At 41.3% G+C, this 124,912-nt stretch overlaps 2 protein-coding genes, 1 long non-coding RNA gene and 3 pseudogenes across 4 annotated transcripts; 4 read left to right on the forward strand and 2 right to left on the reverse strand.

Annotated features, from left to right (window-relative positions):
* Positions 1-10,228: 10,228 nt before the first annotated feature.
* On the forward strand, positions 10,229-13,327 carry LOC135269057 (uncharacterized). 2 transcript variants are annotated; one of them, XR_010337408.1, is made up of 4 exons: positions 10,229-10,322; positions 10,649-10,694; positions 10,811-10,995; positions 13,152-13,327. It is a non-coding gene; the product is annotated as an uncharacterized LOC135269057 (long non-coding RNA). The 2 variants fall into 2 exon arrangements; XR_010337407.1 differs by having other exon boundaries at positions 10,811-10,982.
* Positions 13,328-13,602: 275 nt separating this feature from the next.
* Positions 13,603-14,309, reverse strand: LOC135269056 (tetraspanin-4-like; annotated as a pseudogene).
* Positions 14,310-14,786: 477 nt separating this feature from the next.
* LOC135269055 (non-histone chromosomal protein HMG-14-like) lies at positions 14,787-19,227 on the forward strand. The gene is made up of 2 exons (XM_064362730.1): positions 14,787-16,117; positions 16,755-19,227. Exon 2 carries the CDS (start codon positions 18,589-18,591, stop codon positions 19,111-19,113), a length of 525 nt encoding a protein of 174 aa, XP_064218800.1. The 5' UTR covers positions 14,787-16,117; positions 16,755-18,588; the 3' UTR covers positions 19,114-19,227.
* A 9,213-nt stretch (positions 19,228-28,440) lies between these two features.
* LOC135269111 (riboflavin kinase-like) lies at positions 28,441-30,451 on the forward strand (annotated as a pseudogene).
* A 3,666-nt stretch (positions 30,452-34,117) lies between these two features.
* Positions 34,118-81,311, forward strand: LOC105709352 (zinc finger protein 724-like). The gene is made up of 4 exons (XM_064362731.1): positions 34,118-34,313; positions 51,283-51,409; positions 52,521-52,613; positions 73,960-81,311. The coding sequence occupies exons 1-4, from the start codon at positions 34,311-34,313 to the stop codon at positions 75,177-75,179; spliced, it is 1,443 nt and encodes a 480-aa protein (XP_064218801.1). The 5' UTR covers positions 34,118-34,310; the 3' UTR covers positions 75,180-81,311.
* Positions 81,312-92,009: 10,698 nt separating this feature from the next.
* LOC105734010 (lysosomal cobalamin transporter ABCD4-like) lies at positions 92,010-93,565 on the reverse strand (annotated as a pseudogene).
* Positions 93,566-124,912: the final 31,347 nt, after the last annotated feature.

Consider the following 124,912-nt stretch of genomic DNA (forward strand, 5'->3'; position numbering starts at 1 on the left):
CTTTGCATTAGTTTTTGAGTAAATATGTATTTTAGGCCGGGCGCGGTGGCCAACGCCTATAATCCCAGCACTTCGGGAGGCCGAGGCGGCTGGATCACGAGGTCAAGAGATCGAGGCCATCCTGGTCAACATGGTGAAACCCCGTCTCTACTAAACATATAAACGATTAGCCGAGCATGGTGGTGCGTACCTGTAGTCACAGCTACTCGGGAGGCTGAGGCAGGAGAATTGCTTGAACCCAGAAGGAGGAGGCGGAGGTTGGGGTGAGCCCAGATCGCTCCATTGCAATCAGCCCGGATAACAAGAGCGAAACTCAGTCGCAAAAAAAAGAAAAAAAAAAAAAATATATATATATATATATATATGTATATACACACACACACACACACAGACATACATGTACTTTAATTTCTTTTTATTTTTTATTTTTTTAACAAGACAGAGCCTCGCTCTGTTGTCAGATGCCAGGTTTTGTGGCAAGTAGCCTCCTTCCCCGAGGCCGCCTCGGAAACCGCCGCCAGCATTTTCCAGTGCCGCTGCGGCCTGCCGGTAACAGAGCGCCGACATTGCCCCGGCCAGGCCGGCACGCCAATGCGCATGCGCAAGCGGCGCGTCACAAGCGCGAGCGGCCACCCGGGGCTCACGTCACAGTGACCGCTCCCGTAGCCCGGGGAACCAGCGTCTCAGCGGCTTGGCAGTGCAGGGGTTCTCCGTGGCAGTACCTCGGCGTTGGGCGACGGCCCCCTCTCCCCGAAATCACGGTCCCGCAGTTTCAGGAGTCAGGCCGGGCGGATCCAGGCTGAGAAAAACTGCAGCAGAGCTTCAGGGATGCCCAGGTCGATCCCCAAGGATCCCCACGATGCTTCAGGCCTTCTCCGACGCTGTGGAGGGTGCGTCTCCTTGAAAGCTGGCCCTGCTGTGATTTCCAGGTACCGCCAGCTTGTGTGTCGCGGGGCTGCTCTCTCCGCGGTGGACTTCCCGGCAGAGAGCAGAACCCTGTAGCCTAAGGAGCTGCCTGTGAGTGTTGGATGTCTCCGTGTGTCTTTCTTTCTGTGTGTGTGTGTGTGTGTGTGCGCGCGTGCGTGTGTGTGTCTGCATGCGTCTGTGTGTGTATCTTTGTGTGTGTGTTCCTTTGTGTGTGGGAGCCCTGTGTGCTGGACAAGAGTGTGGCCAGGCACTCCAGCGCGGTTTATCTGTAGTCCCTCTACTTTCTGGTCCCCGTGTCGATCTCTTGACCTCGTGATCCGCCCACCTTGTCCTCCCAATGTCCTGTGATTACAGGCATGAGCACCATGCCTGGTCTATCATTGTTTTTGAAAAAATGATTGTATTGGCCAGACGCGGTGGCTCATACCTGTAACTTAGCACTTTGGGAGGCCCAGGTTGGTGGATCAACTGAGGTCAGGAGTTTGAGAGCAGTTTGGCCAACATGGTAAAACCCTGTCTGTACTAAAAATACATAACTTAGCCAGGCATGGTGGCACACGCCTGCAGTCTCAGCTACTTAGGAGGCTGAGGCTGAAGAATGGCTTGAACCCGGGAGGCGGAGGCCGAAGTGAGCCGAAATTGCTCCACTGCACTCCAGCTTCGGTGACAGAGCAAAACTCTATCTCAGAAAAAATCATTTTATTGTGGCTAAATAGACATATCATGGTAACCATTTTTAAGTGCATAGATTTTGCTTGCTGGTTGCTTGGTTTTTTGTTTTTTGAGACACAGTCTCGCTCTGTCACCCAGACTGGAGTGCAGTGGCACAATCTCAGCTCACTAGAACTCCTTCCTCCCGGGTTCAGGTGATTCTCCTGCTTCAGCCTGTTGAGTAGCTGGGATGACAGGTGCTTGACACCACAGCTCCCTAATTTTTATATTTTTAGTAGAGACGGGGTTTCACCATATTGGTCAGGCTGGTCTCGATCTCCTGACCACAAATGATCCATCTGTCCGTCTCAGCCTCCCAAAGTGCTGGGATTACAGGCCTGAGCCGCAGGGCCTGGCTTTGCATTAGTTTTTGAGTAAATGTGTATTTTAGGCCGGTTCGGTGGCCAACGCCTATAATCCCAGCACTCAGGGAGGCCGAGGCGGGTGGATCACGAGGTCAAGAGATCGAGGCCATCCTGGTCAACATGGTGAAACCCCGTCTCTACTAAACATATAAACGATTAGCCGAGCATGGTGGTGCGTACCTGTAGTCACAGCTACTCGGGAGGCTGAGGCAGGAGAATTGCTTGAACCCAGAAGGAGGAGGCGGAGGTTGGGGTGAGCCCAGATCGCTCCATTGCAATCAGCCCGGATAACAAGAGCGAAACTCAGTTTAAAAAAAAAGGAAAAAAAAAAAAAATATATATATATATATATATATTTATTTATTTATCTACACACACACAGACATACATGTATTATAATTTCTGTTTATTTTTTATTTTTTTAACAAGACAGAGCCTCGCTCTGTTGTCAGATGCCAGGTTTTGTGGCAAGTAGCCTCCTTCCCCTAGGCCGCCTCGGAAACCGCCGCCAGCATTTTCCGGTGCCGCTGCGGCCTGCCGGTAACAGAGCGCCGACATTGCCCCGGCCAGGCCGGCACGCCAATGCGCATGCGCAAGCGGCGCGTCACAAGCGCGAGCGGCCACCCGGGGCTCGCGTCACAGTGACCGCTCCCGTGGCCCGGGGAACCAGCGTCTCAGCGTCTTGGCAGTGCAGGGGTTCTCCGTGGCAGTACCTCGGCGTTGGGCGACGGCCCCCCCTCCCCGAAATCTTGGCCACGGTCCCGCAGTTTCAGGAGTCAGGCCGGGCGGATCCAGGCTGAGAAAAACTGCAGCAGAGCTTCAGGGATGCCCAGGGCGATCCCCAAGGATCCCCACGGTGCTTCAGGCCTTCTCCGACGCTGTGGAGGGTGCGTCTCCTTGAAAGCTGGCCCTGCTGGGATTTCCAGGTACCGCCAGCTTGTGTGCCGCGGGGCTGCTCTCTCCGCGGTGGACTTCCCGGCAGAGAGCAGAACCCTGTAGCCTCAGGAGCTGCCTGTGAGTGTTGGATGTCTCCGTGTGTCTTTCTTTCTGTGTGTGTGTGTGAGCGTGCGAGTGTGTGTGTCTGCATGCGTCTGTGTGTGTGTCCGTGTGTGTGTATCTTTGTGTGTGTGTTCCTTTGTGTGTGGGAGCCCTGTGTGCTGGACAGGAGTGTGGCCAGCGCACTCCAGCGCGGTTTATCTGTAGTCCCTCTACTTTCTGGTCCCCGTGTCGATCTCTTGACCTCGTGATCCGCCCACCTTGTCCTCCCAAAGTGCTGTGATTACAGGCATGAGCACCATGCCTGGTCTATCATTGTTTTTGAAAAAATGATTGTATTGGCCAGACGCAGTGGCTCATGCCTGTAACTTAGCACTTTGAGAGGCCCAGGTTGGCGGATCAACTGAGGTCAGGAGTTTGAGAGCAGTTTGGCCAACATGGTAAAACCCTGTCTGTACTAAAAATACATAACTTAGCCAGGCATGGTGGCACACGCCTGTAGTCTCAGCTACTTAGGAGGCTGAGGCTGAAGAATGGCTTGAACCCGGGAGGCGGAGGCCGAAGTGAGCCGAAATTGCTCCACTGCACTCCAGCTTGGGTGACAGAGCAAAACTCTATCTCAGAAAAAATCATTTTATTGTGGCTAAAGAGACATATCATGGTAACCATTTTTAAGTGCGTAGATATTGCTTGTTGGTTGCTTGGTTTTTTGTTTTTTGAGACACAGTCTCGCTCTGTCACCCAGGCTGGAGTGCAGTGGCACAATCTCAGCTCACTAGAACTCCTTCCTCCTGGGTTCAGGTGATTCTCCTGCTTCAGCCTGTTGAGTAGCTGGGATGACAGGTGCTTGACACCACAGCTCCCTAATTTTTATATTTTTAGTAGAGACGGGGTTTCACCATATTGGTCAGGCTGGTCTCGATCTCCTGACCTCAAATGATCCATCTGCCCGTCTCAGCCTCCCAAAGTGCTGGGATTACAGGCCTGAGCCGCTGGGCCTGGCTTTGCATTAGTTTTTGAGTAAATATGTATTTTAGGCCGGGCGCGGTGGCCAACGCCTATAATCCCAGCACTTCGGGAGGCCGAGGCGGCTGGATCACGAGGTCAAGAGATCGAGGCCATCCTGGTCAACATGGTGAAACCCCGTCTCTACTAAACATATAAACGATTAGCCGAGCATGGTGGTGCGTACCTGTAGTCACAGCTACTCGGGAGGCTGAGGCAGGAGAATTGCTTGAACCCAGAAGGCGGAGGTTGGGGTGAGCCCAGATCCCTCCATTGCAATCAGCCCGGATAACAAGAGCGAAACTCAGTCTCAAAAAAAAGAAAAAAAAAAATACATATATATATATATATATATGATCATATACACACACACACAGACATACATGCATTTTAATTTCTTTTTATTTTTTTATTTTTTTAACAGGACAGAGCCTCGCTCTGTTATCAGATGCCAGGTTTTGTGGCAAGTAGCCTCCTTCCCCGAGTCCGCCTCGGACCCGCCGCCAGCATTTTCCGGTGCCGCTGCGGCCTGCCGGCAACAGAGCGCCGACATTGCCCCGGCCAGGCCGGCACGCCAATGCGCATGCGCAAGCGGCGCGTCACAAGCGCGAGCGGCCACCCGGGGCTCGCGTCACAGTGACCGCTCCCGTGGCCCGGGGAACCAGCGTCTCAGCGTCTTGGCAGTGCAGGGGTTCTCCGTGGCAGTACCTCGGCGTTCGGCGATGGCCCCCCCTCCCCGAAATCTTGGCCACGGTCCCTCAGTTTCAGGAGTCAGGCCGGGCGGATCCAGGCTGAGAAAAACTGCAGCAGAGCTTCAGGGATGCCCACGGCGATCCCCAAGGATCCCCACGGTGCTTCAGGCCTTCTCCGACGCTGTGGAGGGTGCGTCTCCTTGAAAGCTGGCCCTGCTGGGATTTCCCGGTACCGCCAGCTTGTGTGTCGCGGGGCTGCTCTCTCCACGGTGGACTTCCCGGCAGAGAGCAGAACCCTGTAGCCTCAGGAGCTGCCTGTGAGTGTTGGATGTCTCCGTGTGTCTTTCTTTCTGTGTGTGTGTGTGTGTGCGCGCGCGCGTGTGTGTGTCTGCATGCGTCTGTGTGTGTGTCCGTGTGTGTGTATCTTTGTGTGTGTGTTCCTTTGTGTGTGGGAGCCCTGTGTGCTGGACAGGAGTGTGGCCAGCGCACTCCAGCGCGGTTTATCTGTAGTCCCTCTACTTTCTGGTCCCCGTGTCGATCTCTTGACCTCGTGATCCGCCCACCTTGTCCTCCCAAAGTGCTGTGATTACAGGCATGAGCACCATGCCTGGTCTATCATTCTTTTTGAAAAAATGATTGTATTGGCCAGACGCAGTGGCTCATGCCTGTAACTTAGCACTATGAGAGGTCCAGGTTGGCGGATCAACTGAGGTCAGGAGTTTGAGAGCCGTTTGGCCAACATGGTAAAACCCTGTCTGTACTAAAAATACATAACTTAGCCAGGCATGGTGGCACACGCCTGTAGTCTCAGCTACTTAGGAGGCTGAGGCTGAAGAATGGCTTGAACCCGGGAGGCGGAGGCCGAAGTGAGCCGAAATTGCTCCACTGCACTCCAGCTTGGGTGACAGAGCAAAACTCTATCTCAGAAAAAATCATTTTATTGTGGCTAAAGAGACATATCATGGTAACCATTTTTAAGTGCATAGATTTTGCTTGTTGGTTGGTTGGTTTTTTGTTTTTTGAGACAGAGTCTCGCTCTGTCACCCAGGCTGGAGTGTAGCGGTCCAATCTCAGCTCACTGTAACATTTCCCCCTGCCCTGGGTTCAAACAATTCTCCTGCCTCAACCTCTTGAGTAGCTGGGTCTACAGGTGTTCACCACCATGCCTAGCTAATTTTTGTATTTCTAGTAGAGATGGGATTTCACCATGTTAGCCAGGATTGTTCTCGATCTCTTGACCTGGTAATCCTCCTTCCCCAGCCTCCCAAATTGCTGGGATTACAGGTGTGAGCCACCGTGCCCAGCCTTTTTATAATCTTTTCAGAAATCACATCTCCTTATGTTGCCCAGGCTGGTCTTGATTGAACTCCTGAGCTCAAGTGATCCTCTTGCTTCAGTCTCCTGCATAGCTAGGACAGCAGGTGTGAGCCATTATGCCTGGCTAATTTTAATATTTTTGTAGAGATGGGGTCTCACTATGTTGCCCAGGCTAGCCTAGAACTCCTGGGCTCAAGCAGTTCTCCCACTTTGACCTCCCAAAGTGCTGGAACTAGAGGCATGCACCAGCACACCTGGCTTGCCTATGTTCTAATTTGATTGCTTTCTTTTTATGCTGTTAAATTTTGAGAGGTCTCTATTATATATTTTAGACAGTAGTCCTTTGTCAAATATGTGCTTTGCAAACATTTTCTTCTAGTCTATAGCTTGTTTTTTTATCTTTCTATCTGATTCTTTCACAGTAGAAACATTTTTTATTTTGATGAGGTCCAGTTTGTCTTCCAGTCTTTGTTTTTAGGAATCAGGCTTTGGGGTCAAGTCTAAGAACTCTGTCTTGTCCTAGATCCTGAGGATTATGTTTCATATTTGAATTAATGATCCATTTTGAGTTTTATTTTTTATGAGGCATAAGAGATTTAGGTAGAAGCCCACCTTTTTCCTATGAATGCTGATTGCTCCAGCACCACTTGTGGAAAGACTGTCCTTCCTCCTGAAGTTCTTTTGCACCTTTGTCAGAAAATCCACTGGGCATATCTGTGTGGGCCTTTTTCTTGGATTCTGCATTCTGTTGTGTGCTTTGCTGTCTATGCTCAGCCCCTGCCAATACTACACTTTTTTTTTTTTGGGACAGAGTCTTGCTCTGTTGCCAGGCACCAGGAGAGAGTGCAGTGGTGGGATCTCAGCTCATTGCAACCTCCACCTCCTGGGTTCAAGCAATTCTCCTGCCTCAGCCTCCTGAGTAGCTGGGACCACAGGTGGGTGCCATCATGCCCAGCTAATCTTTGTATTTTTTAGTAGAGATAGGGTTTTACCATGGTCTCAATCTCTTGACCTTGTGATCCACCAACCTCAGCCTCCCAAAGTGCTGGGATACAGGTGTGAGCCACCATGCCTGGCCAATACTCCACGTTCTTAATTATCCTATCTATAGAGAAAGTGTTGAAATCTGGTTGACTGATTCCTTCTACTTCTTCCTTTTCAGAATTGTTTTAGCTACTTTCTTTCTAAATATTTTCTGCCTGTTCAGAGAGGTAAGACATGGCCCAGAGTTTCCCTTATGCCTTTTTTTTTTTTTTTTTTTTTTTTTTTCCTGCAGTGCAGTGGTGCAATCTTGGTTCACTGCAAACTTCACCTCCCATGTTCAAGCAATTCTCCTGGCTTGGCTTCCTGTGTAGGTGGGATTACAGTCGTGGGTCAGCACGCCTGGATAATTTTTGTATTTTTACTGGAGGCAGGGTTTCACCATGTTGGCCATGTTGGTCTTGAATTCCTGACCTCAGGTGATCTGCCAGCCTCAGCCTCCCAAAGTGCTGAGATTACAGGTGTGAGCCACTGACAGGCCTCTGATGCCTTTTGAGTGCTACTGAGTCAAATCCCAGTTCTGCCACATGACCAAGCTGGGTTTCTTCACCCTCAGAATGTGGGCTGGCCTGTCGGGAGTGTTGGTTACATGTCATATAATGGTTGTGCAAAGCCTGTGGGGGGAATCTCTGAGGGGAAGGCAAAAATGCAAGTGTTATCCAGCAGGCTCTGCTTCAGACTATGCTTTTGTGTCAGTGTGGCTAACATGGTGAAAACCCTGCTCTATTAAAAATACAAAATTTAGCTTGGTGTGGTGGTGTGCCTCTGCAATACCAGCTACTCAGGAGGCTGAGGCAAAAAAATCTCTTGAACTCAGGAGGTAGAATTTGCAGAGAGCCAAGATCATGTCACTGCATTCCAACCTAGGTGACAGTGAGACTGTCTCAAAAAAAAAAACCTCGACTAAAAATGTATTTCAGATCTGGACCTTTTGATCATTGGCACCTTTGTCATCCAAAACAAGGGCCTCTGGAGTCTGTCAATCTGTGGCAGGTGATGTGCTGTTTGCTGTCTGGACCTGACCACTGTCACCTTTACTGATAGGTGACAAACAGCCTACCTGACCTGGCCTTGTTTCTCTGGGTCTTACTCATCTGGGAAAACATATTTTGGAAGTAAGCTAGAGTTCGAATCCAGAAGTTGACACGGATGTAATGGCTGGACACTGTCATGAGGTTGTAAGAAGCTAAGGGTGATGGCCACTCTGGGTGCTTCCTCTACCACTACCCCAGGGACAGTGTCACACACCTCCAGGCACGAAGGGGACAGCCAGGTGGGAGCTGCTGTTGCTATTATACACTTACCTCCTAATTATTTTCTTAGGTGTTTTTGTCTTTTTTAAAATGACTCCTTAATCTCTGAATTTTCTTTCTTTTTCAAATTATTTTAGTATTTTTCTGACTTTTTGATATTTCCCTTTTTTTCTTTTTCTTTTTGTTCTGAGTTTCTCTTCTCCCCTTTCAGAGATATTCATGCTATTTTTCTTCTGTTTTCACTGTGTCTTGGTATTGATCTCTGTACTTTCAGTTTTTTTTTTTTTTTTTTTTTTTTTGAGATGGAGTTTCACTCTTGTTACCCAGGCTGGAGTGCAATGGCGCAATCTCGGCTCACCGCAACCTCCGCCTCCTGGGTTCAGGCAATTCTCCTACCTCAGCCTCCTAAGTAGCTGGTATTACAGGCACACACCACCATGCCCAGCTAATTTTTTTGTATTTTTAGTAGAGACGGGGTTTCACCTTGTTGACCAGGATGGTCTTGATCTCTTGACCTCGTGATCCACCTGCCTCGGCCTCCCAAAGGGCTGGGATTATAGACGTGAGCCACCACGCCCGGCCACTTTCAGTTCTTTATATGTTCACAGGTGTTGGCATCCCCCAGAGAAGCTGACTGTAATCTGGGTCTTATTCTCAGTTGGAATGACCCTTGGCAACACAACAGTATGCAAGTACTGGGTGCATATTGGTGCAAATCTAGGGACTATAACTGGAAGGAGCCTATGCCCACCTAATTTTATTGTGTGAGAAATCAAAATTGTACAACAGCAGTCAAGGAATTTGTTGGAAATAACACTGTAATCCTGCCCTTAGACAATACTCCTTTTCCTTATGAATTGTATTTTCTTCAGCTGTTTACACACCCATTCTGTATAATTAGGAGTAATTGTGCATTCTTCAGGTTTATCACTTCTTAAATCAGCAGCAGATTAGTGTGCTACTTTTATCTCCCACTCTGGAATGCAGTGGCCTGATCTCAACTCACTGCAACTTCTTCCTCCTGGGTCCAAGAGATTCTCCTGCCTTAGCCTCCCAAGTAGCTGGGATTACAGGCACTTGCCACCACACCCAACTCATTTTTGTATTTTTAATAGAGATGTTGTTTCATCAAGTTGGCCAGGCTGGTCTCAAATTACTGACCTCAGCCTGGCCAACTTGGTGATCTATCTGCATCAGCTTCCCAAAGTGCTGGGATTACAGGTGCAAGCCACCACACCTGGTCATGTGCTGCTTTTAAAATTTTATTTTATTTTATTTTTACCTCAGTAAAACACCAACACATTTGAACCATTAGAGTCAGCATTTTAGTGGCTGCTTATTTCCCTGCTGGGTTGACACACTTTCCTGGATACCTCTCCTCTCCCCTGGGAGACATCTGACTGAGGTCAGGACATGGTGAGAGGTGTGTAGACTTGGCCGCTGGCCAGACTGGATCCAGGTGTGGCCTCTTGTGGCCCTAATTAGCTGTGTGATCCTAAATGAGTCATTGACCTTCTCTAAACAGTGATGTCTTGGGGGTCCAAGGAGCCAGAAATTTGAATGTCTTCAGTGTCAAAGTCAGGACTTGGCACTTTCTTCTTGCCATGGTGAGAACAATCACTGGTCAGCTCTCTCTGGTTGGAGACTGTGTGCATCTCTGACCACTCTGGTAGCTGGAGGAGGAGGGATGGGATGGATGAAAATCAGACCATGGGCAAAGAAACTGGTCACAAGCTTGTGTGCCTGGTAATTTATGATGCATGGAAACTCCTCTTTGGATTCTGGAACCAGAGAACAATCTCAGAGGATAGAGTGTCTTTTCTCTCTGAGTTCTCCAAGTTGAAATCTCTTTGTTCTGTTATTGGAAATTGACACTGGGCTTCTGCTGTTGCTGTTTCCTGAGTGACTGTATTGTTTGCCCTAGAATTATGAAAATTAAGTTTACATTTTCTTTTTTTTTAATTGCATTTTAGGTTTTGGGGTACATGTGAAGAACATGCAAGATTGTTGCATAGGTACACACATGGCAGTTTGATTTGCTGCCTTTCTCCCCATCACCTATATCTAGCACTTCTCCCCATGCTCTCTTTCCCCAACTCCCCACCCCCAGCTGTCCCTCCCCTATTTCCCCCCCTACAGACCCCAGTGTGTGATACTCCCTTCCCTGTGTCCATGTAAGTTTACATTTTCTAAATCAACTAAGCTTAAAAATATCTGTATCTGAATATAGTCTGAGTTTTCTGTTCAGAGAAGCTTAAAAATTCATACTTTTAGGGGGTAGACTTTTTTCACCTAATTGGATGTGTTTAGTTTTGACCAATATCTGTGGTTTTATTTACAGATTCCCACTGGAAATTCACTGTGTGAATGAATCTTATTACAAGCAGGTAAGTTTAGAAGAAGGCTTTCTAGATGAAACTAGAGAGTGACTGAGCTGGAAAGCACAATACAGAGCAGAAGCTCAGCTGAGTGGACTTTGTCCTTTTCTGTTCTCTATCACCAGCCACTCAGCATGGTGGGTGCTGCTTCACCAGCTGCTGCATTTGCTGAACAGTTATCCTGCCTCTGGCTCTCCCATCTCAGGTTGATCTGACATATGCAAAGAGAGTGGGGGCAAGTGAAGCTGCAGTTTTGAAAGAAGCCTGGCCTCTTGGACATTATCCTCAGGAAGGCAGGTGAAGATAACTGGTAATTTCTTTTCTGGGGTTGCCCTCAACAGCTCTGCCTGGCAGGTCAGAGCCAGCCTGTGCAGATTCTTTTCCATGGGGCCAGGCCTTTTATTGATTGACCTGGTCACTGCAGACCTCTCAGGCTGTAATTGGTTGAACCAGATGCTCAGGTGGAAGCCCCCACCACTACTTGTATAGCAGACAGAAGACCTGAGTAGTTTTGGGGTCTTGATAGGTTGTAGAGTTTTTCTGGGGAAATAAGGGTGTCATAAACACCACTGGCTTAGGAGCTGAGTGCACCTGGATATGCTCTGGGCCCTGCCACCAACTAGCTGTGTGCCCCTGGACACATCATTCACTTGCTTTAAATTGGTCTCTTCATCTGCAGCACAACCTACAAACAGTCACTCCTGCACTACAAGACTCTTGGTTTGCAAGGCTGGTGGTGTGGTGGTGGTAGCTCTTGTTTTTGTTAACACACGGGCAAAGATCAGCAGTCATGCTTGTGAGCATTTTTGTGTTTCCACAGATATGGGACTTGGCTGACCCAGAAGGTAAAGGGTTCTTGGTCAAACATGTATATATATGTGTGCACAGAGCAAGTGGAGGGGCTGGGCAGAGCCCCCAGGCTGGGTGACCTCTGTGCCTCCTTCCACATTCCTCCGCTGTCAAGTATTACTAGGCAGGAACACAGCTACCAAACAACACAGGAAGTTTTTATTTTAAAATAAACATCTTTTAAACACTCAACAGTTCTATTTCATGGCTAGAGCATCTTTTAGTATTTTGTAAACTTACATGTGATTAAAGTGTTGTCCAGAATTTTTGTTTTGAAATAACCTTAGTCTCTCTTGGAAGTTGCACAGATAGCTTGAAGAGTTTCTGTGTATTTTTCTCCAGCTCTCCGTATTGATGGCATCTTAGTTAACAACAGCACAGTGATCAGAGCCAGAAACTAGACATCGGTGTAACACTGAAGACCTTAATCAGAGTTGAGCAGTTCTATATGCACTCATTTTTGTGGGGGTGTGTCTATAGTTTTTATCATTCATATGGATTTGTGTAACCAACACCACAATCGAGACACCGAACTATTTCTGTGCCCAGATCAAGCCTTTCTCCTGCCCCTTTCATAGTCATGCCCTCACTAACTCCTGGTGAACACTGACTCATCTGGTCTCCATTATGATAATTTTGTTGTTTCAATAATTTTCTATAAGTGAAATTTTAGGTTGAACATCCTAAAGCCAAAACTCCAAAATTCAAAATGCTTCAAAATCTGAAACTTTTTGAGTGAGGGCACAACATTGAAAGGAGATACTCATTGGAGCATTTTGGATTTTGGATTTGTAAATTAGTGATGTTCAACTGGTGAGTATAATGCAGGTGTTCGAAAGTGTAAAACCAAAAATTCTTCTGATCCCAAGCATTTCTGATGAGGGATGTGTAGCCTGTACTTGTAAGTGATTTTAGGTGGTTGTATATGACTTTTTTTAGAAGGGACCTTGTTTGTGCTGTGCCATGGCTTGTATTCCAGCCTTTGAGGAAGGCATCTTTACTTGTACCTCCCTTCTTTGAGATTCACGGTGCACATTTCTATGTTTTTTTTCTTTATTTTTTCTAATTTTTTGAGCCTTGCTCTGATACCCATGCTGGAATGCAGTGGCACAATTAAGGCTTAATGCAGCCTCCACCTTCTGGGATCATGTGATCCTCCTGCCTCTGCCTCCTGTGTAGCTGGGACCATAGGCATTTACCGCCATACTTGGATAATATTTTATTATTTTTTGTAGAGATGAGATCTCACTATGTTGCCCAGGTTGATCTCAAATTCCAAGGCTCACGTGATTCTCCCATCTCAGCCTCCCTAAGGGCTGGGATTACACGCATGACCACCACACTCCATCACTACTAGAATTCCTGTGGAAAAGAAATTTGACTTTTCTTAACACAGTTTCCTATAACCTTTTTTTTTTTTTCCTTGAGATAGAATCTCATTCTGTCACCCAGGATGGAGTGCAGTGGTGTGATCTTGGCTCACTGCAACCTCTGCCTCCTGAGTTCAAGGAGTTCTCTGTCTCAGCCTTCCAAGTAGCTGGGATTACAGGCACCTGCCAACATGCTTCTCTCTCTCTCTTTTTTTTTTTTTTTTTTTGCTGCTCCCACTTTATTAAGAGATGCACCAGGAGCCCGATTGCCGCTGTGGAATGTAGGTGAGAGGCCCGAGGCCCAGCCTGGAGCACCGGGACCAGTGGGGCCACCTCCAGGATGCCGAGACCTGGCCCCTCCAGCCCCAACCCATGTCCCGGGAGGCCAGGGGCCACAGGCCGGCTCCCATGTGAACACCGCTCTGGAGAATAATAGATACAAAAACTGCTGGAAGCCCCTCCCACCCATGCCCTGGGTTCTGCAGCCAGTCTGTGGCCATCCCCTCCTGGGGGGGTCTGGAGGCCCTGAAGCCACCCAAGCCAGGGCCTTCCAGAAACAGGTTCCAGGCATCTGTCCCTCCCCTCCCTCCCAGCATGGGGCAGAGCACTGAGGCTGATGGTGGGAAAGGCAGCTGTGGGTGCGGCCATCTCCCCGTGGGTGTCCTGTGGCAGAAAAGCGAGTGTCGGGCAGCCTACGCTCAGTAGCTGTCTGCCTTGATCACCTGGCAGTACATGGTCATGGCGAAGGTCAGGCCCAGGATCTGCACCAGCGCTGTGCATGGCCCAAAGACACCCACGGCCAGCAGATTCTCCTGCAGCCATACCTTCACCGTCTCCTAGCAGGGCGCCTTCCACCAGGCGCCGGGCGCGTACAGCCCGCAGCTCTCACTGAACTCCAGGCAGCATGAGTTGGGCACACGTGTGGCATCATACACCTCAAACCAGTCGATGTAGTTGGAGATGCCACAACAGCGGAAATCAATCTGAATGATGCTCCAGGCGTTGGTGAGACCCACGTTGCCCTGCGTGCCATACAGGTGTAGGCCTTTCTTCACTTCTCGCTGGGCGTACCTGTCAATCTTGTCCGTGTAGGCGAAGAAGAGGATGGCGATGGTGGCCTCCAGCAGGAACACCAGCAGCAGCAGGAAAAGGTGAGCAGGAGGCACGTGTTCTCCTTGATAGCACCCAGGCAGCCCACGAAGCCAATGGCCATGACAAAGGTGCCGGTGACGATGAACAGGTTGGCGGCCGACAGGGACAGGAAGGAGGAGGACAGTGTGGCGAAGCTCCCCTGTGTGGCCCCCAGCCAGATGCCGACACCCAGCACGCCACAGCCTCCCAGCCAGAAGAGCAGGCTGAAGGCGAACATGAGGTACTTCACGGCCTGGAGGCAGGCGCGCACCATGCCACAGCACTTCAGCTCTAGGAGGAAGATGAAGGAGAGATCCAGGTAGAAGACCACGTACTTGTTGCCCTTGGGCGATGTGTAGCGCGCCTGGGAGGATTTGGGGTCGGGGTTTGCGTGCAGGCTGAAGAAGGCGCCGCCGTTCCTGGCCTCCCCGCACAGGCCGCTGTAGCGCCGGAACGGGCATCTGCGCGCGAAGCGCGGCTTCTTGCCCACCGGCGAGGGGCTGCGCCGGTACGTGGACTCGTTCGTGCTGGAGTGGCGCATCACGCCCAGGTGCCGGGGCCGCAGCTTAGCGCCCTGCGCCCGCCACCCCAGAAAGCCCCATCCCACCCGCTCCAGCCCTGCTCCCGTTCCCGCTCCTGCCGCCGCAGTGACGGCGGGGTGCGCGGCGGGCGGTACCCAGACACCTGCCAGGCTCGCACGCTGCGGCCCCGCGCCTTTTTTTTTTTTGTATTTTTATTAGAGACAGGATCTTGGCCAGGCTTGTCTTGAACTCCTGATCTCATGATCCAGCCACCTCAGCCTCCAAAAGTGCCAGGATTACAGGTGTGAGTCAAACTATCAGGCCAACCATTTTTTTTTTTCTTTTTTTTTTTTTTTTTTAAGTATCTATGTATTATTTTTTATCTTTTCTCACACCTTGCAGGAACAAAGTTCCCCCTTCCTCAACACCGCCGTATAATTGTCTATACTCTACAAGGGCTTCTGAGAACAGCAGGCTGAGAAAGGCTGATCTTAGCACTTAACATTTTGAAGACATTTTTAAAACTGTAACTGTATTTATTTATAGCTTTAAAACTATCCATGTTCTTAGGCCAGTTAATTAATTTTAAAAAATGGTGATGCATCAAGTCCCCTGAGCCTGTGGTATGGTGGGTTCTGGGTTCAGAGTAGAGGTACCTGATAGTCAAGTTCTTTGTCCTTTGTGGGGACTGGGGTCCATGTCAGACTGCTAGGGGTGAGCAGGGAATGCTGTTTAGCAAGGCTGAGGGGGTCATGGTGAACTACAGATATAAATTTTCAGCCAACTGTGTGTATTTCAGATCACTGTTTTAAAAAAATCCAACATATAGCTAGGTGCAGTGGCTCACAACTATAATCCTGGCTACTTGGGAAGCTAAGGCAAGAGGACAAAAATTTGAGACTGGACTCAGCAACATAGCAAGATTCCATCTCTTAAAAAAAAAATAAAAAAAATTAGCTGGGCCTGGTGGTGCATGCTGGTGGTCCTAGCTATTCAGCAGGCTGAGACAGGAGGATCACTTGAGCCCTGGAGTTTGAGGCTGCATTGAGCCATTATTGCACCACTGCACTCTGGGCCTGGGTGACAGAGCGAGATCCCATCTTTAAAAGAAACAAACACAAATTCAGCATATGTTTGGTTCCTTATTTGTCACCTTAAGCATGTAATTTTGTTGCTTTATGCAATCTAACATTTCCTAAATGTGGTGAACTCATAATTTTTGGAAAATAGCTGCATCTGAAATTTTACAGAGTTCCAGATGCAGTGGGCTAAGTGCATTTTATTGTGTTCAGCTGAATGGTGTCCCTAAGGTGAGTCCAGTTCATCCCGACATTCTCGGGGGCTTTTGTGCAGTCTTCATTGTTGAAGTGGACCTCTTCTTTCCCTAAAGCCGCTGTTGGAGACAGCTCCCCCTGCCGTCACTGGCAATATGCTGCTTACACCTTTCTTTTCTTTGTACTTGTAAGATTTCTGTGTTGCACTGAGACTGGTGGCCTGTGCACAGAGAAGCCACAAAGTTACCATGAGCAATCTGAATTTGAGCATGCCACCGTCTAAATTTGTGAGTGCCCAAGTCCATCAAATTCACATTCTTCTAATAGCATGTGTGTGTGCATGTGCACGTATATCTCTATGTTTCCTCTAGTGCTCCCTTTTTATTCCAGTGAAATTCACATAATGAAAAATTAATAATTTTAAAGTGAACTATTCAGTGGCATTTACCGCATCCACAATTTTGTACAATTATGACCAATTATCTGTTTCTAAAACATTTTCATTACCTTAAAATGAGACCCCATCTTCATTAAGTCACCCCTCCTTGATTCCCCTGTCCCAATCTCTGGCAACCACCAATTTTATTTCTGTCAATAGATTTTCTTGTATTGGACATTTCATATCCATGGAATCATTTAACATGGCCTCTCTCATTCAGCAAAATGTTTTCAGGATTCATCCATGTGGCAGCCTGGATCAGTGCTTCCTTCCTTTCTGTGGCTGAATCATATTTCATTCTGGAGTTGGACCACTTCTTTATCCTTTCATCTACCTATGAACCCTGTTTTTAATTCTTTTACTTAAAAACACCTGTTTTTAATTCAATACCTAGGAGTGGAATTGCTTGGGTCATGTAATTCTGGGTTTAACTTTTTGAAGTGTTCTGTTTTTTGCAAGCACTTTGAAATGTGTATTATTTTCAGCAAACCTACCCTTCTATGATTTAATTCCAAACTAGCCACAAAGGAATGTTTCTCTTCTCAGCATGACACCAGAAATTCTCTGATGGTCACTATTCCCTTGGCAGAGACCACTGGGCTGTGAGGGTAAGTGAACAGGACAGTTTCTTGGCTGTCTTCTGGATAGAAGTGTTCTAGCAATTGTTCTAGAATCGTTCTGGAATTGATCTAGTTTCACATCCAACTTCTGGAGTGCCTGTGAGACAGAGCTTGCCACTACCCAGAAAGAGGGGGAGCTGAAGGTGTGGAGCTAAGTGAAATGGCTTGGTGGGTCCCACTCCCACAAAGACCAGCAAACTAAAGAGAGAAGAATCGAGTAAATGCAACAAAAAATAAAGGGGATATCACCACCGATTTCACAGAAATACAAACTACCATCAAAGATTTCTACAAACAGCTCTATGCACATAAACCAGTAAATCTAGAAGAAATGGATAAATTCCTGGACACTTAAACCTCTCAAGACTAAACCAGGAAGAAGCTAAATCCCGGAATAGAGCAATAATAAGACCTGAAGTTGAGCTGGTACCATTTCTTTGGAAACTATTCCAAAAAATACAAAAAGAGGGAATCCTCCCTAATTCATTTTATGTGACCAACATTATCCTGATACTCAAACCTGGAAGAGACACAACTGAAAAAGAAAACTTCAGGACGATATACATGATGAACATTGATGCCAAAATCTTCAATAAAATACTGGCAAAACAAATGCAACAGAACATGAAAAAGCTTATCCATCACGATCAAGTAGGCTTCATCTCAGGGATGCAAGGCTGGTTCAACATACACAAATATATAAACATAATCTATCACATAAACAGGACCAAAGGAAAAAAAACACATGACCATCTTAATGGATGTAGAGAAGGCCTTTGACAAAATTCAACAGCCCTTTATGCTAAAAATGCTCATTAAACTAGGTGTCGATGGAACGTATCTCAAAATAATAAAATATATTTATGACAAACCCACAGCCAATATCATACTGAATGGGCAAAAACTGGAAGCATTCCCTTTGAAAACTGGTACTAGGCAAGTGTGCCCTCTCTCACCATTCCTATTCAACATAGTATTGGAAGTGCTAGCATTAGCAATCAGGAAAGAAAGAAAAAAGGTATTCAATTAGGAAGGGAGGAAGTCAAATTGTCTCTGTTTGCAGAAGACATGCTTGCATATTTAGAAGACCCCATTGTCTCAGCTCCAAATCACCTTAAGATGATAAGCAACTTTAGCAAAATCTCAGGATACAAAATCAATGTGCAAAAATCATAAGCTTTCCTATACACCAATAACAGACAGAGAGCAAAATCATGAGTGAACTCCCATTCACAATTGCTACAAGAGAATAAAATACCTAGGAATACAACTAACAAAGGATGTAAAGGACCTCTTCAAGGATAACTATGAACCACTGCTCAAAGAAATAATAGAGGACACAAACAGATGGTAAAATATTCCATGCTCATGGTTATGAAGAATCAATATTGTGAATATGGCCATACTGCCCAAAGTAATTTATAGATTCAATACTATCCCCAGAAAGCTACCATTGACTTTCTTCACAGAACTGGAGAAAACCACCTTAAACTTCATATGAAAAAACAAACAAAAAGCTCACATAGCCAAGAGAATCCTAAGCAAAAAGAACAGAGCTGGAGGCATCACACTTACTGACTTCAAACTATACTACAAGGCTACAGTAATCAAAACAGCATGGCACTGGTACCAAAACAGAGATATAGACCAATGGAACAGAACAGAGGCCTTGGAATTAATGCCACACATCTAAAACCATATGATCTTTGACACATCTGCCAAAAACAAGCAATGGGGAAAGGATTTCTTGTTTAAGAAATGGTGTTGGGAAAACTGGCTAGCTATGTACAGAAAGCTGAAACTGGACCCCTTCCTTACACTTTACACAAAAATTAACTTTAGATGGATTAAAGATTTAAACATAACAAAGGCTTTTGGCATGCCATGGCCTGCAGGCACCCAGCACACACCTCCCCACCACCAGGATGCCCAAAGAAAGGTCAGCTCCGCCAAAGGGGCCACCAAGGAAGAGCCCAAGAGGAGATCCACGTGGTTTTCAGCGAAACCTCCTGCAAAAGTGGAAGCAAAGCCGAAAAAGGCAGCAGCAAAGGATAAATCTTCAGACAAAAAAGTGCAAACAAAAGGGAAAAGGGGAGCAAAGGGAAAACAGGCTGAAGTGGCTAACCAAGAAACTAAAGATATACCTGCAGAAAATGGGGAAATGAAAACTGAGGAGAGTCCAGCCTCTGATGAAGCAGGAGAGAAAGAAGCCAAGTCTGAGTAATACCATATACCATGTCTTATCAGTGGTCCCTGTCTCCCTTCTTGTACAATCCAGAGGAATATTTTTATCAACTATTTTGTAAGTGCAAGTTTTTTAGTAGCTCTAGAAACATTTTTAAGAAGGAGGGAATCCCATCTCATCCCATTTTTTAAGTGTAAGTGCTGTTTTTTAAGTGGTGAAATCATTTTCTGGTTATTTTTTGGTACAACCAGAAAATAGTGTGGGATATTGAATCATGGGAGGCTTTGACTGTCTCGGGTGCCGGCTTAACATTCCATAGATGGGGGATTAGTTTTTATATCCTATAATACAAAGCATGTTAAATGGCAATATGGGGTCAGTCCTACATTTAATGTCTTGAACATTTTAAATTACTTCTATTCCCATGTTGTTTTTTTAGTAGTATTGTTTCCTAGAGAAAACCACTCTGATTGTGGCTCTCCCTGTCAGAATTGTGGGCACTCTGTAACGTCTTTGGTGTGGTAGTCCTGTTTTCCTAATAACTTTTCTACTGTGCTGTGATGGTTAAAAATTTGAACATGTAGTGTGAATGCTATTCAGTCATGAATTGTTGGGATGTATTTAACAGCTTATCAACATGTGAAGATACAGGTACTTGATGGCCTCTTAAGGAAAATTTGCATCTAAATTTTAAGCTGGAAAGTCACTGGAATAATTTTAAAAAAGAATTACAATATATGGCTTTTTAGATTTTTGTTACATATGTTAAGAATTGTGTACAAATTGAAATGTCTATACTGATCCTCAACCAATAAAATCTCAATTATGAAACAGCAAAAAAAAAAAAGATTTAAACATAAGACATAACACCATAAAAATCCAGAAGAAAACCTAAGCAATACTGTACAGGGCACAGGCATAGGCAAGGACTTCATGACTAAAACACCAAAAACAATGGCAACAAAAGCCAAAATAGACAAATGGAATCTAATTAAACTCCAGAGCTTCCTGACAGCAAAAGAAATAATCGTTAGAGTGAACCAGCAAAAAAACAGAATGGGAGAAAATTTTCACAAGCTACCCATCTGACAAAGGACTAATATTCAGCATCTACAAAAAACTAAAGAAAATTTACAAGAAAAAAACAAGCAACTTCATCAAAAAGTGGGTGAAAGATATGAACAGGCACTTTTCAAAAAAAAGACATTTTTGTGGCCAACAAACATGAAAAAATGCTCATCACTGATCATTAGACAAATGCAAATCAAAACCACATTAAAACACCGTCTCACACAAGTTAGAATGGAGATCATTTAAAAATCGGGAGACAACAGTTGCTGGAGGGGATGTGGAGAAATAGGAATGCTTTTACACTTGGTGGGAGTGTAAATTAGTGCAACCATTGTAGAAGGCAGTGTGGCAATTCCTCAGGCATCTAGAAATAGAAATGCCATTTGACCCAGCAATCCCATTACTGGGTATATACTCAAAGGATTATAAATTGTTCTATTATAAAGACACATGCACACCTATGCTCATTGTGGCACTGTTTACAGTAGCAAAGGCTTTGAACCAACCCAAATGCCCATCAATGATAGTCTAGATAAAGAAAATATGCACATATACAACATGGAATACTATGCAGCCATAAAAAAATGAGTTCATGTCCTTTGAGGAAAATGGATGAATCTGGAAACCATCAATCTCACAAAGATGACACAAGAGCAGAAAACTGAACACCACATGTTCTCACCCATAAGTGGGTGTTGAACGATGAGAACACATGGACACAGGGAGGGGAACATCACACACCAGGACCTGTCAGAGGGTGGGGAGGCAAAAGGAGGAATAGCAGGGTGTGGGGAGACTGGGGAAGGCTAAAATTAGGAGAAATACTTAATGTAGATGACAGGTGATGGTTACAGCAAACCACCATGGCACGTGTATACCCATGTAACAAACCTGCATGTTCTGCACATGTACCTCAGAACTTAAAACATATATATATAAAAGAGCATCTTCATACCTTTACTGGGTGATTGATAGCATGCTGATATGTACACATATTATCAGTCCATGTCCAACTATTCTGTTAGCAATACCAGAGTGTGAGTTTAATATTTGAAGAACATTAAGCTATTAATTTAATATGATCCCATCACTGCTTCTGGTTCCAAATTCTTAGTAGAACCAAAGGGTGCCAAGGATGCCAATGTATGCCGGGAGGAGCTCTTTGATGTTTGGGTCTTGCTCCTAAAATAAATGTGTTTTCTTGGTAGAGTAAGCCTTTGGAGAAATCACTTAACCAACTACACCATCACATAGACACTAAAGTCTACAAAATCATATAAATGAGGCAGCTTTAGAGCAATATTTACTTCAGCCATTAATTGCTGTTTATTATGCAGAAATGCTAACTGTCAAAAATTTGGCATTGTCTGCTAATGCCTATTTATGGAGCAGTATAGTGATAAGTGACCAGGAATATATAGTTGTACGCACTCCCACCTTAAAGGAATCTTAGTGAATATGGTGGTTTCTATTTCTCTATGTCACGAAGCCAAACTGTTCTAAGTCCTGGATTAAATTCAGTTGCTAAACTGTGATGCCTGAATTCAAACTAAGTAACATGAAATAGCAACTGCAAAATTCTCTTGTGAACTTTTACAAGATATTCTGCTATTGGAGATATTCTGAGAAAACCTTAGGGGAATTGTCTTTATTATTGGAGAGAGTATTTTTCTAGGCATTTGAGAGTATCTTTGTAGTAAGTTAGTAATACATCACAGAAGAAAGATCGACATGGATTACTTTGATGCAATTTCATGTTTGTCATAAAGTGATTAAAGTGGTGATTTTTTCTTGACAATTGAGTGGTGGCAATCTTATACTGGTAAGAAGAGAGTCTCATAAGAGATCTCTTGGATGGACAGTAAGCTTGAAGAAAGCCAGGACCATTTTTAGGTGATAAAATTAGTAGAGTTTTGGTAAGCACAATATTGTCTTATAAAAATGTACATGTTAATTGACAGATACTGGGAATATGTTACAACTCATGGCAATGAAGACATAAGGTTTCAGATGAAATCAAGACTGCTAAACTGCTGATTAAAAATAAGATTATTGGCCAGGTATGGTGGCTCATGCCTGTAATGCCAGCACTTTGGGAGGCCGAGGTGGGAAGATCACGAAGTCAAGACATCGAGACCATCCTGGCCAACATGGTGAAACCCCGTCTCTACTAAAAATACAAAAAATAGCCAGTCATGGCGGCATGTGCCTGTGGTCCCAGCTACTCAGGAGGCTGAGGTAGAAGAATCACTTGAACCCAGGATGCAGAGGTTGCAGTGAACTGAAATTGCACCACTGCACTCAAGCCTGGTGACAGGGCAAGACTCCATCTCAAAAAAAAAAAAAAAAAAAAGTTGTGAAAAAGGACTTCTGCTGGTTGCCAAGGTGGAATAACAGGGACAAGATTTACCTCCTGCTTGAAACAATAGACCTGGACAAAATACATGCAATAACAGTACTGAAAACAATGAACATCAGAAAATGAAGGACAGTGAATACAAATGAGGTGAGCCTGTTAGCAGAGGCAACTCTGGTCTGCAGCAACCTCAATTCTAGCCTTCTAAGAAGAAGGAATTTGACTGAAGGGCCTAAGGCAGAGGAAGAAACCCAGACAAGTTTTAGAGCAGGAGTGAAAGGAAGTCATGGACACTTGGAAGAAAACCAGGTGGGCAACATGACAGATCAAGTGCACCATTCAACCTTTGACTTGGGGTTTTATACACTGGCATGCTTCTGGGGGGTTGTGTCCCTTCTCCCTGATTCTGCCATTTTGCCTTACTCTGCATGCTTCAGCCCACTTGCCCAACTCCTGAGATCTTATCAGGAAGCAGCTGATCACTGGCTTCAACTGTTTCTATCCATTGGGAGACTGCCTTTCCCTTGGGTCCACTGCAACAAATTGTTACTTTATTTTTATCTTCTTTTTGTTTGTTTGCTTCTGGTTTCATATTTGTTTTTGAGACAGAGTCTCACTCTGTCACCCAGGCTGGAGTGCAGTGGTGCTATCTCAGGTCACTGTAATCTCTGTCTCCTGGGTTCAAGCAATTCTTCTGCCTCAGCCTCCTGAGTAGCTAAGATTACAGGTGTGCACCAACATGCGCAGCTAATTTTTGTATTTTAAGCAGAGATGGGACTTTGCCATGTTGGCCAGGCTGGTCTTGATCTCCTGACCTCAGTTGAACCACCTGTCTCAGCCTCCCAAAGTGCTGTAATTACAGGTGTGAACCACCACAACTGGCCCAATTGTTATTTCAGAGACAGTGTAACAATGGTCTGACCATCACCTGATAGTCGCCTGACATTCCTGTGGGTGGAGAGTCTCTCATGTCCACCTGACTACCTACTCTGACAATTCCTAGGAATTTCCAGGTTCAGTGTCTTGACCTATTTTCCAGACAACTGCTCAGGGAGTGGAACCCAGGCAGAGCCTCGAGGACTCCCCAAGTTGAGGAGACAGAGCTGAGAGTCCACAGAGACCAGCATAGCTAGAGTTTACAAGACAGAGAAGGATAGAGGAGAGAGCTTCTGACAGAGAGAACACTAGAGATTGGCAGAGGGTTCTCTCAGCATCTTCAGTGGAGTATCAATCACTGCATATGGGTGAGGACTCTACTTGAGGCTGAGAAAGATCCATCAGAAAGGATTGTAGGGAATGACGCTGGGCACTCACACAGGGTGGGTAACAGTGGCTGATCTCACCAGCCAAAGTTGAAATGCTCAAAGCTCACAGGTCATTGGATAGAGAACTCAACAAATCATGAAAACAAGACCTGAAAGGATCAAACTGTTTCTGAGAAAGTAAAATATTTTATATAACCAAAGCAATCTACAGGTTCAGTGCAATTCCTATCAAAATAGCACCGATAACCGGGTGCAGTGGCTCACACCTGTAATCTCAGCACTTTGGGAGGTTGAGGCAGGAGAACTGATTTTACCCAGGATTTTAAGACCACCCTTGGTGACATAGTGAAATATGAGTTAGTAAGTTTGGTAGCTCTTGCTAAATTGCCCCAGCAAGGTTGGTGGGGTAGAAAACTTGCTAAGGTGGTAGATTTCCCTCTGGCAACTGACATGATTTTATTACAGAGACTATTGTAATGAACCCGGAAGTACTCATCACTCAACTTTAAATGTTCTCTCCATTTGAAGCAGATTTCTACTGTAATGCAATTTCCCCGGTAAATCTGTCTCTGTGTGTCTTATCTAATACACAAGGCTGTTTTGAGAAGGTGACCACACTGTTACTTACTATTTCAGGTCCACCCAATTAAAGACAAAATCTTGACATCGCCTGATACTGTCCACATAAAATTTCTGCTCCTGTCTCAAAAATATCTAGACTAATGTATAAGTTTGTAAACAGTGTTAAAATGGTTCATGGCTTCAGCTCATCAAGTTCTTTATGATCTCTAAATCCAGGCTGCCTGGTGGAGTCTCCAGGCTCTAGACCCTGGGAAAGGCAAGGGGCAGACCTCCTGAGGGCTAACCTGTTTGCTCTTTGCCCTTGTCCACTCTGCAGTGGTGACCATCCTAAGGGGAAGGTGGAGGAGGTGGAGATCCCAGTTGGGGAGGTGGACCTCATGATCAGCGAGTGGATGCGCTACTGCCCCTTCTACTTGTCCATGCTCAACACCATGCTCTATGCTGGGGATAAGTGGCTGGTGAGGCCCCCAGTGGAATATGTGCAGATTACATGCATTGGGGTCCAGGCAGAAGGTGAAACCACGCTCAGTTTTTCCCACAGACAGGACTTAATATGGGGGCTTGGTTGCAAGGTGTCAGAAGGCCACAGCCCAAGCCAGGTGTAACAGGCACTGGAGCTGGATGATGGCAGGGAGATGGTGTGGTGTTGGGGGTTCATCAGGACAGGAAAACCATAGCAGGGCAATGGCCCAGGTGCTCGGGTTTCAGCAGACCTCTCTAGGAGGGGTGACTGACAGCTGGATGAAGCGCAGAAAGGAGCCACTGAGATCTGGGAAGAGAAGCATTCTGGGTGGAGGGACGGCCAGGGCAGGTGTGTACTTGCTGCATGTGGAGCCGTGGAAGGGCTAGTGTGGAAGGAGGGTCTAGAAAGGCAATAAGTTGGAGTAGAGGTGAGGGGTGATGGTGATGGGGGTGTGCAGATTTTGTAGGCCTTATGGGACCCATGCAACTTTGTTTTTTCTCTCAGAGCAGCCAGGGAGGGTCTCAGAATCCCCAGAACTTCTGAAGGACAGGAGCTGACTGAGGTGCTTCTGGGCATCCTCTGGCAGCCCTGTGGCAAATAGACAAGAGGGTGAGTGAGTGCAGCTGTGACATGATGGTGGCTCAGACCAGAGTAGGAGGCCACACTGGCAAGACTCTAGGCAATGTTGCCAGGCCCCACCCTTCCTGCCCTCACCCTGCCCCTCTGCAGGCATCCCATGGCATCAGCTTCCACACTGAGCCACACTGTATGTGAGGGTCATCGAGGACCAGCCGTCCAAAGTCTACAAGATCCACTGTGAGGGCAGCCCAGGGAGCTAGTGGGCCAGGCCTCGAGTGTGCTGTTGTGGGCTCACCCTCCTCCCTGCCTGCCTCCTGCAGGTGGGCATGGCCAGGTGCCCCCAGGGTTGAAACCAAAGAGAGACCATCCCCTGGACCTGGTGCAGGACTTCAGAGGCCAGAACATTGGCCTGAGGTCTCAGAGCCTAACCTGTCAGTCAGAGGTGGTGCTAGAGGACCAGAAAAGCCACTTTGTCCTTTAAATATCTTTGTGAGTTCTGCCTTGTGACAGCCATGCTTGGCACTTGGCACTGGGCTCCAGGAATGGTGGTGAGTGAGGCTGCTGGCCCTGTCCAGTGGCACATCCTCTGGGGGACACACCAAAGCCAGCAGCTCAAAGCCTGCAGCATGTGCACTGAAAGGCACAACGCTGGGGCGATGGGCCAGGACACAGGCACACGGGCCACTGCAAAACATCATGGGGATAGGCTGGGCTCAGAGCTGCACCTATGGTGCCAGCCACTCAGGAGGCTGAGGCAGGAGGATTACTTGAGCCTGAGAGTCCAAGACTGCATCGAGCTGTGATCCCCCCAGTGCACTCCAGCCTGGGCAACAGTTTTTGTTTGTTTGTTTCTCTTTTTTTTCTTTTGAAGACCTGTTTTTTTTTTTAAAAAAAAGAATGGTGACAGTGAGTATTTATTGAGCTGGAGCTGGGGGGTTCAGGTTTGGTATCAAGGGCAAAGGAAGTTGTTGAGTGGCAGAGAGGTGACTGGCAGGGCAGGAACCCCACCCAAGCCATCCTCCTGAGAACAAGGGGAGCTGGTGCAGGGTTTTAGGTCGGCATTTGGGTCAATGTTTGAGGTCATCACATTGGTGGACTTTTCAAGAAGAGGTTTGGGAGACAGCAATGCAGGGCACATGCATTTGAATGAAGTCTGGCCAGGTGGGGGGGCAGGAGTGGGCACTGGACAGAGTTAGGGTGGAGCTGCCAGGTTTGGGTGTGGGAAAGAAGGGAACAAGGAACACAGGTTTGAACCTCGGTGGTTTGTTCGGAGTGAGACAGGCAGGAGGAGAAATGAATGAGGAGTCGAGCTCAGGAAGCAGTGAGTGAGGACCAGCAGAAACGGGACAGCAAAGTAATGGGCCCTCCAGGGGCTGGGGAGCTGGGGGAGGAGAAAATGAAGTGGGGATGAGGCCACATCTCTGAGCTCTCCTGCTTCTGTCCTGCAGGAGGGGGACATATACACTGTCAAGGTGGAAGACTGGACCTTCACCTCCCCCTTCTGCCTGCAGGTGAAGCACAGAATGACTACACGCATGCCCTGGTGGCCTACTTCAACCTCCAGTTATAGGACTGATAGCAGATGAGCTTCCCTGGTGGGTCACATCCTCTGCCAGATATTTCAATGGAATGATGCCATTCAGCCCCCACTACAACCTCATGGGGCTCTGTTATTATCCTTGTCTTGCTGGGGTGGAAAGTCTCCATTATGCAGCGTGTTGAAATCAGAATTTGCACACAAGCCGCAGCTCTGAATCATTCACATCCCAGGACCCTCTTTTCCTTCTCTGACTCTGTGCTCTCACTCTTCACTCTCTCTAGGTTTCAGTCTAACCCTCATCCTCAGGCTCTGATCCTCCTCAGGCTTCATCTTTCCTCCTCCCTCTAGGACTCTGTCTCCCTTCGTTCCTGTGCTCCTCTGTCTGGGTCTCTGTCCCCTTCTCTGGGTGTCTATCGCCTCTGCTCTCTGGTTTCTCATGATCCCATCTCTGATCTCACTGGGCTGATGCAGATGCTGCTGTGGTGGGGGGTCCCCTCCTCATAGGGCTCTGCCAAATTCCCTTCCAGGAGGGCATCCTGGCCATTTCACCCAGGGACTTGAGCTTGCCCTTGGAGTGAGATCTTCTCAGAAGCTGCTGCAAGTCTGGACCTCATGTCCCGGCCCTCTTTGTGCGCTTTTCCAAATCTCCTATTTCACTCAGGGATGTCGGGTGGTAGTTGCCCTTCCTGTTTTTGTCAAAAATAAATTGAAAATTATCATACTAAAAACTTTACAAGGTATTTAATTGTCTGTTCTTTCACTTGAGAACTAAAGTTCTAAGTAGAGAAGATTTGGTTCAGAGATCGCTGTGGTTTACAAATTTAGGAGGATATATATTTGAAGCACCTACAAAAGCCTTTTACCAGGACATGTAACGTATTTGAGTATATCTGTAAATGTGATTCCAGCAACTTGCATTTTTTTCTCCTATTGCACAATCGGGTTATTCCAGCTAATCATGTGTTGACCGTCATGGAGTCTTTCCAGTGAGTTCCGGAGAAAGGTACCATCTAACCTCACCTGCGTCTAAGACACCAACCTCTTCTTGGTTTTCTCCTCCTGTTGATCCTTTCAAGTCTTTTTTGATTGTTTCTCATCTACCTACAGACAGTGGCTTGTCACACATTCACCCTGATTTTTTTTTTTTTTTGAGATAGTGTCTTGCACTGTTGTCTAGGCTGAAATACAGTGGTGACACCATGACTCACGACAGCCTCGACCTCCTGGGCTCAAGTGATCCTCCAACATCGGCCTCTCTATTAGCTAGGAATAAAGGCACCACTGCACCTAGCTAATTAAAAAAATATAGAGAGATGCAGCTCCGCAGTTGTTGGGCAGCTTTTGTTGGGTCTGCGGCATCAGGGATGTGCCATGGCGTGTCGCTGGCTTCGCCCAACCCCTGGCGTGCCCCACAGCAGGCAGAGCTCACACTCCTGCCCCCTGGCTGGACCCGGGTCCAGGCACCGCATTGACGGCGGCTCTGCAGGATGCACCGACAGGGCTGCAGCCCATGCCCGGAGAGGACTGCATTATGGACATCTGCCTTACTTCTGCCGCGGCCAAGTGGTGCATGGCTTCGGCCGCGGCTCCAAGCAGCTGGGCATCCCCACAGCTAATTTTCCTGAGCAAGTGGTAGATAATCTTCCAGCTGATCTATCCACTGGCATTAATTATGGTTGGGCCAGTGTTGGAAGTGGAGATGTCCATAAGATGGTGGTGAGCACAGGCTGGAACCCATACTACAAGAATACGAAGTCCATGGAAACACATATCATGCACACCTTCAAAGAGGACTTCTATGGGGAAATCCTCAATGTGGCCGTTGTTGGCTACTTCAGACCACAAAAGAACTTTGATTCTTTAGAGTCACTTATTTCAGCAATTCAAGGTGATATTGAGGAAGCTAAGAAATGACTAGATTTACCAGAGCATTTGAAAATCAAAGAAGACAATTTCTTCCAGGTTTCCAAAAGCAAAACAATGAATGGCCACTGAGGAAACATTGTCTTATTTATCCATTCACTCTTTTCTAGTGTTTCTGTGTTTATTACTGTCCAGCCTCATCTTGGTTATGTTTTAAAAATCAAACACTTTCCTACAGTTGTGAATTAAATAGTACAATGTAGTTACCACATCATGCTTCTACTGTTAAATGAAGCCCATCATGTCATAGCACTAAAGAGATTCATTTAAAAATCAAGATTTACAAAATACGTATTGATTAAAATCTACCACTAGAAAGGTATTACTTGTGTATAAGTATGGGTAAAAAGGCAAGTCACTAGTTTGAGATGAAAAATGAAATTTTCAGGGTAAAATACCAGCATGTATGTACTTGTATAGTGTATACTTCTAAACAAAGAAGGCTTATAAAAGTGAATGCATTAAAGCCAAGTGCAGTGGCTTGCACCTGTAATCCCAGTACTTTGGGGGCTGAGGTGGGAGGATCGCTTGGCTCAGGAGTTCAAGACCAGTCTGGGCAACATAGTGAGACCCCATCTCTATTAAAAAAAAAAATAGAATGCATTATATAGAAAATTGATAGTTTATCATAAACCTACAGGGAAGAAACCCAGACTTTGTATTTTTAATATTTTGTGCATTAATACATTACAAACATGAAGATGTTTGTAAAATTTTGTTTTTAATCATTTTCTTTGAAGTCACATCATTGTACCATCTTCATTTTGTATAGAGCTGCTTCAATTCTAAGTCCTCTGGACTTCCTCTGTTTTTTGTTATTGAAGACAGTAAAATAAGTATTTTCAAATCTATATGCCTCCTTTTTGTTGGATAATGCTTCTTCTTTTAAGGGTAAATGCTCTTGTTCTTCAACATTTTTCTTTGGTTCTTTTTTCCTTTTTTAGGAAAAACAAAACAGACTTCATCTTTAGATTTTCTCAAGATCTAAGTGAACACATATTCTTTTACATGTACCAGTTTCTTAAAGAACACAAAATGTTTCCCTCCCTAGCAAAACTATTTAAGAGCCAATTAAACTATGAAATAGTTAGAAAATTATTTATTTTTAATATTTAAGACCTTGAAATTAATTTTGTTCCAAGGCAAATCTAAACTGGTGGAGCTGTATATGTGCAATGTAATTTAATGTTAGTCTAAAAAGTACTTATAGCTTGAGGGAAAAGCATTAAGTTGTAGTTAAATAGTCTTCATACTGTGGATTTTTCCTCCAGCTAACTAATATGTGGGAAATTAAGATTACAGATTCCTTGGGGCCCCCTCAAACAGTACATTGCATCATCGTTCACTGTAGCAACAGATTTGGTGGTGACTGGGGGATAGAGATAGAAACATAGAGGGTAATTTTAAAGTTAATTTATGATGAATCATTTTCCCCTAATCTGCATAAATGAATTAGAACTGATTTTAATAAAAATACTTTCTTTTGTGTAAAACGTATTCAGAAAAACATCTAAAGCTGTTGAAGAAGAGGGACGCATAAATACAGTCGGACTGTGTTTTACTTTTCATTTCTTAATAAAAATATGTCAAAAACACAATTTTTCATGTTAGAAATCCTATACTTGAAAGAAACCTAGGTTATCAGTGTCTTCATGAAGCAAATTTAATAACAAACATGGGAAATGTGAAAATGTTTGTGTTTTGTCTGACTAACTTGCTACTAAATGCTCTCTTTAGGTGTGTGAAAGGTCATTGTTATGTTATCGTCCCTTTACATCTTGTTAAATAGCCATTGCTTCTGAGAATCGGATAGTGTGGTGTTTGAGGGGTTGTGTCTATATTTTTCAAAACTTTTATAAAAAGTTACAGTAGTACCGTTTTGATTAGTCTGAATATTTTCAGGCCTTGAAATAAATTTTGACTAAGTGAAAAAAAAAAATGTAGGAATGGGGTCTTGTAACCTTTGTTTTTTCAAAGGTTACTGAACTGTACCTTGATTTTAAAAAGGCCTCTGCTTGAGACTTAGAGACAGTTAGTGGCATCTACTGTCATCCTGTGTCTTAAAATATCATGGGTTTGGCATAAAAAATGAGGAGATTCAATTATTTAATTTAAAAGAACAATACTAATTTGCAAGGATGAGAATTGGAATGCCTTTCCTGTGTTTTTTTCCTCTCATTGGGTTCTATTCACATCAAGTGGATGTAAATTGAAACAAAATGAGCTGAGAAACAACTAGATTCAAATTAGGGGCAAGTTCGTTGTTCGGGGTTCTGTACAGATCTGTCATACAGAACAACCCACTAACGCTACACTATGTACCACCCCACCCTCTGAAGCCACCTTTGCAAAAGCTTTAATTTAAAAATCCTCATTGTAGGCTGGGCACAGTGCCTCAGGCATGTAATCTTAGCATTTTGGGAGGCCAAGGCAGGTGGATCACCTGAGGTTGAGAGTTTGAGACCAACCTGACCAACATGGAGAAACCCCATCTCTACTGAAAACACAAAAATTGGCCAGGTGTGGTGGCACATACCTGTAATTCCAGCTACTCAGGAGGCTGAGGCAGGAGAATTGCTTGAACCTGGAAAGTGGGAGTTGCAGTGAGTCGAGTCACACCATTGCACTCCAGCCTGGGCAACAAGAGCAAGATCCCATCTCAAAGAAAAAAACCCTCTAATTTTATAATGGTTTGATATTTTTAAAAGTACATATTTAGAAAACTATGTATCCCTCAAACATAAAATCTACTACTAAAGTTTTAGAAAACATGAAAACTAAATCCATAAACTAAAACAAAGGAATGAACCTTTCAAAATGCTTTTGAAGAGTGTTGGTAATTTGATAATATGACAGTTTAACAGAAAGATCCTTTTCTCTTTCTTTTTCAAAACCACAAAATTCACTGATATAAGTCATCAAATTTTAAATACTTTAAAGGTGTGACCTACTAATCACGTGAACATATTGCTGTCAGTGGCATAGTAGACATTTTCATGAAGTTGAACACATACTAATAAGGAGAAATTAGCTCTATTTTAATCCCCAAAGATTAAATTTATTGAAAGTAAGATTTGATAAAGAAAATTTTGTTCTAATGAAAACACTATACCACTTTATTAAAAAGCAACAACAATATTAACCCAGCTTGTGACCTATCTGTTCTATAAAACTGTCCAACACAAGCATTAATTGCTGTTTTTTTAGCTTGATGGCCTCTCCTACAGTAATAGTAGTTAAAATACATTAAAATACTTAAACTATCTCAAATTCTTAAATAAATTATCTTTATACTCTTGGTAGGGTGTACATTTTATTCACCCTACCAACAGAATAAAGTCTCTTTCTTAGGATCTCTGAGCTGCTTTTGAAATGCTATAATTTCCATCAACACTTAGGGGACAAATTATTGGATCATATTAATGCTAATTGTGGATTAGGAAATATATGGTAAATAATAAAAATTAAAAGAATATAATATTAATGAAATATATGAAGATGCCAATATAAAATAAAAAGCTACACATTCAAGGAAACCTATTTTTTTAATTAAAGTTTAATTAAAAAAAATCTTTCAGGGTAACTAATGGATAGTTTTACTTAATTTCATGTAACTTGATATAGAGAAGTTAAAATGTATCTTGGAAGACATTTTGACAGTGGGAAATTAGAAATATACTAAAATGCAATTAGAAACTTTAAACCCCCAAATCCTCCCCATTCACTGTAATATCTAGCATAGTAACAAATCATAGCATAATCCTTGCAAAATGTTTTAAAATTTAATTTTGAAGATACATGTTATAACAACATGTCATCTAATGTTAATACAAAATATTCTCTTCAGTATCCCAATATTTTAAAAGTATAAGATTTTATATTAATCATGTTAAATTTCTTGTTGACAATATATGCAAATCTTGCCCTGGCTTTTTTAAAACAGTAAAAATTTAACTGTGTGTAGAATCTTAATATACAGGTAGCTATTAAAACAACACAGGATGGAATTCTAAAGTTGCTACAACATTTTACCCCATATGCAATAAACGCTTTCCAGAAACATTGTGGTGTTCTAAAGCCACCATCAGTTAGCTCCCAGAGCTGAGTAGCAATAAGACAACATGTATTATTATGCATGTCATGGAGGCTGTGTAGAAATCAAAAATCACAGGCAGTCAGCAATGGGTCAATAATGTCCCCAGAGACACTGTGTAGATAATCAAGGCCTGAGGTTTTCTCAGCACTGCACAAAGCAGAAGGGCAAAATAATAAAGTCAGGGAAGGACGCTGCCCAGCTCCACTTCCCACAGTACACTATGGCTGCTCTAGAAAAAAATACCCCCAAAATGCAAATAAAGCAAACTGGTTGTGCAACTGGCACCCAACTAACCTTTTAATGCAACCACAAATTAATCCTTCAAAGAGGCTTCAAAAAAAAATCCAAACACTATTCAATAAAAAGTCTGCCTAGAAATGAAACCACAGAAAAGTTTTATTTTAAAAATGCTGCATAAGGCCAGGTGCTGTGGCACACGCCTGTAATCCCAGCACTTTCAAAGGCTGAGTAGGTGAGATCACCTGAGGTCAGGAGTTAGAGGCCAGCCTGGTCAACATGGTGAAACTGTCTCTACTAAAAATACAAAAAAATACAAACAAAATACAAAAAAAAATTAGCCAGGCAGACTGAGGTAAGAGAACCGCTTGAACCCGGGAGGTAGAGGTTGCAGTGAGCAGAGATTACGCCACTGCACTCAGCCTGGGTGATAGAGTGAGACTCAGCCTCAAAAAAAAAAAAATAAAAAAAAAAATAAAATAAAAATAAAATAAAATAAAGTTTGGCTAATAGAAATTGTAAACTTCACATTTGGCTCACATTTTATTTCAGAGGATTGCCTCCTTTTTAAAATCTCAGGCTGCTTGCTCAAAGGACCAGAAGCCATGAAGGTCATAAAATCTGAAATTGTTCAATAATTGTTATTAGATTCTTTCCATTTGTGAATAGCCTTATAATATGTTATTTACAAATGCATATCACTTTTTACACAAGGTTAAATGGAAATACCCTCCTGGTTGGTCCCGGCTGAGCTCAGGGAGGAAGCACTGCCTGAAAAAGTTGCAGCCCAGGCTGTCACTCTTTCTTCATTTAGCCCAGTGTCTGGTCAAATCTTCTGTCATTCAGGGACTAAAGGGGGCGGGACTTAAGCGTTACCTAGTCAGAGACTCTAAACTAGGAACCGTCCAATAAGACACGCAGATGAAAAGTACCGAACAGCTTCCGGGATTTGGCGGGCTCTTTGTCTCTTCCTGCAGTCAGAGCCCCGGGTCTCGTCTTTGCTGCTCTATGTCCTCCACTGCTCTGTGTCCTCTGCTCCTGGAGATCCAGTCTGTGTGGTCCTGTGACCTTCAGGTATTGAGAGATCCACAGCTGAGACGCCAGGAGCTGCTGGAAACCTCAAAATGGTGAGAGTGCGGGATCCGATATCCAGAGAGTGGGAAGGGGTTGGTTGAAAGCAGTGGGAAGTGGCTGTAGTGGGACTCAGGCCCCCAGCAGTCAGCTCCAAAATCTGAGGCTGCGAGTTCATCTTGGCCAGCTCGACCTTCAGTCCCCTTCAGCCATAAGATGGCGGCTGGGCGGACAGGCGGGACCCCGGGAGTCCTGTTTCTTGCCTGCACAGTGGCTGTGCCCCGGCCTGGAGCCCCCTTTGGGCAACTCTGCACCCACCGCACCGCATCTCTCCCGGATTGTGCAGGGACCTTGAGAGGGTCACCAGGGGAGAATCCTGACTTGGAGTGCGGGGTTCAGGAATCGGAAGAGCTTTTGGTCCCTCTTTTATAAAAAATTTATTGGAGTCGTCACAAAAATATTAAATAATTTATTCAAACAGTGGTTCAAAAATTGTAGAGCACCCAGCTATGGTTTGTAATTTGTGGTCCATGCGACAGGGTTTAAGAGAAGACTTTTTAGGCTGGGCGCGGTGGCTCACGCCTGTAATCCCAGCACTTAGGGAGGCCGAGGCGGGTGCATCACGAGGTCAAGAGATCGAGACCATCTTGGTCAACATGGTGAAACCCTGTCTCTACTGAAAATACAAAAAATTAGCTGGGCACGGTGGCGCGTGCCTGTAATCCCAGCTACTCAGGAGGCTGAGGCAAGAGAATTGCCTGAACCCAGGAGGCGGAAGTTGTGGTGAGCCGAGATGGCGCCATTGCACTCCAGCATGGGTAACAAGAGTGAAACTCCGTCTCAAAAAAAAAAAAAAAAAGACTTTTTATAAGGTGCATGATTAAGAGAAACCTACATTCATTAATCGGTTAGGTACAGTTAGGTAGTTTCTTAATTTCCACTCTGAGCTTCCAAATTTCCTGGTTATGCAATCAGTTAATTGACGGTTTATAATTGGTTAAGTCTGAATTTTTTTCTCCCAATGTAGCAATTTACTCCCCCCAAAAAAATGCACTTGAGTTAGATTTTATTTTTAAGCAAAAATCCAGACTAGAGCCGCGTCAGTCTCATTGCCTGCCATTTAGTTATTTTCTCACACCACAGGAAAGTGATTTTCCCCTGCGTTTTTCACATGTGGCACAAGCAACCTCTCAAATCTACCTTCCACTCCCACCCTGCATTCCTTCATCCTAACTCTGGCTTTCATTAAATACTACATTTCCAGTTCTTTTTAACATTTCCGAATGCCAATTTCCCCTCCCTGATTCACATTATCAACTCCTTGTCCTTTAGTGTACATTTTAGATGCGGTATTTTCATTAGTCATTTAAAAAAAAAAAAAGATGTATGGAGTGCAGTGGAGTGATCTCGGTTCACTGCAGACTTTGCTTCCCCAGTTCAAGTGATTCTCCTGCCTCAGTCTCTTGAACAGCTGGGATTACAGGTGCGCACCCTCACACCCGGCTAACTTTTGTATTTTTAGTAGAGCCAGATTTTCACCGTAGCCAGTCTGGTCTCAAACTCGTGACCTCAACTGATCTGCCCTCCCCGGCCTCCCAAAGTGCTGGGATTACAGGAGTGAACTACTGCACATGGCCATTAATTAATCATTTTTTGACAAAGCGTTGGATGGGACTTTTACCAAGATGTGTTTTCTCTTTGAAAAATGTTGTCCCTGAGAATAAAGAATAAACCCCTGACACTGTATTGTTTTAAAAAAAAAGTTTCTCTTTTCTTTTTATCTTCCCTAGGAGCAGAGGTCTTATCAGAATGTTTTCAGGTCACGGATTTCCTTAGAAAATTTTGGGGTCATTTGTCCTCAGTCACCCTGGTCCTGGGTTTCAGTACTGTTTTGGGATAAAGCAAGATACCCGCCAAGGTTATGTTGCTGAAATGTCTAGTGAATACCAGCTCCCGGGTTATTTTTTCTCATAGGACAACCTGAGGTATGGAGTGTAGCCTCTCAAGGAAGCAGGTGGATGTCGTGGGTCTGACAGTCATCTCCTGGTGTACTCTGTTTTTTGAAAAGCTAAATCCTTGAGACATTAAAGCTGTCTTTACCTGACCCAGCTTCGATTTCTTGGAGACACATTGCTGGTTAGCCAATCAGATGCTGGTATTGAGGAAAAAACATAGAAATGATTTCTGACTGCTGGATTTTTTAAGGGGACAGAAAAATAGTGAAATAAATATAGTTAAAGAAAAATATTAAAAATTTGTGAAAGAAAAATATGGCATCCCAAAAGTCAGAAACAACCTGACCCCAGTGAGATGGTGTAAGAACTTGCAAAGGAAAACGCATCTGGAGCACTCACTGGGGCATGCGCAGTCATACATAGTCTCCTGAGCAGGTGGTTATTGAGCACGTAAGTGAGAGGATGGGGTGGAGAGTCAAGTGATTGAATAGCCTTAATTGACACATGAGTAAGACAGATTTGTTTTTTAATCAGCACTGCCACTCTCTGGGCTTGTCACCTTTAAAAGATTTGTTCACTTACTTGGACCTCAGTTTTAAATTGTAAGTTGCATTTTATTAGTAGGACTTGAAAGGAAAAAAAAACAACATTTGCAAAGGGCTTAGAAGAGGTGGGTTTCAGAAAGAAAAATAATATCTAATCATATGCTCCATTTGTTAAAAATTCTCATTTACCTTTTTCTTTCCCAACGTGAGTTTTGAAATTTTTTCAGGTGAGTTTCTTATAGCTTGGTGATTTCAAACAGAATTTTAAGGCTTAGCTTTCAGAATGCTAGCTAGGAAGGAAAAGAATAGGAAAAATCTCTCTTCCATTTTGGCTGTTGAAAATGAATACCTTTCCACAAGAAACTGTGGTGGATAACTGGTGAGTTACATAGATTCATGAAAACATTAGGTCCTCTTCTTGCAGGGTACATTTGTGACAGTGACTATCTCTGTTCTCTAACCCATTATCTTGATTTCTGAGTTTCATGCTAAATTTTATTAGATGAAACTTGGTACCCCCTAGAAGTGTTTTCATATGACTAATTGTTTACTACATAATTTTAATTAAAATTATCCAATAATGCATTTATTGTTTGAAATAAATAGATACTTTTGCTTTTCTTATTGAGGTATGAAATGTAGACACCTTAAAATTTTTTCATCTTATGTTAATACTGTGTTTGAGTAATTTTCTGGATTGTACACACACTTAGTTTCAAAAGCCAAGTGAATTACTCTGAGATGAAAATTAAAGCTTGAGCCCAGTGACTCTGAGCTAAGGGTAATACTGAACCTGCACAAAGAGGTTATTAAAGGCCCAATTATTTCTTTCTGAGGAGCTTTGTGTGCAGCTGTCTCAGCTTGCTCACCTCAGCCATGGAAGAAACCTTTATACTGAGAGAAGTTTCAGAGCCCTGGAAAGCTGGGGGTCCACGGGCAGATGGAAGGGGACTGGGAGAGTCTTCCTGAAGATGAAGTTGTTACTGTTTTAAGGTAGTTTCTAGATTTTGTAAAATAAAGCAGTTAGATTTAAGTAAAAAATAAAAAATTGAATTCCAAAGGAATATTGCAACAGCAGGAAGTACCAACTATAAGATCTATAAAGATTGCAGAATTTAGGCAGACCAGGGCTTTCTTTCATGAGGAGCAAAGCCGATTAAAAAGGTTTGAGGGGATTGGCAAATGGAGGGTGAATAATCAGATTTTAGGTCAGAGAGTGTTTTACCCTGAAGTCAGCATGTTCTTATGAGGAACATAAGATACATTTGTATGTTGGCCCAGACTGAGGGTAGCTCAAAGTCCAGGAGTCTGTGGAAAGGAGATAAATGAGTAAAGTTTGATGAAGTATTTTATTTTGATCACTGAAGACAAATTTGGCTGATTTTTTTTTTTTAATGGAAAAAAGAAGAAAATGTGGAGAGCCTGTGTCTGGGTATGTGAAAGGTAAGAAAAGAGAGCGCCATCTAAGTCATAATGGGAAGGGTGTTTCTTTCCACAAACTGTTCCTGGAGAACTCAAAGGCTGGAGAATTCTATTAATCACAGCTATTCACCTGGATTATCTATGTGCTTCATTCCGCCCATCTTTTTATTTGTTTTATACATTTCTTCCATTTGACTTGTCCTGGGTTGTATCTTTTATAATAAACTGGTAAACATAACTACAGTGTTTTACTGAGTTCTGTGACATACGCAGTAAGGACAATGTTGTGGGACTGAGCCCTGAATTAGAATCTGTGCTGACTCTGGGTGGTGTCAGAATTAAAATATCAGACAATGAGTTGGTGTTGGAGAATTGCTTGGTGTTCAGCAAACCTTACGGATTTGATGCCAAAAAAAGGATATCACAGAGGCCTGGCCTGGCCTGGCCTGACTTGGAGTGGAAATCTGGGTGTCTGGGAATGGGAGGCTCTACTCTCCTGCACACAGGCTGTCACATTGCCCACTGTCTTGTGATTCCGGGTCTTCTCCCAGGGTGACAGATTATTGAAAACTTAGAAGGGAATTCTGAGAGCAGACTCCCTTTTCCCACAGCTGCCACCACAGGATTTCTACCCACTCACCGACATACCCACTAGACATTGCTGTGTCTACAGCACTCCCAGGACTAGAAACTTTTAGGAATTACACCACAGCATTTTTGATCCTAGCGTTTCTTGCCAAAAACCTACTAAAGTATCTAGAAGTCTCCCGGCATATCCCCACCCCCAGACACTGAATCTGCAGCAGCAACCTGTTTTCTCTGCCAGCCTAGGGTTCTGGACCATCTGTTTATAATCTCATCTGCCTGCATGGACACAGAAATAAACCCGAGTACAGCTCCACCTGGGCCACTATCTGTAGCACAAACCGTCTCTTCCACCTGCGTTACACTCTCTCCCACCCATGGATTTATTTTCCTTTTAATGTTTATTTTTGGTTCAGGGGTTCATGTGCAGGTTTGGTATACAGGTAAAACTGGGTCATGGGCTTTGACATGCTGATTATTTTGTCACTGAGGTACTAGAGCACCAAACAGGTGTTTTTCTCTGATCCTCTTTGTCCTCCCACCCTCCACCCTCCACCCTCCACCCTCTGCTAGACTTCAGTGTCTGTTCCCTTCTTTGTGTCCGTGTGTTATTATTTAGCTCTCACTTTTAAATAATAACATGCATTTGGCTTTCTGTTTCTGCATTAGTTTTCTAAGGATAATGGCCTCCGGCTCCATCCAGGTTGATGCAAAGGACATGATCTTGCTATTTTTTATGACCACACAGTATTCCATAATGATTCTGTACATATTTTGTTTATATTAAATCTTGTTTTATGTTATTTTACTCTTTTGGAAAAAGGGTCTCACTCTGTTGTCCAGGCTGGAGTGCAGTGGCATCATCTTGGTTCACTGCAGCCTCAGCCTCCTGGGCTCAGGCAATCTTTCTCCCTCAGCCTCCCAAGTAGCTATAAGTACAGGCACAAACCACTATGCACAGCTAATATTTTGTTTTGCCTTTTTTGTAGAGATGGCTTTTTGCCTTGTCTTTTAGGCTGGTTTTGAGCTCATGGACCCAGGCCATCCACCTGACTCGGCCTTTCAAAGTTCTGGGATTACAAGCAGAAGCCACCATGCCCATCTATGCCACATTTTCTTTATTCAGTCTGCCATTGCTAGGCATTTAGGTTGATTGCATGTCTTCGTGTGTTTATTTATTTATTTATTTTTTGAGATGAAATTTCACTCTTTTTTGCTCAAGCTAAAGTGCAATGTTGATATCTTAGCTCACTGTAACTTCCGCCTTCTGGGTTCAAATCATTCTCCTGTCTTAGCCTCCTGAAAGTAGCTGAAATTACAGGAACACGCCACCACACCCAGCTATTTTTTTTTATATTTTTTAGTAGAAATGGGGTTTTAATATGTTGGCCAGGCTAGTCTTGAACTCCTAACCTCAGGTGATCTGCCCACCTAGGCCTCCTAAAGTGCTGGGATTACAGGTGTGAGCCACTGCACCCAGCAGATTCCATATCTTTGCCGTTTTGAATATTGCCACCATGGTCATGCATGTGCATGTGTCTTTTTATTTTATTATTTTATTTTCTTGAGACAGAGTTTTGCTCTTCTTGCCCAGGGTGAGATTCAGTGGTGTGATCTTGGCTCACCGCAACGTCCGCCTCCCTAGTTCAAGTGATTCTCCAGCCTCAGCCTCCCAAGTAGCTGGGATTACAGGCCTGCATCACCATGCCCAGCTAATTTTGTATTTTTAGTAGAGATGGGGTTTCTCTATGTTGGTCAGGCTGGTCTTGAACTCCCGACCTCAGGTGATCCTCTCATCTTGGCCTCCCAAAGTGCTGAGATTACAGGTGTGAACCACTGCACCTGACATATGTGTCTTTTTGCAAGAAAAATTTGTATTATGAAATTGCTAGATCAAATGATAATTTTGTTTTTAGTTCTGTGAGGAATTACTACACTGGTTTTCACAGTGGTTGAACTAAACTCACACCAGCAGTGTATAAGCATTTTCTTTTTTTTACAACCTTGCTAGCATCTGTTAATTTTTGACTTTTTAATAATAGCCATTCTGACTGGTGTGATATGGCATCTCACTGTGATTTCTCCTTTCATTTCTCTGATAATTAGTGATGAACATTTTAAAAAATACACGTTAGTCACAGGTATGTCTTCTTTTGAGAAGCATTTGTTCATGTTTTTTTGGCCTACTTTTTACTCAGGTTGTTTGCTTTTTTTCTTGTAAACTTGGTTAAGTTTTTTAAAGATTCTGAAATTAGACCCTTGACAGAAACATAGTTTGCAAATTTTTTTTTTCTTTTTAATTCTGCAGGTTGTCTGTTTACTCCGTTGATAGTTTTCATTTCTCTGAAGAAGCTTTTTGTTTAATTAGGTCTCATTTGTCAATTTTTGCTTTTGTTGCAATTGCTTTGGTAAATTCATCATGAGATCTTTGCCAGTTTCTGTGTTTAGAATGGTATTTCCTAGATTATCTGTCAGTGTTTTTAATTATTTTTTAGAACTTTAAGTTTTACATTTAAGTCTTTAATTTATTTTAAGTATTTTTTGTGTATGGTGTCAGGATGGAATCTGTTTTCAATCTTCTACATAGTACTAGCTACTTAATTTCAGCACCATTTATTAAATAGGAATTTCTTCCTAAATTCTTTTCTTCAGCTTTGTTAAAGGTCAGATGGTTTTGGGTGTGCAACATTATTTCTAGGCCTGTATTGTGTTGCATTGGTCTATGAGTCTGTTTTTTGTTCATTTGTTTGTTTTTCATTGTGTTGTGTTGTGTTGTGTTTTGTTTCCAGTACCATGTTGCTTTGGTTACTGTAGCCCTGTAGTATAGTTTGAGGTTGGTAATGTAATGCCTTCAGTTTTATCCTTTTTGCTGAGCATTGCCTTGGCTATTTGTTTGTTGTTGTTGTTCCATAGGAAATCTAAAATGGTTTGTTGTTGTTGTTGTTGTTGTTGTTACTGTTCTGATAAAAATGGTATCAGTGGTTTTACAGAAATAGCATTAAATCTGTAAATTTTGTTGGGCAGTGTGGCCATCTTAATAATATTGATCTTTTCTATCTATGAGCATAAAATGGTTTTCCATTTGTTTGTGTCATCTCTGACTTTTTAATTCAGTGTTTTATAATTCTTTTCAAAGAGATCTTTCGCCTCCCTGGTTAGCTGCATTCCTAGAGATTGTGAATGAGATTTTTTTTTTAATTTGGCTTTTGGTTTGGTTGTTGATGTACAGGAATGCTACTGACTTTTGTACATCTATTTTGTATTTTGAAACTCTGCTAAAGATGCTTGTCAGTTTAAAGAGCTTTTCCACTGAGACTGTAGGATTTTCTAAATATAAAATCATGTCATCTGCAAACAGAGATAGTTTGACTTCCTCTATTTCTGTTTCAATGTTTATATTTTTTCTCTTGCCTGATTGCGCTGGCTGGAACTTTGAATTCTGTGTTTAATAAGAGTGGTGAGAGAAGGCAGTTTTGTCTTCCTCCAGTTTTCAAGGAGAAACGCTTTCAGCTTGTTTTCATTCAGTATTTTGGTTTTAGGCTTGTCATAGATAACTCATTATTATGAAGCATGTACCTTCAACACATAGTTTGTTGAGGGCTTTTAACATAAAGATGTTAAATTTTATTGAAAGCTTTTCCTGCCTTTATTGAGATAATTTTGTGTTTTTTTTATGTTTAGTTCTGTTTACGTCATTTATAGCATTTATTAATTTGTATGTTGAACCAATCTTGCATCCCACGGATAAAACCTACTTGAACATAGGGGATTAGCTCTTTGATGTGCAGCTGAATTTGGTTTGCTGGTATGTTGTTGAGGATTTTTTAAATCAATGTTTATCAAAGTTATTGGCCTCAAGTTTTCTATTTCTGTTTTATCTCTGCCAAGTTTTGGTATGAGAATGATGCTGTTCTTATGTAATGACTTGATGAGGAGTCCATCTTTCTCAACTTATTTGAAATAGTTTTAGTAGAAATAGTACCAGGTCTTCTGTGTACATCTGGTAGAATTCAGCTGTGAATCTGTCTGGTCCTGGCCTTTTTGTTTTTTTGGTTAGTAGGCTATTTACTTACAAATGTAGTTTTGGAGCTTATTGGTCTATTCAGGGACTCAATTTTTTTTTTTTTTTTGTTAATCTTGTGAGAATGTATTTGTCTAGAAATCTATCCATTGTTTTCTGGATTTTCTAGTTTGTGTGCACAGAGGTGTTTATTGTAGACTTCAATGGTTATTTATATTTTTGTGGGGTCATTTATAATGACCCTTTTGCCATTTCAAGTCTGAATCTTTGTTCTTCATTAATCTAGCTAGTGATTTATTTAACTACAGTTTCAGTGGAAAAGCTCTTTAAACTGACAAACATCTTTAGCAGAGTTTCAAAATACAAAATAGATGTACATTCTTTTATTGATGATGTTAAGTTTAAATTCAGATCTTTCTACCTATTTGATGTGAACATTTAATGGTATAAATTTTCCTTTTAACACTGTCTTAGCTCTGTTGCAGAGATTCTGTTATGTTATATCTTTATTCTCATTTGTTTCAAAGAATTTCTTAGTTTCTGCCTTAATTTTATTATTTACCCAAAAGTCATTTAAGTGCAGGTTGTGTGATATCCATGTAATTGCATAATATCAAGTGTTTTTTTTAATTGAATTATATTTTTATTAACCTGTTGTCTGTGTGTGTGATTGGTATGATTTTTGGGATTTTTGAATTTGCTGAGAATTGTTTTATTTCTGATTGTGTGGCCAATTTTTTTTTTTTGACACAAAGTCTCACTGTGTCACACAGGCTGGAGTGCAGTGATGTAATCTCAGCTCACTGCAAACTCGGCCTCCCAGGTTCTAGTGATTCTCCTGCCTCAGCCTCCTGTGTAGCTGAGATTATAGGTGCCCAACACCACACCTGGCTCATTTGTGTATTTTTAGTAAAGACAGGGTTTTACCATGTCAGCCAGACTGGTCTCAAACTTTTGACCTCAGGTCATCCACCTGCCTCGTCCTCCCAATGCGCTGGGTTTACAGGCTTGAGCCATTATGCCCATCAGTGTGGCCTATTTTAGAGTATGTGCCACATGGTAATGAGAAGAGTGTATATTTTCCTGGTTTTAGATGGAGAGTGTTGTAGATGTATGTTTAGACTATTTGTTCAAGTTTTGAGTTTAGGTCTTAATATATTTGTTAATTTTCTGACTCAAAATTCTGTCTAATAGTGTCTGTGGGGTGTTGTAGGCTACCACTGTTATTGTGTCAGAATCTAAATCTCTTTATAGGACTCTAAGAACTTGCTTTATTCATGTGCAACCATGAACTTTTTATAACACTTTTTCTCTTCTGCTTTTTTAAATATGAAACGTACTTCCAAGTGCACCGTGTGCCCAGGGCTAATCCTTAGATGCCTGAATCCAGTGTCTACTAAAATTCAGATGTCCTAGGGTTCAAAAACATGTCCAGAGACCTGGCTACTTTTGGAGAAAACATAAGTGAGAAATAAATGACTTTATTATCCTATCTAAAAATCAAGGAGGATATTTTGCTCATCTCTCTTAAAGCATTTAGATTATATGTAGGTTTGTTCTGTGTTTTTTAGAAAATATGTGTAAGCAATTGTAACAGCTAAATGAACCTTTTCTTATTCTTACTGACTCAGGATTGTATTCATTTAGAACCTTAGATTCATTGCTTTTTATTTTTGCTTTGGCAAAGGTTTATGTTTTCTATTTTTAGTCTTTTAAAGTAGACACAGATTTGTTTAGATTAAAGCTCCTTGTAAGAGAACACAAAAGTTGAACACAAGGTCAGGATTAAATTTAGCATTACAGAATGATAAAGTCTAAAAGATGCTGATTAAGTTTGTTTGATAGAAAAGTGATTATCCAAGGTAATTATTGAATATTTGCAGGATGAAGTACTTACACTGCAAAAGCAGTTCAGTATATTAACTGAACAGTGGGGTCTGTAGCTGTACTTTGACTTCTGTTTATTACTTTAGAACAATTAGCATAGTTATGTGTAGTGTTTCTAAACAACATGCATTTACATAAATTAATCAGTATTTTTTCAAAGAGTATGAATATAAGGTCATGATATTATTTACTTTGAATATATATATATATATATATAGAGAGAGAGAGAGAGAGAGATGGAGTTTTGCTCTTGCTGCCCAGGCCTGACTGCAATGGCATGATCTCAGCTCACTGCAACATCCACCTCAAGGATTCAAGTGATTCTCTTGCCTCAACTTCTTGAGTAGCTGGGATTACAGGTGTCTGCCACCATGACAGGCTAATTTTTTGTATTTTTAGTGGAGACAAGGTTTCACCATGTTGGCCAGGCTGGCCCAGAACATTTGACCTCAGGTGATCCAACTGTCTCAACCTCCCAAAGTGCTAGGATTGCTGGCATAAGCCACCATGCCTGGGATGAATACATTTCTTAGTTATTTTAATATTGTCATTAATACTTTTGAAATATAAATTGTTTTAATTGAATTATGGTTAAAGACAATTTTTAAAAATCCTACATACATTATGACTACTACATTAAAATTATTTATATTTAGATATTTATATCTAGTATCCAGAACAAATTTACTACCAAATTGTTACAAGAGATATTAGTCTGACACACTTACTAATATATCTAGTAGGAATAACTATGGTAAGTGTAAGTTTAGTGTCTTTTATTTTACTAAATTTGACTGTTGCTATTACAGGACAAATAAACACAAGTGATGCGGCCACCCAAACACTATAATAGCTCTTCAGTTACCTGTGGTACAAGCTCAAATATATTCCACTATATGAACAAAGTCAGAGTCCAATTTTTCATCAAAATGGTGGAAATTGTCAAATGTATTCCAATATAGATTCCCCATTCAATGGCAGGAGATGAGAGAGTGGAAGAGATAAAAGAGAAACATAAAATTCTGCTGAGAGTATGACCCCTTTCTTCATAGTGCTTATGTTTCTCATGCTGAGAGTAGCTGTACACTTTGTGTGTTTAGAGATAAATTTCTTTTGGGAAAATATTTTCTGGCTGACTTAGTCTCGTATGTAATCTGAGGTTTTTCTTAAGATGCTTTTAACTTTTTTTTTTTTTCAATGTAATCTCGCTCAGACTGAGAGCTGTTTTTTCTTTTTAAAGCTTTGGATGTCTTTCAGAAGCCCTTTTAGTATCTCCTGGCATCTGTGAATGAGGTGCATGGTCACAGTGCAAGCTCTTGGATCTGTCTCTATCTAGACTTCTGCTAGAAATCCAGCAGTATTTTTTCTATGACACCATTATAAATAGAAACTGAGGCTGAAATGCTGCTCCTGTTTCCATTATTTCAAAGCTACAGCTCTACCCAGGAGGACTGCAGGATCTCCTCCTACAGCTCAGGCTTCAGTCTCTAATGTGGCACTGGAGTGCTGCTTTGGAAATTGATGTTCACATACGATGTGAGATATCAGCTGTAAGCTCTGTGCTGTGAGCTGTGCTTCTGTGCTGGATGGTAGGAATCAAGAAAGGACACTAGCCACCAGGAGTGGGCAAGCAGGAGAGCCACAGCCTAGTGCTCAGGGAGTAGAGAGCCATTGCTTTAAAATGTAAAAATCCAGAAAGGTAGCACCCTATTCAACCATTTATGTTGGAGAGTGAGTGTCTACCTTCAGCAGGCACCTGGCTTCAAATTGCAAAATTGCCTTCTGTCACGAAGATGTGAAAAGTTCATTTTGTCATTAAAGATAAGTAATTAGCATACATGGATGGCCACCTTAGTTGCCAGGTGAATTTAGAATGAACTATGTGTGAGATGGTGCTATAAATTCTACTTGTGGACTAATGGTGACCATTTTTCTGTCTTTGCAATCTCTTAAGCAGATTGACTTTGATATATGTCACATTCGAGTTTAATGGTATAATAAAACAGTTTTCTTCTTTTCTATTATTGTGGAGTTTCTCTGGGGCTGAAGAAAATTTTTCTCTTAATTATATTTTCCAAATACTGTATAGAATCATCAGAAATGATATAAACATATAAGGTGCCAACTAAGCTTAACTCTAGCAAGGACTTCCCCCCTCTGCCTTCCAGTAAACTCATAATTGTGCTGCAGAGTGCATGCTGTCCCCTGAATACACAGGCAGAATTGTGTCTCTGTGTATTTGCTATCTGTAGTCTCCTACAGTCACTTCTAGAGAGGCTAGATCAGATTTTTACAAACTTCACAGGGCAGCAATCAATCATATGACCTCTTTCAGTGACTCTTGTGTTCAGACCTGAAACTGATTCACAAACCATGGGGCCAGCCCAGAAACCCAATCAGAGTAATGACATGTAGACATGAGAATCTTCACTTTCCCCTTCCTCCTCTTGCTAAAATGCATTTCTTCTTACTAAAATGTCCACAAAGGTGCAGGTAACATCTGTTACTATTTCAACAATCCAGGACCTAAACCTGCAGCTCCAAATTCTGAGTCTTGAGACTTTGGGGGACAAAAACCTTTTATTTGAGAAATACAAATTCAGTTGTCAAACTCAGAGAGACATTAAGATGAGAGCACAGCTTTGTCTTTTTTTCACCTTTGAACTGTATTCATCTCTTAAAACTGTTTGCTGTTGCCATTAATTAAATGACAATAGCTATAAATTAAACTACTAATGTCACACTGGACACTATAACCCATACCCTAAATCTTGACAATGTATATGTAATCAATAATTAATGTTATTTCTGCAAATAAATAAGAATGTTTGTATCAGTCCAGTCTCTATCCTATTTTTACCTTTACAAATTCACTGGTAACTACTGCTAATTAAAGTGTAGATTCCAGGCAACTTGAATGTTTGCTTTCAAGTTACAGTCCTCATATTTGGCCCAAATACACTGTCTGCTCATATTCATGTTGACTCAGCTTTTTTCTTTTAGGTAGACATATCACTTAGAATGTACTAGAGCAGCCTGTAAGAGGGGCTTTCTCATTTGATTGTACTTTACTTGCTGTAGCACCCAAGAATGCAGAGCCTGGTTGATCCCACCTACAATCTGCACATAAGTTCTGGCCTCTGCCTGGTATTACAAAACAGGGCCAGATGTAGAATTAAAAATGTACTGAAAACCAACAAGAGACCTTTTCTGCATTGTCTGATGTCAACATTGACACCTTAAAGTTTCTTTTTGAGAATGTGGCACTTTGAGTTTTTCAGCTTTTATCCAGTGACCTGCTATAATTATGTGAGAGGCTCCAGGTGTAAACTGAATCTGATGGCAAAATCTCCAAGTGTAAAAAGGCATCTTAGGAGTGAGAGATCAAGACCACAGTGTATCCAGAGCATACTCACAACTATGCCTACCTGGAAATTGTGATTCTGTAGTGCAGTATTCTTCTCTTTTCTCTTACCCAAGAGGTAGCTAGTCAGGACAAGGTGATCCAGGTTCTAAAGCTACACCAGGGCAGTTCTATTTTCTATTTAGAATAAGCCTGAGTTTCCCCTGCCTGGCTTACCATTGGGCCATCAGCCCAGGCTCACTTGAAGCCCTCTCACAATCACCTCAGTGTTGTTGAGAAATTTGAGGATGTCCAGAGCAGAACTGTGTCAGTCAGATAAGAGTGTTTAATTCTCCTGTCTCAGTGTAAGAGAAATGAGTCAGCCTGTGTTTGTTCCTCCCCTCATACAAAAGATGTCTTTAGTATCCAGATGAAAGTTTCTCCAGTTTCCTGGTACTTGGGTGAAAAACAAGGTCTGGAGACTCAAACAGATAAAGTATTTTTTATTTTTTGTGGCCATTCAGAAAATATTTGAAACAGTTATTGTTTTTACCATCCAGGAATTTTTAGTATAGACTAGCGACAAGATACATTGTTGGATTAAGAATCATATGGTTGGGGCCAAGTGTGGTGGCTCAAACCTGTAATCCCAGCACTTTGGGATTCTGAGAAGGGTGGATCAGGTGGTCGGGAGTTCAAGACCAGCCTGGCCAAGATGGTAAAACCCCATCTCTACTAAAAACACAAAAATTATCCAGGTGTGGTGGCAGGTGCCTGTAATCCCAGCTACTCAGGAGGTCGAGGCAAGGAATTGCTTGAATCCAGGAGGCAGAAATTTCAGTAAGCTCAGATCACATCACCGCACTCCAGTCTGGGTGACAGAGCAAGACTCCATCTCAAAAAAGGGGGAAAAAAAAGAATCATATGGTTGGTTCAGTAAATAGATGTGTGCAAAAAACCTTAGACTTTACTTGGGCCACTTGATGTTTTTGTGACTTCTGATGTCATCATCTTAAGAGATATTTAGGGACAGAATAGTTATTATTACTTTTTGTGTTTATTTTACCTTGCTAGGAATACATATTTATCCTCTTAGAAATTACCTTGGAAAATCTTAAGAGATTTGTTTTAATTGCTTATTAGTACATGTTATAAAATTGAAAACACAGTGGCTAAATAAGATTAAAATTACACAAACTCTGGCATTGAAGTTTCTCCTAGATAAACTTAGAAAAAAACAGAACTGGAGATGCCCCCCAGAGGCATAGAGCACAGAATTCTGCATAGGGTACTCTCCCTGACCCAGTATTGTTCAGATTAACCTTATTTGGGGGCTTCATTTAGATCTGGCCCCACCTTGGAGTCTTGCCTCAGAGAACTGATTAGAGAAAATCAGAGTTTTGGGTGGTGAATCCTGGTACTCTTCCTTCCTTCCTTCCTTCCTTCCTTCCTTCCTTCCCTCCATCCCTCCCTCTGTCCCTCCCTCCCTCCTTCCTTCCTCTCTCCTTCTCTCTTTCTTTCTTTTCTTTTTTTTTTTTTTTTTGATAGACTCTTGCTCTGTAGCCCAGGCTGGAGTGCAGTGGTGTGATCTCAGCTCACTGCAACCTCTGTCTTCCAGGTTCAAGAGATTCTTCTGCCTCAGCCGCCCTGGCACCTGTGTACCCACACACAGCTAATTTTTGTATTTTTAGTAGAGATGGTGTTTACTGTGTTGGTCAGGCTGGTCTCAAATTTCTGACCTTGTAATCTGCCTCCCAAAGGGCTTGGATTGCAGGTGTGAGTCACTGTGCCCGGCTGAATCCTGCTACCATTCTAGGGCTGTTGTGCACAATTTCCTGAAACACAAAAGGAGATAAATGGAAAAAATCAAGTATGTATGTTAATCAAGTATGTATGTCTTAATTTTTGAATTTTCTCTTATAACCAGTGCTTGCAGAGACTTTCCATTTAGTGACTTGTTTTCTATCCCTTCAGAACCAGTAGTTATTAAAGCAGTAACAAGAAAATAAACATAAATACCATAATAATTTTTCTAAACTACATTAACTTCTTCTTTTCTGTATCCCTCTCATCCGACTATATTTAGCTTTTATTCTATACTTTTTTTTTAACAACCAATAATAGAGAAACAGAAAAGTAAGTAAAAATGCTGGGCCCTTTATCTAAATAAGGGGAATTATTAGACACGTAGTACCAACCCCAGTGTGTTATGAAGATTAAATCTCATGATATGTTATTCCTAGCACAGTTCTTTTTAACATACTCTTGATCACATAGTACTTGCTTAATAAACATTGCATTAATACCTGTGTACATGCTGTTTTCCAAATGCAGACTTACTACTTTCTCCTAAATATCCAGCAAATAATATGATATTGTAGGATGGAGATTGATTGTCTTCATTTGTACCAAAATTATTTGTATTCTGACAAGAGAGCTGAGTGTAAGGGATTCTGTGCTGTGCCTGTTTTCTCAAACTAATTCTAATGATGAGCACAGGGGGAGCAACATCAGCATTGACAGAAGACTTGGTTAAAACACACACTTATGGACCCTTTGCAAACCTCCAAAATCACATTACCTAGAGTGGGGCCAAAATTACCAAGAGATGTATAAGGTCATTCAAACTTGAGAGGTAATTCTTAGCTTAGTGGTTATCAGCCCAGGCTTCTAATTAGAATTACATGGCCAATTTGTAGAAATCTCTTTACTTGTGTTTATGGGTGAGAGAAACTGGGAAAAACAGGTTCTTTCATTTACCGGATGTTTGACAAAATATTCTTATTAGGCCAAAAACACTTACATTACTGGTGAACTTAATAGAAATTCAGAAATCAATCTTTATTTCTAATCTTCTGAAGAAAATAATCTGCAAGACAAGATCTCCAGTTCATTGTACACATTGAAATTTGAGAGTTATCTTCTAACTCAATATGTCTTTTCCATCTGAAAAATATACACAGCTCATTTTGTTTGATGCAAATACAGCACTTAAAAAGTGCATTTGTGTTTATGCCCTGAATTTTATACTTTGTAATCCAGAAAACTATTATATATACGATGATGTCATGGATTATGCCACTCTCTTTACTTAGAGTTAGAGAATACATTAGAATATATTTCTGTGTTGAGAACTATTTTATAATTCAGTCCTATAAGTTTAGAAGCACTTCTTTTTACTCTCATTTCATCTTGAGTCAAGGTAAAAATTCTGCCCATGGCTGCTTGATAAATATATGTGTGTATATGTGTGTGTGTGTTTATCAGGGCCCATTGACATTTATGGATGTGGCCATAGAATTCTCTCTGGAAGAGTGGCAATGCCTGGACACTGCACAACAGAATTTATACAGAGATGTGATGCTAGAGAACTACAGAAACCTGGTCTTCCTTGGTGAGAATAACTTCAATAGTCATTCATAATATATCCTAAATGTTTTATTCTATTTTATTTATAAAATGTTTTTGGTAATTTTTGCTTTGTATAAATAAATTTAAGATTCCTGTTTTGAAAAAAATTTTGGCAATTTGTGTAGAGAGGAATATCTTCAAGATGTTTCATGTTGATCTGAATTTTTCACATTCCTGAGCTGATCTGTATTTTTTACTGTAGATTATTGGTAATGACAGAAAGTTGGTGGCTTATTGTTTCCTACACCTTAAAATCTAAATACCACCACCAGGTTTTTTGTTTGTTTTTTTGTCTTGTTTTGTTTTTGACATGGAATCTTTCTCTGTTCTCATGCTGGAGTGCAGTGGTGTAAGCTTGGCTCACTGCAGCCTCCACCTCCTGGGTTCAAGCAATTCTTCTGCCTCAGCCTCCTGAGTAGCTGGGATTACAGGCACACATCACAACCCCCAATTACTTTTTTTTTTTGTATTTTTAGTGAGATGGGGTTCACCATTTTGGCCAGGCTGGTCTCTAACTCCTGACCACAGGTGATCTACCTGCCTCAGTCTCTGATAGTGCTGGGATTACAGGTGTGAGCCACTGTGCCTGGCCTTCCTCCACCAGTTTTTGATTCAGTAGTACTAGGTAGTGAAATTAAGAACATACAAATTTAGGCCAGGCACAGTGGCTCATGCCTGTAATCCCAGCACCTTGGGAGGTGAATCACCTGAGGTCAGAAGCTTGAGACCAGCCTGACCAACATGTAGAAACCCCATCTGTACTAAAGTTACAAAATAATAGCTGTGCATGGTAGTACATGCCTGTAATCCCAGTTACTCGAGAGGCTGAGCCAGGAGAATCACTTGAACCCAGGGATTGGAGGTTGCAGTCAGTCAAGATAGTGCCATTGCACTCCAGCCTGGGCAATAAGAGTAAAGTTTCATCTCAAAAACAAAAAAAATACAAATTAAAATTTTTTTAAATATTAAAAATTTTTGCTATAAATTATTTTGGAATTAATTTACTAAGATATTCTCACTGAGCAAATTACTAGCTTGAGAATTGGAGAATATGAACAACATTCATGTTACTTTATTTATTTTTAATAAAACAGGTACTGCTTTCTCTAAGCCAGACCTGATCACCTATCTGGAGCAAGGAAAAGAGCCTTTGATGAAGAGACACGAGACTGTAGCCAAACCACCAGGTATGAGAGAATGAATGCGACAGATGAGAGGTCCAAAAGTCAAAGAGATAGTCCTTAAAATGTGATTTGAGAAGCGCTGTTCCAAAGGAAAGGAAATCATTTCTGGGATGCCTGAGGAGTTTGTATTTTGCTTTCACACAGAGGTACCTTGTGTCTTATGTTTTTAAATTTTCCACAAAGATTCTGCTTTCCCTTTGGTGATCTTTTTTCAAAAGCCCAAAGTGCTCTTCATGAAGTATAAGAGACTGCACAATCTGACTGCTTCTCCATTGTTTTGGGTGACACACACATATCTGCATAATTGTGAGAAACCTCTATGTTAAACTCTTTTTTTTTTTTTTTTTTTTTGAGACGGAGTTTCGCTCGTTACCCAGGCTGGAGTGCAATGGCGCGATCTCGGCTCACCGCAACCTCCACCTCCTGGGTTCAGGCAATTCTTCTGCCTCAGCCTCCTGAGTAGCTGGGATTACAGGCACGCGCCACCATGCCCAGCTAATTTTTTTTTTGTATTTTTAGTAGAGACGGGGTTTCACCATGTTGACCAGGATGGTCTTGATCTCTTGACCTTTAAACTCTTGTTTAAATTCTCTTTTAGCATCATGACTGAAATGTGTGAGTTGTGGTTTATGTCCCATCTTTGTTGCTGTTGTTCATTTTTCTACACAGTCCATCCACTTTTTATTACTAGAGCCTTGAAATATAGTTTGAAATTATGAAGTATGATGTCCTTCTGCTTTGTTCTTTTTCCTCAAGACTGCTTTGGCTATTCAATGTTTATTGTAGTTTCATGTAAATTTTAGAATTGCATTTTTCATGACCGTGAGAAAAATACCACTGAAATTTTGATAAGGAGTTCAGAGAATCTATAGATTACTTTGGATAATATGGCACTTTAAAAATATTCTTTCAATCCATAGACATAAAATAATTTAAATTTATTTGGGTCTCCTTTAATTTCTATTTAATTTTAATTTAATCTTATTTCTTTTATTGCTGTCTTGCAAATATTTTTTACATGTGCTTAATTTTTTTCTTAGAAACTTATTGTTTTAATACTATTCCAAACAGATTGTTTTTCTGTTATATCAGAGAGTTTAAGTGTATGGAAACATAACTTATAATTTAATTTTATCTTATTTTTCTAATTTAGTGAGTATATTTATTAGTTTAGACAGGTTTTAATGTACTCTTTATAGTTTTTTATATATAAGATTTTACAATCTAGAAACAGCAACTTTTTACTTATTTGTCTTCATTTTCAATGTCTTTAAAAAACTTTTTGACTAATTCTTCTGCCATGTAGTTTCAGTGCTGTGTTAAAATAGAAGCATTGACAATGGGCACAATGTAGGTTTGCATTGGTGTCTGTGAATTTGAAGGAGCAAATACCTCTTCAAGTTTTTGTAAAATGGTTTTAGAAGGTAAAGATTTTCTTTTGCTAGGCCCCCTGGTGATGGGATGCTCTCTGGGTTTGTAGTGGAGAAGGTTTGTAGTTTGGTTTGTCACAAGACTTCTGAGTCTATATTAGGGTCCATCTTTAGTTGGCTTGTTACAAGGAGCTTGAGTAGTTGTAATTTCCCTTTTATTTTTAGACAGAATGAATATCCTTTAGGACTTTGATTTTTAGAGCAGCAGACACTAAGGGAGGTGTCTGCAGTGGGCCTTATATCAGGATGTGGATCAGTATGGCTTTCACTGAATACCAGAGGATTTTTCTTTCTTTCTTTTCTTTTGAGACAGAGTCTCACTGTGTCACCCACACTGGAGTTCAGTGGCACAATCTTGGCTTACTGCAACCTCTGCCTCCCAGGTTTAAGCAATTCTCTGCCTCAGCCTCTGAGTAGCTGGGAATACAAGTGCCTGCCACCATGCCTGGCTAATTTTTGTAGCTTTAGTAGAGACAGGGTTTCACCACCTAGGCCAGGCTGGTCTTGAACTTGTGACCTCATGATCCACCCACCTCAGCCTCCCAAAGTGCTGAGATTACAAGAATAAGCCATGGCACCCAACCCAAAATAGGATTTTTCTAGGTCACTGTGTGGGTTTCTATGTAGTCATATCTGGCCATGAACTGTGGTCCAGGAAGCTGAAACTGAATCATTGAACAGCTTCAGAGATCACAGTAAAGGCCAAAGTCTCCCAGTCTGCCTGCGGGTCTATTAATTTGTATCTTCCTCCAGGCCTCTGGAGTAGAAGGCCTCCCCCAGATGGTTGCTGGGAGGAGTTTGGGATGGTTACAGAGTAAGTTCACAATTCTCAGTGAGACCAAGTTGGGTGGACCATTCATTTCCTGGTCTTTAGCCAAGCAGAGGTCCTGTAGTTTGCTACATTAATGAAGGCCTGCCTTCTGAAAGGAACACTCATCAATTTTGGGCTTTAGCAGTTTTACAACTTCCTTCCTGGATCTCAAATCTCTATTAAAGGCACTTATTTTTGAGATGGAGTCTTGCCACATAAATCAGCCTGGTCTCAAAATACTTTCCTGCAACAATTCTCCAACCTCAATGTACCATGTAGCTGTCATTATAGGGGTGAGCCATGATGTCTGACTCCAGTATGTAGGCATTTTTGTCAGGGATGGCTGACAAATTTTCTTGCTCTGGGGAATGAGAAAATAGAGCACCTGTAGTTTTTCCATTTTACTGATGCTACTTTCTCTATCGATTTCTACTTTCTGTCTTCTCTTTCAAATTTGTCTGCAACATTAGATTCAGACATTTAGGACAATATGTTAGAATATACCTTTTATGCATGTGTTACAGAATCTTTGAGGTGTCAGTTTTTTTTTTTTCATGGAAACCTTCTGTGGCCAGTGGCCCCATTGCTTGAGTTCTTGTCCTGTGTCCAGGAAGAATAAGGTATGCAGACAAGTGAAGGGTGAGAAAACAAAGAGAATCTTTATTTAGTGTTAGAAGAGTTCAAAGGGAACCCACAGTGGGTAGCTCCTCTCTGTAGGCAGGTCATCACATCAAGTGTTTAGCTCTCAGCAGAGAGGAGGCCCTGGAGAGAGGCCTCTCTCTGCAGGCAGGGTGTTCAGAGGTCTCTGAAGGTCTCTGAAGTTGCCAGCAGAGAAGTAGCTCATCTCTGCAGCCGATCATCACATGGTTTCTGTGTCCTCTGCCCTCTCTGTCTGAGTCTGGGGATGTTCTGGACCTTAGAGGGGACTAAGGTTGTTACAGTTGGTCCATGGGTGGCCATAGGCAGGCCAGGAAGAGGCACTAGAAGTCCCCACTCTGGTCTGTGGGCCCCTAAAAATGGCACTCTACAAGGGACTCACTCTTTTCTGTCAAGAAATCTGTTACCTCCTACTGCCATTTATGACCCATGGGCTTGGCTCCAACCCTTCTCTGAGATTGGAGTGTGCAGGCACTGGGAGAGGAGTGAGGCCATGAAGCAGGAGCAGACACCTCCAAGCCAGCAGAAATGGGGGAGCACCTTCCCAGGACCCCAAGGCTGGAGGCAGCAGAGATGCCCATGTCTTCTACATGGGAGGGTGGCTGCAGTTGCACCCAGGGAGCTCCAACCACACCAACTCAAAAGGGGCAGAGCTCCTGCTTGTCCTTGTGTAGCAGGAGGCCCATGTCTGTAGCCATGAGTCAGGCAGCTGCTGCTGCTGCACCTGGGAGGAAATATCCTGCCCTCCCCCAGTGAAAAATATGATTGACAAAAGAAATTTAGTCACCTTTGTGATTTACAATAACCTAACACAATAACTTTAATTATGATCGATAACAAGCTCAGACATCAGAATTCCAGGAATCCCATACAATTTTTGGAACACACATTAACATTTTCACTAAAATATTACCTGAAAATAAAAAACTATCTGATCAACAATCCTATGTCAATAAACATGTCAAATAATCCTGCTTACCACTCCCTTGGAAGCCCCAGGGGCCCTCTGTAGCATCCAAAACCTAGGGGTTAAAAAAGACAATTTGGAAGCTTTAAAGACTCAAAACACTTAATAGAAATTTAGGTTACCATAAGTCATCTGTTTAAAAGACACATAGTTTTTTCGTTTTGTTTTGTTTTTTAAAGCAAAAACTTGGCAAGAGGGAAGATCAGTATTTCAATCTGTTTCTTGTCTTTTCCTTCTTTTTTAGATGGTTTATTCATAAGTCAAAGAAAAATCTTTTTTCAAGGGAAAGAAAGCCAAATTTCACACTTGCATTAGTCTATTACTGTCAATTCCAACTTTTTAAATGAAACCTTATAGATAATTTCATCCAATCTTAACCAGTTTGAACCATGAGGTACAATTCTTATTGAATTTTATAACCCTTTACAAATTTGTGTTAAAGAGTAGGTCAGAGCTTCAAGACACCCTTGTTGTGCTTTTATTCCAATGTTCAATTTATGGAAAAACCAAATGATATTTTGTTGAATTTAATCAATATGTGGACACATAGATCCTCTTTATAATTTTTACACACTTTCCATAACTTGTTTAAACCTTTAGGTTTATCTTATTTAAAAACAATCCTTTAACTCTCTAAACTAGGCAAAAATTTGCATTTTCACACCTTCTTACAGTCTTTCATTAAAGGCATATTTCACTTTCTTTACACACCTTGCATGCAAATCTGTTTTCAGTAGTCTCAATTACATGTTATAATGGCAACTGTTAGCAATCCTTAATTTTGATGAAATACCTGGTGAGTTATTTCAGTTTTACATACTTAGGTGCAGATCAGGTTTGACTGTTTCTGGCATAGCTATGGACATAACATATGTTTCCAGCTCTTACCAACATGTAAAGCAGGAAAGTCAAACAACTTTAAAAGTCCAAAGAACCAGTTAGTGACCTTGAAGCATTTAACCAACCTAGTTTCTTACTTGCATAATTTGAAAAGTACATCTACATTTTATAGACATTTCTATTTTTATCTTAGCAATAATTTTAAAGCTAGCTTATTTACTTAAGTTATACTTAAGTCACATGTATTTAAAAATTGCTGGTTGGGTGCATTGGCTCATGCCTTTAATCTCAATACTTTGGGAGGCCGAGGTGGGTAGATCAGCTGAGGTCAGAAGTTCAAGATCAGCCTGGCTAAATTTAGTAGAGATGGGGAAACTCCATCTCTACTAAAAATACAAAATTATCTGGGTGTGGTGGCATACCTGTAATCCCAGCTACTTGGGAGGCTAAGACAGGAGAATCACTTAAACTCGGGAGGTGGAGGTCACAGTCAGCTGAAATAGTACCACTGCACTCAGGCCTGGGCAACAGAGTGAGAATCTGTCTTCAATAAAATAAATAAATAAAATAAGAAAGAAAGAAAGAAAAATTGCTTACACTTACTTACATGAGCGCTCTTACCTACAGAACAATTTGGTAGACACAACATTTAACAATAAGTATATAAACAAACACATCTAGACATGTGTACACACAAACTAAGATCTAATAGCTTGGAACCCTAGCCATGACACAGCAGTACGATCTCCCTGGTTTTATTTGGTTTGGCCCAATAGCTAATCCAATAAAGGCTGTGAACCAAAATTTTGGGTAAGGCAGTTTAAAGGCCCAACCTCTCCAGACTCCAAATAACTCTGGGAACAAACAGCACCAAAGGAGAGCATCACATGCTAACTACGCCCACTGCTTATAACCACAGCACCAAAGCCTGTATACATACAATGCCATTTCACTTTCCCATTCAGTGGTAAACTCTACATTTCATACAGTGTTTGGGGTGAAGTGGTAATTCAAATGTAAGAATTTTTTTTTGGCCGGGCGCGGTGGCTCACGCCTGTAATCCCAGCACTTTGGGAGGCCGAGGCGAGTGGATCACGAGGTCAAGAGATCGAGACCATCTTGGTCAACATGGTGAAACCCCGTCTCTACTAATACAAAAAATTAGCTGGGCACGGTGGCGCGTGCCTGTAATCCCAGCTACTCAGGAGGCTGAGGCAGGAGAATTGCTTGAACCCAGGAGGTGGAGGTTGCAATGAGCTGAGATTGCACCATTGCATTGCAGCCTGGGTATCAAGAGCGAAACTCCGTCTCAAAAAAAAAAAAAAGAATTTTTTTTTTTTTGAGACGGAGTTTCACTCTTGTTGCCCAGGCTGCAATGCAATGGTGCAATCTCAGCTCATTGCAACCTCCACCTCCTGGGTTTAAACAATTCTCCTGCCTCAGCATCCCAAATAGCTGGGATTACAGGCATGTGCCACTATGACCAGCTAATTTTTGTATGTTTAGTAGAGACGGGGTTTCTCCATGTGGTCAGGCTGTCTCGAACTCCTGACCTTAGGTGATCCACCCACCTTGGCCTCCCAAAGTGCTGGGATTACAGGCATAAGCCACCGTACCCAGCCCAAGAGACAATTCTAAGTAAGGTTTAGTACTAGACCTCAGAATCTGTGCCAGGGGTGTCCCCTTTTGGGATTCAATCTTAGAGTGTCAGATATCTGTGACTTTAGGTGGGAACTGGTGTCACTTTATGTTTTCCTCCCAGAGGCAATGGCCTACTATGAGATTTATAAGACCACACTTTCATGTGCTAACCATCCCACTAGAGTGGTAGCCATGAGGTAAAAGGCATCATAGCTTTATTATTTTCACAGTATTTGATTTAAGTGTTTGAACCCAAAATATTGAGACCAGCCTGGTAAATATATAAAGAACTCTTCTCTGCAAAACAAATTTTAAAATAGCCAGGCATGGCTGGAATTGTGGTCCCAGAAACTTGGGAGATTGATGGGGCAGAATTACTTGAGCCTGAAGGTGTCAGGCTACATTGAGCCATAATTGTGCCATTGAACTTCATCTTGGAATCTTGGATGACAGAGTGATATCCTATCTTTTTTTTTTTTTTTTTTTGAGATGGAGTTTCTTTTTTGTTGCCCAGGCTGGAGTGCAATGGTGTGATCTTGGCTCACTGCAATCTCTGCCTCCTGGGTTCCAGTGATTCCCATGCCTCAGCCTCCTGAGTGGTTGGGTTAACAGGCTTGTACCGCCATGCCCAGTTAATTTTGTATTTTTAGTAGAGACGGGGTTTCTCTCTGTTGATCAGGCTGGTCTTGAACTCTCAACCTCAGGCAATCCACCCGCCTTGACCTCTCAGATTGCTGGGATTCCAGGTATGAGCCACTGCACCTGGCCTTACCCTGTCTTTGAAAAAAAAAATACACTGTACGCTTCAGGCATGTTAAGTATATTCACATTGTTATTCAAAAAATTTCAAGAAATTTTACATTTGTAAAACTAAAATTCAAAACCTGTCAAGTAACAACTTCCCATTTTACCCTTTTCAGCTCTTGAGAAACATTCTTCCCTTTTCTGTTTTTATAAATGTGACTGCTTGACATATCTCATATAAGTGGTATCATATAGTATTCATTGTTTTGTTACTGGCTTACTTTAGGTAATATAATATTCTCAAGGTTTATCTTAAAATCTGACAAGATTTTTTTAAGGCTAAATAATATTCCACTCTATGTATATGTTATATTTTTTTATGTGTTATAAATCAAAAAACAACTGAGTTGTTTCCACCTTTTGGTTTTGTGAATACTGGTTCAATAAACATAGATGGCTAAATATTTTCCAGGTTCTGAGTTGCATACTTTGGATATAGATTCATAATTGAAATTGCTGTATTTGATGATACTTTCATGTTTAATTATTTCAGAAACATTTATAACATTTTTAAATGATGGCTACATTTTTGTCTTCCACCAACAATCAGCATGTATTGCATTTATATTGCATCATCAATGGATTTGCTGCTTTTTAAACATTTATAATGGCCATTCTAATTGGTGTGAGGTGATTTCAGTTTTCATTATAATTTTTATTCATTTCTCTACAAATTACTAATTTTTTAATATCCTCTCAAATGCTTCTTTCTGTTTAGTTAAATTATGTGTTCATTTCTAAATCTAGTTATTCAACCATTTTTAAATTTTAAGAATTGTTTATATATTCTGAATATTAACTCCTATCACATGTGATTAGTAAACATTTTCACTCATTTTCTAAAAGGTATTGTCACTCTATTGAATGTTTTCTTTGGTGTACAGAAATATTGAATTATAATGTAGTTAAATGTTTCTGTTCTTTTCTTTGCTGGTCCTGCATTTAATGTTATATCTAAGAAAATAGTGCCAAGACCAATGTCATGTCTTTCCCTTATTTTGTTTCTAAGAGATTTGTTATTTTATTGTGTCTAAGTATTTTATTTAAACTATTTTTGTATATGGCTCAAGAGAATGATTCAACTTGATTTTTATCAGTGTAGATTTTTAGTTTTCAACATTATATTTTGATTATAAAATCAAATTATTACTCAAATTTGATAAAATATTATTTCTCTTTATTGTGTGGTCATGGCAACATGGTGGAAGATTATTAGATCATATACAAAACAGTTTATTTCTGAGCTCTCTATTCTGTTCTTTTATCTGTTTATCTGTCTTTGTGTTAGTACCACATTGTTTTTGTTATTGTAGCTTTTAACATATTTTCAAATTAGGAAGTCTAATGCCTCTTTGTTAATTTTCATGGATGTTTGGTATAGTTCATAATCAAATTTAAAAATTTCAACCAATATTGTAAAAAGTTGCTATTGGGATATTTATAGAAATTATATTACATTTGTATTTCACCATATGTTGTACTGACATCTTCAAAAATTTAAGTTTTTGACTATTGAACAAGAATATTTTGAAGAGTGTGTTTTAATATGATATGGTTTTTGATTTCCAGTTTTACTTTTTCTATTAATTCCTAGTTACATTCAGTTTTGGTCAAAAAGCACATGTGTATTATTTTGGTCTTTGATATGGTTTGGCTTTCTGTCGCCACCCAAATTTCATTTTGAATTGTACTCCCATCATTTTGATATGTTGTAGGAGAGACCTGGTGGGAGATCATTTTAATGAGGGGGGCAGTTTCCCTTGTTCTGTTGTTGTGGTGATGATCAAGTCTCATGAGATCTGATGGTTTATCAGGGTTTCTGCTTTTGCATCTTTCTCATTTTCTCTTGCTGCCACAATGTAAGAAGTACCTTTCATCTCCTGCCATGATTCTGAGGCCTCCCCAGCCATGTGAAACTCTAAGTCCAATTAAACTTTGCCCCCCCACCCCCATGTAGTTCTTTATCAGCAATGTGAAAATGTACCAATACAGTCTTACATTTATTTGTTGTTGTTTATTATTTGTTGTTGCTGTTGTTACTCTGTTGCCCAGGTCAGAGTACAGTGGTATGATTTTGGTTCACTGCAGCCTCAACCTCCCTGGCCCAAGTGATCCTTCCTACCTCAGTCTCCCAAGTAACTGGGAGTACAGACATGCACTAGCTCATTTTTTGATTTTGTGCATTGAAAAGATCTCTCTATTTTAGCCATGCTGGTCTCAAACTTCTGGCCCCAAGTGATCCTTTTACCTTAGTCTCCCAAAGTGTTGGAATTATAAGCATGAGCCACTGCACTTAGTGAGTATTCTTCAATTTAATAAGACATGTTATGTGTCCTAACAGAGCACACCAGGTACAAATAAGAATATTATGTATTCCCTTGCTTTTGACTGGAAAGTACAAAACTTTTTTATTTTTATTACATGGTATGGATGGTTTATTATATGGTATGGATGGTTTATTATGTGGTACGGATGTCCATATTCTCCAAATTTTATCCTGCATTATAATCCTCAGTGTTGGATGTGGAACCTGGTGGGAAGTGTTTGGGTCATAGGGGATCAGAGGTGTTTGGGACATGGAGTAAGTTTCTCATGAATGGCTTGACACCATCCTCTTGGTAATCATAAGTTTACACTCCATTAATTCAAGTGAGAGCTGGTTCCTTAAAATAACATGGCTACTTCACTCACACTTGTTGTGTCTCTTATCATGTGATATGTCCAGTTACTCTTTGTCTGCCAGCATGATTGTAAGCTTCCCGAGACCCTCACCAGAAGCAGATGCTGGCACACACTTCTTGTACAGTCTGTTGACTTGTCAGCCAAATAAACCTGTTTTTCTTTTTAAATTGTACACTTTTAGGTATTCCTCTATATGCAAAGTAATGAATACAGTCTAAAATGTTACTCTGAGTTTTTTGTTTTGTGCAAGCTAGGCTTGAATTCCTGGGACCAAGTGTTCAGTTTACCTTGTACTCCCAAAATCCTGGAATTACATTTCTTTTTATTAAGTAGTTTAATTAATTTGTATTTTATTTGACTGCTTTAAAAATGCAGTTAATGGCCAGGTGTGGTGGCTCACACCTGTAATCCCAGCACTTTGCGAGGCCAAGGCAGGTGAATCACGAGGTCAGGAGTTTGAGACCCGCATGTCAAACATGGTGAAACCCAGTCTCTACTAAAATACAAAAAAATTATATGGGTATGGTGGCAGGCACCTTTAATCACAGCTACTCAGGAGGCTGAGGCAGAAGAGTTGCTTGAACCTGGGTGGCAGAGGTTGCAGTGAGCCAAGATTGCACCACAGCATTCTAACCTGGGCAACAGAGCGAGATTCCAGTCTGAGCAACAGAGCAAGTCTCCATCTCAAAAAAAAAAAAAAAGAAAGAAAAAGAAGAAAGTGCAGTTGGTATTACAGTTTTATTCTCACTGTTTTTGTGTTTTCTGTAGATATGTTTTCTCATTTTCTGTTTTGCTGCCTTAATTTTTATTTTAATTTTGCAGTGATGTTTTATTTTTTTATTTTGTTTTGCATATTTTTATAAGTATTCCTTTTGTAACCATCTTAAAATATGGAAATTACATAAAACATCTTAAGTTAAAAAAGATATTTTAATCTCATAACAACCTCAATTGAATACAAAAAGTATACTTCTGTATTTTCCAGTGTGTTGTTGATTTTAAAATTATTTTATATTGTATATCTATTAACAGATTTATGCAGACTTGTATTTTGTTTATCATATTCTGTACAACCTTTTTATATGACTTGTGTATTTGTTGTGTATGTTTATTGTGAATGATTATTTAACCCTATCTCATTGACTTATCATATTTTTTTTTTAATTTCAACATCTATCTGTGAATCTACATTATTTTTGTGTGGAAGAAATTATTATTATTATTATTATTTGACAGAGTCTTGTCCTGTCACCAGGCTGGAGTGCTGTGTCTCAATCTCAGCTCACTGCAACCTCCTCCTCCTAGGTTCAATCAATTCCCCTGCCTCAGCCTCTGGAGTACCTGGGACTACAAGTGCTGCCACCACACCCAGCTAATTTTTTGTATTTTAGTAGAGATGGAGTTTCACCATGTTGGCCAGGATGGTCTCAATCTACTGACCTCATGATCCACCTGCCTCAGCCTCCCAAAGTACTGGGATTACAGGTGTGAGTCATTGCACCTGGCCAGGAGAAAATCTTAGATTTGAAGATAATTTAAAAACTATTATATATCTGAATGTATTCTAGTAATTCTTCATTTTTACTTGTTAAAACCACACAACAAAATTTACAATACAATATTATTAAATTTATTTTTTTTTTAAACTTTTATTTTTATTTTTTATTTTTTTATTGCATTTTAGGTTTTGGGGTACATGTGAAAAACATGCAAGGTTGTTGCATAGGCGCATACGTGGCAGTGTGATTTGCTGCCTCCCTCCCCTTCACCTATATCTGGCATTTCTCCCCATGCTATCCCTCCCCAACTCCCCAACCCCCGCTGTCACCCCCCAACAGACCCCCGTGTATAGTGCTCCCCTCCCTGTGTCCATGTGTTCTCCTTGTTCGACATCCGCCTGTGAGTGAGAACATGTGGTGTTTGATTTTGTGTTCTTGTGTCAGTTTGCTGAGAATGATGGTTTCCAGGTTCATCCATATCCCTACAAAGGACGTGAACTCCTCGTTTTTAATGGCTGCATAATATTCCATGGTGTATATGTGCCACATTTTTCCTGTCCAGTCTATCATCTATGGGCATTTGGGTTGGTTCCAGGTCTTTGCTATTGTAAACTGTGCTGCAATGAACATTTGTGTGCATGTGTCCTTATAGTAGAATGATTTATAATCCTTTGGATATATACCCAGTAATGGGATTGCTGGGTCAAATGGAATTTCTATTTCTAGGTCCTTGAGGAATCGCCACACTGTTTTCCACAATGGTTGAACTAATTTACACTCCCACCAACAGTGTAAAAGTGTTCCTATTTCTCCACATCCTCTCCAGCATCTGTTTTCTCCAGATTTTTTAATGATCGCCATTCTAACTGGCATGAGATGGTATCTCAATGTAGTTTTGATTTGCATTTCTCTAATGACCAGTGATGTTGAGCATTTTTTCATATGTTTGTTGGCCTCATGTATGTCTTCTTTTGTAAAGTATCTGTTCATATCCTTCGCCCATTTTTGAATGGGCTTGTTTGTTTTTTTCTTGTAAATCTTTTTTAGCTCATTGTAAATTCTGGATATCAGCCCTTTGTCAGACGGGTAGGCTGCAAAAATTTTTCCCCATTCTGTTGGTTGCCAATTCACTCTAATCACTGTTTCTTTTGCCGTGCAGAAGCTGTGGAGTTTGATTAGGTCCCATTTGTCTATTTTGGCTTTTGTTGCCAATGCTTTTGGTGTTTTGGTCATGAAGTCCTTGCCTACACCTATGTCCTGAATGGTTTTGCCTAGGTTTCCTTCTAGTGTTTTTATGATGTTAGGTCTTATGTTTAAGTCTTTAATCCATCTGGAGTCAATTTTAGTGTAAGGTGTCAGGAAGGGGTCGAGTTTCTGCTTTCTGCATATGGCTAGCCAGTTTTCCCAACATCACTTATTGAACAGGGAATCCTTTCCCCATTGCTTGTTTTTTTTCAGGTTTGTCAAAGATTGGGTGGTTGTAGATATGTTGTGTCACCTCCGACGCCTCTGTTCTGTTCCATTGGTCTATATCTCTGTTTTGGTACCAGTACCATGCTGTTTTGATTACTGTAGCCTTGTAGTAGAGTTTGATGTCCGGTAGTGTGATGCCTCCCGCTTTGTTCTTTTTGCTTAGAATTGATTTGGCTATGCAGGCTCTCTTTTGGTTCCATATGAAGTTTAAGGTGGTTTTTTCCAGTTCTGTGAGGAAGGTCATTGGTAGCTTGATGGGGATAGCGTTGAATCTGTAAATTACTTTGGACAGTATGGCCATTTTCACGATATTAATTCTTCCTAACCATGAACATGGAATGTTTCTCCATCTGTTTGTGTCCTCTCTTATTTCGTTGAGCAGTGATTTATAGTTCTCCTTGAAGAGGTCCTTTACGTTCCTTGTTAGTTGTATTCCTAGGTATTTTATTCTCTTTGTAGCAATTGTGAATGGCAGTTCGTTCTTGATTTGGCTCTCTTTAAGTCTGTTATTGGTGTATAGGAATGCTTGTGATTTTTGCACATTGATTTTGTATCCTGAGACTTTGCTGAAGTTGCTTATCAGTTTCAGGAGATTTTGGGCTGAGGTGATAGGGTCTTCTAGATATACAATCATGTCATCTGCAAATAGAGACAATTTGACTTCCTCCTTTCCTAATTGAATACCCTTTATTTCTTTTTCTTACCTGATTGCTCTGGCTAGAACTTCCAGTACTATATTGAATAGGAGTGGTGAGAGAGGGCATCCTTGTCTAGTGCCAGATTTCAAAGGGAATGCTTCCAGTTTTTGCCCATTCAGTATGATATTGGCTGTCGGTTTGTCATAAATAGCTTTTATTATTTTGAGATACGTTCCATCGATACCTAGTTTATTGAGAGATTTTAGCATAAAGGGCTGTTGAATTTTGTCAAAGGCCTTCTCTGCATCAATTGAGATAATCATGTGGTTTTTGTTTTTGGTTCTGTTTATGTGGTGAATTACATTTATAGACTTGTGTATACTGAACCAGCCTTGCATCCCCGGGATGAATCCTACTTGATCATGGTGGATAAGCTTTTTGATGTGCTGTTGTAATCGGCTTGCCAGTATTTTATTGAAGATTTTGCATCTATGTTCATCATGGATATTGGCCTGTAGTTTTCTTTTTTTGTTGAGTCCCTGCCGGGTTTTGGTATTAGGATGATGTTGGTCTCATAAAATGATTTGGGAAGGATTCCCTCTTTTTGGATTATTTGGAATAGTTTCAGTAGGAATGGTACCAGTTCCTCTTTGTATGTCTGGTAGAATTCGGCTGTGAAACCATCTGGGCCTGGGCTTTTTTTGGGTGGTAGGCTCTTAATTGCTGCCTCGACTTCAGACCTTGTTATTGGTCTATTCATGGTTTTGACTTCTTCCTGGTTTAGGCATGGGAGGAGGCTACTATCCAGGAATTTATCCATTTCTTCCAGGTTTTCTAATTTATGTGCATAGAGTTGTTTGTAATAATCTCTGATGATGGTTTGAATTTCTGTGGCATCTGTGGTGATATCCCCTTTATCATTTTTTTATTGCATCTATTTGGTTATTCTCTCTTTTCTTTCTTATTAGTCTGGCTAGTGGTCTGTCTATTTTGTTGATCTTTTCAAAAAACCAGCTCCTGGATTTATTGATTTTTTGTAGGTTTTTTCGTTTCTCTATCTCCTTCAATTCTGCTTTGATCTTAGTTATTTCTTGTCTTCTGCTAGGTTTTGAGTTTTTTTGATCTTGCTCCTCTAGCTCTTTCAATTTTGACAATAGGGTGTCAATTTTAGATCTCTCCTTTCTTCTCATGTGGGCACTTATTGCTATTTATTTTCCTCTAGAGACTGCTTTAAATGTGTCCCAGAGATTCTGGTATGTGGTGTCTTTGTTCTCGTTGGTTTCGAAGAACATCTTTATTTCTGCCTTCATTTCAGTGTTTATCCAGTCAACATTCAGGAGAAAGTTGTTCAATTTCCATGAGGCTGTGCGGTTCTGGGTTGGCTTCTGAATTCTGAGTTCTAACTTGATTGTACTGTGGTCTGAGAGACTGTTTGTTATGGTTTCCGTTCTTTTGCATTTGCTGAGGAGTGATTTACTTCCAATTATGTGGTCAATTTTAGAGTAGGTGTGATGTGGTGCTGAGAAGAATGTATATTCTGTGGATTTGGGCTGGAGAGTTCTGTAAATGTCTATTAGGTTTGCTTGGTCCAGGTCTGAGTTCAAGTCCTGGATATACTTATTGATTTTCTGTCTCATTGATCTGTCTAATATTGACAATGGTGTGTTGAAGTCTCCCACTATTATTGTGTGGGAGTCTAAGTCTCTTTGCAAGTCTTTAAGAACTTGCCTTATGTATCTGGGTGCTCCTGTATTAGGTGCATATATATTTAGGATTGTTAGCTCTTCTTGTTGCATTGATCCTTTTACCATTATGTAATGTCCTTCTTTGTCTCTTTTGATCTTTGTTGCTTTAAAGTCTATTTTATCAGAGATGAGAATTGCAACTCCTGCTTTTTTTTTGCTCTCCATTTGCTTGGTAAATCTTCCTCCATCCCTTTATTTTGAGCCTTTGTATATCTTTGCATGTGAGGTGGGTTTCCTGGATACAGCACACTGATGGGTTTTGGCTTTTTATCCAATTTGCCAGTCTGTGTCTTTTGATAGGGGCATTTAGTCCATTTACATTTAGGGTTAATATTGTTATGTGTGAATTTGATCCTGTCATTTTGATGCTAGCTGGCTGTTTTGCCCATTGGTTGATGCAGATTCTTCATTGTGTTGCTGCTCTTTACCATTTCGTGCGTTTTTGGAGTGGCTGGTGCTGGTTGTTTTTTTCTATGTGTAGTGTCTCCTTAAGGATCTCTTGTAAAGCTGGTCTGATGTTGATGAAATTTGTGAGTACTTGCTTGTTCTCAAAGGATTTTATTTTTCCTTCACTTATGAAGCTTAGTTTGACTGGATATGAAATTCTGGGTTGAAAGTTCTTTTCTTTAAGGATGTTGAATATCGGCCCCCACTCTCTTCTGGCCTGTAGGGTTTCTGCTGAGAGATATTCTGTGAGTCTGATGGGTTTCCCTTTGTGGGTAACCCGACCTTTCTCTCTGGCTGCCCTTAGTATTTTCTCCTTCATTTCAACCCTGGTGAATCTGATGATTATGTGCCTTGGGGTTGCTCTTCTAGAGGAATATCTTTGTGGTGTTCTCTGTATTTTCTGGACTTGAATATTGGCCTGCCTTGCTAGGTTGGGGAAGTTTTCCTGGATAATATCCTGAAGAGTATTTTCCAGCTTGGATGCATTCTCTTCGTCACATTCAGGTACACCTATCACACGTAGATTAGGTCTTTTCACATAGTCCCATAATTCTTGTTGACTTTGTTCATTCCTTTTTACCTTGTTTTCTCTAATCTTCCCTTCTTGTTTTATTTCATTGAGTTGATCTTCGACCTCTGATATCCTTTCTTCTTCTTGGTCAATTCGGCTGTTGAAACTTGTGCATGCTTCGCGAAGTTCTCGTGTTGTGTTTTTCAGCTCCATCAATTCACTCATATTCCTCTCTAAGTTGTCCATTCTTGTTAGCATTTCATCAAGTCTTTTTTCAAGATTCTTAGTTTCTTTGCATTGGGTTAGAACATGTTCTTTTAGCTCACGGAAGTTTCTTATTATCCACTTTCTGAAAGCTGATTCTGTCATTTTGTCTCACTCATTCTCCATCCAGTCTTGTTCCCTTGCTGGTGGGGAGTTGTGCTCCCTTGTAGGAGGAGAGGTGTTCTGGTTTTGGGTGTTTTCATCCTTTTTGCACTGGTTTCTTCTCATTTTTGTGGATTTATCCACCTATCGACTTTGTAGTTGCTGTCTTTCTGATTTTGGTAATTTTAAGTCTGCAGCAGCTGAACTCATAAACCCCCTTTTCTTCCCCCCAGGTGTTCTGGCCTAGGGAGTAGTTAGGGCTTTATGATTTTCAGCTGTGCTGCTGTTGTTTTCCCTGCCCACAAGGTGGCAGTCTAGTCACACTCAGCCTGCAGAGGCTTCGCTGAGCTGCTGTGGGCTCCGCCCAGCTTCCGTGTGAGCTTCCCTGCAGTCCTGTTTATATGGGTGTAGTTAGAACTGCTTCCGCTATGCTGGCCTGCCTGTGTAGTGACGGAGTCTCTGTAGTGGCGGGTTGTCTTGGATACAGCAAATTGCCCCGGGAACTGCAGGGTGTTTCTCGATGGAGGATGCCCCTCCCCCACAGAGCTGGACCATCCCTGGTTCAGCCGTGTTTCCAGTGGGGCCCTCTTTGCCCGGGAATCTCTTGGCTTGACTCCCTGCCTCAGCTCCCCTTGCTGGCCCAGAGGGGACACAGTCTCATTCACTTTGCTCAAGGAGCTGCTGCTTCCTGCCCCCGGTGCAGGCCGAGCGGCTTCTCCGGTCCAACAAGTGGCACAGGGAACCCGTGGAGCTTCTCCGCCTGTGAATCTCCTGGTCTGTGGGCAGTTAAAATCCGCTGCCCTGTGTGCCGCTGCATCAACCGAAGCAGCGGCACTGAGATTCGTGGCACACCCTTGCCAGGGAGTCTCCTGGCTTGATTCCCTGCTTCAGCTCCCCTTGCTGGCTCAGAGGGAACTCTGTCTCTCTCGCTCCACATAAGAAGCTGCTGCCCCCCGCCCCAGGGTGTAGGCTGAGCGGCCACGCCGCTCAAACCAGCGGCGCTGGCGACTCATGGGGCTTCTCCTCCTGTGAATCTCCTGGTCTGTGGGCAGTAAAAATCCGTCTGGAAATGCGGCGTCCACTCACCCTCTGCGCCTTCTATCGGAGCTGCAATCCCGACTTCCTCCTAAGTGGCCATCTTGTTCAACTCTCTATTATTAAATATTTGTTCTAGTCCTGTTAATTACATTGACATTGTTATGCTACATATTGCTAGATTTTTTATCTTGCAAAACTAAATCTCAATACACATACATAACATAAATTTGTCTCATTTCCTGGAACTTTTCAAACACCACTCTGTTTTCTGTTTCTGAGAGTGCGACTGATTTCTGTATCTTTTAAAATCTCTTTCTTTTTCTGGCTGGCTTATTTTATTTGCATAATGCCATTGAAATGTATTTTTATACTTGTTAGAATATTTTCTAGTTTTTGAAAATGAAGTAATATTTAGCATTTTTATATTTTAAATGATACCTACTGAATGATTTGGTGACAGAAATTTGCATTGCTTCAAGAATGCAATGTGAAATTCCAACAGCATTGCATTAAATTTTTAGAGTACATTGTGCAGTATGGACATCTTTACAATATTAGTTATTTCCACCTTTGAACAACAGCATGTTAAACAGTTTGTTGTTTAATTTCTAAATATTTGTGAATTTTTCTGTTTTTATTGTTGTTTTAAACTCTCATTCCATTTTGATATTTGTTTTAAATGATATTTGATGATATTAGTTTTAAAAATGTTGCTCTCATGTTATTAAGACTTTTGTTGTTGTTGTTGTTGTTGTTGTTGTTGTTTTGGCCTAACAGGTGGTCTAGGAAGGAGAATGTTCTATGAGTTTTAAAGATGAGTGTATCCTGATTTTGTAGAGGAGTGTTCTCTATACCTCTGTTAAGAATAATTGTTTTATACTGCCTTCAAGTCCTCTTTTTCTTTACTAATGTTCTGTCTTGTTTTATTTTTATTATAGAATGTGGGGTATTGAAATATCCTACTGTACTTATATATGCTCTGTGATTCTTCAGTTTTGTCAATATTTTCTTTATATACTTGGAACCTTAATGTGAGATACACAACACACACACACAAATAAATGTACATAAAAATGTGTCATAGGTTCCCAGTGAATGAATCTGTTATTACTTAATATCTTTCTTTGTATCTTTGGAGTTTGGACTTAGAGTAAATTTTAAAAAATATATAGTTTTTGACTTAAAATACAGCTCATATATTATTTTGACTTGTTTTACTCTCAGTTGGTTAATATTTGCATGGAACATCTACTATTTTGCCACTTTCAGATTTTGTTTTGTTTTTTTTCTGTCATGAAATCTGAACTGATCTGTAGAAAGGCAGGCTGGGTGTTTGTTTTTAAAGTATGTTTTATAAATTTCATTATTGAAAGTATGTCTCCTGATTGGAAAGTTAATTATATATGTGTGTGTGAATATATATATATATATATATATAATTTTCTTAAATAGAAAGACTTATTAATGTTATTTTATTCTTTTATTTGATTCTTGTATCTTTCTTCCTCATTTCCTCTTTTCTAATCTTCCTTTGTGTCTTTTTAATTTCTGTATTAATATGGTTTCACTTTCTTATTTTCTTTCATGTATCCATACAGATATTTTCTTTGTATTACCTTCGGGATTACATAAAACCTCTAAAAGATACAACAATATACTTTAATCTTATAAAAAAAAGCTTCAGTTGCATCTAAGTATTCCTCATTACATTTGCTCTCATTTGTCGTTTATATGACTAATTATATCTTTTTATGTTGTACATGTATTAACAGATGTTTATAAAAATTTCTATGCTTTTATAAATTTTAAAGAATAATTTAAATTTTCTTGCACTATCATGATTATGCTAAGGAATTCAATTTTTTTGTATATGCATATCTTTTCCAGAACAATGTATTTTCAGATAATTAAGTGTTGCTATTTGAATCATGTTATTTTCAGTGAAAGAAATTAATTTTATCATCTTTGATATATGGCACACATGCTGTGCCAATATACTTTCTCAGAATTTAGTTATTTTGGAAGTTTTTTTTTAATTTTAATTTTTGTAGAACAGTTTTGCTGTTCATATTATTCTCACTTAATGGATTTTTTTTTTTTTTTTTTTTTTTTTTTTTTTTTGAGGACGTTGACTGTAACACAGAGTTTCCTTCTGGCCTGCAAATTTTTTGGCAAATTCACTGGTTATCTTATAAGACTATGCTTGTAAATGACACATCACTTTTCTCTTGCAGCACCCAAGATATTCTTTTCAGCTGTGACTTTTGAAATTGTGTTTATATATGTGTTTGTTATAAATATCTATGTGCATATCCCAGTTTGTTTTATTGAGCTTCTAGCTTTTTACATTATTTTTTCTTCTAGAATTTTTTAGTTGTTATTTCTTTTTGCATATTTAGCTTTTACAATTTTTTGATATTTTAAATATTTTTGTGCTTATTCTAATTTTTAAATTTTTAATAGTTGTCTGTGTTCCTCTTTCTCACTATTATTTAATTTATTTAAATTTTTAAAAATTAGTTTATACATCATATTTTATGTTTCCTTTCTCAACAGTTTATAATTTTTATATGGGGCTATTTTGCTATAATATTTTCTATTCATTGTAATTTTTGATTGAGATTTGGACATTTTAAAAAAAATCTACCTGTCACAGTCTTTGTAAAATAGCTTTTTTTTTTTTCTGGCATACATTGAAACCTATTGTTTTAGCCAGAGATTCTGGGAATTTCTCAGACATGTTCTTAGGATGTATCTTGTCTTAAAATTTGTGTTTATTTTTAGTTAAAGAAATTTATTAGTGTTTTTGCTTAATGGCCCATCCTCATTTGCTACATGTGTTTTCTCTCTGTAGTACTGCAGTCTCTCTACTGCTGTAGCATCTACTTTAGATCTTAGCAGATTCAAACTGTCATTCCAAAAATTGCTATTATAGTAGTCTACTTTCATGCCGCCAAAAAGACATACCCAAGACTATATAATTTATAAAGAAAAATGGTTCAATGGACTCACTCACTGTTCCACATGGCTGAGGAGGGCTCATAATTGTGGCAGAAAATAAAGACAAAGGAAAGTGACATCTTACATGGTGGCAGTCAGAGAAGGGGCATGGGCAGAGGAACTCTCTTTTATAAAAACTATCAGATTTTGTGAGACTCCTAACTATCACAAGAACACAATAGGATATACCCATACCCATAATTCAATTACTTTCCACCAGATTTTTTCCACAACTAGTGAGAATTATGAAATCTACAATTCAAAATGAGATTTAAGTAGAAATCAAGAACCAAACCATATTAGCCACCACTTTCTTTAGTATTTAATGCCATGGAAGACAGAAACCAGTTTGTGAAAAGACTCTTAGAAGCTAGAAATAGAAATGTATGTGTCACTATTTTTCTGGGGTTTATTTTATTTATTTATTTATTTATTTATTTATTTTGGTAAAACTGAAAAACAGAAGTTGGCAGTTTACTTCTAAAGGCACTACATTCTGTTTTGGGAGCAGGAAGAGCTTTGCTGGATAAGTGTAACAGAATTATTTTTCTATGTGATTCTTTGCATTGTGCTCACCTGGGGTACTGCACACAAGTAACTTATTTATAAATCTTCCACAAATGTGTTTTGGTCAGTGTGTTTTTGTTGAATTTAGATGTCTATAAAGGAAGTAGGTCCTGTGGTGCTTTTTTATGCCATCTTGCTCATGCAGTTTGTATAATTTTATAGGTTAGATATATAGAGTATACAAATCTTAGTCTAGCAAGTGAAGTAATTTGTTATTTTTATTTTCTTTTCAGCTATGTGTTCTTATTTTGCCCAAGACATTTGGCCAGAGCAGGACATAAAAAAATCATTTCAAAAAGTGATGAGAAGATATGGAAACTGTGGGGATGAAAATTTACCACTAAGAAAAGTGTGTGAAAGTATGGATCATTGTAAAATGCACAAAAAAGTTTATAATAAACTTCACAAATGTTTGACAGCTACCCAGAGAAAAACATTTCTATGTTATAAATATGTAAAAGTCTTTCATATATTTTCATATTCAAATAAATCTAAGATAAGACATGCTAAAAAGAATGCTTATAAATGTGAAAAATGTGACAAATCATTTTGCATGTTTTTACATCTAATTCAACATAAAAGAATTCATACTAGAGTGAATTTCTACAAATGTGAAGAATGTGGCAGAGCCTTTAACCAGTCCTCACACCTTACTAAACATAAGAGAACTCATAGTGGAGAGAAATCCTACAAAGGTGAAGTATGTGGCAAAGATTTTAACCAGTTCTCACACCTTACTAGACATAAGATAATTTGTTCTGGAAAGAAACCCTACAAATGTGAAGAATGTGACAAAGTTTTTAACTGGTCCTCAAAACTTACTGCACATAAGAAAATTCAGGGTGGAGAGAAACCCTACAAATGTGAAGAATGTGGTAAAGCTTTTAACTTGTCCTCAACCCTTACTGGACATAAGAGAATTCATAGTGGAGAGAAACCCTACAAATGTGAAGAATGTGGTAAAGCTTTTAACTGGTCCTCAACCCTTACTACACATAAGAGAATTCATAGTGGAGAGAAACCCTACAAATGTGAAGAATGTGGTAAAGCTTTTAACTTGTCCTCAACCCTTACTAAACATAAGAGAATTCATAGTGGAGAGAAACCCTACAAATGTGAAGAATGTGGCAAAGCTTTTAACAGGTCCTCAACCCTTACTACACATAAGAGAATTCATAGTGGAGAGAAACCCTACAAATGTGAAGAATGTGGTAAAGCTTTTAACTGGTCGTCAACCCTTACTACACATAAGAGAATTCATAGTGGAGAGAAACCCTACAAATGTGAAGAATGTGGCAAAGCTTTTAGACGGTCCTCACACCTTACTAAACATAAGAGAATTCATAGTGGAGAGAACCCCTACAAGCATGAAGGATGTAGCAAAGCTTTTAACTGTTCTTCACACCTTACTAAACATAAGAGAATTCATAGTGGAGAGAAACCCTTCAAATGAGAAGAGTGTGGTGAAGCTTTTATCCATTTCTCAAACTTTACTAAACATTGGACAATTAATAATGGAGAGAAATCCTGCAAATGTGAACAGTGTGGCAAAGGTGTTTGTGTATTCTTAACCTTTACTGAACATAAGAATCTGTGCTGAAGAGAAGCCCTATACAAATGTGAAGAATGTGGCAAAGGCTTTTGTGAATCCTCAGCACTTAGTAAACATAAAATAATTCATACTACAGCATGTGGGAAAGCTTTTCAGCAGCAACCCTTACTAACCATAAGCAACTTCATACTGGAGAGAAACCTGATACTTTTGAAAAATGTGGAAAAGTTTTTAACTAGTTCTTACACCTTGCAGAACATGAAATAAAACATAATGGATGGAAACTACTAATGTTAAGAATGTGACAAAGCCCTTAGTATGTTGTTAACCCTTACTAAACATAAGGTAATTCATACTGGAGAGAATTCCAGCAAATGTGAAAAATGTGACAAAGACTTTAACAAGCTCTCAACATTTATTACACACAATTCATACTGGAGACAAATCCTACTGGCATAAAGAATGTGTCAAAGCCTTTTACAACTCCTCAATTCTTAGCAGACATAATTTATATTGGAGAGAAACTCTACAAACCTAAAAGATGGGACAATGCTTTTCACAATATAAAATAAATCGTAATGGTCCTAGACCCCAGAAATGTGAAGAATGTGTCAAATCCTTTAAATGGTTGTCACTCTTGATTGCTGGTAAGATCATTCACACTGTAGAAAACTACATGTTTGAAAAATGTGAAAAAACTGTTAACTAGTATTCACATTTTATTGGACAAGAAAGCATTTATACTAGAGAAAAATTCTACAAATATAAAAAAAGGTGGAAAAGCCATTTCTGCTCATATCCTACTCAACATCCAAGAGTTTATACTTAATAAAAGCATAGCAAGTGCAATTACTGTCAAAATTGCTTTCAGAAAATATGTCATTAAAGTGAAGAAGAGCATTCATTTTGAAGACAAACATTACAAATATAAAGAGAGTTGTAGTACCATTACTTGTTTCATAGATGTTATTGTACAGAGTTTATATTAGAAAAAAAGCCTGAAGCAGTTTCTCAAAACTTACTAAACATCAGGGAATTTATATTATATTGGAGAAAAAACTAATAAAAGTAATGAGTTTAACTAAAGTATTGTTCAAAAATGACAGCTAAGAAAACACCGGAGAGTTCATCATAAAATATATGTTTACAGATGCAGTAACTATGAAAACAACATTTACTTCAAAATTAGGTCTATATCAACATCAATAATTTGCAGTGGAAAAAACTAAGACACTGACCCTTCAGGCATTACACTAAATTGGAGTGTTGAGTGTAGAAATTATCCAAAACTAAAGTTGTTAGATAAATTATTTCTATATAACTTTAACAAAAGAAAATTGGAGAGTTGTAGTTGCATTCAAAGGATACTTTTTTCATTTAAAAACCTTACAGATTTATTTTTGGAAAATGAATAATAATTCAACTCATGATTTACTTCTTGTGGCATATTGTATTTTTATGGTGATAATAAAAATTATATAGAAGTATAAATAAAATATGTTTCTATGTCTCAAGTATTTAAAAATTTTTGTTATATATTTTTCTTTGAACATGTGAACTGCCTACACATACAGACTTTTAGTTTTGATTCACATACAGTTAAATATATGCATCTTAGTCTAATGAAATGTCTTAAGTGTAATAGAATTATAGAGTGAGTGTTTTTGTGTGTATGAGTTTTACCAATTTTCAGAAAAACAGCAATATTGAAACAAAACAAATTAATATGGTGACTAGTTTACTAGGAAACTAAAACCCTCAGGAATGTTGAATGCAAATCTATATTCTATTTTTTATTTAATTCATTATTGTACAGACCCATACTTTTCCTGCTTCTTATAATTAGTTTTTTGTTTTACAGTATAAGAGGTATTCATTGTAAGCCAGTTAGTAGTTAATTTTCATAAAATGTAGTAGGGCAGACAAAATGATTTTTAGATGTAATTTCCTAATTCATGTTTTATTGTTTGTTTGTTTTGTTTTGTTTTTAGAGCATTCTATTGTTTTCAATTGGAGAAATCTCTAAGCCTACTCTCCTCTAGTTATTGTTGCTTTAACTTTTTATAATTGGCATAAGTAAATTTTTCTGTTAAGCTAATTTATTCAGGGAATTACTTGGGAGGCTTCATGAATCATGAGGATTTTAGGTTTTTCTTTCTGGGTTTTTTTTTGAGCTGGAGTCTCGATCTGTCAACCAGGCTGAAGGGCAGTGGCTCAATTTCAGCTTACTGCAAGCTCCACCTCCTGAGTTCAAGAAATTCTTGTCTCAGTCTCCCAGGTAGCTGGGATTAAAAGTGTCTGCCATGACACCAACCTAATTTTTGTATTTTTAGTGGAGACAGGGTTTCACAATGTTGGACAAGCTGGTGTTGAACTCCTTACCTAATTGATCTGACCCTCAGCCTCCAGAAGTGCTGGGATTACAGGTGTGACCCAAGCTACCCAGTGAGAATGTTTTCATGCATAAATGTAGCAAACAAACATGACACTGCTTCTCATGTAACAGATGCTCCATAATAAGCCATAAGTATTTTTGCTGGAGTGTTTGCCAGCTCAAGTCAGATATGGAAAATATCAATGGTAAAGAAATAATGTTGCTTCTTCATGTGGAGAGAACATTTTTTCCAGGCTGCAAAGCAGACATTTGCTGAATTTAAAGAGAAATTCTGCTTTTTTTTTTTCTGATTATCTTCAGTTTTGTTTGTCTTCTTATGTGTATTTTAACTATATATGCATCACAGACCTCCTTTTTCTGTTATGGCTACAGTCTTCTCACTTTCATTTTTATGTCATGTCATTTCACATGGTGCTTTGTAGATTTTGATGAGAAAATTGTTTCTGTTTTTGTTTTTGTTTTTTTTCTAGAGATGGAGTATTGCTCTTGTTGCCCAGGCTGGAGTGCAAGGGCATGATCTCTGCCCATCAAAACCTCTGCCTCCTGGGTTTTTCTTCTACCTTAGCCTCCCAAGTAGCTGGGATTGTAAACATGCACCAAAACACCCAGTTAATTTTGCACTTTGAGTAGAGGTGGGTTTTTTCCATGTTGGTCAGGCTGGTCTCAAACTCCCGAACTCAGGTGATCCACCCACCTTGGTCTCGCAAAGTGGTGAGATTACAGACATGATACACTGTGCCTGGCCTGAAACTTTTAATGCAGTGAAAGTTGGTTTTAACTGGAGAGTTTGTCCATATAACTTTGACATCAGATAAAGGGTAGACACTATTCACAGGGGGAGAGAATTAAATTACTTAGCACTTTTTTTTGTAAAAAAAATTTTAAAAGATTCTTACAGAAAGTGTGTCAAATATGAAATATATCTTTATGAATAAATTTCTAAAAGTTAATGGTAATAAATTTTTAATATTTCATGATATGCTTATGGCACAACTTGTGTTTTCATGCAAAATCTCTATATTTAAGTATGAATGTTACAGATTGCCAAATAGTAAAATAACCTCTGTAGATTTTAAATTTGAATTTTTATATTGATATTATAATGTGAAGGAATTTCTCACTGTTATTTTATATATATATTTTGGGGGGTGAAGTTCAGCATACAGTTTTTATACTTAGTCACCTATCTGTAGCCAATTCCTTGGTTATTTTCTCTGGAAAACGTGGAGATTATGCTAGTTTTTGAATTAAAATATTTTCTGTTTTTCTGCATGCAAATTTGTTTAGTATGTTCACAGAGTGGCCAGTCATGGGACCACCAGGAGTCATGGGATCACCTGCCTTTCTACTGTCTTTTATATCATTAGCAATAGCACCAGAAACTTCAGGTGCCCCAAACTTAACGTTAAAGTTCTAAAGTAAATCGGCTTCATCCAGGCAGTGTGCAGGGTCCAGGGCATGATGTTAAGTATTGAAGTTTCTATGGTTATAATTGACAAATGACAGAATAGCACAAAGCTATATATTAATATTATTCAGTCAAATTTATGACAAATACAGATCATATTTGAAATATTGTTAACTTTCTATAAAGTTCTAAAAACACATTTTTTAACTTGGCATGAAATGGGTACTTATTTTTTAAAACATGATATTTTGAAGTATATATACATTGTCGAATACTTAGCTCTGTGTAATAAATGCATTAACTAACAGAGTTAGCTTTTTTGGTGAGACCACATGGCATTGTCTTAGCATTTTTCAAAAATACATATACATTTTTATGAACTATAGTCATCAAGCTGTCCAATAAATCTCTTGAAATTATTTTTCTCTATACAACTATAATTGTGTATTATTTAACAGACATTTTTCCAACCTCCCTTTTCTTCTAATTACCTTGGCACCTGGTGGTCACCATGTTATTCTGTACTTCAGTGAGATTAAATTTTCTAATAATACATATGTAAATGGAGTCATGAAATACTAGTGTTTCTGTGACTGGCTTATTTCAACAAATATAATGTCTTCCAGGTTAATCCATGTGACTGAAAATAATAGAATTATTTTAAAAAGTAAAAAATATTCAATTTTGTATATATAGCATATTGTATTCACTTCTGTATTAGATGTTGAAGTGTTGGTGCCATATTTGGGCTTCTGTGAAGAGTGCTGCAAACAACAGAGAATTGCAAGTATTTCTTCATTCTCATTTTGAATATATATCTGAAAGTACAATTGCTGGATTATATGGTAGTTCAATTTTAATTTTTTTTTCAGAAATTTCTATTTTGTTTGTTTTTTTTTTCCATGGTTGTCCTCATTTACATCCAAACCAACGGTGTGTAAGCATTTCCTTTACATCTTTACCAATGTTTTCTTTTTATTTTACCTAAATATCTCATAGGTATTTCTTTTTGTTTTAGTATTTTTGTTTTTCTCATAGGTAAATTTTATAAATATCTCATAGGTATTTTTTGTTTGCCTTTCTCTGACAATAATTGACATTAAGCATTTCTCAGTTTATCTCTTGGTCATGTCTTTTCTTGAAAAATATTTAAGCCTGGGCTTGGCATGGTGGCTCATGCCTGTAATCCCAGCACTTTGGGAGGCAAAGGTGGGTGGATCACCTGAGGTCAGGAGTTTGAGACCACCCTGGCCAACACAACAAAACCCCATCTCTACTAAAAATACAAGAATTAGTCAGGCATGGTGGTGCATGCCTTTAGTTCTAGCTACTAGGGGGAGCTGAAGCAAGAGGATCACTTGAACCTGGGAGGGGTAGGTTGCAGTGAGCTGAGACTGTGCTGCTGTACTCAAGCCGGGGCAACAGTGAGACTCCATCTGAAAAAATAAAGCCTGCTTCTCATAGTTATTTGTTTTCTGTTTTGTAGTCATTTGAGTTTCTTGCATTTTTTTAATATTATCTTCTTGTCACACACAAAATTTGCAAATATTTTCTCCCATTGTTCAGTCGTCTCATAATGTTGATTGTATCAGACTCTGTGCAGCAGGTTTTTACTTTGAAATAATCTGACTCATCCATTTTTTCTTTTGTTCCTGGGATTTTGAGGTTAAATTTAAAAATTCACTTTCCAGACCAATGTTATAAGGCTTTTAATCTGTATTTTTTGTGGTAGTTTCAGAGTTTCCAGCCTTACATTTAAGTAACTAATTTATTTTAAATTCTGAGATGAGAATCTTATCTTATTGCTTTGCATGTGTATATAAAGTTTTCTCAACACCATTTATTAAAGATACTGTCTTTTCCCTAAGGAACTGTCACCTTTTTAAGTATGTTACTAGTATTTAGATAGAGGTTGCATTATATCTGTAGATCATTATGTGTAATAGATACATTTAAAAATATTAATGCCAATTAATTAATGTGTAATAGTTCTCCATTTGTGTATTATTTAATTTTTTATTTGATACTCTTTTGAGTATAATGTAAAGTGCTTCAACTTTTTGGTTGAATTTATTTCAAAATATAGTTACTACAGTTATTGTGGATAAAATTGTTTTTAAATTTCATTTTGAGATAGTTGTTAGTGTGTGTATAGAAATCCTACTGACTTTAGGATGTTGTTTTTTGTTGAAAAACATGTGTTTTGAATAAAGAGAACTTCCAAACAGGATTTGTGTGAGCAACATGGCTGTTTATTCACCTGGGTTAATTCCCATTCATTTATTTCTGTTGACTTTGTCAAAAATAAGTTGGTTGTAGAAGTGTAGCTTTATTTCAGGGTTCTCTCAACTGTTCCAGGGAGATATATATATATATTATATATATATATATATATTATATATAATATATATATATATATATTATATATTATATATATATATATATAAAATAATATATATATTATTGTAACAGAATCATATTATACTGGTAACTGTAGCTTGTAGTACAGTTTGAACTCAGGTAATTTGAGGTCTCCGGGTTCATAATTAGTGCAAAGTTACCTTGGCTATTTGGACTGTTTCATTCTTTCATATAAATATTAGAATAGTTTTGTTTAATTGTATAAAAAATGGAATTGATAGTTTGATAGAAATAGCATTTAATCTGCAGGTTACTTTAGTCAGCCTGCACATCTGAATTATATTGGTTATTCAATGTCATGAGCATGGAATGCTTTTCCATTAACATTTGTGTCATCTCTGATTTCTTTCAGCTGTATTTTTTGGTTCTCCTTGCAGAGCTATTTTACTTCTTTGATGTAATATTTCTAGGTATTATTTTTGTTAGTGTCTATTGTAGATCGAACTGTTTTTAATTTTGTTCTCAGCTTCAATGTCATTAGTGTGCAGAAATGCTACTCATTTGTTTTTGTATTGATTTTGTATTCTGATACTTTAATGAAGTCATTTTTAGGCTTAGGAATCTTTTGGTGAAATCTAGGTAGAAAATTATGTCATCAGTGAAGATACTTTGACTTTCTCTATTGTTATATAAATGCCTTTAATTTCTTCATTTTGTTAAATTGCTCTGACTGGGACTTCAAGAACTATGTTGAATAGGAGTGTTTACAGTAAATAGTCTGGTCTTATTTCTGTTCATGTGAAGAGTGCATCCACATTTGCCTGTTCAGTATAATGTTGGCTGAGAATTTGTAACAGATAGCTTTTATTATTTTGAGGTACATTTTGCAAATACTCACTCCATCACAATTGTTCTGGTGCAAAAAGGAACAATGGGTTAGAAAGTATTTGTAGAATACTTTTCTGATTCAATTGCAGTGTCAGATTTTTTGGCTCACTCGCTTTATTATTTGCCATATAGAAGTCTCTACTTCAACAAAAGATGGCATTAATTTCAAGTTAATATGCTCACACATATTCTCCCTAGAAGGGTATTGGTGTGTTTCAATCAAAATGTAGCATTTCTGGCCAGTCGTGATGGCTCATGCATGTAACCCCAGCACTTTGGGAGGCCACGGTAGGTGAATCACCTGAGGTCAAAAGTTTGAGACCAGCCTGGCCAACATGGTGAAACCCCATCTCTACTAAAAATACAAAGTTAGCTCAGCATGCTTGTGCACACCTGTAATCCCATCAGCATGCTTGTGCACACCTGTAATCCCACCTACTCAAGAGTCAGGCAGAAGACCGCTCGAGCCCAGGAGGAGGGTGCAGTGAGCCAAGATGGCAGCACTGCATTCCAGCCTGGGTGACAAGCATGACTCCATCTCAACAACAATAAAAATGTAGCATTAATGGCCTTTCTTATGCTGCTGTGTTCATGTAAAATAGGAAAGCAGAAAATAAAGCAGAGTTAATCATGGCATTTTTAGTTTCTACAGAGACAGCATCTAAAAGCTAGTGGTATGTCAACTAGAAATACTGATATTGGCTGGGCATGTAGCTCACGACTGTAATCCCAGCACTTTGGGAGGCCAAGGTGGGAGAATGACAAGGTCAGGTGCTCGAGACCAACCTAACCAACATGATGAAATCCCATTTCTACTAAAAATTTTAAAAAATTAGCCAAATCTGCTGGTGCACCTCTGTAATCTCAGCTACTGAGGAGGCTGAGACAGGAGAATTGCTTGAACTCAGGAGGTGGAGGTTGCAGTGGGATGAGATTGCATCATTGCACTCCAGACTTGGCAACAGAGCAAGACTTCATCTCAAAAAGAAAAAAGAATGATAATATTTAAAAACTGAAAATAATACTTTATATTTTTAGTTTGTTTTATAGTTTATAAAAATTAATTCCTGAATTATTAAGTTAAATAACTTGAACATGCTGATACATAAACTTTCATCTAAAGGATACTGTTAATATTTTAATAGCTTATGATTTTGAGTCACAATCGCCACACTGGATTTACTGGAAAGAAGTAGTTTATTTTCTAAGTGTAGAGAATAGGCTTTGCAAACTCCTAAGTATATAGATTTTTTTAAGATTAGGACTATAATTATGTCTGAATAAAATTTATAGATTTCCAGTAACAGAAATTTTTAAAAAATAGATGTGAGATCAATAAAAACAAGTTATTAAAATGAATTTTTTTAAAAAAATGCACATGTTCAGTAAACAACATTTAAAACCACCTTATAAGTGAATGACCAGTAATTCAATCTATAATTTTAGTCACTGAGAAAACTTAATATCATTTTAATTATTCAATTAGAAAAAGTATTTTTATATTAGTGTTTCTGCAATTTTCAGAAACTTTAGATAACTCAATGGATGATGATGGGCATGCAGACCACAAATTTTCTAGATAATAATAGGTTCATTTTAGCTTCTAACACAAAAATTCAATATATTTTAAAAGTAAAATTACTGCCTTTTTAAGTCATAAGAGGGATATTATTGTTAGAATCCATTTACCAAATTATTTGTTTTGGACTTTGTAATAAGTACTTTAAACTAAAAATCAAATTCTACGTAGTAGCTAAGGGTTGAAAAAATGTGGTATTTTAATTTCTCTTTATTTTACTAAATTAGAAAATTCAAATCTAAAATGTGAGGTCAGGAATGAACACAAGAATTGGGTTAGAGCTTGTTTGGCATAATGGTTAAGATTGAAACTCAGCATCAGGTGATTCCTGGTTGAATCTTAGTTCAGCCACTTATGGGCTGAATGACCTGAATATGGTTTCTTGACCTCTCTGTGTTTGACTCCTCAGCTGTACACTGAGGATAACACTGCCAAAATTCTAGTGTTTTGGTAAAATGGAAGCAATTAATGCAAATAAAGGTGCCAGAAGAGTGCTCCACACACAACAAGTGTACAGGAAATGTACAAGCTCTGATTTTTTGATTCTGTTAAGTCATAATAAACTCTAATCCTGAAAACAAGGTGACCACATTAGTAGTTTGTAACTCATTTTCATTCTTACCAGTTAATCTGGGGTATAATTGAGGTTGGCAAATTTCCATGTATTCATATACAGCATAAATAGAAATATGAAAAGATTTCTTATTGAGTACTACTCTCACTCCAGTAACAATAGATAAATAAGCACTTAAATCCTAGGTGTTTGTCAGTTTTAAAAGTAGAGAAGGAGGCAAATTGTTTTTTCATCTATTTATTTAATGAATTTCTTATTTATGTTCATTTGTTAAATTTAAATGTAGTTTAGAAATATATATTCAAGTGATCCAAGGTGGTTGAATAGATACAACTCCAGCGCACAACACCCAGTGAGAGAGAAACAGAAATCCAGAGATATCCTGGCTCCAACTGAGGTACCAGGTGCATTTCAACAGGTCTAGTCTGATGGTGAGCAAAGCCCACTCAGGGCAGACTGAGGAGGGGAGGGGTGCTGTTTCACCCAGAAAGTGCATCTGACCCATGAGTCGGAGGCTCCCCCTCTGGCACTTCGGTCCAGTACAGCGCTTCCCCCAAAGCCTGAGCAATACACAGAATGGGGGATCTTTGCCAGTCAAGTGAGGGGAATTACAAGCATGGAGTTGAATAATAATCCAGGACGGTGTCCCGGATTGGCACACAGACCTAAACAGATGCATATGGCCGGCAGAACTTGTGGAGTGAGCTATTGCCACCTCCCCCTACCAGAGAGAGAGGGAGCTATAATGGGAGGAGCTTGGTGGCCCCTACCCGATGACTGGAGAGACAGGAAGCTGAAAGGGGGAGATGGCTGGGTGCTGCTGAGAGGGTCCTTACCCTCCCCTACAAACTCCAGAGGGCTGAAGCTCTGACTCTAGTGGGTTGTGCAGCCAGTGCCACAGCCTGAGCTGAAAACTGAATGATCCAGCCCAGTGGAGGAAGGGCACAACCCACTATTGGAGGGGTGGGACTGGGCTACATGTTTTAACAAAAAACACAGGAAGTCTATGTAGCAATGGGATGGTGTTCTTGACAACCCAGCAGCACCTACAGGTCAGCAGAGGAGGTGGGCTTAATCTCCCAGCATAAACAAAAAAGACACAGGAAGCTTCCCTAGTAACCTGAAGGAGTCCCTAGAAACCCAGTAGTGCCTCCACAGGCAGACAAGTGAACTCATCAAACAGCTCCCTGACAACACAGCCAGGTAAACCCACAAAGATGGGAAAAAAACAGCGAAAAAGATGAAACAATCAAAGACCAGAACACCTCTTCTCCTTCAAAGGATCACAACTCCTCAACAACACAGGATCACATCATGACTGAGAAGGAGTGCGATGAATTGACAGAAACAGGCTTCAGAAGGCGGATAATAACAAACTTTTCTGAGCTAAAGGAACACATTCTAACTCAATGCAAAGAAACCAAAAACCTTGAAAAAAGGTTAGACAAAATGCTAACTAGAATAACCAGCTTAGTGAAGAACATAAACGACTTGATGGAGTTGAAAAACACAACACGAGAACTACGTGAAGGAAACACAAGTTTTATTAGCCGAATCGATCAAGCAGAAGAAAGGATATCAGAGATTGAAGATCAACTCAATGAAATAAAAAAGAAGGCAAGACAAGAGAGAAAAGAGTGAAAAGAAATGAACAAAGTCTCCAAGAAATATGGGATTATGTGAAAAGACCTAACCTATGCTTGATTGGTGTACCTGAATGTGATGGGGAGAATGAATCCAAGCTGGAAAACACACTCCAGGATATTATCCAGGAGAAGCTCTCAAGCCTAGCAAGGCAATCCAAATTTCAAATTCAAGAAATGCAGAGAATTCCACAAAGATATAGAGAAACCCCAAGGCACATAATTGTCAGATTCACCAGGGTTGAAATGAAGGAAAAAATGCTAAGGGCAGCCAGAGAGAAAGGTCAGGTCACCCACAGAGGGAAGCCAATCAGACTCACAGTGGATCTCTTGGCAGAAACCCTACAAGCCAGAAGAGAGTGGGGGCCAATATTCAACATCCTTAAAGAAAAGAATTTTAAACCCAGAATCTCATATCCAGCCAAACTAAGCTTCATGAGTGAAGGAGAAATTAAATCCTTTACGGACAAGCAATTACTGAGAGATTTTGTCACCACCAGACCTGCCCTACAAGAGCTCCTGAAAGAAACACTAAGCACAGAAAGGAACAAGTACCAGTCACTGCAAAAGCAAACCAGTGGACAAAGACCAAAAATGCAATGAAGAAAATGAGTCAACTAATGGGAAAGAAAACCAGCCAGTAACAAAATGGCAGGATCAAATTCACACATAACAATAGTAACATTGAATGTAAATGGCCTGAATGCCCAAATCAAAAGACACAGACTGGCAAATTGAATAAAAAGCCAGAACCCATTGGTGTGTTGTATTCAAGAAACCCATCTCACATACAAAGACACACATAGACTCAAAATAAAGGGATGGAAGAAGATTTACAAAGCAAATGGAGAACAAAAAAAAGCAGGGGTTGCAATCCTAGTCTAATAAAATGGACTTCAAACCAACAAAGATTAAAAGAGACAAAGAAAGATACTACATACTGGAAAAAGAATCAATCTAACAAGAGGAGATAACTATCCTAAATATATACGCACCCAACACAGAAGCACTCAGATACATAAAACAAGTTCTTAATGACCTAAACCGAGATTTAGACTCCCACACAATAATAGTGGTAGACTTCAACAGTCCACTGTCAATATTTGACAGATCAACGAGACACAAAATTAACAAGTATATCCAGGACTTGAATGCAGAGCAAGACCAAGTGGACCTAATAGACATATACAGAAGACTCCAACCCAAATCCACAGAATATACATTTTTCTCAGCACCATATTGCACTTACTCTAAAATTGACCACACCATTGGAAGCAAGTCACTCTTCAGCAAATACAAAAGAATGGAAATCATAACAGTCTATCAGACCACAGCGCAATCAGACTAGAACTCAGGATTAAGAAACACACTCAAACCCACACAACCACTTGTAAACTGAACAACTTGCTTCTGAGTGTCAAGTGGATAAACAATGATATGAAGGCAGAAATAAAGACGTTCTTTGAAACCAATCAAAATGAAGACACAACTTACCAGAATCTCTGGGACACCTGTAAAGGAGTGTCAAGAGGGAAATTTATAGCAACAAATGCCCACATGAGAAACAAGGAAAGATCTAAAATTGACACCCTATCATCAAAAATGAAAGAATTAGAGGAGGAAGATCAAAAAAACTCAAAAGCTAGCAGAAGACAAGAAATAACTAAGATCAGAGCAGAACTGAAGGAGATAGAGACACAAAAAAACCCTTCAAAAAATCAATAAATCCAGGAGCTGGTTTTGTGAAAAGATCAACAAAATAGACAGACTGCTAGCTAGGTTAATAAAAAAGAAAAGGGAGAAGAATCAAATAGATGCAATGAAAACGACAAAGGGGATATCACCACTGATCCCACAGAAATACAAGCTACCATCAGAGATTACTACAAAGAGCTCTACTCACATAAACCAATAAATCGGGAAGAAATGGATAAATTCCTAGACACTTGTACTTAACCAAGACTAAACCAGGAGGAAGTTGAAACCCTGAATAGACCAATAACAAGGGCTGAAGTAGAGGCAGCAATCAACAGCCTACCAAACAAACAAAGTCCAGGTCCAGATGGGTTCACAGATGAATTCTACCAGACGTACAAAGAGGAGCTGGTTCCATTCCCTCTGAAACTGTATCTAAGAATAAAAAAGGAGGGAATCCTCCCTAACTCATTTTATGAGACCAACATCATCCTGATACCAAAACCAGGCAGAGACTCAACTAAAAAAAATCTTCAGGCCAATATCCACGAAGAACATCGATGCAAAAATCTTCAATAAAATACTGGCAAACACATCAAGAAGCTCATCCATCATAATCAAGTAGGTTTCATCCCGGGGATGCAAGGATGGTTCAACATACACAGATCCATAAATGTAATCCACCACATAAACTGAATCAAAGACAAAAACCACATGATTATCTCAATAGATGCAGAGAAGACCTTCAACAAAATTGAACAGCCCTTCATGCTAAAATCTCTCAATAAACTAGGTATTGATGGAACATATCATAAAATGATAAAAGGTATATATGACAAACCTACAGCCAATATCATACTGAATGGGCAAAAGCTGGAAGAATTCCCTTTGAAATCAGGCACTAGGCAAGGATGCCCTCTCTCACCACTCCTATTCAATATAGTACTGGAAGTTCTAGCCAGAGCAATCAGGTAAGAAAAAGAAATAAAGAGTATTCAATTAGGAAAGGAGGAAGTCAAACTGTCTCTTTTACAGATGATGTGTTTGTGTATTTAGAAGACCCCATCGTCTCAGCCCCAAATCTTCTCAAACTGATAAGCAACTTCAGCAAAGTCTCAGGATACAAAATCATTGTGCAGAAATCACAAGCATTCCTATATACCAATAACAGACAAACAGAGAGCCAAATCAGGAGCGAACTACCATTCACAATTGTTACAAAGAGTATAAAATACCTAGGAATACAACTAACAAAGGATGTAAAGGACCTCTTCAAGGAGAACTACAAACCACTGCTCAATGAAATAAGAGATGACACAAACAGATGGAAAAACATTCCATGCTCATGATTAGGAAGAATTAATATTGTGAAAATGGTCATACTGCCCAAAGTAATCTATAGATTCAAAGCTATCCCCAACAAGCTACCAATGAGCTTCTTCACACAACTGGAAAAAAACACTTTAAATTTCATATGGAATCACAAGAGAGCCTGCATAGCCAAGACAATCCTAAGCAAAAAGAACAAAGCAGGAGGCATCACACTGCTGGACTTCAAACTATACTACAAAGCTACAGTAATCAAAACAGCATGGTACTGGTACCAAAACAGAGACATAGACCAATGGAACAGAACAGAGGCCCCAGAAGAAGCACCACACATCTACAATCATCTGATCTTTGACAAACCTGGCAGAAACAAGCAATGGGGAAAGGACTCCATGTTTAATAAATGGTTTTGGAAAAACTGGCTAGCAATGTGCAGAAAGCAGAAACTGGACGCCTACCTGTCACCTTACACTAAAATTAACTCCAGATGGATTAAAGATTTAAACATAAAACCTAACACCATAAAAACACTAGAAGACAACATAGGCAAAACCATCCAGGACATAGGCATAGGCAAGGACTTCATGACTAAAACACCAAAAGCAATGGCAATAAAAGCCAAGATAGATAAATGGGATCTAATTAAAATTCAGAGCTTCTGCACAGCAAAAGAAACCATCATTAGAGTGAATCGGCAACCAAGAGAATGGGAAAACGTTTTTGCAATCTACCCATTCGACAAAGGGCTAATATCCAGAATCTACAAAGAACTAAAACAGATATACAAGAAGAAAACAAACAAGCCCTTCAAAAGTGGGTGAAGGATATGAACAGACACTTTTCAAAAGAAGACATATATGAGGCCACCAAACATATGAAAAAATGCTTATCATCACTGGCCATTAGAGAAATGCAAATCAAAACCACATTGAGATATCATCTCACACCGGTTAGAATGGCGATCATTAAAAAATCTGGAGACAACAATGCTGGAGAGGATGCAGAGAAATAGGAACCCTCTTACACAACTGGTGGGAGTGTAAATTAGTTCAACCACTGTGGAAGACAGTGGCGATTTCTCAAGGATCCAGAAATAGAATTTCCATTTGACCCAGCAATCCCATTACTGGGCATATACCCAAAGAACTATAAATCGTTCTACTATAAAGACACATGCACATGTATGTTCACTGCAGCCCTGTGTACAATAGCAAAAACCTGGAACCAACCCAAATGCCCATCAGTGATAGACTGGACAAAGAAAATGTGGAACCTATACACCATGGAATACTATGCAGCCATAAAAAACGATGAGTTCGTGTCCTTTGTAGGGACTTGGATGAATCTGGAAACCATCCTTCTCAGCAAACTGACACAAGAACAGAAAGCCAAACACCACGTGTTCTTACTCATAGGTGGGTGTTGAACAATGAGAACACGTGGACTCGGAGAGAGGAACATCACACACTGGGGGCAGTTGTGGGGTGTAGGGGAGAGACAGCGGGGTGTGGGGAGGGAAGGGAGGGTGGGGAGGCATAACATGGGGAGAAATGCTAGATATAGTGTGCACCTAAAGATAAAGAAATAAATTTAAATTAAAAAAGAAAAATAAACATGATTTTAAAATACAAATAATCATCCTTAATAAAATAAATAATGGATATGCCATAAAAATCTGCTCATCTGTTTTATTTCTCTTCTATCTGATCATCCTGTTTACTAGAAAATATTAATTAAAAATCAACAAAAAGTGGAATTTGATTGATTCACTGGAGTGCAGCCAAGCTTTTCAGTTGTGGAGTTTAGTGCCTGAAGTTCTTTGTGCTGGCAACAGAACCAGATCTCCAGATGAGCGGGTTTGTCTCAGTGACTCTTCACAAATATGAACTTCTTCCCAAGCTGGTTAATGACCTTATCATTTTGCCAGTTATCCAGGTTTAGGTTTTCTCTTCAGGGTTCTTTTCCCCCTTCCTTCCTACTCCCTTTGTTGCTGCTACAGTTCGAGACAACGTAATCTCTTTCCTAACTGTCTACCCTCTTGAATTCATCTGATACATTATGGCCTGATGAATCACCTTAATATAAGTCATTAAACATATTAGAAGTAATTCTAAGTAAATAATTATAATAAGTGTAAATAAAGCAAAAGATAGAAAATGACAAAAATGAAAATGTGAACGAGAACCACCACAACCTGTAAAGCAATAATAACCCAGCTATACCAAAAATGCTCAGGAAACACTTGCAATTAGAAGCTTTAAGAAGTTATAAGAAAAACATCTAAAACATAACAGTTCAGAAAAGTTGAAAGTAAAAGATTGGCAAAAGATATGCCACAAAATACTTAGAGAAAGCTGGTATAGCTATATTTTCAAATAAACAAAAAAATTTGGACAAACAACGTCACAATAAATAATGACAGTTACTAAATTTTTTTAATGATAAAGAAGAGAAAAAGCTGCAATTATTTTTAATGTTTAGCTTTTCTTTGTAAAAAACTTATATAAAAAAACTTAAACGGTCTTTTGATTAAAGTTAAAAATCTATTGCTGCACAATTTAACTGATTAAAAGATTTCCAGATGTCTTGACTCCAGGAGATTTCTTTCCAACCTGACCTTTCATTTCTAACAGATCTCACATTTACAGATTTCTCTTTAGCAAACACGATCTGAAATCATTTGTAGGTAATCAGCACTTCAAGCATATGGAGGCTCTGGCTGAGGCAGCAGAGTTCTGGGAGACAGAACCCTGGGAGACTCAGTGTCCCCCCAAGAGACCCAGTCTTGGGCTAAGCCGATCACCACCAGGGCTCCTACACAGGACCTATGTGGCCAACCTGGGCTCATTCTTCCCCGTCAGTCCTCCTGGTCTCTCTGAGGGCTGCCGAACCACCAGAGTGTGGCTCTCCTTCCGAAAGCTGGAGCTTCATTCCTCTTTGATTCTCATCAGTTCCCATCTTCCTCCTCCACAGAGTTTCAGAACCAAGGAATGAAACTTTCTAAGGCTCTGCCGATGTCCCACACTGATGAACGTCATCCCCAACTGCTGGCTGATGCGATAGAGCTCGCTCTCCCCCTCCTCTGTCAGGGCACTGGTGGCTTCATCAAGCACTGCGTACTTCGGCTGCAGGTAGAAGAGTCGGGCAAAGGAGAGCCGTTGCATCTCCCCACCGGGGACAGAACATCATGCCAGTTCCAATCCACCTGCTGGTCCAGACCCTCTGTCCTTGCCACCAAGCTGGACAGGCCTGCCAATTCCAAGAACCTCAAGATCCTCTCATCATCAGTAGAACCTGAGTCAGGGTAAATCTCCTTCAGGGGATATATCACTTGCTCCCGAAGGGTCCCGTCAGTGAAGAACGGCTTTTGTGGCAGGAATTAGCACCCCATGGAGCCCAAAGACTGTCAGCATCTGCACTGAGCCCTATGTGATCATCCAGAGGCCTCCCAGAACCCGGAGCAAGGAGGTCTTGCCAGTGCCCGTGTTGCCTGTGATGAGCAGGCTCTGTCCCTCGGATATCTGTAGGCTCAGATCCTTGATTAGGGGGTTGTCAGACGAGGGAGCAGAGATGGAGACCCGCTCAAGGAGAAACGCCGTGTCTGCTGGCTCTGCTGCTGGACATCCCGGGGCCTTGTCCAAGACCCACTCGCTCTCACCCAGGATCTCACAGTCCTATGACTTCAGGGACATGTCCAGCAGCGTCTCCCGAAGCTGCCCAATCCTGTGCGTGTAGCCAGCCACATCCGAGAGCCTTGTGGACAGGTCGCTGAGCTGAGTGAAGCAGCTGATGAGGTAGATGCACACAAAGGCGTTCTTGCTGACGGGGATGCTAAGCTCTGCGGGACTCAGTTCTCCATAGACCCCACTGAACATCGGGATTGCGATGACAACGTAACTCAGGATGCTGCCCAGATAGTCAAAGGTGTTGATGCCGATGTACAGCCAGAGCTCCTTGGACATCAGCTCCCTGTAGGTCTGAAGGAGTCTCTGCAGCCTGCGGTCTGTCCTCATGTGCTCCACACGCCCAGCTCTGTAGAAAGCAGCAGGCTCCACATTCACCCGAATCTGCATGTGTTTGAACCTAAAATCTCCCTCCAGCTTCTCCTGATGCACCAGCTTCATCACAATGGGCCCCATCAAAGTTTTGTTCACCACAGTCCGCAGGATGAAATACCCGAAGATGCTCACAGACCAGAGCCAGCCTGTGCTCTGGAAGCACTGGTAAGTGTAGGAGATGAGGGTGAAGGGGGAGACGATCAGCTTGCTGGCCATGCTGCTGAGCTGCCGACAGAATCGCTCCACATCCTGGCTGATGCGCTGGTCCGGGTTATCGATGTCATCCCACAGCACGTTGGGAGTGTAGTGCACACAGCCCGTGGAGTTCAGAACAATAAGCATGACAGCCAGGAATGTCAGAGTCTTAAATGCTTCCAGGTCTTTGTTTCCCAGGACCCCATAGTACGGACTGGGGGTCAATCCAACCTGGTAGATCACCAATTGCTCTGGCGCTAGCTCCGGGTGCGGACCCTGGGACCGCCATGACCTGAGACCGGATGGACTCCCTAAATTTTTTTTAAAGCTAAACTGACCAGGAAGAAACAAACATTTCTGAACTTGGATGCATCTCAACTCATCATCTCAAATTGCAGAAAACAAAAATGACAGAATTAGAGGTAGTGTTTGACAAATCTATTAACATAATGGTCATTGATAGATCAATTAGGTAATATATTTTTAAGCATGTAGATGATTTGAACAATATGGTTAGAAAGCTGATAGAGTGTACAGCCATGGACTATTTTTCCCAATAAATGCAAAAAATATATATTTTTCAGGCATGAATTAATCTTTTATGAAAAATGTTCTCCTCAACATAATAATAGCAAAAACATTACATTTATTTGTGCCAGGCAGTGTTGCAAACCATTTAGAATACATTTAGTCCTCACAACAATTCCAGGGGTTTGGCATATAAATATTCCCTTTTTATAGATGAGAAAGCCAAGGCACAAAGAGGCTAAGTGATTTTTCCAAGGTCATACAGTCAGAAAATGGAAGAGCTGGGATTTCCAAAGTCTGTTCTCTTACCTACTGCATAATATTGCAGAAAAATATGCACTACTTGGGAATTAAGCTAATAAAAATATGTGCAATCTTATGGAGAACATTATAAAATCTATGGACAATATTAAAGAGGACCTAGAGAAAAGAAGAGCTCATGCTCATGATATGAAAGAATCAATGGCAAAAGAGTCAGTTTTTCCTAAATGAATGTATAGATTCAAATCCACAACATTGTTGTAGACATGCAAAGTTAATTCAGAAATGTATATGAACTACCAAAGGACAGAGAATAGTGAAGATATTTGTAAGAAGAATAAAGTAAGAGAACTAGTCAGCCAGCTACCAAGATTTCTAATAAAGATATAAAACAATTTCAGACAGTGTAGTATGAAACAGAGCTCGACAAAATGACTAATGAAACAGATTGGAGAGACTGGAACAGACTCACGCATATACAGAAACTTGATTTAAGGTGGAACTTTAATTACATGTCAGGTAAAAAATGTACTTTCAATTAGAGAGAATATGTTGTACATAACAGAAAAATAAATTTGGGTCCCAAACTCTAACCACAATAAAAAATAACCTGTGTGGGTTAAAAACTTAAGTCAAAGACAAAATTGTTTTTTAAAATTTAGAATACAAATAGAAACTACTTTTTCTTTGTGTAAGAAGGATGTTTTTTAGACTAGATAGAATCATGAACCATAAATATATATCTGTTTTATGGCATTAAAATTAGGAACTTGTGTTTATCATAAATACCATAAAAAATCATAAAGTAAGTCACACACTGGGAAATAGTGCTTGCATTTGCAGCACATGAACGATTGGTTTTAAAATATATAAAGAGCTAAAAAGTAAATAAAGACAATCCACATAGAAATGAGCATTATAAGAAAGAAGAAAACAGAATAGACTAATAAACATATCGAATTGATACGGAAGTGCTGGATAGAAAAGAGCTTGGTCCTTTTAAATGATATGAAAGTTGGGGAAGAGAAGTGCTGGGAATGGAAGGGCATGGTCCCTAGCTAGGGCTCCAGCCCCATGGACCTAGGTGAGGACAGGAATTTTTCCTTTCATGTCAAAATGTTGCATTTCCCAAGACCACCCTGGCCTGCCATGGCCCCATCCTGGGCCTATAAAAACCTGAGACCCTAGTGGGCAGACACTCAAGAGGCTGGACCTCAAGAAGAGCAGGTTGGAGGAAGAAGACACAGCACCTGCATGTTCAGAGAAACATATCGGTGGAGGAGCACACAAGCAGCTGCATGTAGAGAGGCTGTCAGGAGCACACCGACAGGACGTCGGGAGCACATCGACAGGACGTCGGGAGCACACCGACAGGACATCGGGAGCACACTGACAGGACATCGGGAGCACACCGACAGGCACCGGCACACTGGCAGGCCATCCACCAACAGAATGACATGGAGCTTGGCTGGGGCAGTGGGAGGAGAGCCCGGGCCATTGAGCAGCAGACTCCAAGGGAAAATCATCTCCCTTCTGGCTCCCCGATCTCCCAAGAGCTACTTTCACTCAATAAAACCTTGCAACTCATTCTCCAGACCCAGATGTGATCACATTCTTCTAGTACACGAAGGCAAGAACCCAGGATACAGAAAGCCCTCTGTCCTGGCAACAAAGTAGAGGGTCCAACTGAGCTGGTTAACAGCAGCTGCCAAAACTAAAGGAGCACACAGTAGCACCCGCCAACTGGGGCTTCAAGAGCTGTGAATGTCCACCCCTAGATGCTGCTGTGGGGTCAGAGCCCCACCGCCTGCTGGTCTGTATGCTCCCCTAGAGGTCTGAGCAGTGGGGCACTGAAGAAGCGAGCCACACCCCCATCACACTCCATGCAAGTAGGACAAGGGAACTTTTCCCATTTCAAAATAATGCTCAACTTCATTAGGTATCAGGGGAAGGAAGATTTTAAACCGCAATATAATGCCATTTCAAACCAACTGCAGAAAATTAAAAGGAAAATCATAAGTCTGATCATGTCCACTCAGTATGTGTGAGAACGTGGTGCTCTAGGAGCACCTCTGCATGATTAGTATGAGTCAGAATTGGCTCAAGCACTAACTTCTTAGTAAATGTATTATAACAATGTGCATATCCTATGCCCAGGAGTGCCCCCAGAGAACTCTTTTAATATGCACCAGTCTGAGCATAAAAGAATGTTCGCAGCACATCATAGTATTACAAAACTAAAACACCCAAATGCCCACCAAGTGAATACATAAACTGCACCATTTTTAAAAACGTTAATCCTATATAGCAGTGAACACAACTGATTTACAGCTACACATTACAACTTGGATGAACTAGGAACTAGGTTCAGAATTTTCAGAAAAAAATATACAGGTTTCAGAAGAACCATTCTGTATTCCATATGGTTGCACATATATAAACATACAAAGTTAAATAACACATTGTTTAGTGCTACAAACTTATGTGGCATAATTATAAAGCAAGATAATAATAAACATAAAATTCAAAATAGTGGTTCAGGCAAGCACAGAACTGCAATGTCATAATCATGTTCTTTTTCTAAAAGTGGGTGTTGAGTAGACATCATTCACTGAATCTTTGAAGGCAAGTTGATATCGTAGCATAGTATTTATCACTCAAGTATTGTAGATCTGCCATTGAAGTCTTATGCCATTGTTCTAAAAGTGTAATAGAGAAACAGTGAAAATGAAAGACCCATTTCAGCTCTTGATGACACCAAATGCATAAAGACAGGCACAGGTTGCTTCTTCTCCTTGAGGTAATTTTTAGAACCTGGCATGCCTTATGCTATGATCTGGGCAAGCTCTCTGAGCCAGTCAGAAGTGGAGAGAGAGAAAGACAGTGGGACTTAGAAAATTAGGTTCAGAAGAGGATGTGATCAGCACAGTTGAAGCCAGAGAAAAGGAAGATGTCAGATTTCATGGAATAGCAACAAAAGAGTTTGAGATCACATATGACACATACCCTAAGGACCCTCAGAATATTCTGGAAGGGTTTTGAGGAGTGACTTGATGAACTCCCACAAAAACATGGAGAAGAGAGTAGAGTCAGGAAAATAGTTTTATAACTGCTTAAGGTTGACATTTTGTTTTTATTTTATTTTACTTTAAGTTCTGGGGTACACATGCAGAGCATGCAGGTTTGTTATATAGGTATACATGTGCCATGGTGATTTGCTGCACCCATCAACCCATCATCTACATTAGATATTTCTCCTAAAGCTATCCCTCCCCTAGCTCCCCACCACCCAACAGGCCCTGGTGTGTGATGCTCCCCTCCATGTGTTCATGTGTTTTCATTGTTCAACTCCCACTTATGAGTGAGTACATGTGGTGTTTGATTTTCTGTTCTTGTGTTAATTTGCTGAGAATGATGGTTTCCAGCTTCAGCCATGTCCCTGAAAAGACATAAACTCATCCTTTTTTATGGCTGCATAGTATCCCACAGTGTATGTGTGCCACATTTTCTAAGAAAACTGGGCATCTGTTATTTGTGTACTTATAATGAATAATATTAAATTACTGTGGCCAGAGAGTGCATATGGGCTTCATCCTAGTAGTACCTTACCAAATGAAAAAGAATAAACACTTTTTGCATAAATGCATAAATCGAACAGAACATCTATAAAACAACTTTAAGTGTGTCTGATGCTAGACATGAGGGATATCTTTTTTTAAAAAAAGAAGGTGCATGATTATGGTAGCACTAAAGTCCTCTTGAATTAGTCGGGGTCTGGTTCCTGTGAGCTCCTTTCTCACTCCTCTCCCTGCTCACTCTCCTCTGGTCTCTCTTCCTCCTTGGGGTACACAAATGTGTCAGGAATGCTTTCACCCGTAAGCCTTTGCAATGGTTGTTTCTCTCCTTAGGTTCCAGCTAGAGGCAGGAGCATTCCATAATCTCTCTTTTTTTTTTTCTAATATATCTTCTATTGCATTTTAGGATTTGGGGTGCATGTGAAGAGCATGTAAGATTGTTTCATAGGAACATATATGGCAATGTAGTTTGCCTTCCTCCCCATCACCTATATCTGGCATTTCTTCCCATGTTATCCCTCCCCAACTCCCCACTCCCTGCTGTCCCTTCCCTAGTTCCCTCCCCACAGATCCCAGTGTGTGATGCTCCTCTCCCTGTGTCCATGTGTTCTCATTGTTCAACACCCGCCTATGAGTGAGAACATGTGGTGTTTGATTTTCTGTTCTTGTGTCAGTTTGCTGAGAATGATGGTTTCCAGATTCATCCATGTCCCTACAAAAGACACAAACTCGCCGTTTTTTATGGCTGCATAGTATTCCATGGTGTATATGTGCCACATTTTCCCTGTCCAGTCTATCATCGATGGGCTTTTGGGTTGGTTCCTCCTTAACCTCTTAATTAAATCTTTGCTCCAATGTCTAGAACCGTCTCAGTGAGAACTACACTGACCACAAAGGAAATACTACAACTCCCCTCCTCCGTCCCTGATCTTTCTCATTGTTTTATATTTTTCTCATAGCAGTTGACACATAGTCAACTTTCCATCTGTCTAAAATTGATTGAAGTATTTTTACATTGATTGTCTGCCTTACTAAAATGTAAATACTCCAAGGCCAGAGATTTTGTGTGACTTGTTCACTGACATTATTATCTCAGTGCTTAGAACAGGATCTGGCACATGGCTGATGCCCCGTAATTTATTTTTAATTCATGAATGAAAATGGAGGGTGAAAAAAAGGAGGAAACTAATCCCAGATTCAGGAAAAATATTTTCTAATTTTCCATTGTAATTAGTATTCTCAGTGCTTTGACAGAAGCATAACGTTACACACTAGAAAGGTCTCAATACCTAATTATATTTCAATTATAACTGTTAGCTTTGAGTGTTAATAACATCATTTGCCTTTGATTCTACTGTAACCAGCTCTAAATAGACTAGAACTTGAAATACTACAAACAGATAACCTCAACTGTGTGTATTAAATGTGTTCAATACTGAGAACAAAAAATAAGCTGGTTTCTAAAAGTTAGATAATGATGCTAAGTGTCTATTTACATGTTTGCTTATATACCAACAATATTCTCTAATTCATAAGGCTTGTCTCTTGACATCTAGTTGAAGTATCTGAAGCCCTGATATCTAGCAATTAAAATTCTAGTGGAAGCAACTGGTGTAGACAAAGGACAGATGGTGTCACACTTGATCACCTCTTTCCGTATCACGTGAGCTCAGCCAACCTTAACAAGCGAAGATGGAAAATGTCTACTACTTAAAGTGAGAATTTTCCCAAAATGAAGTTCTGAAGTTAAGAAAGTAGTTCTTCATTGGGTGAACATAGTAATTTACTTTTATAGCCTTTTTGAAGATACATATGTATGTATCCTTTTTAAGTCTAGGAAGAAATGCACTATATATGAATGAATGAATAAGCAATGAGTCTGCTGTGTTTCTTTCCACCAGCATCCAAAATAACAGTATGCCGTCATGTCAGGAGCACCAAATAGTCAAGTACTATTTTCAGAATGAATATTACAAGGTATTATTTTAATCTGGCAACGTTTCACCACCTTTTAGTCTGGCAAAACTACACTCTGCCATCTCCTCCACATTCCATTATCCAGTATCCTAAATCCGGACCCATGTCAGTGAAGTATACAGATAATCACCATGAAGCAGAGCATATGAAATCCTGAACAGTTTTCCAGTGCATATTAACAGTGTTTATGTTACTATTTACTAGGGTGTGCATTATAGCCATATGTTATATTTGAGGTTATCACTACTTGAGAAGGATTTGGAAAATGTAAGTTTAGAGGAAATTATAATACTAAGTAAAAGATAGAAAATAAGATCTATAAGGAAAATGTATTGAAAAACACTATTTGTTGCAATAACTAAGCGACAGTCATCTGGAATCCAGGGATCCTTGTCTTCTCAGTCCTTGTCATATGGCCACCAGCATCAAAGAACAATTTTACCTCATTAATGACAGCTCAAGAAACCTGACATGCAGTCACTCATACATAAGTGACAGCTTCTGAGTCTGTGCACCAGGACAATGTCATAATGGAAGAACCACAACCATCACAGTTAACTTTTCCCGGCTGGCAGGAAAAAAAAAAAAAAAAAAAAAATCAACAGCACTGTCAAATAATATTCCTTGCTGTTTTATTCAGATATAATCCAAGTCAATTTTTCTCTTTAAAATATGAAATGAAAACAATAATTCATGAAACAGAGGAGGAGCTCTATCCTTCTTCTGTGTTATGGTGCTTTATCTCTCTTATAGGAAACCCAGGTCCAGATTAGACCCAGCATTCTTCCGTCTTAATGGAGTAAACTGCGACTCAAAGGAAGCCTAAAGTAGATGTTCTCAAGTGAATGTGATCTCACCCTCTAGGGCAAGCTTGTCCAACCCATGGCCTATGGGCCACATACGGCCCAGGACAGCTTTGAATGTGGCTCGACACAAATGCATAAACTTTTAAAAAATAAATTCTTAAACTTTCTTAAATTATGAGGTTATGTTTTGAAATTTCTTTTTTAGCTCATCAGCTAGTGTTAGTGTATTTTATATGTGGCCCAAGACAATTCTTCTTCTCCCAATGTAGTCCAAGGAAGCCAAAAGATTGGACACCTCTGCCAGTCTAGGGGATATTTGGCACTCTCTGGAGACAGTTTTGGAGACATTTTTGGTGGGGGCAGAGGTATGCTTCTGACATCTAGTGGGTACATTCTTAATGCAGAAGATAGCCTCCTACAACAAAGAACTATTCAGACCAAAATGCAAACATCACTGCAGTTGAGAAATCCCAGAATTCAGCAGGCAGTTAAGTCACTTAGGAAATAATTCCCACAGCTGCTCCTCTCTGTGCACCTTGTAACAGAGTAGAGGGTAGTGGAGCAGTAGGCACTATTATCATAACCAATTAAGTTAATCCAGGGCTTAGAATAATCTAACTTTACAATATACACACACACAAATTAATAAATAAATTACTCAGATTTTCTTTTTTTTTTGGTTGGAATAAATTTATTTCATCTGTCTGTAAACAAGCTGTTTAATAGTTATGGCATTTTTTAAAATGCATATTAAATCAGATGAGTTAGACTGTATCCCAGATGTAACAAAGTGCAGGGAAAGAAATGGACAAATCAGCAACAAGATTTGTCTTTAAGTCTGTACATTATCCACAAGGCCAAACAATAGAAGCAAATACTAGAATGTCCCTACAGTAGTGCCATTCGAAAGAAACCCTTAATAGGTCAGTTAAAATCCATCTCACAATAGCAACAGTTCATTTTAACAATAGGATGGCACAGAATACGTATGAAAACAATTCATCACAAGACAGCTAAGTCCACAATAATGCAATTCATATAAAAACTCAAGCTGCAAATAAAAATTGGTCCCATGAAAAACAAACTGGACACACTCCAGATGGTTATGTTGGGGTACCTAATGTCCATAATGGCAGCCTTTTACAATTTTACTAAAGAGTAGAGCTGGTGTGCAAAGAAAAAGACAGGAACAAAAGTCTGAGCTATTGCAATGATGGAATGTCCCTGGGGATTCAATCAGCATGCTTACTGTAAAGTCATGGGAGGAAGTGCTTTTTGCTCGTTTTGCCATTGCACTCTTCCTATGTCCTGTAGACATTATCAATAAAGTTTTGTCTCTACTCAAGTGCAACAACAATACTAAAAGCAACTACTCCAGCTCTCAATAGCTCAACAAAAGGGATATTAATTGGTCCCTTCTGCCTGGGCCTTGCTTCCAGTAGGAAACATGATGTATCACTGGACTCTGCATCCAAATGATGTGACTCTCCTGTCTGGGCCCTGCCTACAGTGGACATTGTGACTCTCACAGGCAAATCCAGCCAACAATTGGGATTGTCACCTTTACCTTCAAACAAAGGCACAGTGCACTGATGAGGTTATACAACTCACAAGTGAATGCACACCATGGTTGGAATTGTGACTGTCAGATATAGATTTGGTCACAGGTTAAACTGTAAGTCATTTTATGACACAACTCACAGGCACAATGTTATCTCTTATACCTGAAGCCAGCTAATAGAAAAGATGTTGGCTCTCACTGTTAGGCTTAGAGCAATGGGTGTGGTTCTGGGTTTTCCATTGCACAGAGGTCACAGAAAACTGCAACACTTATGCATACTATATAATGCCCTAGGAGGAAACAGAGAGTGTCATAACACAGCCCAATTTCATAAGAAACTGAGGTTGTTATTTGCATATGCACAACCAGCTGACAGAATTGTCACCCTCACACATGGACAGATCCCACTGGTGAGGTTCTAAATTTGACTTGTGAACACAGTGCACAGTTGAAGTTGTGACTGTCATATGTGGGTCTGACCACAAGTAGGATTGTGACTCATTTCTAGACCGAGATCGCAGGCATGGTGATGACGCACACCTGGAGCAGCCAATAAAAAAGATGTTGACTCTCATTCCTGGGCTTAGGATAATGGTTGAGATCATAGCAACAGGAAGTTCTCAGTGTAGAATTCCACTTTCAAGCATGTTGTGCACAGCTGTCAGATGGCACACACAGTGTCATAACAGGGCCAAAATCACAGAGAAAATTGTGATGCTCATATGTATACACAGCCATATGGACACAGATCACTCTTGAGGTTCTGAATCTCACACCTAGAGGCAAAGAACAGTTGAAATTTTGACATGCATACATGCATCTTGTCAACAGGTAGAATAGCAACTCTTTAAGACCAAGATTTAGCACCATAGTAATTCTCTGCCTATCTCATAGGAACACTGTTTGCAGGTGGGAATGGAGCTCTCATGCACAGATCCTGTTCAGTGTTAAGACTGTGTCTTATGTACTTGAATGCAACTCATGAGAAGTGTTGACTCTCATACCTGCAGCTAAAAAATACGTGGGACACTGAATTTTATTCCTGTAACTTCCTGCAGGTGTCATTGTGGCATATACTTTCACTCAGCACCTAATTTATTTTACTATTTTGCTTGGGTCCAGCCAATAGTTGGAATTGTGACATACACCTCGATCAAATACCTACGTGATGTAACTCCCCCGCCTGGACCTTCCCCCACAGAATGCATTGTGACATATCTTTGGCTTATCACCTAAGTGATGTGACTCTACCTTCCTGCCTGATCCTGGCCTCCACAGAGAATGAGAATTGTGACATATTGCTGGGCCCAGTACCTAGGTTATGTGACTCTTCTTTGTTGCTTGTACCTGCATTTAGAAGGGATTGTGATGTATTTCTAGGCCAAGAACCTCAGTGATGGGACTCTCCTGCCTTGGCCCTGCCTTCAGGAAAAATTATGACGTAACTCTGGTCTATTACCCAGGTGATGTGACTCTCATGTCCTGCCTGGGCCAGTTCAAAGGGGTCATTGTGACATATCTCTAAGAACATCACAGTGATGTGACTTTTTCTTTTTCCAGGGTCCTGGTCCCACTAGCAACTGTGACATAACACCAGGTCCATACCATAGGTTACTCATGTAACTCTTCTAACTTGTCTGGGCTCTGCTTACAAGAAAGATTGTGAAATATGGCTGGGCCCATCACCTAGTAAATGTGATTCACTTTTTCTTCCTATGCCCTGTCATCAGTGAAGATTGTGACAAATCTCTGAGCCAATCAGCTGTGTGATATGACTCTTTTCTCTTGTCTGGGCCCTGCTAACAGGGAGCATTGTGACATATCACTAGGCTCAGCATCCAGGTAATGTGACTCTTCTTGCTGCCTGGACCCTACTTACAGAAGGAACTGTGACATACTACTAAACCAAGAACTCAGATGATGTGACTCTCCTGCCTGTACCTTGCCTACAGTGTCACATCACATATCCCCCATGTGGGGTATGTGATGTGACTCTACTTTCCTGCCTGATCCTGACCTCCATTAAGAATTACAGGTAGAGTCACATCACATAGGGGATTGTGACATATCACTGGGCCTAGCACCAAGGTGGTGTGACTGACTCTCCTGTCTTGTCCCTGCCCACAGGTGAAATTAGGACATATACCTGGGCCCAGATCACAGGCACAATGATGACTCTCATTCCTGGACACAGCCAATAGGAGATATTTTGATACTCATAGCCAGGCTTAGGGCCACAGGAAATGTCATGCCTCTTTTACTTGTATAAAGTTCATAGAGCATTACAACACTCAGGCCTATTGTATAAAGCTCTAGACTGATACAGAGAGTTTTATAACAGGGCTCAGCTAACAGGCAAGATTGTGACTTTCATATGTAGACCCAGCTGACACAATCTTAATACTCACACATGAATAGAGCCTACTAATTACTTAATCTCACACACAAAAACAGTTGCAAGTTGGAATTTTTACCCCTATATGTGGATCTGGTCTACAGGTGGCTTGGTGACTCCTGAACCATGAGTCAGCAGACCTGTGAGGCTGTGACTCCATGACTGGAACACAATCTGCAGGTGGGATTGGGGCTCCTATGCACAGCTCTTGCCCATTGTTGAGATTGTGACTCCTGTACTGGAACCCAACTCACAGGCAGGGTTGCCTCTCTTACCTGAAGCTGGGACTTCTGTGGGACTGTGAAACTCATTTCAGTGCATTCCTGCGTGTGATTCAAACATATACCTTTTCCCAGAACCTGAGTGATTTGACTCTCCTTCTGAGACCCAGCCCACAGATAAAGTTGTGACATATACCTGGATCAATCACCTAAGTAATGTGAAACTTTTCCCTGGGCCCTGCCTACTAAGGGCATTTTTATTCATATCAGTGAGACCAGAATTCACCCAGGTTACATGACTCCTCTGCCTGGACTCTGCCTACAAAGGGCATTGTGACTTATCTCTGGGTCCATCACAAAGGTGATGTGACTTCTTTCTACTGCCTTGGTCCTGCACTTAGAGTGCATTGCGACATATAGTTAGGTACTGAACCCAGGTAATGGGACACTCCTGCCTGGGTTCTTTCTAATGGAAGCATTGTAACACATCACTTAGCACAACACATAGGTGATGTGATTCTGCTCTCTCATCTGGTCTCTGCCCACTGAAGTGATTGTGACCTATCACTGAGCCAAGAACCAAGGTGATGCCACTCTCCTGCCTTGGCTCTGCTCATGAAGATCATTGTGACATATATCTAGGACAATCATCTAGGTGAAGTGAGTGTCCTCTCTTACCTAAACTCTGCCTACAGGAAAGATTTTGATAACACTGGACCCAGCACCTTCTGCCAGGATTCTGCCCACAAAGGGGATGATTACATATCCCTGGACCAGCACACAGTTGATGTGGCTTTCCTGCTGTCTCTCTGTTCAGAGTTGATATTGTGCCATGGAACCTGGGGCCAAATTACAGGCACAATGATGACTTTATTATTGTTATTATTTTGAGACACAGTCTCACTTTGTTGCCCAGACTGGAGCTCAGTGGCATGATCTCAGTTCATAACCTCCACCTCCAAGGGTTCAAGTGATTTTCAGGCCTCAGCCTCCTGAGTAGATGGCATTACAAGCACACAATGTGTTTTTTATTTTGTTTTGTTCTGTTTTGTTTTTACTAGAGACAGGGTTTTGCAATGTTGGGCAGACCGGTCTTGAACTCCTGACCTCAACTGACCCACCCACCTGGGTCTTCCAAAGTGCTGGGATTACAAGTGTAGTCCACTATGGTTGGCCAATGGTGACACTTATACCTGGAGCCAAGACAGGTATGGGATGGGGAATCATCAATGGAACTTTCCGCAAATGTTATTGTGAAATATACATTTGTCCAACATGTGAGTGATTCAACTCTCCAGACTGGGTCCAGTTTACAAATAAAATTGTGACACATACCTGGGCCAAAAATTTAGTATATATGACTCCTGTAAATTGGCCCTGCTCTCAGAAAGATAGTACCATCACATTGAATGCAGCACCCAGGTGATGTAATTCTTCTCTTCTACAAGGGCCTTGCCAACAGTAGCAATTGTGACATATTGTTGTCCCCAGCACACAGGAGGACGCCAAGAGAAACCAACCAGTGCCCTGAAGCTCCTGCTACATCGGAACTGAATCAGGAGATGGCTCAAAATGGTACTGAGGACAAGAAGCCTAGGTGTCTGGCTATGGATCTCACACAGGCCCCTCTCTCATGACTACCCTACCCACCCTCCTGGCTTCATCTGGCATGACCCTGCCACAGAACAGCCATGTTTTTTTTTTAGTTGTTTTCTTTTTTTTGTGACAGAGTTTTGCTCTTGTTGCCCAGACTGGAATGCAGTGGCATGATCTCAGATCACTGCCTCCTGGGTTCAAGCAATTCTCCTGTCTTAGCCTCCCGAGTAGTTGGGATTACAGGTGCATGCCACCACACCAGGCTAATTTTTGTACCTTTAGTAGAGACATGGTTTCATCAAATTGGTCAGGCTGGTCTCAAACTCCTGACCTAAGGTAATCTGCCCACCTCAGCCTCCCAAAGTGCTGGGATTACCGTTAGTTTTTAAAGAGGCCACAGCTTGACATCCAGGAGTGTAGAGACATCAGCCTAGCCAATGAGCATGCAGGTTCTCTCATCACAGTGACCACAATGTCGCCAGGGGGAATGGATCCCTGAGACTGGGTGAAGCCCTCTGTGACAATGCGTTTGTATGGTAGCTCCAGTCTGATCTCTCAAGGAGGTCAACAGGATGGCCTCAAATGCCAGGATTTGCGGAGGACCGACCAAGATAAAGCAAGCTTAGGGAGAGTCCTGGAGAACAAGCAGGGTATCACAGTCTTAGGCCTGCCAGGACAGTGTGCAGGTGAATTTCCCCCAAAGTCATGACCCCTGTGATCTTGAGGATAGGCCTGCCTGTGGGCCCGTAGGCTGCTGTCTGAGCTGAGGGTCATTGTCACAGAGAGCAGAACCCGGCAGCCTCAGGGGCTGCCTGGAGGTGGGTGCTTCTGTGCCACTGCTGCATGTCTGGGTGTGTATGTCACTCTGTCTCCTCTCTCCCTGTCAGTCTGTCTCTGTCTGTGTGTGCATGTGCCTGTGTGTGTATGTGTGCCCATGTCTATGTGTGTGTTGGAAGAAATGTGACCTGTTAGCTAGAGGGTGGATGCTTGCACGCTGACATCTCTTTGGTAAGCCTCTTTCGGCATCTCTGCCTGGGTCATTTGGCTGGTTGTCAGTAATTTTCCCTATGGTTGAATTTGGGGTTTGTGAAGGCCTGGGCACCGTGGGGAGCTGCTTGTTTCATCTAGGATGAGCTGCAGAACTTGGTGGCCTTTGCTTTCTAGGAAAGGCAGTGTTGCATTTCATCTGCACTTTCTGTCTCATTCTTGAGGGACATCCATTTCCTCTGCTCCTTGGTGGGATTGCCTGTCAGCCCTGAATCTTCTGGCTGTCACAGATGTCAGGGAGCCAAAGGGATTGGGTTTTGGCTGGGTGCAGGGGCGGTTGCCTCAGGGCTACCTAGTCGGTGGAGTAGTGGGGGTGGGGTGTACTTTGCAGAAACTTCTCTCCTCCTCCTGCAGGCATCCCTGAATGTGGCTTGGACTGTGGCACAGGCCCTCTCCTGGTTCCCAGGTGTGCTTTGCTTTTTCTTGGGGAGTCTCTAGTGCCCTCTGGGTGGATGCCTAGACATCATTGACAGTCTCGCCATCACAGGCTGACGACTCCATCTTCTTTTGAGGGACACCAGTTCCATGTGTGGTCACATTTGCTCTACCTCGGACTTGCCCCTGTTCCTGTTTGCACGGGTCCTAGAAAGCCATGTGGGGATACAGGAGCCCCTGGGTTTTGCAGATTGGGCCGGCCACTGCTCCACCCAGGGAGGAGGAGAATGGAGGAAGTGAGTTCATGGGTCAGTGAATTTTCAGCTGACACCTCGCCTTGAGGCCCGTGGAATTTTTCTGTGCCCCAGCGAGGCCCTCCCCACCTCATCAGATTGTCATTCCATCGCTGCTGACCCAATGGGACCTTAAATAAGATCCGTAGAAGAGTCTGGAGATCCCAGCCAGCGCACTGAAGCTCCTCCTCCACCGGAACCAAACCAGAAGGCGGCTCAAGGAGGTCCTGAAGACAGGTGGCCCAGGGGTCTGGGCCTGGGTCTAGCACAGCCCCTTCTCCCACGCCTCACCCTGCCCTTCCCCGTCCTCATACACCGCTGCCTTGTCCGCTGTATACTCCGCTGCCTGAGCACCGCGGCCATTTCTTAAAGGGGCCACAGCCTGACTTCCAGAAGTAAAGCGCCAGTTGGCCTAGCCAGTGCGCATGCGCGAGGGACACGCGGATTCGTGCGTCACAGTGACCCCCACCGTAGCCTGGGAGATGGGACCCTGAGGCTTGGTAAAGCAGGTGAAGCAGGAGGCAACAGTGGGTCTGTGTGGAGGCTCCCACCTGACCTCTCCAGGGAGCCGACAGGAGGTTCCCCGGCTGCCAGGAAAATGCCAGGGGTGGTGGAGAGCGACAGGGATGAAGAAACCTCAAGTGGAGTTCCAGAGAGCGGGATCCCAGCCTCAGGCCTGCCCGGACGATGTGTGGGTGAGTCTCCCCAAAACTCATGACCCCTGTGATCTTGAGAAGAGGTCTGCCTGTGCCCATAGGCACTCGCTGACCTGAGGGTCATTCTCCTGGAGAGCACAACCTGGAACGCTGCATTCTCCGGGGATGCCGGGGGCGTGGGTACTTCTGTGCCACTGCTGTATGTCTGTGTGTGTATGTCTCTCTTTCTCTCCTCTCTTTCTATTCCTCCGTTTCTCTCTCTCTCTCCGTCTCTGCCTGCGTCATTTGGCTGGTTGTCAGTAATTTTCCTGGCTGTTCAAATTTGGGTTTGTGAAAGCTTGGGCCACCTGGGGAGCTGCCTCAGACCCGCAGGGGTTGAAATCTCCTCTCGCTTGTGAGCGACCTCTTTTTTAGGATCAAAACTGGCACACCACACCTAGGGACAAAAGCCTCTCAGGAGCTCATTGTCCTCCTGCAGGAGGGATGCAGACTGAAGTCAAAGTAGATGGTTCTAGATGGTTCTTACTCCTCCAACCCTCTCCTCTCATTGAGAAATGTTGCCCCACGGCGACACAGGCTTGGAGAGGAAGTCAGGAACAGGACGTGGCAAGGATCCCTGTTACTCAAATGCTGGCCTTTCAGGCCAGTCACCCATTGGGCATTCCTTCTTCTTGGATGCCATGGCAGTCGCATTGTGCTGTGTCCTGCCTGGGCTCTGGCCTCTGCTCGGTCCTCCCTCTTGCTCTGTCTGCCATGTATCTGAGGAGCCTAGATCCTCCTTGGTCTAACTCAATGTCTTCAACAAATAACACTTTTGAGTTCATCAGGTTGAAACTTTTTAAAGATCTGTTTAATGATTGTTTTCTTCTCTAAACCTATTTCTATAGATGGGATAGGTGTGATGATCCTGGAGCTCTGGTCTTCCATTCCTGTCTCAGATATGGAAGCTTCTTTGGTCTCCATGTCCCACCTGACGTTTGCATGTTTTATTTAGGATGAGTGGTAGATGACCATGGTGGGCCTTTGCCTTCTTGGAAAGGGGGTGTTGCCAGTGGGGATTGCACATATTCCTGGACCCTGCTCCCACATGATGTGACTTTCCTGCCTGGGCCCTGCCCACAGGAGATTTCCTGTCTCATTCTTGAAGGACATCTGCTTCCTCTGCTCCTGGGTGGGACTGCCCCCTGCTATTTAATCTTTTGGGTGCCAAAGATGTCAGGGAGCCAAAGAGACTGTGTTTTGGTGGGGTGCAGGGGAGGTTGCCTCAGGGCTACAAAGTTGTTGCATTGCCTGGGGTGGGGTGTACTTTGCACAAACCTCTCTGCTCCTCTGGCAGGTATCACTGAATGTGGCTTTAACTCCAGCACAGGTCCTCTCCTCATTCCCAGGTGTGCTTTGGGTTTCCTTGGCTTTCTTTGGTGGTGGAGGGGGGGTCTCCACTGCTCCCTGGGCACATGCCTGGACATTATTGACCTTCTCGCTATCTCCATCTTTTCTTGTGGGAAGCCAGTGCCACGTGTGGTCACATTTGCTTTACCTCAGACTCTCCCTTGTGCCTGTTTGCATGTGTCTCAGGAAGGAGTGTTGAGATGCAGGAGCACCTGGGCTTTGGAGACCGGGGCAGGCCATTTCTCTGCCAAGGGAGCAGGAGGGAAGAAGTGGCCTCATGGATCAGTGAATTTTCAGCTGACACCATGTCTTGAGTTACATGGGATCTTTCTGTTCTCTGGTGAGGCCCTCCCCACCTCACCATATTGTAACGCCATCCCTGTTGACCTGGTGGAATCGAAAATTGAATCCTTAGAGGAGTCTGCAGATCCCAGCTGGCACCCTGAAGCTCCTTCTCCACCAGGAAACAAACCGGGAGATGGCTCAAGGAGGTCCTCAGCACAGGACTCTTAGTTGTTCAGCCCTGGGTCTTGCACAGTTTCCTTCCCCCTCCCTTCCCTTATCACCCCTGTCCCTGCTTGGGCCACCATATCTCTCACAGTGTCGCCATGCTGGAGTGCAGTGGTGTGATTTTAGCTCACTGTAACATCCATCTCCTGGGTTTAAGCGAGTCTCATGCCTCAGCCTCCCGGAGTAGCTGGGATTACAGGCACACACCACCACACATGGCTAATTTTTTGTATTTTTAGTGGAGACAGGATTTCACCAGGATGGGAAGATGGTCTCAATCTCCTGACCTTGTGATCCACTCACCTCATCCTCACAAAGTACTGGGATCACAAGTGTGAGCCACCATGCCAGGCCACCACTGCCATTTTTTAAAGAGGTTGTAGCCTGACTTTCAGAAGTGGAGTGAGTAGGCCTAGCCAAGGCACATGTGCAAGCCGGTTCCCCTCACAGTGACTCCCACTGTTGCCCTGAGGGATGGGTCCCTGAAGCTTGTGGAAGCAGGAGCCCTCCATCACAGTGAGTCATTGTCGAGTCTCCAGCCTGACCTGAGACATGATCTGTTTCCTGGGATCTGTCAACAGAGGGCATGGTGACATATTTCTAAGTCCAGCACACAAATGCTGTGACTCTTTTGACTGAGTCCTGCCCACTAGGAGAATTGTGACATGTTCATTCACCAGGTATCTATGTCTTGTTAGTCTCCTTGTTACCTAGGCCCAGCCCACAAGGGAAATTGTCACATTTCACTGCACTGAGCACCCAGGTGATGTTATTCTTCTGCCTAAGTTCTGGAAGGATTTTGAGTTATTCCTGGTTCAGCACCCAGGTGATGCAACATGTTTTTCAGTCCACACCCACAGCTGATCTTGACATATACCTTTACCTAGCACCTGAATAATTTGCCTCTTTTGCCTGAGCTAATCTCACATATAGAATTGTGACATATACCTGGCACAAGCACCTAGGAGATGTAACACTTCCTCTTTTGTGCTGTCCTCAAAGGAAATTGTGATATCTCGCTGGGCCCGTCACTTTGTGATATGACCCATCTCCTTTCCCTGGGCACTGCCCCAGTGGGGATTGCATGTATTACTGGACCCTGCTCCCACATGACATGACTCTCCTGCCTTGGCCCTGCCCACAGGAGGCATTGTGCGTTATTTCTGGTCCCATATCTTTGTTTGTGTAACTCTCCTCTTGTGCCCAAGTGCTGCCCTTAGGTGGGATTGTGACATATGCCTGGATGATGCACCTGAGTGATGTGACACTTTTGCCTGAGCCCTGTCCTAAGGGGGTAGTTTTACATACTGCTGAATTCAGCACCTAGGTGATGTGACTCCTCTCCTGCCTGATCGTTGCCACATGGGAAGTTGTGACATATCCATGGGCCCAGCAGCAAAGTGAGGTGATTCTCCTCTTCTGCCTGGGTCCCACTCACAGAGGGTATTGTAACATTTTCACCTGGCTCAGCACCAAAGGGATATGACTCTTCTACCTGATGCTTTCCCACAGGGGATAAAATTATGTATTTCTAGACAAGCACCCGGGTGATGTGATCCTTCTACCTTGTCACTGCCCACAGGCAGGATTGTGACCTATGTTTGGATCCAGCTCACAGGCATGATGACAAATTTTATATCTGGACCTCGCCAATGAGAAACATGTGGACACTTATCCCACAAAACAGGGAATCAAATAAGATTGTGGGTCAGTACCAGAATAAAGGTCTCCAAGTGAACTGCAGGTCTCATGCATATTGTATAAAGTCCTCCAGGGGCCCAGAGTGTCACAACAGGGTCCAGCACACAGGTCATGAATCTCAAAACTGAAGACAGAAGTTAGAATTGCAACTCTAATGTGTAAATACAGTCCACAGATTGGCTGCGCTTTCAGACCAGAATTAAGCACACCTGTTAGGCTGTAAGTTTCCTACATAGACACAATTTGCAGGTGTGATTGGGAATCTCATACATGAATGAAGTCAACCATTAAGATTGTGATGCATGTATTGAGACCCAACTCACTGGAGATATTGACTCTTGTACCTGAAGATGAGACAAGTCCCAAATTATGAATCTTATTTTTGGATTTTCTCAAAGGTGTAATTGTGACATATACCTTTCCTTACATCTGAGTGATTTGACTTGCATTTGTGGGCCCAGCATGCATGCAGACTGAATTGTCACATATATATGGGCCAAGCACTTAGGTGATGTAAGTCTTCTGCTAGAACAGGGCCCTGCTCTGAGGGAGGATTTCAACATATTGCTGGACTCAGCACCTAGATGATGTGGCTCTTCTTCCTGGTCTCTGCTCAGAGTTAAAATTGTGATGTGTATCAGAGCCTAAAACACAGGTATGGTAATGACTCTTATACCTGGACCAAGACAATGTGAGAGATTTTTACTCATCCAGGATCTTCTACTTGTACAAAGTTCACAGAAAATTATGACACTCACAGATGTTATATAAAGCACTTGGGTTGTACAGAGAGTGTCATAACAGGACCCAACACAGGATAAGAATGTTACACTCCTACATACACCCAGCTGACAGGATTGTCACCCTCACACATGGACGGAGTCCACTGTTCAGATCCTGAATCTTATCTGTAGATGCAGTCTACAGCTGGAATTATGCCTGCCATATGTGCATCCAGCCACAAATAGGATGGTGACAAATAAGATTTCTGAACTCAGCTCACAGTCATGATAATGACTCTCATACCTGGACCAGTCAAAAAGGAAATACTGACTCTCATGCCTGCACTTAAGGCAATGGGGAGTATAATGGGATTATACCACCACAAGTCTCAGAGCATACTGAAACTCTGAAACATGCCTTATCAAACTCTCTGTGGTTCAGAGAATGTATTAACATGACCTACCACACAGGTGAGATTGTTACCCTTGTATGTACACATCAACGTGCCCCACTGCTGAGGTTCTCAATGTCACATCTGAAGGAAGTTGAAAGGTGGAATTGTGACTCTCATATGTTGATCTGATCCACAGGTAGAATAGTGACTTTCAAACCAAGATTCAGCACAACTGTGAGAATATGGATACTGCACTGGGACACTGTTTCCAGCTGGAGTTGAGGCTGGATCAACTCCACCACTGAGATTCTGTTTACATACTTGAGTACAACTCACAAAAGTCATTGACTCTCATATCTGAAGCCTGGAAATTTGTGGGATTGTGAATGTCATTCCTAGACCTTCCTGCAGGTATAATAGTGCAATGCACTTTTGCCAAGCATCTGATTGACTTTACTCTCTTGTGGAAGCCTAGCCATCAACTGGGAGTTAAGCTTCTGACATATACCTGGGCCAACCCCTGGTTGATGTGACCCTCCTGCTTACACTTTTCCCACAGTGGATTTTGTGACATGTCTCTTGGCCCATCAACCTAAGTGATGTGACTCACTTTCCTGCCTATGCCCTACCTCCACTGGGGATTTTGACATATCATTGGGCCCACTACTTTGGGATATGACTCTCCTCTATTGACTGGTTCTTGTTAACAGAAAAAAATGTGACATATTACTGATCCCAGCACCTAGATAGTGTGACTCTTTTTGGCTGGCTGTGAACTGCTTCCATAAAAAACTTTGAAATAATACTGGGCCCAGCACCCAGGTAATGTGATTCTCCTTCCTGTGTCCTGCCTACACTGGGCATTCTGATATATCACTGAGCCTAACCATCCAGGTGATGTAACATTTTTGGGAGACCTGTCAACATAGATGTTTGTAAAAAACCTCTGGCCCAGCACCCGGGTAATGTGACCCTCTTGTCTCTTTCCACACACAAGTAGAATTGTAACTTATACCTAGGCCCAGCACACAGGTATGATAATGTCTCTCAGATGTGGAGCCACCCAATTGGAGAGATTTGGACTCTCATAGGTAGGTTTAGGGCAGAAAGTAGAATTCTGGTCTGATACTTTTAGAGACTTTACAGAAGGCTCTGACAAACACACATACATTGTGAAGCCCTTGGGTGGTACAGAGAGTATCATAATACAAATTGAAACACAGGTGCTATTGTGACTCTCATAAGCATACCCTGTAGAAAATTAGGATTGTTACCATTATACATAAATGGAGCCCACTAGTGAGCTCGTGAATCTCACATGCAGATTAAGTCCACAGTTGGAATTGTGACTGCCATATGTAAATCTGGTCACTGATAGGATGGTAACTTAATTCTGGACCTAGTTCACAGGCACAATTGTGACTCTAATACCTGGACCTATCTAATAGAAGAGATGTTGACTTTAATAGCTAGGCTCAGGGTGACAGGTCATGTCCTGGGTTTCTTACTTGCACAAAGGTCGCAGAGTCCTACAACACTCAAGCATATTGTATGATGCCCTCAGGTGGCAAAGAAAGTTTTGTAACAGGGTCTATCACACAGATAAAATTGTGACTCTTGTCTGCCCACTTGGATGACAGTAAGGATAATCACACTCCTACATAAACACAGCTCATTGTTGAGGTTCTGAATATAACACCTGGAAAAAAATGAAAGTTGAAACTGTGACTCTCATATATGGATCCCAGACCACAGGTAAGATGATGACTTTTGTATCAAGATTAAACACCCCTGTGAAGCTGTGTCTTCCCTATTAAAACACTGTTGGCACATGAGCATGGGGCTCTCTTGCACAGATCCAGTTAATGTTGAGATTATGACTCGGGTACATGGACAGAACTCATAAAGAGGTGTTGACTGTCATATTTGGAGTCAGCCCAATTGCACTTGTGTGAATTTCATCTCTGGATCTTTCTGTGGGTGTAATTTTGACATATACCTTTGCCCAGTACCTGATTGATTTTACTCTTCTTCCTGGGTCCAGTATGGTATTTGGATTGTGACACTTACCTAGGCCAAGCACTTCGGTGATATGACTTTTCTACCTGGGTCATTCTCTCCGAGGAAATTTTGAAATATTTACACAGAAATCACCTAGGTGATGTGACATTCCTCTCCTGCCCAGGTTTAGCCCACAAGGGGGATTGTGACATATTTATTGGTGCATCACATAGGTAATATGACCCATCTCTCTTGCCTTGGACCTGCTTACCTGGCAGATTGTGACATATTACTGGGCCCAGAACCTAGTAGATGTGACTGTCCTTTCTTGACTGTCCTTTTTTGCCTAGGATTGTCACCTTCACATGAGTGGAGTCCACAGTTGGAACTGTGACTGACAACAGGCTGAATGGTGACTAATTTCTGGAACCAGGTCACAAGCATGGTATTGACTATTGTACTTAGATCAAGCCAAAAGAAAATGTTGACTATAGCTAGGCTTGGGGCAATGGATAAAGTCCTGGGTTTCCTGCCTAGAAATCTCAGAGGACTATGAAACGCTAGCATATGGTATATTTCTCTTAGGTGGTATAGAATATATAAATACTTAAAAATGTCTAGTAATATTTATCCAAAATTGTCATTTTTTTGTTGTTTTTTCTTTTTGGTTAATGTTTTAGGTTAAATAAAATAATATTCAGCACATACATTAGTAATGTTGGATGGGTAAAAAAGAATTCTAACTTGATTGAACTGTGGTCTGAGAGACTGTTATGATATCTGTTCTTTTGCATTTGCTGAGGAGTGATTTACTTCCAATTATGTGGTCAGTTTTAGAGTAGGTGTGATGTGGTGCTGAGAAGAATGTATATTCTGTGGATTTTGGGTGGAGATTCTGTAAATATCTATTAGGTTTGCTTGGTCCAGGTGTGAGTTCAAGTCCTGGATATACTTGTGAATTTTCTATTTCATTGATCTAATATTGACAATGGGGTGTTAAAGTCTCCCACTATTCTTCTGTGGGAGTCTAAGTCTCTTTTTAAGTCATTGAGAACTTGCTTTATGTATCTGGTGATCCTGTATTGGGTGCATATATATTTAGGATCGTTAGCTCTTCTTGTTGCATTGATCCTTTTACCATTATGTAATGTCCTTCTTTGTCTCTTTTGATCTTTGTTGGTTTAAAGTCTATTTTATCTGAGATGAGAATCTCAACTCCTGCTTTTTTTTTTTTTTTTTTTTTTTTGCTCTCCATTTGCTTGATAAGTCTTCCTCCATCCCTTTATTTTGAGCCTTTGTGTATCCTTGCATGTGAGATGGGTTTCCTGGATACAGCACACTGATGGGTTTTGGCTTTTTATCCAATTTGCCAGTCTGTGTCTTTTGATTGGGGCATTTAGTCCATTTACATTTAGAGTTAATATTCTTATGTGTTAATTTGATCCAGCCATTTTGATGCTATCTGGGTGTTTTGCCTGTTAGTTGATGCAGTTTCTTCATTGCGTCAATGCTCTTTACCATTTGGTATGTTTTTGGAGTGGCTAGTACTGGTCGTTCCTTTCTATGCTTAGTGCCTCTTTCAGGAGCTCTTGTAAAGCAGGCCTGGTGGTGATGAAATCTCTGAGTACTTGCTTGTTCGCAAAGGATTTTATTTTTCCTTCACTTATGAAGCTTAGTTTGGCTGAATATGAAATTCTGGGTTGAAAGTTCTTTTCTTTAAGGATGTTGAATATTGGCCCCCACTCTCTTCTGGCTTGTAGGGTTTCTGCTGAGAGATCTGCTGTGAGTCTGATGGGCTTCCCTTTGTGAGTAATTGGACCTTTCTCTCTGGCTGCCCTTAGCATTTTCTCTTTCATTTCAACCTTGGTGAATCTGATGATTATGTGCTGGACCATCCCGGGTTCAGCTGTGCTTGCTGTGAAACTCTCAATCCAGAGCATTTCAGATTGCTGTTTTTTTGTGGGGGTGGGACCAGCCAAGCCTGATCACCTGGCTCCTTGCCTCAGAGACTTTTTTTCTTTTTAGTTTGAATGGTCCACTGTTTCCCGGGTGTTCCAGTCACTTGTTGAAAAGGCACCGGGATCTGTGTGATTTCCTGTGCAGCGACCCACTGCACTGGCTGAAACAGCTGCGCTGAAATTTGTGGTGCTTTTTTGCCTGGGAATCTTCTGGCCTGGCTCCCTGTTTCAGTCCCTTTTTCAATCAGTTGAATGGGCAACTCTGCATTCCCAGAGCTCCAATCACCAGCTAAAATGGTGCCCGGACCCATGTATTTTGTATGGAGAATCACTGCACTGGGGCGCCGGCAAAACAACCGCACCGGCTGAAACAGCTGCACCGGCCAAAACAGCTGTGCTGGTGACCCGTGGGGCTCCCCTACCTGAGAATCTCCTGGTCTGTGGGCAATAAAAATCTGTCTGGAAATGTGGTGTCCACTCAGCCTCTACACTTTCACTAGGAGCTGCAATCCTGAGCTGCTCCTAATTGGCCATCTTGGATCCATCTCGCTAATTTTCTTGAAAGTTTTATAAAGGGAAGTCTTGATCCAATTCCAAGCCCCAATCTTGTTCTACCCATCTCTCAGAGCACCCAGTCAACACACAAAAAGACATGGTCCAGCTGGTTGCAGGCCAGCCTTCAGAGCACCAGGGTCACCACCTTGCCCAGGCAGCACATGTTGATGCCATACTGGAACATCACATGGACACGTGTGGCTTCATCCATGAGCAGCACCGTGTTCTTTCTTCAGTCCATAACTTCAAGCTGCAGCAAGTCAGGCTCCTGGCCCATGTCCTCTGCTTCTGCCTCCCTGGATCTTTGCAGGAGAGTGTGGCTGCCCTGAGGCAGGAGGGAAGGAGGAGAATAAGACTTTAGTTCCAAGTGAGGATAGATGGGAAAAGAAACAACAGCAGTGAGGATGTGAGGACTTACAAGCTGCCTTGGTAGAGAGTAAGTACCCATTGTTGCAAGGCCCATGCACAAACACTGTGGAATGAGGAGAATAAAAACTTCCGACCAGCTCCCACCATATTCCCAAGCCATCCCATCATACAGGAATCAGAGGACCAGATCCCCAGCTGCCAGCCTGCATGGTGGGATCAGCAGGGCAGGGCCTGTGACTGATGCTTTCCTTGATCTCTCAGGGTCAGGTTCCTCATCTGTAAAATGGAATTACTGCTCTTCCCTGCCTGTCTTACAGGTAAGAAAATCTAAAGAAGTCACTTCTGTGAAGGGTCCACAAGCTTCCAAGTCAGATATGGATGAGGCACCAGGGCCTGCAACAGCAGCTCTGGGCAATCCCCTGCTTACTCCAGAGCCCCTTCCTCACCAAACTGGGGATGTGGCAGGAGAGCAAAAAGGAAGCCACATTTTTTTTAGCAGCTGCTTCTGGTCCTGAACTTTGTTCCAGCAAGCCTCGGGGAAGGGAACTTCTGGAGGAGAGAAAAAAGAAAGGCTGAGCCAGGCAGAGTGGAGGTGGGGGTAGCAAGGCAGATGCTGCCTGGGGCTGGTAGGAGCAGTGTTCAAATAGACAGAGAGGCCCATCAGCACTGAGGACCTCAGAGCCCCCCATAAGGCTCTGAACTGCCCTGAAGGGCTCCTGCACTGATTAGCCCTCATTCCTTGCCTGGTGAGACAATGTCAGCGCTGAAGTTAATTTCCAAGGCTGTGTTGCTGATGGAGCCCACTGCCTTGTGTGCATTGCATACTACCTCTTGGTTCCAAGGGTTTACAGTGGTGACATGACCCGATAGGAGGAAACTCCATTCTACCATTAGGGGGCTGGGCTGCCCCAAGCCTTAACTTCCACTTCCTTGCAGAGGTATCTGTCTTCCTCTTTCAGGGGCTGGGTCATGAGCTCCCAGCAAGGACCAGCTGCTGTTATAAGCTGGGGGCTCTTCCATGGAATTCACAGTGGCCCCACCTCAGCTGTCACCTGCAGCGATATCTCTGCCAGCTCCTCCACCTTGGCCAGGCTACTGGCACTGCTGCCCTCCCATCACTTCCTACCTCAAGTCCCGTAGGGTTTTCAGGCTTCAACTCCAAAAAAGGGGGACCGCTATTTCCCAGGGAAGTGCTGTTCTCTAGCTCGCTGGATTTCTACTGCATCAGCTGCAGGGCAGTGCCTTTATGAGAAGTTACCTGGTAGCAGACCAGGCAGGGCAGGAGATGGACAAATGATATCAGGGAGATTTTTTTAGTCTGGAAAATTTCTGCTGGCTGCAGAAACCAAAGTCAGGCCTCAGGCTTCTGGCCTGCTGGAGTCAAAATATATTAGAGCTGGACACCCTGCAGGCATAGGGACACATCCTGCCCAGTGTGCAAATGTCAGTGTGTGCATGCAGGTACCCAGAAGCAGAAGGTCAGAGCAAAACTAAAATCTCCTGACAGGAAAAGACAGTCAGAGTAGGAGGTAGGAAGGAGATGGGCTCCTTATTCAGGCCAGAGCTTCCAGTAGTACCAGGAATACCACAGGCACATTGGGAGAGTTGTTTGTGGAATGGAACATTTGATATGGCTGTCTCTTAGGCACTAAACACCAGCAGCACCAATACCTCATGCCCCACCTGCCAGCCCCTGGCATTGTGACACTTGCAACTACCCAGATGACTTTCAAATGCTCCTTAAGAGCACAGTATTGCTTCAGTTAGGTCACTGGCTTCGCTGCTTGCTACTTGGCAGCCAATGTAAAGTTTGTGGTCTCTATATTTGAGAGTCTGATGGCAGGATGGGTGGGGAGTTGGAAGTCACTCTAGTGAATGTGCCCAGAGTGAGCCTTTCTTCACTGTCTGGAGCTTTTCTCTTCAAGGAAGCAACCCCTGAACAACCCAGAGTGTTCATATCCCTGGCAGAGTGCAGCTGGCACCTGCCCTGGGATCAACGCTCTCCTCCTCACCTGTAGCCCTGGTGGATAAATGTGTCCACCACTTCTTGGCACAGACAACAGAGCTGGTGCCACTGAGCACTGGGAAAGCCAGCATAGGAGACTCTTTGGGCAGCTCCTTGCTGGGCACAGGCAGAAATGAAGGTTTGGGGTAAAGTAAGCATCCGGTGGAGGATATAGTGGTGTCCTTTGTTGTCACTTTGATGATGCCTTTTTACTAAGTTGAGAAGCAGAGCTCCACCTCCTTGTCACAATTATTGAACACCAAATGGTTACAGGGTCTTGAGAAGCTAACCACGCACTTCAGCAGCAGCTCCTGGCATCAGGGGTGCAACACCACTCTCTTTTTAAAGTTCATGGTGACAAAGATGATGCTCTGCCTGTGGTCATGCTCCATGATGCTGAGGATGACAGACTGGGCAGTGAACCAGGATTGTGTAATCCATCACCACTGTGCCCAGCATGGACAGCCCTCCATGTCTACAGTGTTGTACACACACTCACTGTTTAGGTCACTGGTGGGCTCTACATAGGCAGCTATGTCCCCACCAAAGTCCTTGTAGGTGCTTTAGACATTAAAGCCTAGACTGAAGTTGTTTCAGATGAACATCTGCATCGTGATCTCCTCACTGAAGTTGATGACAAGTTTGACTCCATGAAAGCCACAGCCCACCTTGCAGCTGCCATCTTGAAGTCATTGTGCACCTGGGAGGAACCAAGATTGGGAGGCTAAAAGGCCCCACCCACAAGAGCCTCAGACTGCATCCACCTGGTGAAGCTTGCCTAGATAGTGGAGGCAACCAGGCCTGCCTTGAAACCTAAGGGCCCTAGCCTCAGTTTCTTTGTATTTAGAAAGGATCAATAAATCAGTTTTTGAAAAAACTAAAAACTTAAGAAGAGCTTGGTGATTAACAAGGAGTGTGAGGACTGGAGCAGTCTTCTAATCTACCAGTTATTTGCCAGATGAATATGGACACGTAATCTCTCACACCCAGGTTTCTCATCTATATCACAGTGATGATAAAATTATCATCATCACCTGTAATCCCAGCACTTTGGGAGGCCGAGGCGGGTGGATCATGAGGTCAAGAGATCGAGACCATCCTGGTCAACATGGTGAAACCCCATCTCTACTAATACAAAAAATTAGCTGGGCATGGTGACGTGTGCCTGTAATCCCAGCTACTCAGGAGGCTGAGGCAGGAGAATTGCCTGAACCCAGGAGGCGGAGGTTGCGGTGAGCCAAGATCACGCCATTGCACTCCAGCCTGGGTAACAAGAGCGAAACTCCGTCTCAAAAAAAAAAAAAAAAAAACTAACGTCATCTACAAGGTGTCCAAAAGGTTACAGAAAATAATTCCAGTAAAGCCCTTGCCACCATACCTGATAAAGTTAGTACCCAGGAAATTATAGCTCTTACTTTACCATTATCATCTCTAAGCAGTTAAGTTTATGGGAGGTTTTATTGTTGTTGTTGTTTTTTTTTTGAGACAGAGTCTCAGTCTGTCACCCAGGCTGAAGTGCAGTGATGGGGATCAGGTCTCACTGTAGCCTCAACCTCCCTGGCACAGGTGATCCTCCCATCCCAGCCTCCCAAGCAGCTAGAACTATGTGTGCATACCACCATACCTAACTAATGTTTGTGAATTTTTAATATATACAGGGTTTTGCCTTATTCCCAGAGTGGCCACAAACAACTGGGCTCATGCAATCCTCCCACTGCCTCAGCCTCCCAAAGTGTCAGGATTACAGGCATGAGAAACTGTGTCCCACAAATATTTAATTTTTAAGCAACTATTGTTTTCTTGTATATCTTAGAAACATCACTAAGAACTTGTAAACTCCAACAAGCTGAAACGTTATGCAAATGAGGTCACGATTGGGCAGTGGGTGCCTAGGTGAGGGCCCCATGATGGTGAGTGGAGGGTGGGAAGCTGGTTGACCTGGCCAGTCAATCTGCTTCTCCCAGGGACTCAAAGTGCCAAAGAGGCCAGAATAGGTGCTGAGGATGTCTGCCAGGAAGCAGAAGGCTAGAAGGCCTCCAGGGGACACTGATGAGCCCCAGACAAGGTCTCAGCAGGTGAGGCTCCAGCAAAAAGTAAGTGTCCCAAAGACTCATCACCCCATTCCAGGAAACCAGGTCTTCAAGTAAAGGGAATGAGGACAAGCAGGCAGCCTGTTGAAGACCCTAAGAAGGGGGACACCACTGTTTTCCTCCTTCCTATCCCAACCAGGCCAGAAGTAGGTCTTCAGGGTCAAAAACTAATCCAGAGTTTCTCAACCTGCTCTGCCCAAATTCTATCTAAGGAAACTTTGGGATCCCACTGGGGAGCTCCCATAAGCCCCTAAGCTCTTCTCCCATCTTCCAGCATTCTTCTTCTCCCATTCTGCACCAGAACAGTAAGGAGCCCTCCCCTAGGCAGAAGGAACTGGACACACCACTGTGAAATTTAAAAACCTGCCTTATTTCCAAGGAAGTAGCCAATACATACCCACAACACTCAAAAGTCTTGAACATCTCTTCCTTAAAAGAATGGAAGAGCCTTCCATAACTGGGTCCTGTAATCAGTTCTGATGCAGGGGTTGCTTCCTTGAAGAGAAAAGCTCCAGACAGTGAAGAAAGGCTCACTCTGGGCACATTCACTAGAGTGACTTCATTAAGACTCGCTCCTTCTTTTAACAGATTGAGGCTGGCTGTAATGTAAGTCCCAGCTATCTACACTAACTTTCCAGGAACGCAGAATTTAAATGCCCTACCAACTAAAATGCTCCCAGTTTCCCCAAAATGAATATCTATGCCCTTCCCCTGACCCAGATAATTCTAAATAGAGCCTGTCAGTACATAGTTGAGAAGGGGCTTCATGGACACTCTCAAACAAATCCTCCAAAAGCCTTGGGAGAAGTCTAGAAGGCCTGCCTCAGCCTCCCAAATTACTGGGATTAGAGCCATGAGCCACAACGCCCAATCCCCAGTATTTAAAAATAGAGAAAATAAGTCTGTTCCATCACTTCATTAGAGGATAAATAATGCTTCTTGAGTGCTTCTAACTGCATTTTGATGAAGAAGCACAAAGTGAATTAAAAAATTCCTTATTTAGACCATGTTGAAATTAATTTGTTTTAATTAATAAAATAAACAGTTTTCAATAATTTTACACTGATGTGCAATGAAAGAAATGTTGTCCTCCCCCTACTGTTAAATAATCCTACCCCACTTTATTCGAGACTGGGGATAATAGACAGTAAGAATATACTGCTGAGTAATACAGTCAAATGACTTCTGTAGTGATCTGTTTGTTCAAAGAACTTAAATAATTTGAAGACTATTGTTCTTAAAAGTTACATTTTGCATTATTTCATTCTATTTGTATTACTTGGACTCAGCTCACAGGCTTTATGATAACCCTTACACATGGACCCAGCCAAAAGAAGAAATTTTGGCTCTCATAGCTAGGACTAAGGCAATGGATAGGGTCCTTGGCCTTCTACTTGTATAAAGGTCACAGAGGATCATGACACGCACACATATCGAATTGACTCCTTTGGTGGTACACAGAGTGTCATAACACAGCCCAGCACACAGATGAGATTGAGAGTTTTGTAGAAATACACAGCTCAAAGTAGAAATTGTCAAATACTCACATATATACAGCCCACAATTGAGGTTCTAAGTCTCACAACCAGAGGCAGTCAAAAGTTGGAATTGTAACTCTCATATATGGATCCAGTCCACAGGTGAAATGATGACTCTCCCACCAAGGTTCAGCACACCACTGGGGCTCTGACTCCCACACCACACTGAGACACAGCTTGAAGAAGGGATTGGGGCTCTCACATGAGAATGGAGTCCACTGTTGAGATTAAGACTCATGCACTTGGACCCAACCTACAGGAATTTTTGACTCCTGTACCTGAAGTTAAGGAAATGTCTGGGGTTGGGAGCCTCATCTCTCAGCCTTCCTGCAGGTGTAATTGTGACATAAACCTCTACCTAGAAACTTAGCAATTTGACTGGCCTTCTGGGCTTAGCACACAGATATTTTGTGACTTATACCTGGGCCAAGCACCAAAGTAATGTGACTATTTTGCCTGTCCACTTCCCTCAAAGGAATTGTAATATATTGCTCTACTGAGGACCTACGAGATGTAAATCTTCTTTCTTGCTTGGACTTGGTCCACAAGTAAGATTGTGACATATCCCTAAGCCTAGCACATAATAATGTACTACCCTGTTTGTGCCCTGCCTCTGAGAAGCATTGTAACCTATCACTGGGCCTAGCACTCGGGTGATAACATCTCTCCTGCTTGGTCCCTATCCACAGAGAGATTGTGACATATCCCTGGCTACACCACCTATGTGATGTAACTCTTTCTCCTGCCTTGGCCCTGCCCTCAGGATGAATTGTGATATATTGCTGGGTCAAGCACCCAGGTGGTGTTACTCTCCTGCCCAGGCCCTCCCTCAGAGGGCATTGTGACATATTGCTGGACAGAGACCAAAGAGAATGCAACTCTTCTATTTTGCCTGGGCCCTGGCTACTAAGAAGATTGTGACACGTTTTGAGGACAGCATTAGGAAATGTGACTTTTTTTTATTTGCCTAGGACCTGCTCACAAG

This window comes from Aotus nancymaae, unplaced genomic scaffold (assembly GCF_030222135.1).
Source record: "Aotus nancymaae isolate 86718 unplaced genomic scaffold, 86718_ANA_hifiasm-v0.15.2.pri h1tg000049l, whole genome shotgun sequence".
In the NCBI taxonomy this organism is placed as follows: domain Eukaryota; kingdom Metazoa; phylum Chordata; class Mammalia; order Primates; family Aotidae; genus Aotus; species Aotus nancymaae.

Excerpts from the sequence above, each read along its gene's own strand:
- LOC135269055 (XM_064362730.1), top strand. The coding sequence starts at position 18,589 with ATGATCTTTGACACATCTGCCAAAAACAAGCAATGGGGAAAGGATTTC.
- LOC105709352 (XM_064362731.1), top strand. Across the intron at positions 51,410-52,520 it reads CAGAAACCTGGTCTTCCTTG|GTACTGCTTTCTCTAAGCCA; the intron begins GTGAGAATAACT and ends TTAATAAAACAG. Across the intron at positions 52,614-73,959 it reads GACTGTAGCCAAACCACCAG|CTATGTGTTCTTATTTTGCC; the intron begins GTATGAGAGAAT and ends TTTTCTTTTCAG.